Source organism: Dermacentor albipictus, chromosome 2, assembly GCF_038994185.2.
Source record: "Dermacentor albipictus isolate Rhodes 1998 colony chromosome 2, USDA_Dalb.pri_finalv2, whole genome shotgun sequence".
NCBI classification, from domain to species: Eukaryota; Metazoa; Arthropoda; class Arachnida; order Ixodida; family Ixodidae; genus Dermacentor; species Dermacentor albipictus.
In genome coordinates, this window is record NC_091822.1 from 143,657,404 (window position 1) to 143,788,623 (window position 131,220).

General features: G+C 46.6%; 4 protein-coding genes and 5 non-coding genes across 15 annotated transcripts in view; 7 read left to right on the forward strand and 2 right to left on the reverse strand.

Moving 5' to 3' along the window:
• Nucleotides 1-13,466: 13,466 nt before the first annotated feature.
• Nucleotides 13,467-79,732, reverse strand: LOC135904640 (uncharacterized). Of its 4 annotated transcripts, none has more exons than XM_065435506.1 (6): nucleotides 79,656-79,732; nucleotides 33,150-33,320; nucleotides 24,239-24,333; nucleotides 19,775-19,869; nucleotides 15,448-15,551; nucleotides 13,467-14,206 (listed from the first exon to the last, which is right to left on the reverse strand). In XM_065435506.1, the coding sequence occupies exons 4-6, from the start codon at nucleotides 19,804-19,806 to the stop codon at nucleotides 13,860-13,862; spliced, it is 483 nt and encodes a 160-aa protein (XP_065291578.1). In that variant the 5' UTR covers nucleotides 19,807-19,869; nucleotides 24,239-24,333; nucleotides 33,150-33,320; nucleotides 79,656-79,732; the 3' UTR covers nucleotides 13,467-13,859. The 4 variants fall into 4 exon arrangements, 3 of the variants coding, with proteins under 3 accessions (XP_065291578.1, XP_065291576.1, XP_065291577.1); XM_065435504.1 differs by lacking the exon at nucleotides 79,656-79,732 and adding an exon at nucleotides 39,198-39,313; XM_065435505.2 differs by lacking the exon at nucleotides 79,656-79,732 and adding an exon at nucleotides 38,069-38,481.
• Nucleotides 49,792-75,288, forward strand: LOC135904638 (high-affinity choline transporter 1-like). The gene is made up of 9 exons (XM_065435500.1): nucleotides 49,792-50,111; nucleotides 53,384-53,491; nucleotides 54,816-54,971; nucleotides 57,279-57,427; nucleotides 61,676-61,825; nucleotides 65,107-65,236; nucleotides 65,713-65,930; nucleotides 69,531-69,729; nucleotides 72,696-75,288. Exons 1-9 carry the CDS (start codon nucleotides 49,877-49,879, stop codon nucleotides 73,901-73,903), a joined length of 2,553 nt encoding a protein of 850 aa, XP_065291572.1. The 5' UTR covers nucleotides 49,792-49,876; the 3' UTR covers nucleotides 73,904-75,288.
• A 13,078-nt stretch (nucleotides 79,733-92,810) lies between the features above and the next one.
• TRNAH-GUG (transfer RNA histidin (anticodon GUG)) lies at nucleotides 92,811-92,882 on the forward strand. The gene has a single exon. It is a non-coding gene; the product is annotated as a tRNA-His (tRNA).
• Nucleotides 92,883-94,897: 2,015 nt separating this feature from the next.
• On the forward strand, nucleotides 94,898-94,969 carry TRNAH-GUG (transfer RNA histidin (anticodon GUG)). The gene has a single exon. It is a non-coding gene; the product is annotated as a tRNA-His (tRNA).
• A 5,984-nt stretch (nucleotides 94,970-100,953) lies between these two features.
• On the forward strand, nucleotides 100,954-101,025 carry TRNAH-GUG (transfer RNA histidin (anticodon GUG)). The gene has a single exon. It is a non-coding gene; the product is annotated as a tRNA-His (tRNA).
• A 299-nt stretch (nucleotides 101,026-101,324) lies between these two features.
• On the forward strand, nucleotides 101,325-101,396 carry TRNAH-GUG (transfer RNA histidin (anticodon GUG)). The gene has a single exon. It is a non-coding gene; the product is annotated as a tRNA-His (tRNA).
• Nucleotides 101,397-101,696: 300 nt separating this feature from the next.
• On the forward strand, nucleotides 101,697-101,768 carry TRNAD-GUC (transfer RNA aspartic acid (anticodon GUC)). The gene has a single exon. It is a non-coding gene; the product is annotated as a tRNA-Asp (tRNA).
• Nucleotides 101,769-105,406: 3,638 nt separating this feature from the next.
• LOC135904641 (uncharacterized) overlaps nucleotides 105,407-131,220 on the reverse strand; it is a 49,266-nt gene continuing 23,452 nt past the window's right edge. For 2 of the 4 annotated variants that reach the window (XM_070534046.1, XM_070534047.1), the window contains exons 2-8: nucleotides 130,123-130,258; nucleotides 125,383-125,529; nucleotides 124,061-124,154; nucleotides 118,850-118,880; nucleotides 117,579-117,695; nucleotides 116,985-117,037; nucleotides 105,407-105,673 (exon numbers count right to left, since the gene is read on the reverse strand). In XM_070534046.1, the coding sequence (XP_070390147.1) occupies nucleotides 105,450-105,673; nucleotides 116,985-117,037; nucleotides 117,579-117,695; nucleotides 118,850-118,880; nucleotides 124,061-124,154; nucleotides 125,383-125,529; nucleotides 130,123-130,258 (802 nt within the window). In that variant the 3' untranslated portion in view covers nucleotides 105,407-105,449. Of the gene's footprint in view, nucleotides 105,674-116,984; nucleotides 117,038-117,474; nucleotides 117,696-118,849; nucleotides 118,881-124,060; nucleotides 124,155-125,382; nucleotides 125,530-130,122; nucleotides 130,330-131,220 lie in introns of all 4 variants that reach the window. The other 2 variants (XM_065435507.2, XR_011512178.1) reach the window with 2 other exon arrangements.
• LOC135904702 (ESX-1 secretion-associated protein EspK-like) overlaps nucleotides 131,020-131,220 on the forward strand; it is a 7,424-nt gene continuing 7,223 nt past the window's right edge. Inside the window, exon 1 of the mRNA XM_065435633.1 lies at nucleotides 131,020-131,113. Within this exon, the coding sequence (XP_065291705.1) occupies nucleotides 131,066-131,113 (48 nt within the window). The 5' untranslated portion in view covers nucleotides 131,020-131,065. The remainder of the gene's footprint in view (nucleotides 131,114-131,220) is intronic.

Genomic DNA, 131,220 nt, shown 5'->3' on the forward strand with positions numbered 1-131,220 from the left:
AGCTGAAAAAGCGATGACCGCCGATGTGACGCGTCATAAGCACAGGTATATCTGCTGTCGCCGAAGGCTCTCAGCACTAGCCTGCGCTTCTCTGACGAATATATAGAACTAGACAGACGTGTTGACTGAAAGGCATCATTGAAATAAGGGAACGTTGCATATCCTTCGCGTGAAAAACAAGAAACGGCTATCGAAATCGGCAGTAATAGACCATACAGGGTCCCGGGTCCGCGGTTCATTAAGGACCTTTTTCGAATTTAAAATACTAATCGCAAGCGAAAATCGATGTTGTGGCACTTCCGAGCATGCTACTGAATACGGGCACCAAATATTTCTTTGTAGTACCGGCGTGAGCTTTACGTGTTGGGCGATAACGCATCTGCCATGTCTGTGCGAGGCGTACCTCTGCGAAACTAAAGCTGCTTCGTGATTTCGACACGGCAAATTATCCGTTCACGTTCACCTGCTGGCGTGGCGCAGCGGTGAAGTACCGTGTTTCGGCACTGTAGGTCGGGCGATCAAATACTGGCTGGAGCATTTTTATTTTTACGTTCTTTTTCCTTTTTTTATTGCACTAAAACGCTCTCTGTTGCTTTCTTTTTGCAAAAAATATATACGGTCTGCAGGCATCGCGTATTTAACAAGCTAGAGCTGTTTTTCGCACCAGTATCCAGCGCCTCCCAGTATATATGCTGCGCCTGCCCAGCGCCCCAGCATCAAGCGCGCGGCACTGGGCCCTTAATCCGGCGCGCTGGATACTGGGTGCTCGGTTTTGCAATAGGGTTTTTATACAGAGTCTATGCGTGTGTGAAGAATAAAATAAAATATATGTGAAAAATTATTTTACAAGGTGAAATGATAAGTATGAACGCAGCAGCAGGGCTCAAAGAATTTCTAAGAAGTAACGTGGAAATACAGACGCCATCTCATAAACGTGCCTTATGTACGTATCATCCCTAACCGTCAGGAATTGCATATGGCACAAGAGAAAATCATTCAATGATGCACCAAACTGACGTTTGGTGCAAAAAAATGTGAGAAGTAGGAACGCGCATGGTAGCTTGAAATGCGCGTGCGCACCCGTTGAAGTTGGTCGACATGATGTCAAAATGCGTGCACGCGTATTTCTAGCTGTGATGCGTCCCTACTTGTCAATTCTTTTTTTAATCCGCTTTTTTCTGTCTTTTTTTTTTATTGTGCTGCCGAAACGTCAGTTTGGTGTATCACTGCCTTCCAACCATGCGACGGTATTGGCCATCTTCAAGGTCGCAGCAGAGGCAACCACTCTCAAACCTGTCACACGGACTGCATCTGTCATATTTCCTTGCGGACATGACGGAATGTGCACCTTGACGAATGGGTCATTCACAAACGGCTTACCCATTTAGATTTCCTTGGTTTTTCTCCTGATTTTTTTTTTGTCACGAAAGTTTGTATTCAAAGAAAAAATTCCTGCGAACATCCGCGAATCCCTGTGCATAGCCCCAATTCCACGCAACATGCATCCCACGTACCACAAGGAAAGAAGACAAGCCCGAGTGGATGCTCTACGGCGAAGACACAGGCAAGATACGGACGCCAGATACACCGACGTAGCAAAATACCCGCAAAGAAACGCTTACGCCCTGAGCGTCGTAGATTCTCAGGGCAGAGAGCTAGCGTCTGCCACAGTCCGTGCACAAAACCCCGAGACTGCAGAAGAGACAGCGATCGCCCTAGCGACTACCACGTGCATGGACGCAGCTGTCATTTTCTCCGATTGTCAAGCAGCCGTCAGAAACTACGCTAAGGGTCGCGTGTCAACACAAGCACTGAAGCTATTGAAGCACCGCAGTACTCCGATCCCCTACACCTGCGTGACATGGGTTCCTGGGCACGAGGGGCTGGAGGGGAACGAAGCGGCACACGCCGCGGCCCGAGGCCACACCTGCCGGGCCAACCCTTCCTACTCTCGAGACGCCCAGTCTGCGCCAGCGGAGGCAGAGACCGTACCCATCACGTACTCAGGTATGCTTCAACATCACAGGCTGGAACGCAGGGTGCACCCACCACCTCACCCAAAGCTCAACAAAGAAGAAAGCACTACACTCAGAAGACTGCAAAGTAATACTTATATCCACGGAATCATCATGCATAGACTGCACCCAACGCTACAAGGATACCACTGCCCAATGTGCGGCGTACCGGACACCTTAGCGCACCTGATCATCGAATGTCCATGGCATATGGACAAAGACGCATTGCCTTCACCGAGAGACTGTTGCAACGCCAGACAAAGCGAAGACCTCATGGAAACGTGGGAGGCCAAGCTAGTCTCCGAGGACCTGGAACAACAACGACATCTCGTTGCCAGGGCCAAGGAAGCAGCGAAGGCCAGAGGGTTCCTGGAATGAGGAGACCTCCCACCGAGAGTTGAACCAGGGCTTACCCTGGAAAACTGTTTCCAAAATAAAAGTTTATTCCTCCTCCTCCTCCTTCATGGTTGATGTCGTTGATTTCGACGTGAGTTAGTGCATGTGCTGGTATTTTTGACATCACTCCATTCCTTTGTTATTTTCCTCTTTTTTTACAAGCGTAATTTCGGAAAGTTTGTATTCCCGTTTTTGTTTCCTCTCGCTGGCTGCTCTGTCTCCTTACTGATAAAATTTAGAAATTGAGCTCTCTTTGCTTGGTGTCACACTCTTGATGAAGGGCGTAGCCTGTCGGTAACGTCAGTAAAGTCATGTTATTTCTTCTACGTGCTTCTATTCCACTTCACTATTCACTTCTATTATATATATATATATATATATATATATATATATATATATATATATATATATCTATATATATATATATATAATCGCTAGGGTGTGTCAAATTACAGTTAAATTTTCCTGTTTCATCCCCTACAATTCAATTTTTAGGACAAGAACGTAAACTTCGATTATTACTGCATGTTTTCTTTGGCACAAGCAGTAGTTCCTTGGGAAATATTTAAGCAATTCCGGCAAAACAATTGTGTGTATAATATGCTTGTTTTATTATTTATTTTTATAATTGAGTTTTATTATTTTTTTGCTTGTTTTATTTTTATGATTTACTATTTATTTATTTATTATTATTTATTATTTATTTCGTGTAGCTATATATTATGGCATGCGCGCGACTACTTCTGTATGATTATTCAGATATGTTATGTGAATTTTTCTCTTGTTTGTGTGAATTGTTATGTGCATCTCTTGCGAGTAGCTAGTTGTCCATTTTCCTGAAACTGATGTACTGCAATCCTTTTTTTTTTTACTCGAACTCAAAGCGTGTGAGCTGCCACGAACTGCGGAGGGACAGGCACCTTTGTCAGGCTTGAATGCCTTTAGCCCCTGCCCCTGCAGTGAGCTTTGTATATTGCTTACTGTAAATAAAAACACTTACTTTCTTACTTACTTACTTACTTACTTACTTACTTTACTTACTTACTTACTTGCTTACTTACTTACTTACTTACTTTACTTACTTACTTACTTACTTTACTTACTTACTTTACTTACTTACTTACTTACTTTACTTACTTTACTTACTTACTTACTTGCTTCACTTACTTACTTTACTTACTTACTTTACTTACTTACTTACGTAGTTACTTAAGTACCAAAAACTTGATTACTTAATTACCTAATTACCTAATAAATTATATACTCAATTACTTATTTACTTAATTACGTAATTACTTACCTAGTTACTTACTGAATTGCATATTTAAATAAATACATAATTACTTAATTACTTACCTGATTACATACTTAATTACCATTTCAACCATTTCAACCATTTAACTGTGAACTTAAATCTCGTTTCAAAAAATATTCTAACACGCTTGCAGCAGCACTTAAATGTGCTAAACGAGATTACTTTCAGAACAAGATTTTGAATAATGCCAATAATACGAGGCGCAACTGGCAGGTCATTAACGAATTCTTAAATAATAAATGCCGTGAACATGTAACAAAAATAAAAACTGAGACACATACATACTGCCACCCAGCTGATATCGCGAATGCCTTCAGCGAGTATTTTAGCAGTACTTGCGATTCTCAAACAGATCCCCCATTACCGACATTGCCTCGTCATCTTCATTCTTTTTACTTGCGACCTACGAATGCAAAGGAAGTTCTTCATGTTATATCTTCGCTTAGGTCTACTGGACCTGGCCTAGACTCTGTTCACCCATCACGTATCAAGTTAGTTTCTAATGAACTATCTCCTATCATAGCCGATATTGTTAACAAAATGTTTAAAGCAGGCATATTTCCCAGTTCTCTGAAAGTTGGTAAAATAACACCTGTTCACAAAAAAGGCAATCGTGAACTTCTGAATAACTACAGGCCTATTTGTATTCTTTCATTTTTTAGTAAAATCATTGAACGACTAGTTCATACACGTTTATCATCCTACCTAGCAAAATTTAATCTACTATCACCTAAACAGTATGGCTTTCGGCAGGGTTGCTCAACTGAGCTTGCGCTTCTAACCTTTGCCGACAAAGTCAAGAAGGCAATCGACCAAGGCCTGCTGGTTGGAAGTGTATTCATAGAGTTAACAAAAGCCTTTGACACCATTAATCACAAAATTCTAATACATAAACTTGAATCTTACGGCATAACTGGCCCAGCACTTCAGCTTATTTCTAGCTACCTAACTAATCGTACTCAAGTTGTTCAGATTGACGGCAAACTCTCATCTGCTAAGAACATATATCAAGGCGTTCCTCAGGGCTCAATCCTTGGCCCGCTGCTGTTTCTGCTATTTATCAACGACCTACCTAATGTTCTAACCACTACAGACTGTATATTATATGCAGACGACACCACTATTTTTACTTGTGCTAACGATGTCGACGAGCTACAGCAAAATGTTAACATTGATCTGCATAACATAACTTCCTGGTGTCAAAAGAACATCTTGTCCATCAATCCTCTAAAAACGGTTTTTATGGTTTTTCATTCCTCCCCGACACTAATTTCGAACTCTATATCGGTGCGTCTTGAAAACAACTTAATACCAATATCTGTTAGCACTAAGTTTCTTGGCGTAGTTTTAGACAGGCATCTGAAATTCAATCTTCATGCGCAGTCACTTGTGCGTAAGATATCGTTTGGAATACGCGCCATAATCAAAACCCGCTCGTACTTTTAGCCACACATTATCCATTCCCTTTATCATGCACACATTCACAGCCATTTATCTTACTGCATATCAGCCTGGGGAAACACATACCTCGCTCACCTTAGCCAACTTCAACGCATGCAGAATCAGGCGATTCGCCTCATGACTTTCAGCCATTTCCTATCCAATGCAACGCCACTTTATCGCAGTTTAAACATTCATCCTCTTCATCAGCTCTTTCAGTTAAAGTTAACAATCGTGATCTATAAGTTATTTCGTAATATTGCACACATAGATGGCTTTGTTACTGAAACTTTTGTAAATACTAACACTACTAGGTTCTCTGAACTCGATGATCGTCTTTTGCCTAAAGTGCGCACAAACTATGGTAAGTTCACTACCACATTTGCGGGAATAAAACTATGGAATTCTATTCCACATACCATAAAATCATCCCCCACAGAGCACATATTCAAGAATCAGGTTAAGAAATACTTTATGCAGCAACTCTCTTCATCCTAACCACTGCCTTTGTGATTGTAATCATAATTGACTTAGCTATTGTACTACACGTTTATTACTCATATTTTTATTGTATTTTACATTTGCATTGCTTGTTCACTACAGAAGTCTTCTTCGCAATTTTTTGCCTTACAGTTTTGAGTTCTTCTTTTTTCGCGCTGTTTCTTATTTAGTCTGTAATGCCACCGTAACCAATGTTTGATCTGTATTGTCTTTTTTATTTTTTCATGTATGGGAGTCCCCCTGACAGTTTGTAACTTTGGGACTCCCTGTGTAGTGCTCATTTTGCATACAATTCTTGTAAATCTGACATCATTGATGAATAAACTTGAACTTGAACTTGAACTTGAACCTAATCACTTACTTAATTACTTGATTACTTACCTAATTACTTACTTAGTTGCTTACTTACCTACCTAATTAATTAATTATTTACATCCTTAACTTCCTAAAATTACTTATTTAATAAATACCTAATTACCTAATTACTTAATTACTCATTTACTTACCTATTTACTTAATTACCTAATTATCTACCTAAATAACTACTTACTTAATTACTAAATTACTTACCTAATTACTTACTTAATTATTTATCCGAATGTCCTGCTTCCACGTGGTTGCCTAATATAAAGCTTTAAAGAACAAGTAGCTTTAATTTATATTAATGTAATGAGTAATGAATGCGTACCATTCATACACTTCGTAGAAAGGCATGGAATAATGCGCTTATCATCATGAAAGTTTGTGCTTCTAGCTTTCATAAAATCAATAATGAGTGATGTGCTGAAAGCGGGTACTTGTGCCCAAGGTTTGTGTTTCATAATGCTTGATTTCACTTGGTGGTGGTGGTCGTGGTGGTGATGTTGAAGCAGGCGGGGTTAGCCTGGCATACACAGCCGGCAATTGTTCCGCCTGATCCTCCTTCGAGTTGAGATCAGTGGTGTGTCACCAGGTGTCGATGAGCCCCGTGTCTCGCAGGAAGGCTATATGCAGTCGTTGCGCTCTCTTCCTGAATGCCGCAGGCCCTCCGGGGAAAACGTCTTCAAAGGTCCTGTGCGTGAGACCGCTCTTTTGTAGATTGTCGACCATCGCTTTTCTTTCTGTGTCAAACTGCGGGCACAGCGAAATGAAATGCTCGATGTCGCCAATGTCACCACAGAAAACACAGAGTGGGGAAGCGCGAAGCCCAGTCTTGAATAACCAAGCTGGGGTGTACGCGGAGTCGGTCCTGATGCGGTATAAAAGCGTCGCTTGTTCGCGTGTAAATCCATGAGTCACACAGGATTCGTGTGGATTCTTGTACATCTCTCTAAAGTGAAGACGGATTGCACCCTTAGGGTTTCGAAAAGCTTTTGGAGCTTTCACTTTTGGGACACATGTCAGCGCTAGGCGTGCAATTAAGGGCGTCAGCTTCCTCGTTTCCATCAATTCCTACGTGTGATTCCTACATTACACAATACTAAACATTTTGTGAGAACCTGATAAGAATTCCACATTGTGAAGGGAACAATTAAAGGCTACTTACTAAATACGAACACGGTGCGTTCAGATGGCTTGGCAGTTCTGTAACTCAGAAAAGCACATACACGTTCGCTGACTAAATCTGTCGTTTAGACGTAGGAGCTTATTTTTTAGTGAACAGATTGTCGCCGATGTCACGTTCTTTGCCATAGTCCCGACAAATGCATATGAACATCCTACATATGGTTTGCTGGCAAAGCCAGTTATCAAACTAACGAGATACTGTGGAATCATATTTCAGAGTAAGCCGAAATTATTTTTTTGCTTCACAACTCACTTGACGAGTTAATCGAGGCGCACGACATTGCGCAGTACGAACGATTATCTAATTCAAAGACAGGTCGATGCATCCTCGAGGCACTCGGCATCGCGTACCACACTCAGCATGGAGAAAAGATGGCGGTTCAGGCCTCGGTCCGCGACCGCCTGATCATCCCGCCGCTTCCCAAAAACATGCACCCGACGCACCACGCCGCGAGACACAACAATCGAGCAAGATACCTTCAGAAAAAGTTTGCCAACAGCAACGAGGCGGTGTACGTAGACGTTGCGCGATATGAAGGAGAGAAAAGTGCACACGCGATCGTGGTTGTAGACCGCACGGGTAAGTGCCTCGCGAGCGCTACAGTGACCACGGGACACACGGAGGCGGCCGAAGAAGCCACAATAGCCCTAGCACTGGCCACGGTACCTAGCGCTGCGATCGTGATCAGCGACTCGCAGGCGGCAATCCGCGGCTTCACGCGCAGTCGCGTCTCGCGGGAAGCGGTCCGCATACTCCAAATTTGTGACGACGGCGACTCGTCATCGCCCTCGCAACCCCAAAATTCTACAGTCTTCCTCCTCTGGACCCCGGCACACACCGAAGTCCCGCTCGCGGGCAACGAGGCGGCCCACGCCACGGCTCCAGGTCTCACACGCCGAGCCGCTGCAGATTATGTGGCCGCCGCCCCCGCCCCGGAGAGCGGGGCATCGGATCTGCCTGATCGGGACATTACAACAGAAATGCGGCAACAAGAATCACAATGGGCGTGGGGCGATTGCCTGACCACGTTCAGAGATCTCACCCAACACTACAGACTCCAAAGACGCACATTCCCGCCACCACACGACAAGTTAAACAGGAATGAGGCCGTAACTTTACGCTTGCTCCAGACACACAGCTACCCTAGCCCCGCGGTTCTACATCACTTCTACCCAGGTTTATATCCAACAGATGCCTCTAAAGCTTGCGGACAGCGAGCAACGCTGCGACATATGCTCTGGGAATGTGCCGGCAACCACGGTAACGGGACCACATCCGTGCGCGACGCGTCCGCAATCGCGGCCGTTACCACAGTACGGGAAGCCTCGAGCTCGCTTCTCCCCGACGCCGCCCCAGCTGCGGGGCCCGCCGGGGACCTTCTCCATCGGCGTCGCCGCCGCTGGGAGGCGGCTCTCAAAAGTTCAGAGTTGGCAGACCAGCTCTGGGCCGTCCGGCAAGCCAAAGATGCCACCCGAGTCCAAGGACTTGGAGCCGCCACCTGAGGCCACCACAACGAAACTGCCGGCCATTCATTAATAAAGTTTCTTCTCTCTCTCTCTCTTCATGACAGAAATTACAGAAGATGGCGGAATGAAATTTCGCGTACTTATATAAATACTTGAACAGAGTAACCCTACTCTGCACAAGGTAATTACATCTGAATTTATGTCGAACTGATGCAACAACTACTGTTGAATAGTATCTCCAAATGGCTTCCTAACACGAAAAAGCAACAGCGCACAGACGAAAATTTTGTGCTTGGAACTACTGATATCAAAATATGATTTACACTACTTCAGATAAGTTGACAATTATATTTGCCTTTATCATGGTGCAAGGTCGTCAACACCGGGAACACGCAGAGATTTTGAAACATCGTGAGGTTAACGTAGTGTAAATAGTTTAGATAAGATTGCTTCATAGTTCGATTTTAATAGCTAGATTGCTATTATAGCTGAAACATCACCCGCCGTGGTTGCTCAGTGGCTATGGTGTTGGGCTGCTGAGCACGAGGTCGCGGGATGGAATCCCGGCCACGGCGGCGGCATTTCGATGGGGGCGAAATGCGAAAACACCCGTGTGCTTAGATTTAGGTGCACGTTAAAGAACCCCAGGTGGTCAAAATTTCCCGAGTCCTCCACTACGGCGTGCCTGATAATCAGAAAGTGGTTTTGGCACGTAAAACCCCAAATGTTATTATTATTATTATAGCTGAAACATGAAAGCACACTTACTAAATAAGGCGAACAAGACAAAATTATACAGTCACAATGTATAACGTCACGCGTTTTCTAGGTTCTATCGCAGATACAGGTAACCCACAAAGTTATTGAAGAAACACTAAACAAAACTGCGCGTAAGCATGCGCGTCTACCTGCTGGAATGCACGGTAGCACTTGACTGCAAACACATGGCACACCGCCGCTCTTTTCTGGCACGCACCACATAAGACGCATTCACGCTGCAGAGACACGTGGTCTTTTGAGGAATCTTGGTGGGCCGCACGACAAATACAGAAGGCATAGACGACAGGAGCGCAACCCGCACCCACTGAACACAGCCTACGCAATGAGGACGACACTGGCGTAACCTGCGCCCCACGAACGATGAGTCCTCGTATTTAATGCATTCTGATTTAAAGTTTGATAGTTGTGTTCATATAGGAGGATGTGGCCAAGCACTGCACCAGGATGGCCAATATAGCTCTGGTGAGGGAGTGAGTTACCGGTTCTGGTCCCCGTGACCAGGGCGCACTCCAGGCCTGTTTATGCAATTTCATCAAGGCGTGAATTTTTTCTAATCTAGTGGAAAATTGCGCGGCCCTGGGATTCGAACCACGGTCATCAAAGCACGCGAGGGGGATGCTCTACCTCTACGCCATCGCTGCAGTTTCCGATTGGGAAGAATTGGGGATATGAGTTAATGGAGAATACCTTAGTAACTTCGATTCGCTGATGATATTGCCTTGATTGGTAACTCAGGGGACCAACTGCGATGCATGCTCGCTGACCTGGACAGGCAAATAAAGCAGACGGGTGGACCCAAAAATTAATCTGCAGAAAACTAAACTAATGCTTAAGAGTCTCGGAAGAAAACAGCACTTTACAATAGGTAGCGAGGCACTGGAAGTGGTAAGGGAATACATCTACTTAGCACACGTAGTGATCGCGGGTCCGGATAATGAGACTCAAATTATCACAAGGATAAAAATGGGCTGGGATGCGTTTCGCAGGCATTCTCAGATCTTGAACAGCAGGTTGCTATTATCCCGCTACAGAAAAGTGTATAACAGCTGTGTCTTACCAGTGTTCACCAGCGGAAACGTGGAGGCTTACGAAAAGGGTTTTATTTAAATTGAGGACGACGCAACGAGTTATGGAAAGGAGAATGATGGCTGTACCGTTAAGGGACAAGAAGAGAGCAGATTGAGGGAGGCAACAAACGCGAGTTAGTGACGTCTTTGTTGAAATCAAGAAAAAGAAATCGGCATGGGCAGCGCATGTAATGAGGTGGGAAGATAACCGATGGTCATTAAGGGTTACGGACTGGATTCCAAGGGGAGGGAAGCATAGCGGGGAGCGGCAGAAGGTTTGGTGGGCTGATGATATTAACAAGCTAGCAGGTACAACACGACCACAATTAGCACATGACTGGGGTAGTTGAAGTAGGGGAGAGGCCTTTGGCCTTCAGTGGGCGTAGCCAGGATGATGATGATGATGATTATGATGATGATTGAAAGTTACAATGCGCCCGGAAACATCGCCCACTGCACATGTGTACCTCCGAGATCGTTTCAACAATTTGTAATGCTGCTGCAGGGGCTGACGACAGCAACAAGTTACTTAGAACAAAGTGAAGGCGCAGGTAGCACGGGCTTGTATCGTAAAGCGTCGTGGACGGGCTTCAAAACAACTGCATAAAGAAATTCAACAAAAGGGTACATTCGGCGAAAACTGTCAAAAGGAAACGCGTCACGCCTAGTGTAAAACCCAACCATTAGTTGACGCACGCTTCATATAGGATGTGGCAATATTAGGCAACCACGTCGAAGCAGGACACTAGGATAAAACAAGCATAGTATACAAGCAGTTGTTTTGCCGGAATTACTTAACTATATTTCCCATGGAACTACTGCTTGTGCCATGAAAACATGCAATAATAATCGAAGTTTACGTTCTTGTAAAAATTGAATTGTAGGGGATGAAGCAGGAAAATTTAACTGTAATTTGACACACCCTGGCATTGATATATATATATAGTTCAAGGAAGAGAAGCACCTAGAAGAAATAACATGACTTTACTGACGTTACCGCCGTGCTACGCCCTTCATCAAGAGTGTGACACCAAGCTCAGAGAGCTCAATTTGTACATTTTCTCAGTAAGGAGACAGAGAAGCCAGCGAGAGGAAACAGAAACGGGAATACAAACTTTACGAAATTACGCTTGTAAAAAAAGAGAAAAATAACAAAGGAATGGAGTGATGTCAAAAATACCAGCACATACACTGGCTCACGTCGAAATCATCGAAAACAACCATGAATAGAAACTTCCGCGACAGACAAGAAAGAAATCAGAAGAAAAACGAAGAAAATCTAAATGGGTAAGCAGTTTGTGAATGACCCATGCGTCAAGAGGTGGTGCATCATTGAATGATTTTCTTTTGTGCCATATGCAATTCCTGACGGTTAGGGATGATATAAGGCACGTTTATGAAATGGCATCTGTATTTCCACATTATGTCTTAGAAATTCTTTGCGCCCTGCTGCTGTGTTCATACTTATCATTTCACCTTGACAAATAATTTTTTCACATATATTTTATTTTATTCTTCACACACGCATAGACTTTGTATAAAATCCCTATTGCAAAACCCAGCACCCAGTATCCAGTTCGCCGGATTAAGGGCCCAGTGCCGCGCGCTTGATGCTGGGGCGCTGGGCAGGCGCAGCATATATACTGGGAGGCGCTGGCTACTGGTGCGAGAAACAGCCCTAGCTTGTTAAATACGCGATGCCTGCAGACCGTATATATTTTTTTTTGCAAAAAGAAAACAACCGAAAGCGTTTTAGTGCAATAAAAAAAGGAAAAAGAACGTAAAAATAAAAGTGCTCCAGCCAGTATTTGATCGCCCGACCTACAGAGCCCAAACACGGTACTTCACCGCTGCGCCACGCCAGCAGGTGAACGTGAACGGATAATTTGCCGAGTCGTAATCACGAAGCAGCTTTAGTTTCGCAGAGGTACGCCTCGCACAGACATGGCAGATGCGTTATCGCCCAACACGTAAAGCTCACGCCTGTACTACAAAGAAACATTTGGTGTCCGTATTCAGTAGCATGCTCGGAAGAGCCACAACATCGATTTTCGCTTCCGATTGGTATTTTAAGTTCGAAAGATGTCCTTAATGAACCGCGGACCCGGGACCCTGTATGGGCTACTACTGCCGATTTCGATAGCCGTTTCCTGTTTTTCACGCGAGGGATATGCAACGTTTCCTTATTTCAGTGACGCCTTTCAGTCAACACGTCTAGTTTTAGATATTCGTCAGAGAAGCGCAGGCTAGTGCTGAGGGCCTTCGACGACAGCAGATATACCTGTGCTTATGACGCGTCACATCGGCAGTCATCGCTTCTTCTGCTGGCACTGTAGACATGAAAAAATGGTTCATTTAAGAACACCAATGATTTATCCTTGTTAGACTTCTTGCTTCCTGAGCTTAGACGCGCCGATAGCTTGCAGACAGACTCGGCGGATACACTAGGCCTAAGCTTCGCTGGGAACCAATCTCGGCGCGGGTAGCTGGCGAAAGCTAAATGTGTGTAGTTGAGCCTCAGGACAGTTTTTTAATACAATAGGAAAAGTGGAAGCGCCCGAATCACCTCAGCTTAGTTATCGATGCGATAATGTCAGTCAGCGGTAGGCTCGCTGACTGACATTATCGTTCGATCGTTCTGAACGACTTCTGGAGTTCATGTCCACAGCACAACAATGTGACAACGGCGACAACTCCCAGTCATATGTTACGTGCAAACTACTAAAAAACGGGGCGTTCTCTGCGTTTTCGGCGTTTCGTTCAATTCAGCTATCCGCACAATCAAAAGGGAAAATTCAAAAAACGAAAGTGATCTTCAGTGTCAAATGTGCATGAATTAACAGGGCAGCTCACCCACCTTTTTGCAAACTGCGACACGAAATAAAGTTTTATGACCCGAAGATATAGCGTTATTTAGGACAAAAGACTAGTATCAAGCGATGAAATTGTACAAACATTTTATATTCAGAACTGCAGCGAGAGCCAGGGCCTGTACAGCACAAGCCAGTGCGCCCCAGCGTCATGGCAGTGGAATCAGCGTCTCTTCCAGCGTGACTCAACTCTTATCCAGCGTTCTCAATGACGTTCCAACTTGTCCCAGCGAGCGCCAGGGTACGCATTGCGATGCAGTTTCAAAAAACGCGCTGGTTTCACACTGGAAGGCACTGGAAGGCGCTGGTTTTTGCTATAGGGAAACATCTTGCCTGCAGGCAGAAATGATACCACTTGAGAAAAGAGGGCGATGGAACGCAGCTTTCTTCAAATGAGGGGCCAGTCCACGTCACGCTGTCACGTGTCTGTCCATATGCAAGACACCAAATCCCCTCGTCCTTGTTACAGAACTGATTTCATTAATTTTATTTCCAAGCGGAGGCAGCCATGAAGAGTCATACTATGGATAAATGACTCCGTGAAGCCAATTGCGGTCTCTTCGCCTGCATCGGGAGCAGCAGCCCTGGAGGACCAGCAGTTTGTGCCCGCTGGACGTCGAATAATGATCTGATATTCGTAAATGTCCGCACTGGCCGTAAGGCTAAAGATGTTCAATGTGCCCTCCGAGTGAAACTGGCCGGTGCGCTGGTAAACCACTCCGAAGACGTGGTCCATATGCAGCAGCAGAAGCACTCGGGTTGTGTGCTCTTTCGTGGTGGGGTCTTGAAGCACCACATCCGCTGTCCCCTCTGCAGGACACAAAAGAGGCCACAGCAAAAACTGGCATCAGGAACCCCATCACGGTCTAGCTAAAACACCAATCGCCGCTTGCTAGCATGTTTGAGAGTGGTAATGTCGCTGCGTGCAAGTGCTTATTCACTTTTTAACGCGATAGTGTCAAGGGCCCCTTGTCACAAAAACTCCGGTGTCGGCTTCAGACGTCGCTTGACAAAGAATCGTTCCGAGCCGCAACCATGCAGTCGCTGAGCATGGAGCACAGGCCTTGCTGAACTAATTGAATTTCTCATAGTAAGATGCGTCATGAAAATCGATATGTACAACCCAAGCCCAAGCTGCCGACATGATAGCTTCGGACTGTAATAAGAAGGTGCCATAAAACGTGATCCTGTAACGCGGGACCCCGCACATAAACTCCTCCTCCAGCGTATCTACCGTCCATAGAGCGACGCGGCATGCTCGATGTCGCCATACCCTGCTCCTCCGCTTACCGCCTCAATTGTACCGCTGCACCCTCCGCCTTCGCCATTCTCCTCGCGTTCTCTTCGTTATCGCCGTCTTTCATCCGTCGCAGCGCTCCCCGTTCGCTCTCTCAATCGTCGCTGCACTCGTTCGCTCGGATACGCTGACGGACAACGCCGACGCCGAGGGACGTCGATACTCAACGCAGAAACGGGCGCCGAAGGGAGACGCTCTCAAACAACTGATTTATTTTACGAGCTACTACATCCTTTGTCGTGTGCGGCACGCAAGTGTGAGACCTTTTTTCATTCTCATTAGGCTGACGTGTCTTCCTTTGTAAGATGGGGAGACGGTATTCAACTACAAATAATGCTGAGGAGGTTCATGCCATGGTGAGGCTGTGTAAAACATGCGCGTTAACGGGTAAGCGTCAGTGTGCTCCTGATGGCCCCTTCACAATTCCGAATAGCTGAACATGAAAGGTCGAAACATTCACTCACGTCCGTTTTGCGCGTTAACATGCTTCCTGAATCCATGTGATATAAATAATTTTTTTTCGACGTTAGCTCTGAAGTCCATCAATGACAACTATATTTTAAAAGGTCCAAATCGATGCATTGCGGTTCCCTAGTCCACCTGGCACCTTAGAGCAGTACTCCTGCACAGCTAGCTCCAGATTGCAAAGGCCAGTTTCCATGCTGATGTTACGGTGACATGCAGCGCAAGTTATCACTCCCAATCGTTACATTGGAATAAAGTTCGTGTTCTCTTTCTTGATGTACTAACTTACCGTGCACTTCCATCACCGATGCGGCGTGCCGCAAGGCCAGATGACTAGGCAGGTCATTGATCGAGTTCACATAACCACAGGTTTGGAATAGGCAGCGGACTTGCCTGCATACAAAAAAAAAAACATTGCACCACTCATTATCTTTGAGGTTGCACCAGGAATCCCGCTTGTCTTACAGCGAAGCTGTTTATAAGTTTAGAAGCTCACGAACACCTTCCATGCCTCCTTCACGATTTTCTGAGAAATACAAATAAACCCTCAAGTTTATATCTTGAGAAAGCAGAAAATATTTTAGCGGTGATAGGCGGCCAACATTTGACTACGTCGGTTATTTGGAATTGATGAAATATTGCTAAACCTTTTTTACCAGCCGCTTTAGAGTCTGTATACGAAACACATTAAGCTTCTATGCCCTTGGGGGGGGGGAGGGGGGGCGGGAAGGGGGTTCGGCGGAGAACTGCAGTAATTTCATAATTAGAAAGAAATTGACGCCACGCCATAATTGACGTTTATGGAACGTTTCAACTGGTGTAGGCTAATTTGTTTGAAAAATATTTATCGAATTTTTGTGATACTTGTTTATTCCCCATTTTGATATGTTCTACGAAGCTGGTAGTCTAGGTTTCCTGTCACCTTTGAGACCTAGGTGAATCTCGCAGCTTTTATTGTATTAAAGTATAGAATCACGTTAGGAATGACGTGCAATCAATGCTTCAGAAGAGTTAACTACTGGGCTAGTTGGTGATCTGGCGCAAAATATTTTCAGTATGCAAAATCAATGCTTCATTTGCGTTCAATAATTATACCCTTTGTAAAGAATATTTATTGATGTGATGCACAATGCCATACAGCCATTATCTGCAAGGATGCAAGGAGTCCTAGAAAAACTGACATTGAGTAGAAAATCAATAATATTGGGCGGTATAGCAAGTTTGATGTATGCCAAGCGTTGACGGTGCGCTAACTGGAAGCATTGCTAATAATAACTTAACCCTCATTTTCCTCCCCTGTCATTAGCGTTGTACGAGGTGTGTAGTGTGTTGCCATCGTTTTCTCGATGAACTCCATAAAACTACGTTCGTAATTGGTGAAAAGGGGACACGTTGTGTGTAATTGCAGGCTACCATTAATGTCCGTCGTTTAATTTCGTCCTTCGCAATAAATAAGGTATTCATATGCTCCCGTGTTTTATGGGTAAACTTCATCAGCAGCGCAAAATTGCTCTCGCTCAATAGCAATAACAAATTCCACCAAGTTTTAATCTAGTGAAAACAGGGGAGAATGCTATGAAGAATCGGCATACGAACCTAAATACGTGCGGTAAATATACTGCCTTTAGAAAAGATTCCAGACAAAGTGCCTGAATCTATCTTACAGCTGAAATCAGCTATCCCTGGCAAAAAATCTCTATTATAATCATATATAGAACTCCTACACAGTGTCTCTATACTTAACTGACAATATATTTAAATATACATTCTTGTAACATTTGTTCATAGACTGTCAAAACACTTCTTTCTTACTTTTGTATGAAGAATACAATAACTACACCGTTCACAGACTTCCTTCTGAGTTTTGTATGAAGGATATTTTCAATACATTGTTTTAAGCATTCCTCCTTACTCTTGTATAAAGAACATTTTCAATACATTGTTAAAAATCTTCATTCTTACTTTTGTATGGAGAACATTGTTTGTACACCGTTACTAGGGTTCCAATTTAATTCTGTATAAAGAATATTTTAACCATTGACATACTTTCTTTTAACTCCTGCCTAAATAACCACTTTATTATTCCGTCAAAAGGATTGTTAGTTTTGTGTAAAGAATGCTTTATTACTATACATGAAAATATTTTTTTTCTGTTGGCGTACTGAGCATGTAGTAAGTCACAGCTTGTATTGTTTGCCGAAAGATATTTAGAGTGGGAAGTGACTTGAGAACTTTCGATGAATTTTTCTTAGGCACAATTATGTCGATATATGACACACTCACGAATCAAGCCCTTTCTTTAAAGCAGCATTCCAATCCAAGTCGATGGACAAATATTGACGGAGTGCTACTAAAATGTTTAAAGGAATATGTTAGTAAACTGCTAGTAAAGATAATCTTTTATGGGTTCTACGTGACTAAGTGAGCCTAGGGTGAAGCCACCGCACTCCGAGAAAATTAGCTCGCGCTACACCAGTGTACCGGTCTGGCCATAGTGGAGTACTATGCAGGCCGCGCACCTGGTGCACAGACTTATCTCAGCTTTAGGGCGGACAATTAGAGGGCGAGTTGCGCTCGAGCTGCACCAGACCCTGGCCGCACGCGTCCGGTCATGCGGAAAACTGCACATTTCGCGCACTGGTGAAGAAATTTCGGTAAACACTGGGCCCGCACATACAGTGTACACTGAAGTGCGTGTACCAGTCTGCAAAATCAGCAATCGCTTGACCACACGCGTGTGGCTTGAGCGTAAATCGGCCCTCACCGCGCACTGCTTCTGCAAGGCCACCGATTTCCTTTCTAACGAGATAATCAGGTCAATGCACTCCGCGATATAAATAGTACGTCTTAATCTGGAACATGCCAGCACGTAGCGTCACAATATCTGTTAAAGCAAGAGAAAGAGAGCCGAAACTCAGAGTAGCATGGTGCTGGAACGTTGCCTCTAAAACACTAAAAGGTTGCAAAATACAGCCCCTGCTGAGTGAGAGCGTGTTGACATGAGAAAGCGCAGAGGGCGAAGACCGAGAAGCGCGCAACTCGTTGCAAGTGTCAGCTTTCTGTGAAGAAGAATGTAATGATCCTTGCTGCATAAAAAAAAAATGCAGCCTGGTTCGCGTCCCTATTCGCTCGCTTTCGTCTCTGCCTGTTACAGACGGCTCCTCCACATTAGAGGAAACTATTAGGACGTTGCATCGAAGCTAAATCAAATTAATTATAAATTTCAGCTGATCTGCTTTACGGGTGATTTTGGCTTGATGTGTGAAACCATATCGATTAGCGATAATTACTCCACTCCTAATATTCAGTGCTTTTGCTTCGTAGCACGGCAATAAGTTCTAAACTTAGGTAAGGTTTTGCGGTGGCCTTACGGCATTCCTAATTGCTGCATTCCACGGTACCAAGAGCCAGGATATCAGTGTTGATGCTTTTGTCATGCTTAGCACACCTCAAAATTTTTAACGTCATAGCCACCATGCAATGAACATCTATTTAACTATAAAAGTACTACTCTAATAGCTTTCAACATTATCTTGCGCTGGTCTCCACGAAGCAAAGTATTGTGTTTGGGAGCGGCAAGTGCTGAAAGATATTTTTTGCTAAATATACTGACCACCTAATTCACCCTATATGATATTATTTTTAAATCTTTATCGCGTTTGGAGGAAAGGTCCGTTTTAGGAACAGTAATACTCACGAAAAATAAAACTACACCACCCCTAACAGCCGAACAACATTAAGCTGGGGGGGGGGGGGAGCAGACTTGCCTCTTCAGGTTCTTTTTCGACCTCGGCCATAAAGCACATTTCTCCATCTAAGTCCCGCAGAAAAGGATGCACACACAAAGGCCCGCGCACTTGTCACCGAGAGGTGATGACTGTCTTGGTGTCATTCAACCTTCACAAGCTAGAGGCGTGTACATGGTTTGACGAAAAGGGGGGCTTTAGTTCGGCAGTGGTCAACGCCAAGCGGGTGGATTCAAAGAATGTCACGTGCTTCTCTCGCGCGACAGCACGAATTTGAGAGTGGTCGGAGTCGATGCAAAGAAGGAGACTATCGCCATCGATATCAGTTCCTTTGCGACGCCGGCGTGGTATGGTCAGAGCGATGTAAATGTTTGGTCGTGTATTGTAGCAGAAATTTAGCTACTTCTGTGGTTTGAGAGTAAGCTGTGTCTTGGCTCCATCAGCGACAGAGGCACATAAGCCACCTATGCTGGTGAAACCCACGGCGTTTTCATCTTTCCGTTACGTGGATGTTTCAGCAACTTCGCTGCCAACTGCGATACAGGAAGCGTACAAACACTACGTTTTCACCAATGTCGCGATGACTTAATGCGTGTTAAATAATGTATAATCATGCACTCCGCCCTTACATTTTCCTACTCAGGCTGTACAGGATGAGAAGTTGTGAAATATTTAGCTTATAATTTCAAGCTTGCCTGTCTTACTTGTTTAAAGCACACATCTGATTGTCAGACAGTAATACACAGCCTACCTGCTACTCACTTCCTTTTTTCTTTCAGGATACAACAGCCAGAATCGCAGAGCAATGAGGTCACAGAAAGGAACATATCTATTATAGGTAAGGTGCAACGTAGTCAAATACTTGCTTACCTGAAGCCACATATGGCTTCATGGGTGGCCATCAGGTCCAGTCTGGATACTGCAGGACAGCCGGCTGCCCAATTCCGACACCGCGTATATGGAAGCTGCATTAAAAAGTAGGCAAGTTTACTAATCGTAAAAGGCACAAAAATAAGGGTGAGCATTCTATAGCTGATAAATGGCACGCGTTCACTGCTATAATAACACGTATCTCATAAATACGCCAAGGAGGGCGAGTGCTAGTCTGTGTTTCAAGGAACATGCGCGCTTCTAGCGGTTGCCAGGCATCCCAAGATCTCGCAGAAACAAGTAAAATAAGATGTGAATGTTCACATTTCTTGTCATTCAGAAGTTCTTAGAAACAATAAAATTTCAATGAACGGTAAGCAACTCTCCCTTCTCTTTAGTTATTTTTATTTCTCTTTTTGTAAATTTCAAATCGGACGAAGTGCGGGCTCGCATCCAATCACCGTTGCCACTCGCTCAACAATATCACAAGTCGGACCGCGCTTCGTCATCTGCTTCGGTTATCGTGCCACTTTTGACGATGGGAATATGAGCAGGATAGGCGTGATCAGGCGTGCAAGGAACGGAAGACGCAGGAAACCAGGTCAACTAATCATTAGACGAGGATAGGTAAATCGGGATGTCACATGTCTTATGCGGCTCTAAAGTGTTCTAGCACCACCATTTTCACTTCTGCGAAGTTTTGCAGGTTTCTGAATGAGACCAGGTAAGCACAAGTATATATCGCTAATTTATGTGCAGGTATTCATTTTGCAAGAGTAAAACCGCTCTGTGAAAGCCTGCGTGGACTCTCATAGGGCCAGTGTCACTTGACTCATTCGTCATGACGACAGCCCGTCTGCTGTCGGTGAAATAGGTGTAACGAAGGGCTTGAATGCGTGTGCGTCGATTTTGTTCACTCTTTGTTGACATGCAACGCCAAAGCAAGTAGTTCAAATGATAAGAGCTATTATAGGTAGCTTCCTTTCATGCAGGTGCATGTATCTAGTTTAATATTCTGCGACTCTACTTTTAATACTGTCATTGAAATGCATGTATTGCATGGAACAAAGTGTCCAAAAACGTTACACGGCCACACAAAAAGGTGTATTACGCGCAAGTAAACCCATGTTCTCCGGCAGGTGCGAGTAGCCAGTGGCTGAGCGATCGGCGGCAGCCATCTTTTATTCTTTTCGGAACGGGGCAGCATGCGGCTATTCAGAAAAAAATTCAGTTTTGGTCGGCATATTAATGAACCGTTAACGCGTACACGTCACTATGAAGCGGTAAGTTATTGCAGCTTTGTGACGTCGCGTGACAAGCAGGTGAAGTTGGTGCAGCTCGAAAACTTTGACCAATAGCCCAGGGCTAATGGGGAAAAGGCGTCGAATCAGAAACAACTATTTTTCTTTTGTTCGGGCAAATCATGCATTATCAGTGTGTACATGTCATATCAGATGGGGAGCTATCGCGGTTTTCGTGACGTCGCGTGACAGATAGAAGTGGGGGTTGTCTAAAAAAGTTTTTGACCAATCGCGGAGGGCTGATTGCAGAATTGGAATAGAAAAGTTCTGAACAGTTTTACGTTAGAGCACCCCAAGTTACGACTCTCCATGCCACTGAAAAAAACAACAACAATTGTTGTGATCCCACGTAGTGTAGCATTCGATGTTATGCTCTCGTTTTGCAGGTAGCTGGCCATGGCATTGACTCTGCGGTGGCGTCTCGACCGGCTCTCTGAGTCTGTCGATGAATTCGAGCAGGGCCGGTATTTTGTAGCGATGCCTTTTCCGATTCTATGCCTTTTCAGGCTTTTTGCGCTTGGCCACTGGTCAGAGCGACGGTCGGCCCACATTATCAACGCGATCAGGCGGCCGTGTGTGGCGGATGATAAGAATAGCATAGAATAAGGCATAAGGCATCGCTACAAAATAGCGGCCCAGGTGCTCATTGCCGAGTTCGGACATGCTGAGAGTTAGGAAGAATGTGGGCTTGCCTAGCTTCTCAGTTACTGCGAGCGTGCCCCCTTTCCTCTGCGCCAAGTTGTATTCCAGTAGTGCACCAGCTTCGAGCTGCTCTAGTAAACCTCTGAGGACAGCAATGTCCGATTTGGCACTTTTCTAGATGAAGTAGTGGTCTTGCAAGAACTTCTTTGTGATTTTTAGGAGCCGCTTTGGCGTGCGCGGGCTGGGAAACTTGCTTTTGAATCGCTGTTCGAAAGGAGGAACCCACGGTATGGTGTTTCGCAGCTGATATATACGCGTATCTCACGCGCACCATCTGGCTCGGCGCAGGTAGTAGGCGAGAAATCAGAGCTGAAAATTGAATGACGGATCTCGAATCATTAGCGGCCAACATCCGTTAACTACCACTGAAAGAAATGACGCAGGCTCTCTTGTAATTGTTAGTTTTTTGTTCGTCGGACTCTTACAATAGCTCATTGAGCCTGCAATATGTATAAATAAATAAATAAATATATAAATAAATAAATAAATAAATAAATTATTGCTCCAGTGTTACCGCTTTCTATGTCACATTTCTTGCTTTGCTATTCAATGAGAAAAACAAAATGCTAATTTCCTTTGCAGATTGCGTTAGTGTATGTCAAATCTCTTGATTTGGGGAAACTTCTAGGGCAGAATCCAGGATTGCTCTTTTTATAGAATTGTCTTGATTCGTGAACATGCCATATCATACACCTTAAGAAAAGTTTACACCCTTTGGAGTGCCCCTTCTGCTACACAACAATAATCGTCATCTGCCTTGATGCGTTACCTTTCTTGAAAATGCCGCGCGCGCTACCTTCCTGTCGAGAATGCTATCATGCTGATAACGCACATGCAGTTCGTTGCTGGAAAGTACCGGCCTCGCAGCGTTAAAGAAAGGAAACGCATCAAGGCAGATGACGATTATCGTTGTGCGGCAGAAGGGGCACTTCAAAGGGTGCAAACTTTTCTTAGAGTGTAAGCGCTTACTGTGGATTTGTTCACCCAGCAAAAGCAAAACTATTTACTTCATACATCCACGAGTGTTCTGACGCCGAGTTTAAAGGCTACAAAATTTGAGAAATATTCTTTTTCAGCACAGATGAAAAAACAATTTTGAACTTCCGCTAATACTGCGTAATGTTCCCTTCTTGCAGATTTTGTTAATTTTTCTCAGAAGAATAGCTGTGACATTCTGTGGTAATATGTTACAATCGATGGTATTTAACCGCCAACTCTCCTGCTGAGTATCCTTAGAGCCACAGACTAAGTTTCCTTTGAAAGCTAACCACGAGGTGAATTTCTGTGGCAAAATCCACAAGAACCGCGTGTGACGGATAGGGTGGTTCCGCATTTTATTTTTTCGTGTAGGCAACATTTTTTCCCGCAATAGTTAGATTGCATTGTCATCGGTGATCTGGCAGAAAACTGACATCTTTTTTTAATCAGAAATATGAACGGTCGCCGTATGCGCTCGGCCAAATTTATCTGAACGCGGCCTTCCCACGCGTTCACCGCCTTCGAGATCGGCGGAGGAAATGGCGCGCCCTGCGTTGCGTATCGCTCTATGCAATAGCGTGACGACCGTTCGCGAATAACACCACATACAGCAGCGCGTATTACTGTCGTGTATTGCATGCACTACGAGGTGTAGGCACGGAATAGCCGCGTACAACGACGACGATAGCTCTTAAGAAAAGGAACACAACACGGACACGAGCGCAGTTACACGGTACAAAACAGCGTAGCGTTCGCTTATTTCATACAATCGCCTTGATAAACGCGTGTTTTGTTACGCATCCTATCTATATGTCCCTGCGTTCTGGCAGAAGAAAAGCCCGAAAGCTGGGGTTTGTTGATCAGCCAATTCTACGAGCACTTAGAATATGTATATATTACGTGTCGCACAGTAACTACAATAATAGCCGCAATCAATCTCTGGAGGTGTGTGTGTGTGCTGAAGTACCCTTTCTTTTGCCTGCATAGACACATCACGTGGTCTGCGAGCTTAGGAAGCCACTTTGCGTTTGCGTTGTGTGATAGTTGTGCCACGTGTATAGCCGAATTGGAATAGACATACAGATGGAACAATCTGAATGGATACTTTTATTCGCTGAGAACTCCTGCTGGCACTGAAATAGCTCCCAAAGAAAACTGCTATGTCTACGGCTCTAAGAATGTTCAGCGAGATAGTTCGCAGTTAAATAGCATCGACTGTAATGCAATCCCTCAAAGTATCACTGCTATTAGAAACAATCATGTTTATTGGAGAGATAGAAGCAATTTTGACATTTGCAGATGTATAACCAGACCCTAAAGTTGCAAGTCGCTTTCCACTGTGCTCCGTAGCAAGCAATTGTTAAATTCTGAAAAGGAGGCCACAGGTAGAGCATACACACACACACACACACACACACACACTGAAATTGTGTGAGCGAAATTGGCGCCGCTAACATGACGGCGTCTTCAAAAACTTGCTTACCGAAATGTACAGAACTTTTCACGAGCGGCCATGCAATGCAGGCTCAAAATTTCTGAACATCCGGACTGCCACTTCTTGCACTTTGTGTAGGGGATCTGCATAAAAAAGAGGGCAAGGTAATTATTCCTACAAGGCACGAAAATAGGAGTGAGCATTTTGGCGTTTGTAAATAGCCCGTGTTCACTACTATAAATTAAAGGGCCCCTAAACCACATTTCTTGAAGCCTAAAGTGTAACTTTGAGTGAGTATGGTACCTACCCAGAATATATTACTGAAATAGTTACGTTCGCCCTCAGTTATCTCTTGCGTAGGGATATAGAGCAACGCCGGTAGCGATAGAGTGACCGAACTGCGCCTACATAGTACATCAAGTGGGACGTACGGCAAATCGATGTATTTACGCAATGCAGAAGAGGCAGTTGTGTGTGGCTACGCACAACTGAAAGTTCACAGCAGGACTGCAGTTCGGGCTCCTGTGCTCCAGCCTGGCCGTGCTGTGTGGTGCGGACCTGCTTTGCCTCACGGGGACAGTAGGCAAAAATCAGATTACGCATTGCGTAGTGCTCAACGCGAAGCTCAATACGAAGAACGCTTAGCCACGAGCGCTCGGAAGTGAGCGAGCACTGGCGCGTTTTTTGAATACGTGCTAACCGTCATTTATCGCTAGACGCGGTAGGCAAAGCGGGCATGTGGTGTTGGTTAAGTTTCGCGTTATTGACGGCAAGTTGTGCTTTGCAGACTAATTGAAGTTAGCGAGAGCTGACGCCTACGGCACCCGGATAAGCAGTGGGGTCAAATTTTTTTTTTAATACGAGGGTTAATGCCTCAGGGCATACAGGGGTATGGGATGGTTTTGAATAAGGGTGATAAAATGAATGAAAAAAGATTCGCTGACCTAATGAAGTCCAAGAGGGATCGATAATGCGGTCCCTGTGTCCAAGCAGTGTAATCGCTCGGATTATGCAACGAGAGTGCCGCTGCTGCGAGGTGACGGAGCCTCGTCGGTTTCAGTGCAGGGCACACCCACAGCAGGTGGTGGATGTCGGCTTCAGCATTTCGCGACTTGCAGAGTGGACACTCAGAACGAGGATATAACGGGCGAAAGTGCGGCCACTTCCTAGTCACGGCAGGAGTGAGGACAACCCCGACCCGGATCCTCCGAACGCAACCTCCTCTGCACGGGTAAGACCACGGGGGAGGTTTATCGCAGCACACGGAGGTGTGAGAGTACGTTTGCGGCGCCGGAGGTGCTCCTTTCTTGTGAAAAGGAGGGTGGCATCATCTAGGTGAAAGAGTTGAGGCAGTGACCATGGAGAGGCCGCTGGAAGGATCGCAGAATCCGCACGGCCTTGGAAGCTTATAAGGTCGCGTGGGATCCACTCGACAGATATTGGCTGCGGGATGCGTGCCGCCAGAAAATGGATCTGTTCGCATATGTCAGGGCTGCGACTGACGCGTCGCAGAAGCTGCGTCGCCTGGAGGGCATCCGTGCGGATGACGATGCGGCCGTGGGGACCATGGGAAAGGCGGCCACAGAGCACAACGCTTCTCGGACAGCAAGGAGCTCAGCACAAAAGGAGGATGGAGGTTCTTGGATTTGAAACCGGGTCGTCTTATTAAGGGCAGGTGCGCGTGGGCAATAAATTGCAGTGGTTCTTTCACAGTCCTGAATGCTTGCATCAACGTAAAAGACAATGGAGCCAAGCGGCAGGTGGGCATCGTGAGCTATAATTCGGTCACGAAGCGACGCGGCCGCGTGAGTTGATGTCGGGCGATGTATATCAGTTGGCTTGTTATCACTCAGCTGTACAAAACTCCAGGGAGGAAAAACTGGCGATGGTGGTGGTAGAAGCGAGTTCGAGAAAGCGTAAGCCCTGAGAGCACACGTTGCGTGTGAAAGGCTGGCCTTGAAGCCTGCGTGCATCACGCCGCTGCTGCACCAGCTCATCCAGTGTGTTGAGCTGTGAATTTTCTTCGAGAGCCACGACCGGGGTGGAAGAAAAGACTTGGCAGGCGGAATGGGGTGACGCTGGGTCTTCGAACGTTGACACGGCAAACAGCAGCGAACCCAATCGCGAACTTGCGCGTTTAACCGAGGCCGAACGAAACGACTGGAAAGAAGCTTCTGTGTCGCGCGTATGCCAGGGTGTGACAGGTTGTGCACGGTTTCGAATAGACGTCTGCGAAGGGATGCCGGAATATATGGTCTAGCTAGGTGTGTCGTTAGAAGTGTCGCAGACGACGGACGTACCATCTGGAGTCACAACGACGTCTTCCAATTTCAGGGACGTTGACGAATTCCGGAGTGTACGAAGTTCAGTGTCATCACGCTGTTGACTGGCGAGTAAGTCGGCGTCGATGATGAAGGGTTCCGATGTAAACGTGGAAGCGACATTGACACGACTCAGAACGTCGGCTGGAACGTTGTCGGTGCCCTTGATGTGGCGGAACGTTGTTGTAAACTCGCAGATGTAGGAAAGGTGTGGAATCTCGCGGGGCGAGTAACAGGATGCCGAGCGATTCGTTGCGTGCACAAGGGGCTTGTGGTCAGTCAAGACAGTGAATGCACGGCCTTTGAGGAAATGGCGAAAATGCTTGATAGCCAGGTAAACAGCGAGTAATTCACCGCCGAACACGCTGTAGCGGGACTGCGCAGGCTTCAGTTTCTTGGAGAAAAAAAGCGAGTGGATGCCATGCATTGTCGATGAATTGCTGCAGAACGGCACCAACGGCGCTGTTTGAAGCGTCGGTCATGATGGCAGTGGGTGCGTCTGGCTTTTGGTGTCTAAGCAGCGTGGCGTCGGCGAGGGCAGACTTGATTCTTGTGAAAGCGTCAATGGCCTCTTCAGTCCACTGAAGCACTTGTTTGCGTTTGTTTACCAGGAGAGCGTCTAGCGGAGCCATAAGTCATGCGCAGTCGGGAATGAATCGGCGGTAGAAATTGACATATCCGTGAAATCGGCGAAGCTTGGTGAGTGTGGTCGGTCGGGGAAGATTTTCGATGGCACGAACCTTGGACGGCAGAGGTCGAATGCCATTAGCGTCGAGGATATGACCGAGGAACTCGAGTTCGGTTTGACCGAATTCACTCTTGGCGGCGTTGATGAGTATTACTTTACTGGCAAGGCGTGAAAACAACAACTGCGAGTGGTGAAGATGTTCTTCTGCCGAAGAGCTTGCAAAGAGAAGGCGTCAATGTATGCAAAAACGAAAGGCAACCCTCGGGTGACGGAATCGATGAAACGCTGAAAGGATTGGCCCGCGTTCCGCAAACCGAAAAGCATGCAGAAAAATTAGAAAAGACCGAAGGGTGTGGTGATGGCGGTCTTGGGAATGCCTTCTTCAGCGACCGGTAGTTGATGGTTGGCGCGAACGAGATCGATCTTAGAAAAGATCGTCGCACCGTGAAACGCTACCGTGAAGTCCTGAATGTTCGGTAGAAGGTAGCGATCAGGAACTGTGACGTTGTTCAGTGCCCGGTAATCGCCGCATGGGCGCCAGTCGCCCGTCTTCTTAGGCACCATGTGAAGTGGTGATGCCCAGTTACTGAAGGAAGGGCGGATGATGCCAAGTTGCAGCATGTGTTCGAACTCCGCGCGAGCCGTCTTGAGTTTCTCCAGGGACAATCGCCGGGGTCGGAAACAGACCGGTGGGCCGGAGGTGACTATGTGATGGCACACGTCATGTTGCACCGGTTGCGTCCAGTCCGACAGGCGCGTCAAAGTGGGAAACTCGCGTAGGAGCGCGGCGAACGGTTCGTCCAACATGGCAGAAATAGGTGCAATGGGCGATGTGCCTGATGATGGGACTCCGGGAACGGATAGCTGGGTCATGGAGTCGATGAGACGGTGTCGTTGGATGTCCACAAGAAGTCCGTAGTTATGCAGGAAGTCTGCTCCAATGACTGCACAACGGACGTCTGCAACCAGGAGAATCCAGCGGAACGCTCGCCGAAGGCCAAGGTTTAGCATTACGGAGCGTGACGAGAAAACTGGAATCCTGGTGCCGTTGACGGCTTGCAAAAACGACACAGGTGTCGCTTTTCGGTCGGAGTGTTGGGCGGGGAGAATGCTGATGTCAGCACCTGTGTCGACTAAGAATCGTTGTCCCGTAACTCTGTTCGTCACGTAGAAAAGGCGACTTCTGTGTTGGGCCGGACCACTCGTCGCCGTTAGAGGTCGGCCGGCCTGTTTCCCTGCCAAGCGCAGGGACGCCGACAGCGACGAGCGTCGTTTCCAAAACGGTGGTGGTAGCACCAAACGCCAGGCGTTGTAGTTGAGGTTTCATTGCGGTTGACCGTGCGTCTTGATCTGCTGGAACTACGGCTGCGTGGGCGACGAGATGTGCGGCGATGTTCCGCTCCACAGATGATGCGTTCCAGGCGCTCACTCGAGTTGAAAGGAGATTGCACTGCGGAAGAGCAGGGAAGAGGTTGCAGTGCGGTTGTATTGTCAGCCGGAGACGGTGCCGTGGCTGCGATGGTTGGAGTGGCTACTTCCATGACTTAGTCGGCCAAAGCGGCAAGTCCGGTAAGGTCCATGGTATAGGCTGTCGCCAGGACCGTCCGCACATTAGCCGGGAGTCGTTGCAAAAACAATTCGCGCAACAGCGTGTTGTCGATGGATCTCGCGTTGTTTCCGAGCAGCTGGCTCATTCGGCGAAGAAGTTGACTAGGGCGTCGGTCACCGAGTTCTTCAGCGGACAGAAGCTGCTCGATGCGGGAACGCTGTGAAGCTGCTGTGCGCTGTAGCAGTGCTCCCTTGAGATCGTCATAGGCGGCGGCAGACAATGGGGAGTTCAACAAATCTGCTACCTCGTCAATGGCGGTGGGCGAAAGCGCTGCGACGGCGTAATGGAACTTCCGAGGCTTGAGAGCGGATACCAGCGACTTGAAATTGCGCTTCGGCCTGTAGAAACCACGCTGCAGTACTGTGGGAGACGGACAGCGATGGCGGAACAGGAGGGCTCAGCGCGTTCCTCGGAAGGGTTCTGGCCTTGAGCTCTCGTAGCGTCGGCCTGGCCCAGGTCGTCTCTTCCACAGGAGCGTATGGCAGTATCATGTCCGGAGTCACCAAACAGTGGCGTCGAGCAACCACGTAGACCGGTAAAGTCTCGGGCTCTCACAGGAGAGGAAAAACCGACACCCGATCGCTTAGAGTAGCATTCATTTAATAATCTCCTTCGGAACGCTAGCCCGTGCCGGAGCGTGCCCGCCGCTCGTGCCTCGTGTAGACGCGAGCGTCTGCGTCATCTCTCGTGCGACGCCAATGCTGCTGCCGCTACAGAGGCACCCCTCTCTAGCGGCAGCAGCATCAGCGTCGCACGACAGATGACGTAGACGCTCGCGTCTACAAATTGTATAGGCGACTGAATATAGACAGAAATTCATCGTACGCTTGGCTAGCACCTTTACTGTTATAAGGAGAAGACCAGTCTGTGCGCAAAGCACGCGTGCGAAACTGTTCCATATTTTGCGTGACAGGCATCTGTAGTTGAACGTGGTACCAGGTAAAGTTCTTTCGTGAATATAAAATGAGCACATTATGAATATTGGACAATGATCGCTGATATCATAGCTGAGAGTCCCGACTGTGTAAATGTCTGCAGCAGCGTTAACAATGAAATTGTCGAGGCCTGATTGGCAAGATGGTGACGAGCGAGTAGGTGTCGTAATAACGCTGCAGAAACCGGAAGAATTGATTACCTTAGTTACTGCACGAGTTGGAGCGCTTTCATCAAGCACGGTAATGTTGAAGTCACCACCAAGAAGCACTGTGTAATTGTGAAAAGTAGCATGCTCTAATAGCTTTTAAGTAAATTCTAAGAAATTGGATATATTACCAGTAGGTGGTCGGTACACCACAATAAACAGGTTATTGTCAGATTTAACGCTTAGCACTTCGTAATGCGGCGTGACGCAGGAGAATTCCTCAAGCACATCACACTGTATGCCGTGCTTGACATGCAATGCTACACCGCCCCCCCCCCCCAACCCCCGTTTATTGGTACGATTGATAAAGAAAAGTGTGTAAACATCTATGATCAGCATTTCACTGTGTTCCTGATACCACGTTTCAGAGAACATAATAATGTCAAATGGAAAAGTAAACTCGGCTAGAAACACAGTTATTATGCCGTGCTTGTAGGCAAGTGAACGTGAATTCACGGGAAGCGCGGAAATGTTTTTTGCGTGTGCGGGCAGAGCAATTTCGCTTGGTAAGCTATACACACGATACATCGTGCAGCCAAAAGAGAGCGAAGTTGAACTTCTTTAGACGCTGCAATTTATAATAATAATAATATTTGGGGTTTTACGTGCCAAAACCACTTTCTGATTATGAGGCACGCCGTAGTGGAGGACTCCGGAAATTTTGACCACCTGGGGTTCTTTAACGTGCACCTAAATCTAAGGACACGCGTGTTTTCGCATTTCGCCCCCATCGAAATGCGGCCGCCGTGGCCGGGATTCGATCCCGCGACCTCGTGCTCAGCAGCCCAACACCATAGCCACTGAGCAACCACGGCGGGTGCTGCAATTTATGCGATCTTTTGAAGGTCAGTCTCTCAGGCAGTGTGGACAACGCTACAGGCTTCAGTCTTGTGTGCAAGTATACTTTCCCATTTTGCGCCCAGACAAAGCGCCACTGACATTCGCGCTTTCTTGCTGATGCCAGCGAAAGAAGACGTTTCAAGGTGGGACAGAGGTGCTCATTAATAAATACTCGGGTATGATCAGGAATTTCAACATGATTGTTTCGCAACCTAGGGCCCTATAACGTAAAACTATTCCAATACGTTTCTATTCCAAACTCCTGACGTCAAATTTGCGTAACCGCCAACGCAAGCACCGGGCGGTCACCCGCAGGGTTGTCTGAACAGACAAATCAAACGCTCTCCTCGTTCATAGGAGGTCACTTTTGTTTGCTTGAAAAACGAATAACATTGCCTAGATTGAGTGGCTTGTCGTATCTAATTGGCTGACAAGAGGCGAGGAGAACGCTCAAGTGGAGAGAGATTCGATGGGGCCGAGCCACTGCACTGAAAATCGATAACCGGACGAGGAGGGTGGTGCCGGCGTCTACGATTGGTCGGCTTTCCCTTACTTAGCTTGCGGTGGCTGGTCGAAAATCGCGGCGGCATGCAACGGAAGCTCCAGAATGATGCTAAAACGGACCCTCAGCAAAGAAGGGTTGGCAGAATTAGGGGGTAAACGTGCCGAAAGTGCTCGAAAACGTTACACGGCCACGCAAGAAGCTTTATTATACGCAAATACACACATGCTCTCCGGCAGCTGCGAGTAGCTAGCGTCTGAGCGATCGGCGGCAGCCACCTTCTATTCCTTTCGGAACGGGGCAGCCTGCGGCTATTCCGAAGTATATTCAGTTTTGTTCGGCATATTAATGCATCTTTATCGCGCACACGTCACTCTGACGCGGTGAGTTTTTGCGGTTTTGTGACGTCGCGTGACAGGCAGGTGAAGTGGGTGCAGCCCGAAAACTTTTTACCAATAGGCGAGGGCTAATGGCGAAAAGTGGTCGAATCAGAAATAAGAGTTTTTCTTTTTTCTGTCAAAGCATGCATAATCAGTGTGTACACATCATATCAAATGGGGAGGTATCGCGATTTTCGTGACGTCGCGTGACAGACAGGTGAGGTGGGGGTGGTCGAAAAAAGTTTTTGACCAATCGTGGAGGGCCGATACCAGAATTGGAACAGAAAAGTTTGGAATAGTTTTACGTTATAGCGCCCCTAGCCTTCCGCGCTTCTTCAAGAACACTGTCCCTCTTCCGTTTGCTCTTAAACTGGACAACTATATTAGATTTTCCAGCTTTTCAGGTGGACACACGGTGACAAACTTCAATGTCACAAGGAGATATGGGCTCAGCTAGCACATCAATTTTCTCAACAAGTTCAGTAACGCGTTCATTGTCCTGTTGCACCTGTCCCTTAATTTCTACATTGGACCCGCGCGAGTGTTGCTCCGATTGAACAACCCTCTTCTGAAGTTGTTGAATAACGTTTTCATTTTGCTTGCTCCTAACACGAAACCTTTCGTTCGCCTTTCTCAAGGCTTCCCTTTCTTCTGTGGCTTCTCTAAGCCTCTTTTTCATGTCCTCAAGTTCATCGCTCATAAATTTAACACTGTCCATGATAGACTTCATTTCGGCGCTTTTATTCTACTTCCTTCCTCTGCTTCTGTTCGCTTTCCAACACGCTCGGCTTCTCCTGCTATCTATCCTGTTATCTAGCCGTGACCCTAGCACGCACATGCCACAGATAAAAGCTGGACCGTTCGCTTCGCGTACTGACTCGAATCGCGTTTCTTCCAACGCGTAAGATTGCTTGCCTTCAGAACAACGCACGCGGGGGTTCCGCCTAGTACCAACCATTACCTCGCACTAAAAAGGCGCAGTACAATGTAACCCTTGATGTGGTAAAAATTGGAATTAGTCGTCAGCTACTTATATCTAAGCAAATTTTATTGAAAATGAAAAGTATAGGAAAAAATAAGTTATAAAGATTGCTCGGCTAACCTAACACTCAAAAAAGAACAAACGGGCGAAATATCAAATAAGAAGCTTGTCGCTTTCGCATGTTGCTCTGCCTGCGCTAAGAAGGCTCCTCCACTCGGCAAGACAGTTCCCTTCCGAGTCACTCGAGAGAGTGGCGCTGAGGTCCATATATAAACCAACTTGTTTCAGCAACATACCCAAGCTTCCACGCTAAGTTGTTTAATCCAGGGAGCTTAAATGATGATGGCTAACAGCGCCACCTCTGGGCCGTCAAGTGCACTCGCCGGACTATGTTGCTGTGGGGCGCCCTGAATGGCACGGCCGGAGAAAACCCTGCCAGCGAGCGCCATCTTGGAGGTCGTTAACCCGAACTATATTACACTGTAATCTCACTCGCCTGTAATGGACGACACGCTAAGGCACCCAGGAGAGCCCTGCCAGCCGGCGACCGCCCGTAGATGGAACTCAGCGCTAGCATCCGGTTGCGTCATCCTTATCCATGGCGGCCCTTTGACCGGAAACTGGCTGGTGGTCGCGTTGCGGTGTCGCTCGACGTGGTCAACCAGGTCTGGAGCGAAAGATCAATTTTTAGGAGCAGGGCGATGTCGGCCCCTGGGCGCCGTCGCCTCGAACGGGGTTGGAATACGCGTGCCACGGGCCACGCGCGAAACTCGCGTGCCACGCTTCTGCTGCTGATGACGATGCCGAGCATTCGAAACACCAATGGGAATGACCGGTGGGCGAGTTGGTATCCGGCATCATTTACGCAGTAGCGCAGAAACACACGGACGACGAAAGAAAGAAAGCGCCGTGTCCCGTGCTTTTTTTTTTCGCCGTCCATGCGCTTCTGCGCTACTGTGTAAATAGTCGAAACATCGCCCACATAACCCACCACGGATTGCCTGCCGTTGTGGTGTAGAGGTTTTGCCGTGGCGCTGCTAAGTACGAGAGTGAGGCCGAAATGGTGGACGTGGGAGCCGCATTTCGACAGGGGCGATATGCAAAAAGCCCGTGTAGCGTGCACCGTGTTTACGTTAAAGAACACCAGGGAGTCAAACTTAATCCCGAGTCATCCGCTCCACAGCGCTCTTCATAATCACGCCGTCGTTTTGGCCACGATTTTCTTAAAGCCCACAACGGGGCATCATCCACGGAGCGGGTGCATGACAGAACAAGATGAAATGGGAATGTTATTCCGGTGCAATGCACGTGGTGGAATTTATGCGAGGCAAGACTTTAGTAAAGCGGTGGAGTGATTGCTATAAAATTAAATGCAACGCATATGGCATGTTTAGTACCGCATAGAGCCCCATCGAGTACAATACAATCTACAACACAAGACAGCATTTATTGTTTAAATATATAAAATTAAGTTATGAGATTTTACGTGCCAAAGCAAGATGTGATTACGAGGCATGCCGTAGTGTGGGACGCCAGGAATTTCGGCACCCTGGTGTTCTTTAACATGCACCTAAATATAAGTACACGGGTGGTTTCTCACTCCGCCCCCCCTCAGAATGCGGCCGCCGCATGCCAGAATTCGATCCCGCGACCTCGTGCTTTGCAGCCCAACACCATAGCCACTAAGCAGCCATGGTTTTTTTTTCTTATTTACCTTAATTACAACACCATGCAAACGTGTACAAAGCAGGTCACTTGGTGCAGAAAAATAATATTACATCACTTGGTGAGACCGTACTGATTTAAAAGGCCCTCAAAGAGTATATCAAAGACACCAAGCTGCCAAGTTCCTGAAACCACTCTGGTGGTTCAATCATGCGCTTGAGGGCATCACGCGTGTACGTAAGACTTAGGTGTTCCCTCGCAGACCTTTCATCTACGCGGGCATTCCTGACATCCATACCCGTTTTTCACACGCTGCTCATACACAAAAGCATTATCAAGTCAGCCGGCTCTCCCCCAGTGTCTGCGCATGGTAAGAACCGAATACCAAAATGACTTATTGACAGTTCTTTCTTCAGAGTTCGCTTTAGAACATTCCAGAAGGAAACAGAGTCATGGCAGTCCAAGAAGATGTGTTCAATAGCTTCAGGTTTCGTACATATGACGCAATCAACAGGCCATGGAACAAAGAAGTCCTTGCTTTGTAGCCATGACTTCACCAGGAGAGTGCCAGAATGCAATTGAAAGAAGTAGGTTTTCACTGAAGATCTAACCCGCATTTTTAACGCGTTTCAGCTCATTGCGTTCAGCTCCTAAGTTATACATCATGCGGTATACAGGATGCGGCAAGAAAACATCAACCAGATCACCACAGAGTTTCTTACGCGCCACGGAATAAAAAAATTCATTCGAAAAATGCGCTTTCAGTAAAGAAAAGGACATAACAACTTCCCTAAGAAAACCAATTGGTGTTGGAGTTTGTTCACTTATTGATGAAACAACCCACTTCGGCAAAGAATAATTTAGTCTCTCTCGAATAACAGTACGCAGAATTATATCACTTTGGTCCCTTAAGAAACAGAACTTACTAACAATCTGTTTCAAAAACAAATGTATTAGCCCTAGTGCCCCCTTCTTCACCGAATGAAACAACTTACGCCGGCTAGTTCTATCCCAAGAGGATCTCCATATATATTGCTACGGAACAGCCGTCACAGTGTGGCTGCACTGAGGAGGATGAAGACGACGTGGGCCCACTTGAGATAGCGTCGCCATTTTGGCCTTCATTTAGCTTTCCTGTAAATAAATTGTGTATGGCATTGGGCTTCAGCTACTCGTAACAATATGCCGCAAACGCTGTATGAAATTTCCCCAAAGAAATTCTTGCCAGGCATAACACTTGTGGTACATAATACACTTTTGTAGCTAAAAACAAATTGCAATCACTAACTCTTGAAAACATCAAAAAATTGTGCCCACACCACCTTTTTTTGTCTGATCTTTCACCCTTTTTACTTCTTAGATCCAATCCACTGGACTGTCACGACAATGTTGCAGTGACACCCCAAGATATTTTCTAGGAGTAACGCTCCAGTTCATGTTGCAAAAACACTCGGGTGCCTGTGGCGAGCTGCCGTGCCATAAACCTAAGCACTTAGTCCAGCTGACAATACTTCCAGTTGCGCCGTGAAATGAAACAACCTCTTTCATCGTTTTATCCATGTTGTCTGTATCACGGCAAAAAATAGCACGTCATCTGCATAAGCCAAAGCTCTAGACTCAATTCCTGCGTACATAAACCCACGATAAGATTGGCTTTTCATTGTTTTCAAACAAAAAGGCTTTAAATACAAGGCAAATAAAAGAGGCGACAAAGAGCATCCTTGTTTTACTCATGATTCCACTTTTATACTGGCGCCTAATTTCCTTATTAATTAGTAATTTTGCAGTGCAATCTTTCTACACCATCCTTACTCCATATGTTATCATTGCACCGTTTTTAACATGTTCTGAGAGCAAGAATATGATATTATGGATGACTGTCAAAAGCCTTTGCATTGTGAATTTGTACCATAGCGACTCTGTCCTCCCTTTTATCGCAACATTCCAGTATCGCCCATGCAGTATGTATATTCGAAAATATTCATATGCCTTTGATACCGCATGTCTGATGGGGGCCCACAAGTTCTTTTATACGACTCTGCAATCGTCGCACCAGCACTTTAGCGTAAACCTTATAGTCCGTATTTGTCAAGCTTATTGGTCTTTAGGCTTCAATCGCCAAAAGCCTTGTACGATCTTTCGCTTTAGGAATTAAAATAACGTGCGATGTCCGAAAACAAGGAGGCGCTTCCCTGTTATCGTACATCTCCCTTATCACGTGGTGTAATGCTACAGCTATTCCACCCCTAAAGCTGTTATAGAACGCCCCTCTAAGACCATCAGCACTCGGTCACTTGCAGGGACAAAGTTCGTCAATCGCTTCCTCGATTTCTGAAAGGCTTATTGGTCTGTCGAGCGCCTCACAGTCCTCGTCTGATATTGTTGGTATTAATGGCAAGAAGTCAGTCCTAAACCTTACAATATCACTTATCTTTTTTCCCCATTATACTTTCATAATAAGACTCAAATGCGTGCTCAATCATTCCAACATCATAAGTGACTTCCCCATGGTACCTTATTTCCGTTATTTCTTTGGAAACCGCGTGTTTCTTCTCGTCACTTTCTGCTCGATTGGTATGCGTCTCTCCCATCGATAAACTCTCTGCCCTTGCCCTTAATACTGCACCCCTGTACTTTTTTTTATCTACGACTTCAAGCTACGACATCACTTCTTTGATTTCTTTCGAAACTAACCCAGGCGAAGAGCTTTCTGCGCAGAGCATGCATTGTAACCTGAGGTGCAATTACTCTTCACGGTCTCTTTATTTTTAATGATGGACTACGTATGCTCTTTCAACTGCGGTGAATTTAACGTCTCTTTAGAAGAGTTCCCAATCTGCAATGAACGCTGACGTAGTTGTGCTGGGCAAATTTACGAGCTTTTCTTGAACTGCCTTTTGGGAAACATGGCCTTGCAAAAGCTTTTCATTTAGCCTCCATAAGTCCCAACTGAATTTTGATGCCTTTTGTTTCTTTCCCATGGTTGACATAATCAGGCAATGATCACTAAAACTAACAAGTAAGACTTTATAACTTGAAAATAAAGGTACAAAGGTTAACGGAGAGTAAATTCTGTCTAGCCTGCGTTGACACCTGCCTTGGTAGTGCGTATACATGGCATGGTTTTCGCTTGACGACACATAACCAATGTCTTCAAGTTCTTATTCCCGCAGAAGCGAACTTAAAAGCACGACACTTTTATCACAAACACTGGTCAACTTAGATTTATCTTCTAGAAAGCAAACACAATTAAAATCACCCAGTAAAATGACATGCCTTTCACAATTCAAGTACTGCTGATCACCAAAAAGGACTTCCCGCTCCCGAGCTACGTTCGGAGCATAAGCACACAGCCCTTGGAGACATCTCTGAAAAAATAAAATTGCGGAGGACCATTGTGTCTTTAATCGAATGACGTGACTGCTACAACTACAGCAATGCTGCAATGCAAAAAAAAAAAGAAAATAAGGCAGCCCAAGACCTACCCGCCGTGTGACATACACATACAGTATACCTGGGGCGGAAAACGTTAACCATTTGCTCCATGTATTCATCAGTTGCAATTTTTGCTTCTTCAACGGCCAATATGTCAATACTATTTTGAATAAGAATATAGTTAGCTTGGCACTGCCTTCTACGCCCGCTTAGCCCGCGCACGTTCGACGTCACGACACAAAAACCAGTCGAAAAGTTAATTGTCATTTAACGAAAGGAGAATATAAACCAGTTACCGCATATCGTCTGTCTTACATCTGCTACGATGACTCGACGGTCTCGGGAGGTGGACCATGATTTGCTGGACTTCAAAGCACAATGACGACGGCCGACGCACATCCTGCCCACAAGCTGCAGTGCCCAGACTTCACAACTTTTGTTATCCCAGGAACGCCTACGCTGACGCGGAGGCGTCTGGGTTGTAGTGCGGCGTTTCGCCGGAACGCCGGGCTTGGGCTTGAACGCCCGCCGGCGTCCCGGGGTAGCTTTCGGTGGACGCTCGTCACTCCCGGGCTCTCTGTCTTTTTCCTCATGCTCATCCGTCTCTCCTTGAAGCCTCTTAGCAGCTGCACTCCTTGACGTTGGCATCACGGGGTCGTCAGTGTCGTGCTGTTCTCCGGTCATGACTTCTGCTGAGGTGCAAGTTTCTTTGGCCTCATTTCCCTCGACCTCTATTGAGTTTGTTGATTCTACCGTGTCATCCCACGTGTGTTTCCAACCATCTAATGACTTGGCTTCATTAACAGGCGTTGCCTTCTTCAGGGGCGTTAACACCGAAGACTGGGCTTAATCGTGGCCGAAACGACAACAAAGCCCACAGCGTGCACATGGTAAACTGCACTCGCGCCGTATGTGCTCGAAGCCACGACATCGGAGGCAGAGGGGAGCTCCGCGTGCGACGTGCACAAGAGCGACATCTTCCACTACTCGCAGCTGGTGGGGCAAGTCCTCAGCGGTGATGCCCACCTTCAGCTTAATAGTGACAGAACGGGTAGTTGACCCTTTGTCAACGCATCCTTCTACCCACCAGCTGTCCCTGGTGATCTCAGTCACGTTTTCAAAAGGCGACAAAGCAGTGCGAACGTCATCGTCAGGTGCACCGTGAAGAAGCCAGTGGAACTTGGTACGGACGCCTCGGTCACACGGGTCGACAACCGCACAGCGGTGATCCTTGGCATCAAAATCGCCTGCAGCCGGAATCCTCTTTTATCCTTCTTCGTCGTTGAATGTAAACGCCCACAGATGGCTCATTTGATATACACCCAGCGCAACCATTTCCGGCATGAGAGACAACCAAGTAAGAGCGTCTCGATAATGTTACACTCTGTAAGGCCTCGCCTTAAGTCGTCACCATGTAAAAAAACCGTATGCAAAACGAACGTACCTGTTGGCAGCGTTTGTAAAAATCAGTTGGTAGTCCTGTCGACCTGATACCATGGCCCAAATGGTCTGCTGAAGCCGCTCGTGAAGAACCCGACATTTCGCTTCCGCTCACCTCGCTGGCTGAAGAGGAAGTCCAGGCCAAGGACGCATGCATCGTCAAGCGATCTGAAACGCCCTTATGAATTTATCGCGGGCGCGAAACGCCTTGAGACGCTTGGCGCGTTTTGATTTGGCCACCTCAAGAAGCTCTATCGTTGCAATTAGTAGCGAATGTGCGTGTTCACGGCGTCTTCTGCGCTTCGAAGAATATAGATTGCTCGGAAATTTACAACAATAAGATTTATGTAGCGTAATATACAAAGCCACAAGAACGTCAGAATCCACGAGCACAAAGATAAGACAAATACATGTACGTCCCATCGTTCCTATGGTACAGGACAACGGGTGCAGTGCCAGAGTTCTCTCTAGTATATTATAGGAAAATCTACGGTATGCACAACGGTACTGTGTATGAAACTTCGGTAGAGACACGACAGCTCAAGTGTGGGAATTCGAATGCGTTATATAGACCCTTTCGTGAAATGTTTTTAGAGCGCAGCTCTTGGGCGCCCGTTCCTGCGTTGAGCGTCGGTGTCGGCGCCCCTCGTAACGGAGCGAACGAGCGCAGCGGGAATGAAAGACGGCGACAGCGAAAAGAGCACGAGGACGAGGGTGCAGCGGAAGCATGAGGAGAACATGAGGGAACAATATGATAAGAAGAAGCCGGAGGGAGCGGGTGCACACCACGTCGGCTCCGTTTTCCACGGATGTTCCTGTAGCGCAAATCTCCAAAAAGCCACCCGTTATTGCACGCCAACGGACTCAGCTCATTCTCAGGAACAAGTGGATACAGAAACCCAGGTGGGATTCCCATTTTTCAAGCCTCTACGACAATATTTTGGCAGGCCCTCGTGGTGGGAGAGCCGCGAGGACAAGTGCCGGAGCCGGCTTCCTCAACAATTGCCGATCATTTTCTCAATAAAGGAAGTCACCGTAGAGGGGCGCAGGATATCACAGGAAGAAATGCATGTAAGCAAAAGATGAAAGGAGGTCAGACCCGGAAGATCAGACCGGCAAACCTCCCAGCATCACGAGAGCACTTTGTCGCCGACGCGGCTCGAGAAGCGCTACACTGACCCGAGGAAAGGCAGGCTAGAGAAATTACGCAAGGCAAGCAGAATGCCACATTTGCGAAGAGGGGATTACAATATTGTGATCAGACCCCTTGGAGGACTCAAAATATGCGAGCACTGTATACTTCACCTCACAGCTGCGTACAACATGAGGCAGGCATTCCTCAAGACGAAAGGGGGGGAGGACATTGTCTGCCCCAACAATTATCAAAATATCCTCATCGGCAGTACATCGGATCAAGACCGTGCAAACAAATCACAGGAAGTAGCACGTATCAAGATTCAAGACACGTTTTACGAGATCAATGCTTACGAGACAGCGCCTCTCATGACGGCCAAAGGAGTCATCTGAGGAATCTTATTCGACGAGGGGCCAAGAGACATCACAGCAGTGGTGGTTACGAGCAAAAACCGAACGGCGATAGCAGCAAAGAGACTCAGTAATACTGCCAAAGTGATTGTGCTCTTTGAACGAGACAAAGTGCCCACGTACGTCCGATGCAGGGCAGCGCGACTCCCTTGCTCCATGTACAGGAAACAAGTGGATTTCTGTCACCAATGCAACAGACTTGGAAACAGAGGGGATGTATGTCCCAACCCTGACAACAAGATTTGTGCGGGATGTGGAACACCAAAACCAGATAAGTACCATAGGTGCCAACCTAAATGTCAGTTATGCGGCGAGGACCATCCGACCGCAGACAAGACGTGCAAAGCCAAATTCAAAAAGCCATTCATCGTTAAACAGAGACAATGGCACAGACTGCACCGAGAACGACAAGAAAAACATGAACATGCTACCTCAAGAGAAGACAGGGCTGAGTCTCGCGGAACGCCTGGCCACCCAAACGCCAGAGAACGACGCTCCAGATCGAGAACAAGGTCTCCATCCACCACCTGATCCTTATCCCGGTCCGGCTTCAGGACACCGGGAACACGACCCGGATCTAGATCCAGGTCCAGAACTAGGCCATCCTCTTCTGCAAACCAGACGAACGCGGTGAGCTGGGCAGACGTGGTCGATGGCGTGCGCCCAGGGGCTGGCGCGCAGACTGCCATTAATAACGAGATAAAGCAACTAAAACACGAGAACGCGCAGTTGAGGATTTTGCTAGCACGTATGAACCATGAAATAAAAATTCTCATGAAGGAAAAAAAACACATAAATCAGATACCTCCCGCTCCACACGTGAGCACGAAAGAGCCATCTGTAAAACCGGACAATAAGATGGACGAAGGGGATGACGCCCCTCAACTCAAACGCAAGGCCAAAGCCAAAAGTGATAAACAAGATAACGCAGTGGTAGATAAAGGATTAGCCGATCTTCAAAATACCCTAGTAGAGACACAAATGGTAAATGAAATACGGGACGAAATGATGAATCAAATGGCTAAGGCAATAGCAGCAATTATGAGTAGATTAGACATACTAGAGGCAAACCAGTCACCAGGTAATGGACTCCCCTCCGTTGCGTCGGAAGCACCACAATCCTTAACCACTTCACAACCACATGATTATATAAGATCAGCTTCTCTCCAACCTACCGTCTCCCTTCCATGATCGCACCCGAAATGAGACGCGCTAAAGAAGGGTTCAGGATATGGCAGTGGAATTTTAGAAGTTACGAAAACAAAAAGTCAGTTTTGCAGCAGTATATAAAAGACAAGGATACACTGGGCGTCATAATTATGCAGGAAACACGGGATTGCAAAGCTAGCAGGATACAAATATTTTCGCTCTGCTGTAGGGGACGCCAGGGCATTAACCACGCTGATAAAAAGGAACATAACTTGCGTGGAGCACAACACAGGCATAACACACATTGACATTATTCTATTGGAGCTCATCCCACAAAAAAAAGACAGGACGTACCTTATTTATTCTCAACATTTATAGCAATCCCAGGCTACCTAAACACAAATTCAAGAACCCATTCCAGGAGACGTTGCAACTTGCTGGTGAAAATCTGGTAGTTATAGAGGAGACTTTAATGCCCCACACACTACGTGGAGATATTTTTATACCAGAGCAAAAGCAAGGGACTTACGGAACGACTCGCAAGAATTAGGCCTCACGCTCGTCACAGACCGCGCCACTCCAACCAGAGTAGGCACGGCGCTAAACAGGAACACAACCCCAGACCTAACCTTTACCAAGAATATTGAAAAGGCGACGTGGCACAGCACACTGGAAGATTTGGGTAGTGACTACAACATATTGGAGTTACACGTCAGAGAAGGGCTGAATATACCCAAGGAACGGCAGATAAAATTAGTAGACTGGGAACTATTTCGTAGAACGCGAGAGACGATAGAGCAAAGATTAATCGCAGACATGGAACAATGGACTAAGGAGCTCAGTGATGACGTCAAAGCTGCCACGAAAATAGCATCACCTGAATCTAACTTGGATAAATTAGACAGCAGACTTCTCTACATGTGGGAAGCTAAGCAGTCGCTTCAGCATAGACTTAGCGGTCAGAAGCACAACAGAAAGTTGAGAAAGCGCATAGCACTCCTCAACAAAAAAATAGAACATCCTAAGCAATTGACCAAATAACAAACGGACGAGATATGTAATTCAATGGACGGACAATTAGGCACCGGCAAAACCTGGCACATGCCCAGGTTCCTGCTTCGCCATGACAATAACAAGAAAAATCACATGCAAGCCATTAATAAGTTCATACACGCATATGAGGGCACAGAAGAGGAATTTCTCAATTAATTAAAGCAGAAATACTTAACGCCGCCCCCCCCCCCTTGCACCTATCCTAGCTACAACGGGAATACAAGCGCAAAATTAGACGAGAAGCTCACGCGGGCAGAAATCCTCGCGGCCCTACAAAAGTTAAACACCAAATCCGCCCCAGGCCAGGACAGTATAACCAACAAGACTCTCAGGAACCTTGATGATGAATCGATAGCCAAACTAACCGAATACATACGCGAGTGTTGGGTAAATGGAGAAGTGCCAGCTCAATGGAAGAAAGCGACGATAATGCTCATTCCAAAACCTGGTAAGAAGCTTAAGATCGAAAACCTCAGACCAATCTCCCTAACATTCTGCGTCGGAAAATTAATGGAACATGTAATTTTAAACAGAGCAGATAACTTCTTAGAGGATAATAACATATGCCCTGATACAATGATAGGATTTCACAAAACCTTTCGACACATGATGCGATGATCGAACTAAGCATCAGATAATCGATTATAAAACGCGCTCTACAAGGGCCATCTTAGGCCTTGATCTTAAAAAGGCTTTCGATAATGCCAACCACGCAACCATATTGGAAAACATCGAACGAATAAGACTAGGGCAACGGACTTATAACTGCATCAAGAGCTTGCTATCAGATAGGAAAGCAGTCATCTCCGTCGGAGGGCTCAAGTCACCCGAGATCTACATAGGGGGGAGTGCGGCACGCCGCAAGGCGCTGTCATCTCGCCAATGCTGTTTAACCTCGTCTTGATGGAACTTCCCGAATAATTAAATCACATAGAGTCCCTGAATAACACAATCTCCGCGGACGATATTACTGCCTGGACCTGTGATGGCAGCGACGGATCAATAGAACAACGACTCCAGACTGCAATTAACACAGTAGAGGAACAACTTATAGGAACAGGCCTCACATGCTCTGCAGAGAAATCTGAACTTCTCTTGTTCCGCCCCACACTTTGGGGCAGGCCTCCCAAAGGATACGACAGGAATAAGGCTCATGAGGATATCAAGCTACACACCAAGAACGGGCGGAATATCCCTATAGTCAACCAGCTGAAGGTGCTGTGCCCAGCAATGGAGAACAAAGGCACAAATGGGGAAACCATAAAGAAGTTAGACACAAAGGTAACAAAAACCATGAGATTAATCAAACGAATTGCTAACAAACACCAGGGTATGAAGGAAGAAAATATCATACGGCTGATATAATCCTTCGTAATCAGTCGGACCACATACATACCAGCCTTCCACAATTGGTTTGCAGCTGAAAAGACTAAAATTAACAACCTGATAAAAAAGGCATACAACCTAGCACTAGAAATTCCCATCAGTACGAGCACGGGTTTTTTGCTAAAGTTAGGACTCCACAACACACTGGACGAACTCGTAGAAGCACAAAAAACATCTCAAGCAGAACTACTAACGTAAACCAAAACGGGACGGCATATACTAAGCAAACTAGGAATGAGTTACCACAATCTATACGGGAAGAAAAAGGACGATAACGAGAGAAATTCGTGACAAACTCCTAGTACCAAATATACCCAAGAACATGCACCCAGGTTACAACGACGGCAGACGCAAGAGCAGAGCAGAGAAAATTATCCGAAGCTTTGGGTAGACTACTTGGGTAGACTTAGGGTACGCTGAAATGAAAGGCTGAAATTTATAGCACTTCATTACTCCTTTGCAAAAACATCGCGTCAAATAGATTTCGAAATGTTCGTTGCAACGGCCTACTAAATCAAGCAGCAAAGCTATTTTGTTGCCATTAGGAAGGCGTGTAGAAACTTTCCCCTTCCTGAATGAGCCTCCATAAACTGTCAAAGCAACGTTATGCCATTTAAGAATAAATTGCAAAGTATGGCTGCTTGTTGCCTGCAGACAATCGCTGATCTTGTACCAGCATTCTATTTGTTAGACAATACTCTTGACCATCTATAGAGGCCTAATACGCGCTAAGGGTTAAGCACGCATTAGGTGCGGAACTTCGGAAGCCAGTCCTGATGTCAATGTTAAGCACTGTGTATGCAAAATGGGTGCGAAGCCAAAATCTTCAAACGTTGAGCAGTGCAAGAGATACCGCTCTAGCCAATACAGCCACTCCGCGGCTACATAAAACGCCTGCGGATACATTTTGTGCTTAACTGACCACAACTAATAGCATTGTAGTGGCGCGCCATGCAGCAACGTGGCGATCAACCTGGACTACTTGAACCATCAGCAAAGGAGAGCACCCCTCGCCTCCCAGCACCGGCCCATCTACGTAAGAGGTTGCTCATGTAACTGGTGAGCACGTTACAATCGTGAACAGGTTATAACAATGATGTCACTTGAAGCAAACATCGTAATGTTTCTCGCACACCAACGCCTGTTGAACGTTAAACAATGTTAGCGAAAGTCTTATTTTTTCAGTGTTCACTGCTGTTTGATGGAAATGGTTTAGTTTGATTACAACACTAAATGGAGAAAATAATGATTCGAATCGGTTTGAACCAATTCAGGTTAATTCGTTTAACCAAAGAATATTTACAGAAATACAGCAAACTGCAAACATTTATATTACAGTACTAAAGGGCACTATAAGCTAGATTACGCGTGTCGGCTGCACTTACCATCGGGCGGTTTGAGCTACAACACGCGAGCGCATAACAAAGCGCTTTCCAAGTTTGAAAAGGAGCTCTCATCGGTGCGTTCTTGCATCTTATATCGTTGTCACACGTACACCTTGGATCGCGATCGGTTGCGATCCGGATGAGATTGCAAGATCACGAACAACAGTCCCTGCTACACGGTCTAACGATCCGGATGGAGTTGTAACAGTTTTAAAACTAGACGAGACTTTGGAGCTTCTGGCCGCGTTGCGTTGGTTTCTCTTGGGTTCCGAAGACCCATTCATTTGCCCTTTGGTTCGGAAGAGCATCAACTTCGGGGTTCTAGAATTGGAACGATAACAGCATTGGTTTGCGCGCCCGGGACGCAGCAGTTGTGAAAATAGATGGCTCTTGAATGCGAAAATGTCAATAACAAGGACTAAGGGCAGCATTGGACCATGTGTTGTGGGAGTGTGAAGCCGTCGGCTCCTCCTTCAGCGAGGATAGGTGGGCTGCGCTTTTGGGCAGCCCCGAACTCAATGACCAAACCCTGGCCGTCCAGAGTGCCCGCGATCGGGCCGTCAAGCTCGGCTTGGCGGTCCCTACGTGGGACTAGCCAGGTGGCGCGGGGTATCCCCTGCGTCTTCTCTGGAGCAAAATAAAGTTGCTTCACTCACTCACTCAAGCTAAAACTTATCACAAGTGATACCTACGATACCTAAAGGAATGCATTCTATAAAAATATAACAGGCTTAGAACAGATTGTAGTGAAGACAATGACTATAACAATATTTGTACTACTTATTTCTGCCCTTTTAAAACCGGTGGTGGTGAAATGACGCCAACCCAAGCTCAGCTAGCGTCTTCTTGCGTCGCCCAGAGTATTTATACCGGAGAAGCGGATTTTGTGGAGTCCTAACTTTAGCAAAAAACCCGTGCTCGTACTGATGAGAATTTCTAGTGCTAGGTTGTATGCCTTTTTTATGAGGTTGTTAACTTTAGTCTTTTCAGCTGCAAACCAATTGTGGGAGGCTGCTATGCATGTGATCTGACTGATTACGAAGGATTATATCAGCCGTATGATACTTTCTTCCTTCATACCCTGGTGTTTGTCAGCAATTCGTTTGATTAATCGCGTGGTTTTTGTTACCTTTGTGTCTAACTTCTTTATGGTTTCCCCATTTGTGCCTTTGTTCTCCACTGCTAGGCACAGCACCTTCAGCTGGTTGCCTATAGGGATATTCCGCCCGTTCTTGGTGTGTAGCTTGATTTCATCATGACCCTTGTTCCTGTCTTTTTTTTTTAAACTGGTGGTAGCGCTAAAAAGGACGGACACACGATGGAAAGACGAAACGACGACGAGGAAACGCGTTTCCTCACCGTCGTGTCATCTTTCCATCGTGTGTCCGTCCTTTGAAGCGCTACCATCAGTTTTAAAGAAAGCCTCACCAACTAGCCCAGCACCAAGTTTTATTGTTCCTGTCGTATCCTTTGGGAGGCCTGCCCCTAAGTGTGGGGCGGTACAAGAGAAGTTCAGATTTCTCTGCAGAGCATGTGAGGCCTGTTCCTATGAGGTGTTCCTCTACTGTGATAATTGCAGTCTGGAGTCGTTGTTCTGTTGATCCGTCGCTGCCATCACAGGTCCAGATAGTAATGTCGTCCGCGGAGATTGTGTGATTCAGGTACTCTATGTGATTTAATTTTTCGGGAAGTTCCATCAAGACGAGGTTAAACAGCATTGGCGAGATCACAGCGCCTTGCGGCGTGCCTAATTGTCCGTCCATGGAATTACACATCTCGTCCGTTTGTTGTTTGGTCAATTGCTTAGCATGTTCTATTTTTTTTGTTGAGGAGTGCTATGCGCTTTCTCAACTTTCTGTTGTGCTTCTGGCCGCTAAGTCTATTCTGAAGCGACTGCTTAGCTTCCCACATGTAGAGAAATCTGCTGTCGAATTTATCCAAGTTTGATTCAGGCGGTGCTATTTTCGTGGCAGCTTTGACGTCATTACTGAGCTCCTTAGTCCATTGTTCTGTCTGTGATTAATCGTTGCTCTGTCGTCTCTCGCGTTCTACGAAATAGTTCCCAGTCTACTAATATTATCTGCCGTTCCTTAGGTCTATTCGGTCCTTCTCTGGCGTGTAACTCCAATATGCGGTAGTCACTGCCCAAATCTTCCAGTGTGTTGTGCCGCGTCACCTTTTCAATATTCTTGGTGAAGGTTAGGTCTGGGGTTGCGTTCCTGTTTAGCGCCGTGCCTACTCTGGTTGGAGTGGCGCGGTCTGTGACGAGCGTGAGGCCTAATTCTTGCGAGTCGTTCCAGAAGTCCCTTCCTTTTGCTCTGGTATAAAAGTATCCCCACGTAGTGTGTGGGGCATTAAAGCCGCCTCTATAACTACCAGATTTTCACCAGCAAGTTGCAGCGTCTCCTGGAATAGGTTCTTGAATTTGTGTTTAGGTAGCCTGGGTTTGCTATAAATGTTGAGAATAAATAAGGTACGTCCTGTCTTTTTTTTTGTGGGATAAGCTCCAATAGCATAATGTCAATGTGCGTTATGCCTGTGCTGTGCTCCACGCAAGTTATGTTCCTTTTCATCAGCGTGGTTAATGCCCTGGTGTCCCCTACAGCATAGCGAAAAGATCTGTATCCTGCTAGGTTTGCAATCCCGTGTGTTTCCTGCATAATTATGACACCCAGTGTATCCTTGTCATTTAAATACTGCTGCAAAACTGACTTTTTGTTTTCGTAACTTCTAAAATTCCACTGCCACATCCTGAACCCTTCTTTAGCGTGCCTCATTTCGGGCGCGACCATGGAAGGGAGACGGGAGGTTGGAGAGAAGCTGATCTTATATAATCATGTGGTTGTGAAGTAGTGAAGGATTGCGGTGCTTCCGACGCAATGGAGGGGAGTCCATTAGCTGGTGACTGGTTTGCCTCTACTATGTCTAATGTACTCATAATTGCTGCTGTTGCCTTGGTCATTTGATTCATCATTTCGTCCCGCATTTCATTTACCTTTTGTATCTCTGCTAGGATCTTTTGAAGTTCGGCTAATGCTTTATCTACCACTGCGTTATCTTGTTTATCACTTTTGGCTTTGGCCTTGCGTTTGAGTGGAGGGGGGTCATCCCCTTCGTCCATCTTATTGTCCGGGATTACAGATGGCTCTTTCGTGCTCACGTGTGGAGCGGGAGGTATCTGAATTATTTATTTTTTTCCTTCATGAGAAGTTTTATTTCATCGCTCATACGTGCTAGCGAAATCCTCAACTGCGCGTTCTCGTGTTTTAGTTGCTTTATCTCGTTATTAATGGCAGTCTACCCGCCAGCCCTGGGCGCACGCCTTCGACCACGTCTGCCCAGCTCAGCGAGTTTGTCTGGTTTGCACAAGAAGATTGCCTAGTTCTGGACCTGGCTCTGGTGCAGGTCATAACACTTCACGTTCGCCTTAAGGAATAACTCGATGCGTTGCTCGATGCGTACTCGATGCGTTACTAAATATGATGATACGCGTTGTATTTATTTTTATAGCAATTACTCCACTGCCTTACTAAGGGCTTGTTTTCCATAAATCCCACCACGTGTTTTGCACCTGAATAACTTTCCTATTTCTTCTTGCATTACCATGAACCCGTGTCATGGATAATATCCCGTCGTGGGCATTAGGACTACTAAATTCGTGGCCGCCGCTGGGAGGCGGTTCTCAAAAGTTTGGAGCTGCAAGACCAGCTCTGGGCCGTCCAGCAAGCCGAAGATGCCACCAGAGTCCAAGGACTTCGAGCCGGCATACCTGAGGCCACCGCAATCGAAACTGCCTTAGCGTTCTTTTTAACAAAGTTTATTTTCTCCTTCATCTTCCTCCGGTTTTATTTTAACCGCACGTAATTCGTGAAAGTGTACCCCGTGCACTGCACATGGGCGTTTCTCCGCTAGCTCTTTTTTTTTTTAATTTAGCCCCCATCGGAATGCGGCCGCCGCAGCTGGGATTTTACCCTGCGATGTCGGGCTTAGCAGCGCAACGCGAAAGCCACTACGCCACCACGGCAAATAACCTGTTTTGGGTGCGTGGAGATGTTTCGAATAATCATCAGCAGCAGAAGCGCCGCTCGCGAGTTTCGCGTGCGGCCCGTGGCACGCGGACGTCCCATTCGGCCCTCGTCCCAAGCGGAAGGCCAGGAAAGGCGCCATGGCTGCGATCAACATAGTGGCTCTGCTGTTCATAATCGTGTACTACGTCGCAGTCGTTATCGTGGGCGTCTGGGGACGTCGCATGGGGCCCCTGACGCAGAGCCACTCGATCGGCCCGCATGGGTCTCGCACATCCAGGCGGAAGATTGACGACGACGACGATGACTTCCTGCTCAGGCTGTTCGTTGCCAATCGGGAGTTGCCGCGGCTGCTCGGCGTCGCCTCTATGATCGGTGAGTGAAATGTCTATAGCGCATGTTAATGGCCTCCGAGATTGCGCGCGCTTGTCGTCGCGTGCAAATGTCGGAGGCTTTGAGTGAGAAGAGATCTTCAGTTGCTTCGGGTTATATTCTTGCACGTGCTTACGTATCCTACGTATTGCGATATCAATTATATGAACACTCCAGGCTCATTTCTGCCGTCGGCGTCGCATGAGGTTCTGTAGAAAGTCCAAGGGCATTAAAATCGTCGCACCGCGCCGTAAGCTGTACGTGAGAGTGAAAGCGTGGTAGGGTGAGCCGGCTATTGTGGCTCCATCTTGCGCTCGGAACGGAGGAAGGCGGGGTAGCGCGCCGTCTTCCGTCGCCCACAAGGCTCCGGAGTCCGGGGGGAGGGAACGCGCGTTCTATACTCCAGGGGGCTCGGACGGCCGCGCGCCCTCTCCCGGGCCGCTGCATCATGAAAGCCATCAGCGAGAGAAGAGAGTACGCCGTGCACTGTGTTTTTGCGAATTGGTTCGCGTTGTTGCGAGAGGCAGCGAAAACGTCAATTCGCTCGCTGCTGCTGCCGCACTTCCTCACTCCAGCGTTCTGACGGCGAATTTCCGCGTTCATCAAGCAAGATGTCTTTATATTTGCTAGTGCGCGCGTGACACCGTGCTCGTTAAAATAATTAGCATACGAAATAATTAATTAGTCTACAATTAGGTATAATTACTTAGTCTACAAGTCTATGCGGCCGATAAACCTAATAATCTTGCTTCACTAACTTCCTGTGCATCACTAATATTCTGTTGACCAATTCGCTATCACAACCGATGCTTCGTCTTTCCGACAAAACTGCGACTTTTTTTATTGCGATAGCAAGTACAAGGGCACTCCAGGCACATTTCTGCCATTCGTGTAACCGTGGCCGTCATCGTGAGGTTCCGTATACAGTCCAAGGGCGATAAATTCGTAACTGCGCGCCTTATGCAGTACGTACAGGTGAAAGCGTGCTAGGTTGAGCCGGAGGACGTGGCTCAACCTCGCCTGTGCGAGCGAGAAGGCGGGCCTCTCCTACACTGTAAAAATACTTACACCCTTAAGGGTATTTTCTTGTCGCACTGCTAACACCCTTACCGTTGGGGCCTTACAAAAATTTGTAGAGGACGACAACGGAGCTCTAACTAGACGTACGATGACGAAACGTAGTTGAAAACAATACACTCATTCTGAAAGCCTTGGGCGCAAAGTGATATTCGACAAGGGAGCTTCACAAGGAGAGGTATGAAAGTCTCCTATCGGATATTTCTCAGTACTCACCGCTGTCAGAATGATTACATAGCTTTCAACTACGCTTTTTGTCATCGCACGCCTAGTTAGAGCTCCGTTGTCGTCCTCTACAAATTTTTGTAAGGCCCTAACGGTAAGGGCGTTACAAGTGCGACAAGAAAACACCCTTGAAGGTGTACACATTCTTAGTGTATCGCGCCTGAGGCATGGCGGTGAGGGAAGGTAGGAGGGGAGAGAGAGAGCTTTCTCCTTAAAAGCCCTCTCAGGCGGCTGCTGCTTACTATGCGGCCGTGTTGGCACCGTATCTTGAAAGCTATCTCCGACGTGGCCAAAGTGTGCGCCCGCGCGGGCCTCGTCTTCAAAGCAATCGGCGATGTTTGCAGAGTGGGTGTAGTGCAGCTAGCTTCGTATGCGCTGTGCTTTAGACTTTTCGTTCGCATTGAGGCGAGAGTTGCACGAAAGTCAATTCCTCACTTCAGCATGTTGACAGCGAGTTTCCGCGCTCACCGAGTGCGATGCGTTTATGTTTACCTGTGTGCGCGTGACATCATGCTTGCTAATTTAGTTAAAGCACGTTGGCGGGCTAGTTCGTTTGAATCCATGATACAATGTAAAAGCGAGGGAACGAGGTCGTAGAAATAGACAGAGAGAGAGAGAGAAAGAGTTACCTCTAGTAAGTATTGTAGAAAACTCATATGGCCGCAGTCAGCGCAGCCCACACCAAAAGGGAGCACCTGGTGTCGAGAGTAGCTGGGCGGCTGACACTCGCGTTAGGAAGCTATAAAATATCTGATTTATTCGCGACTTAAAACTAATGCTCGCTCCCCCTAGACGCCGCGCCAAGAACCAGCCGATGTAGGTTCAGCCGCAGGTTCTGGCATTACAGCGTGCGCTCCAATGTTGTCTCCTATAGAGTTGCTGTATAGGCTCATTATACAGTAACTCTATCCTCGTAGTTCTCAAATTACCGAGGTGCCTCTCTGCACAATCCTCCCCCCCCCCAAAAAAAATACAAAGAAAGGAATGTAGAAAGAATTTTGCTGTGCGCAGTTATGTGTGTTCACTGCGGCGGAAAAACAAGCAACTGATCATTTCATCGTTACCCGAAAGCAGAAGACGACGCTCAATAGAGAGCGACACAGGTAAAAAACATGCGTATTTTGAAAAAGGTGACCGACACCATGGTGGTTTGTTCGAAACACTTCATTCGGGACGTCATTTTTAATGCTGTCGAGTACACCATTGTTCCCTTTTTATATATCTTAAATACGTTTATGGCGTTTCAAATCGCCGAGTGTAGTTAGTGATTAGTGATGTATGCGCTTAAAACTTCATCTGGTTTGGACAGTTTATTTTACTGCTTCCCCCGAGAGGCAAAGCATTCATGGGGTTAGGAAATTACTAAACAGCTATAGCATGTAAGGCTAGTCGTTTTATAAGCTGCATAAGCTTCTGTAAAAAAAATTGGCTAACGAACTAAATTAACAAGCCTTCACGTCCGCACAGGCAAACTCGAGCACATCTAACTCGATGGCCGCAGACACTCGCTGTCAGTATGCTGGCGTTATAAGGACCGGCAGCAGAGGCAAGCGAATTGTCCTTCGCGCTGTCTCTCGCTTCTATGCGAACCTGGCGCGCGAGATATCTTCTACTTTTCTACCTTGGCATACATATGCTAAAATACATGCGGAACCTCACAGCAACGCCGACGGCGAAAACTCACCGGGACCGTCCGTATAACTGCTATTGCAATAAGAATAATTGGTGAATCCGTCTATTTAGGTATCTGAGCATTGTGACTTCTTATGCAAATCATTTGTGCCTTTACAGAAATCTATCTGAGGATGCGAAACAGAGGCGACAAAAGGCGAGTTAAAGAATGCAAAAAAAATTTGAATGTAAAAGTGGGGACATATATCCAGTGCACTGTATTTTGTAAAGTGTTTCTTTGTTGGCTAGAACGTTTCCGATAGGTGTCAGCCTGTTGCTAATTAGCATCCTTGCTCTCACAGCAACCTGGGTTGGAGGCGGCTATCTGAACGGCACCGCCGAGGCAGTCTACAAGTACGGCATCGTCAACTGCCAAGCTCCGCTTGGCTACGCGATGAGCCTGGTTCTTGGTAAGTTCATGGCGGTCATCCTGCTCTTGTGAATAGGGGACACGCCGCACAGCGGCAGTAATGTTGTAATGTATGTGAAACAATCGCACAGCGGAGTAAGCAGGGTCGTAGGGAACGTCCACCATCCGTCCGTCCACCATCCATCCGTCCACCAAAGAAAGAGAGGACGACAGGACGAGCGCTAAACATCAACTGGTTTTTTACTGCGAGCGAAGGTACATATATACATTTCGTTGGTGCATGCGCACATAGTTAAAATAGTACAGTCTCATTCTAATCAAAATGTGGCAGACTGTTCTGTAAGTACATTTTTTCTTTTTTGGACAAGGTAAGTGAAGCCGTGCTGACACAGCTATCACCCTCCCTGTCAATGTGATATGCCTCACAAATCTCGCACCGCCACCTTGTGCCTCCCCTACCAAGCACACACGTGGCGTCAAACGCAGGCACGCACCCGCATCGCTTACAGCGAAATGTATATATGTACCTTCGCTCGCAGTAAAAAACCAGTTGATGTTTAGCGCTCGTCCTGTTGTCCTCTCTTTCTTTGTCCCTGCTATTTTGCGCTAGTCTTTTGAATAATGATAACACACCAACTAGCCCAGCTATCTGCCTTAATTTATGTGGATTGTACTTCATTGCGTATAACCTCGACACATACTATCACCTAAACAAGCGATAAATTTACGCTGTAGACTTAACCACCGCGTACGTTATAATGTAATTATTATAATTGTTTGCAGCAAATGTGCATTATTTGTGTGCGCTGCACTGCTGCTACTGGGCGGGATCAGAGATCTCTCTCAGGCACTCATCTCCTCTCGCTACTGCGTCTTGTCGTTTTATGCAGTTGCAAGAAATAAATGCTAATTCAAATAATTGTTTGGGCCCCATAGTTCACCACCTGTGATAAATAGGTCTATGTCTGTCAAATACAAATATAACTGAGTGAAGCATTACCAGCCAATTTCACTTGTAATAGTCATTCGCAACACGCACACGCACACGCACACGCACACACACACACACACACACACACACACACACACACACACACACACACGCACACACGCACGCACGCGCGCGCGCACACACACACACACGCACGCACGCACGCACGCACACACACACACACACATACACATCAGAGAGAGGACAGATATCGTTTGCGGTTTGCCCACCCCTCCGACACACATACGCGAGAAATAGTTGGTACGCCACTGTGTCCAGTTTGACACTACGTGCCTCATAGACCAGAATGTGTTACCTTATGAGCGTGCAGTGTTTTCGCGATTCCAGCGACGCCCTCTCCATGTCTGCGCAGGCGGCACTTTCTTCGCGACCAAGATGCGGCTGACAGATTCGCTGACGATGCTGGACCCGTTCCAGACGCACTACGGCCGCTGGTCGGGGCTGATGTTCTGCGTGCCGGCCGTGCTGGGCGAGTTATTCTGGACGGCTGCCATACTAGCGGCTCTGGGCAAGTGCCGCACGCACTCGTCGCGGTGATTTAACGACTGTGTCATACCGCTGTTGAGAGAGAGCTTAACTTAATGGAATTGCAAAAAAAAGTTGACCCGGCATCCCGACCCTGCGAAAGTGGAAGGCCAGCGAAGCTGTTAGAAAACCACTCAAATGCCGTCGATGGGCGTATGAAACGTTTAATTGTTCTTCGTAGTCTTAGCATGACGGCGTTGTTGCGCATTACTATTTTGCACTTATGACGCTCATCGTATTGACGCTGCTCTTCTGGAGTCCTAACTTTGCTCGGTCTACCCATAGAGGTCTCGCAATGAACTGAACGAGTTGGCACAGGCTAGATTACTCATTGATGCGTATGTTGCGGTTGCCCCTTTCCCGCCGGAGCAGCTTATGCAACCGTGATCTTTACCGGGAAACACACGCGGGGAGAAGGAACGTGGCTCACGCTGTTCACACATGCCTTATCATCCAACATGCGGTTTTGATGCTTGTTTTGCGATTTTCTTGGTTGAAATTAATAATGAGCTGTATGTTGTACGCCTGATTCCAAAGGATATATACCCACTTTTTTATGGTGCATTTTTTTTTTGCTGACTGATACGAAAGATCACGACGAATAGAAGGTTAACAGCTACGCTGTAAAAAAGATGGCAGTTTCGCCAAATCGACGGGGCACTGACAGCGAGCATGGAGTGTAGCATAGAGCTCGAGCTCTTCATACGATATGTTGCCAATGTTGCCGCTATATTGCACACCTGGCCAGTGCAATCCGAGCGGCAGACACAACCAAACACCACCAGCAGCGCTGCAAGCGTCTTATCGATGTGATGCACGAGATGAGGGCGACAGGAAACCGTAGGCGTTTGTTAGCGCCCAGGGAATGTATTAGAGCGTCTATCTTGACTGTGCCGCCTGCTCAGACCTGGCTGATGCACAGATGCTCAGCAGGAACGTCAGTGTGCGTGCGCACAGCTGCCACGCCAGCGTCGTAAGGCAAAACGTTGCCCTCGCTTCTTTGTCGAGTCAGTTTGAACGGGCCTTGCCGAAGCGCCCACTTGGCAACGTCGTTCCTGCAGCCAAATGGACTGCGCGTCTCTCCAGGCCTTTCCAACGCGCTTATCAGACAAGGCATCAGCCTTCTCGCCTAAGGACCGATTTACGCTCGAGCCGCCCATCGCCGCAAGCCGCACCTCACGCTCGCGGTCACGCGAAAAATTGCACGTATCCAGCACTTGTGCACAAAATACCATTTACACTGTGTGCACAGTGTATACCTTACACATTGTAAACCGAAATTTGTGCACAAGTGTTTGATACGTGCAATCTTTCGCGTGACCGCACGCGTGCGGTGCGGCTTGCTGCAATGTGAGGCTCGAGCGTAAATCGGCCCTAAAGTACTCGCCTTCGCATGGCTTCACCGCGCACGCGCACCACATCACGTGATCTTCGACAACCGTTGCATTGCCGCGCGTGCATGCATCATCGGTGCTGCATCGCTGCGGCGGCGGTGGCGGCGCCGCCGCCATCGCCGCTGCAGCGATGCAAAACGTGGTTCACACTAAAACAGTGTGAACCAAGTTTTGAATGTCTGGTATAATTGCTATGGCAATAAAATGTTCAAACAACCAAAAATATGGCAATCTTGTGTGACCTTGTAGAATCATTGCTCATTATTTTTTCAGCGAAACTGGTAATTTCGACGGGCGGCATGAAAAATTGTAGTTGCCTGTAAATAAACCATGTGTTTTAAAACCCTGCCCATGCATGAGGAAGTTGTTTCAAACGTTACTCGCACATAACGCTTTCGAATATTTCTTTGCCAAATCTCTATCAAAGGTTGTAATTAAATACCACCCTTTGAACTACATTTCCCCATACATCACCCATAACCTGCCCTCAATTTCCACGTAAGATACACAAGGTGACTAGTTAAGCTCACCAAGCGAAGCGCGGGCGCATCGTTTTGATTCGTGAAAATACGGAGAATATTTGCGTACACATTACTCCCGGCATGTCATCTATTTGCCGCATCTGCTACTGGACTACAAGCAGGCGCTGCCGGAGGTCTGCATGGAAGGCTTAAAGTGCCGTTGGCTTCATTGGGCTGATAATAATCACTATTTTCTCATTGTATAGGCAAATGCACACTAATATCAATCAATCGATCAATCGATCAATTTATTGATCTGAAGCCTGAAATTTGTCCTGCACTCTCTGCGTCCTTTGTAACGCTAAGGTATGAGCGCACTACGAGGAAAAAGAAAACAAGTGTTGCAGGCAGATATTCATACGTCTTGGCGTGCAGGCGACACGGCGAGCGTGATCATCAAGGTTGACTCTCGGTACTTCATCATCATCTCCGCGTTGGTGATCTACTTCTACACGTCGCTGGGTGGTCTCTTCGCGGTCACGTACACGGACGGCCTCCAGCTCGCCACCACCGCCATACTGCTGGTGAGTCGTTGCCGGTGATACGAGAACGCCAGCGGCAGACCATACATGCGGAAAAGCAACGCTACGAGTTCAAGGTACTTGTCTGGATGCACTGAAAAAACTACCGAAACACGGCCATCAAGTACCCAATATTCAACACGGCGATCCCATTGGCGCCACCATGTTTGATCGCGCGGTAGGAAGGTCCATTGGTTGCCTCAGGTAGCTCCGTTGCCTTCGTGTTTACAATGGATGCGCATGGCCCCCGTATGGCTCAGCAAACCCCTGTTTAGGCAGATATTGCAGACGGTAAGCGGGTGGACGACATGAACTTCTGCCGCAGCTTTACATGTAGAGGATATGTAAGTGCTTTCTTAGCTCATTACGCCCTGTCGAAACGTTTCGAGCAGCGTACACAGTGCTTCAGTGCTTTTACTAGAAGCAAGGCTGGAAATATATTCCGAAATGTCCGAACGTCACGCTTCTGAATTAAGTAAGGATTACAGGGTCTCTTGATATTATTTTGTTATTAGCCAATCACTTTGAAGTAACGGTTTGTCATTTTTCTGACTCAGTAACGTTCCTCGCTGCAGTTGGTATCTGATTGGCGTGTGTGTGATCTGTTCCGGTAGATTAGGTCTTGTCGCGCACAATTAAAGCTTCGGACGTAGCTATTAGGTACCCTGTAATAGCCTGTAGCAAAGACGCGTTATCGCTAGTCACTCGCTTACGCCTTTGGACCAATCAGAAACGTATGCAAGCTTCGAACATTCTGTGCTCTCGGTGTAGTTATCACCCAGGCTTCAGCCCATTCATTTCATTCACTTATTCCTGATAAAGTGGGCATAAACTCGAGTGTCTTCTTGGGTGGATGTGTGCAGATAACCGTCCAGGAACTTTCTATGCCAAGAAACGGCGTTGGTCCCTTTCTACTCTCTTACTGAAATTACAGGGTTGAAGCCCTTTCTCTTGAGGTTAGCGTTTTGTAGTAGATTTTGTAGCAGGACAAATTATTTAAAACACCTGTCCTCATTTTAGTAGCAGGTTTTCGTAGAAAACAGAGGATGAAGAGTTATTTCTTTGTTGCAGATACAGTCGAACTGCGATATAGGCAACACAGATTTATCGAAACTATTTGTTTCCCGAAATTCTTTCCATTAAGTCTCTTGTAGTTTTCCACGGGAATAAAAAAAAAGTGGCAATCTTTTTGATTTAGCAAAGTCTTTGTGCGCTTCGTGTATCTGTAAGATTTTGAGCTAAAATGTTGGCGTTTTTTTTTCGAAGGTGCTTGGTGACGTATGAGAGTCCCACTAAGCTTCACGATGCCTACAGACTCAGTACTTAGGGTTCAAGGCAATTGGACGTCCCCTGCCACGGACCCCGTAATTATCTCGTTCAATCCGGAGATCTGGCTAAGGGAGTATATTCCGGCACGCGCCTCGTTTAATGCCATTACATTCCTGCACATTGCAACACTGTTACGGTGGCGCCATGAAGCTCCCTGTCCATTCCTGGTGGCTGCGTAGGACTCTTCTCAAAAGAGTGTGATAACGCGTCCAGGAGATACAAGGCAGGGCTGAGCTTTTCTTCGTTCCCCTCGCCTAAATGCAGACTGTCATATTGTAGATGGGCATCAAGAGGTCTGGTGTAGTCCCACTATAGTTTTCCTTGATTCCTTTTACAAGTGCTTCTGCAAGTTCATGCCGTTTACAAGTTAGGCTTCCAAACTTTCGTTCGCATTGTTTACATCCCTGAGAATATGACGGGTATGTAGAGAGCTTGAGAATACAGTTAATATTTTAACAGCTTTGGCTACGGTAAGTCGCGGCTTCACGTCATTCGCCATCTGCAGCGCTCAATGGCTGGAGCAACATCTCCTCCAAAGATCTGGACACTGCCTTGGATTTTGGCAGGGAATTAGCGTTAGATCATCATACGGTATGAAGATATGAGCAATGAAAGCTACCTAAGATGATGAAAACTATTGCAATATAGGTGCATGTAGCTAGGAATCTTTTAGAGGGTGTGTAAAGGGTACACTCTGGACCAGGGAATAGGGGAGTGGTGCAGGCGGAAGTTTTTGCACGTCGTTTCTTACTAGGTGTCTCTGCTGCTCAGAATAATATTAGCGCATGCATTAAAGTCGGCCCGTGCGGGGCAAAAGAAAATTGTTTCTCTAGCGAATGTAGGTTAAGAGACTCCACGCAGACCTTTCAACAAAGCTCCCCACTTTCGAAGCCTGTCACCACTCTTATGCTTACGAATAATAAATATGATTATTATACATTTATTACTGCGATTATGAAGTCACATTTGGAATATTAAATAATTATGAATGTAAATAAACGCATATTCATACGCATTGGATCCAATGAATCCAATGAAACCATAAAAGTAACATGAGGAAAAGTTGACTAGAAGGTGCAGCTGATCCACTTGCCTCTGGCCTGTTCTACATAACTCAAGCAGCATCATGCAAGACAAATCCGCTATTCCAGATAATACTTCTCCAAGTGGCTGGTTCCATATAAAAATAACGGCTGCAGCAGCCGCAGCCACCTGCCCGCCCGCTTCTTTATGTCCAGTGCTGGACGAAGGTCTCTCCCTGCGATATCCAAGGGCTCCTTTCTTGCGTTAGCTGATTCCAACTGCACCTGCAAATTTCCTAATTTCATCACCCCATAGTCGAATGCGCTTCCCTTCCCTTGGTACTCATTCTGAAACTCTTTTGGTCCACCGGTTATCAACCCTACACATTTCATGCACTGCCCAGCTCCATTTTTGTCTCTTAATGTCAACTAGAATATCGGCTAATTCCGTCCGCTCTCTGATCCAAACCGCTCTCTTCCTCTCTATTAATGTTACGCCTAGCATTCTCCGTTCCATCGCTGTTTGCGCGGTCCTTAACTTGTTCTCGACCTTCTTTGTCAGCCTCCACGTTTTTGCCCCATATGTTAGCCCTGGTAGAATGTACTGAATGTACACCTTTCTTTTGAATGATAATAAGCTTCCACTCAGGATCTGACAATGTCTGCCGCATGCACCCCAACCCACTTTTATTCTTCTGTACATTGCCTTTTGATGATCAGGCTCCCCTGCAAGAAATTGACCTAGATAAACGTACCCCTGCTGTACAGCAACTGATGATCCTGAATCGTTTCTTTGTCGGGTTATTGCAGAATGCATTTTTCTTCTGCATAATAATTTTCAACGCCCCCCTTACGCCCTCTCTGTTAAGATCCTTACTCATTTGTTGTGATTCATCCCCAGTGTTGTTGAATAGGACAATGTGATCTGCAAAGCGAAGGGTTCATAGGTATACGCCGTTTAACTTTACTCCTAAGCCTTCCCACTCTAGTAGCTTGAATACTTATACGCATGGAGTGAATAGCGTCGGACTCTGTCTCCTTGCCTGAATCCTTCTTTGATGTGTAAATAATGCGGCACGGGCGGCCATGCGCAGCTTGCGCATTCCCGACGATGTATTGTGAACACGCGCCTAGTGAGGACAGCGCCGCCTCGTGTCATCATCGCAGAAAGGACCCGCTTTGTGATGTCGCACGGCGCACTCCTCAGTTCTCTGGTACACTATGGTAGCGTAGTCTTGGTCTGGAGATTTGTGCATTCTCAGACGAGATCGGAAGTGGACTCTTCAGCGCTGTTGCAGTGGTGGCAGGCTGTAGCCATGTCCTCTGTGTATTTCGCTTACAAAAGGCTAGTGAACTGCGTACCTCTGCGGTTCGTGCGCAGTAGATCGCTTTCATTGGAATTTCATCCCCAATCAGTTCTGCCAGACATTTTTGGAGCTCGACTTCAAAAAAGAAAAAAACATTCAAATAGACATATTCTACTGCACCGAATGGGCTCGAATTTTGCTAGCTTGCTGTGGGATGCGTACGGTTTAACATGCGATGCTTAATTCAAACTGGAAAAATTTGATATCACGGCCATTCGATACCGAACAAGACTGCCTCTATCACCACCCGAAAGAAGCCCATGGAACTGCAGAAACAGAACGCTGGTGGTATCTCGGGTTTTTTTTTTTTTTTAGGAGGAACCGGCAAGAAAACGCCCCATTTTGGCGGACGCCGGTGCCTTACGATGCCATAACGGGGGTAGGTGATGGCTATGTGTATCAGAGCTAAGTAAAGTTCTGCAGGAGAACATGACACTGTGGAAGAAACATGTACGGGTTGCTCACTTCACCTGTCCACGATTTTGGAGTAAAGAAGCTTCGAGTCGAGCTTATCTCCTTTCCTGCTCCTGCAGTGGATATGCGTGCCTGCGTGCGTATCTCACAAGGCGGTGGGCACTCTGGGTCCCCAGTACACAGACTGGATCGGCTACGTCGACAGCGAGGATCTCAGCCAGGTTGTCGACTTGTTCCTCATGACGGCGCTCGGAGGAATCCCGTGGCAGGTAAGGCGGCGATGCTATGCTCCAAGCACGCATGTGCGTGCAGGACGCCATGTTGTAGAACAACAAGCGTTTGACGGCGACGGCAGGTAATGGAGTGCCCGGGCGGTAACCAGGGAGGCGGCTCGGAGCTGCTGACGCTACCACTCGACACACATTGGATATATTGGGTGTCCCAGGTTATGTTAGGAAGAGTTGGATGTATAGAAGGACGAACACAGAGGAGAAAAGCGAGGCAGACGGGAAGATCGCAAACTATCAACTGTGTTCGTCCTTTAATCGTGCAACTCTTCTGAACTTTGAAATGCACCAACCCTCCCAGAAAGAGATTCGTCTAAACTGTCCCGCGTAACTTGGTGATAAATTGCTCTCTCGGAAATCCAATGCATATTTACGTGTGCCGAGTGCATCCAACTTGCGCCGAAATTTCAAAACATGCAAGTGCCACGTAGCTGGTCAGAACCAAGTTAACGTTCTTAGCCCTCGCTTGGAGAAAGTCAGACTATTGTCTAATCACATTAGTTACTATTAGTTAATCAGCTCGATTTAATGATATATTTAGATCAAAAGTGTGAACGAAGAAATTGTGGTCACCCGGTACTTTTTTATATTTCGGAGGCTGTCTTTCAGGCTTCGAAAGGAGACTATATATTGAGCAACAGAAAGCAGGATGGGGATTTTTTTTCAGGCTGGTCTACAATTTTGACATTGACACTTTTGCTTTAAACCTAATATTTCAGAAATTGAATAATAATGAATAACTAATTGTGTAATTGTGCAAATTAGGCTAAATACAAAAAAAAAATAATTTCTCCAGCTACTTGACCCTTGCATAGTTTTACATATTGGCGCAAGTTGTATGGGATGCATGATTTTATATCACACGTAAATGCCAAGATATGCAATACATGTTTATACTATCGTTTAGCTTAAACAAGAAAAAAGAGCCTTTTTGTACTACTCTATACCAGTGAAGTACATGATTCGCACGCAAAAATTGGTTAGTAGAAATATTTAAAGTTGCTGGCGTTATCACCGCAAGACCTCTCCCGAAAATAATTTCTGGCCACGAGCCTGGATGCGCCAGAACGCGAGCTCCTGCAGTCGTAATACGTGTATGAAAAAGACACAGGAAGGCAGTGCTGCGAACCTTAGAGAAATTTCTCTGGATGTAGGGATTTTAGGCTTTAGTTATGAAAAATGTTCCAAATCTAGGGAAGACGTGTGCTACCACACGGAGGAAAGAAACGCTTGGGGACTGGAGAAAGTAGTATACTGCGGCGCTGCAATGGCTGATACGTGGAACTACAGACGTGAGCGCGCATTTTCATTGCACTCAGCCCAACCTGCTTTCGCATTAGCATGCGAAGCTGGACTTGTGGTCGTAGTGAGATGCGCTCAATGGACCTGCTCGACGAAGCAGGACCGGTGCAGACGTCAACCGCATCGCTTTCTTCTTTGGTCGAAGGACAAGTACAAGCTTCATAAAACCTGTATGCACGGCAAGCGTAAGCAGTTCTGTGCAATCCCTGAGGGCTGCCAATGGATTCGTCGTGGTGCTCTGTGCTCCGACTACTCAGTTCGACCCACTGAAAGGGTTCGGCAGTTTCTTGGAACTTTACCAGCTGTCACCAAGGGCAACCACATCATAATAACGAGGTGGGGAGGGGGTGAGCGCCAATTACCTCGATGTAGGCAGGCAGTGTGGCATAACAGCGGACAGATGTACGTAGCGCTGAGCAGGACTAGGTGGTCAGTGCGCTGCGTAGCCGACTATGCTCTCAAATTTACCTTCCGTAGGCAGAGCAAAACACTGGCATTGTATAGTGCCAGTGTCGCGTGTTTCGTTGAGTTCTGGCTTCGCGGCAAATGGCTTGTAGGCGTGCAACCGTGGTTCTGCTACGTCAGTACATCGCAACACGCACGAAAGCTTATTGCACGTACTTTACATTGGTATTGCTACATATTCAGTAATCTCGTATAGTACGGTGCCAGTCTCCTTACAGTTGAAATAAGGTTCTGTGTCAGTGTCGGCATTTGCTGTCCAAAATTGTTTTGCACGTGGTACGAGTATAAACATGCTGGCCTTCTTTTGTTCTGTAAATGTAGTTTCAAGCAGGCGGCTGTGTTGTTGGCATGAGGAATTCTGCTTAGCACGCCTTGTGCTGCAGCATCATTTCATGTTGTGTTCGGCGACCTCGTTATATAAATTTATTAAACGAGCTTGGAAATAAATTGAAACTAAATTTGCAACCGTAACAAAAAAAAGTAAATCTTTACAAAAATCATATTGACAAACTCAACAAGCGTATCTTAAAGAAATGTGGAAAAATCTAGGGAATTTTTGGCCGATTTAGAGGAAACCTGGCTTGGAAGCCTCGCAGAACTGCATGAAGGGAAGCCAACATTCATAGTGGAAGAACTATTTGCCACAGCTTTACGTTAGGCGCTGAAGAAGACTTCGTACGATTTTATCCTGAACTATACGCGCAGTTGGCGCTACCGTATTGCCAGGATGTTGAGGCAATAGCTAGTGTCGGTACGCTAACTTGAAAGGCATTGTTCAACCAGAAACTAGTCAGGGATGTTTTATGGATGTTCAGTTGATTCGGTCGTAAACAAAATAACAAACACAGCAGAAAATGTCCTGAAAACAATGAAAAGCTATTTCGTAAATATGATCGAGGTTTAATCGCAATGACCAAAATTGGCAGTTTGATTACAACACAGACGTATCACTTGCGATATAAACTGTCGTCACTATACCGTCATTGTAACGTTGTTACCAAATCGTGCAACGTACTTACCGTCACAGCCTAAATTTGTTTCATCAAGGCAAATTTCTGACAGTACGACAAGAGTGTGTCCCGAAATACAACAGAAATGTTCCATCTTCTCACAACAAATTGTCTATTGTGTTCGTCAGACCTGAGGCTTTCTTTTATTGCAACAAATATCTGGGCACTGACGATTTCCTGCGTGGAAGTAAAGTTGCAAAAGCTCTGCCGATGACAAATCTATTATATATATATATACATAGAACTTGAGTGGTGCTACAAGGTAAACAGGTATATATATATACCTGTATATACCTATATATATACCAAGGTATATATATATATATATATATATATATATATATATATATATATATATATATATATATATATATGCGGCTTGATTACAGCTGTATTGCTCTAAACGCGTTCTGTATACATCCCATGTCCCAGTGTTTTAGCCGATACGCTCGTGGGTGAAACGGTGCACGACCTGTTCCCGCGCAGGTCTACTTTCAGCGCGTGCTTGCCTGCAAGGACGTGGCGGAGGCCAAGCTTCTTTCGTTCATGGCGGCCTTGGGTTGCATGTTCCTCGCCGTGCCTCCCGTCATCGTCGGAATTGCCGCCAAGCACACCAGTGCGTCACCTGTTTCCTTTTTCCACAAGTGTTGCGTGTCAAATGTCTGTGTGTGCACAACCCTCCGGGTTCGGAAAGAGAAGATAAGTGCGGATGCAATTTAATTAGCGACCAGCAATATAGTATATATAATAAGAAATTTCAGTTATCATATTACCAGAGTTTGTTGGCGCAAATCCGGTTAACTGAAGCGAAGTAAATTTTAATCTGTGCGTTTACTGTCAGCAGATCAATCAATCAATCAATCAGTCAATCAATCAATCAATCAATCAATCAATCCGTTTTGCAGCGACATCTGTTTGATTCTTTCAAGCTACTGTTCTTGACCAAGTGAGCGTGTGCTTATGCAATGTCACGCGGCGCCGAGAAGCCTTCAGAGGTTTCGGAAGAATCGCCGGTAGCTGATGTGGTGCCCGATAAAGAGCGAAAGGTGCTCTTCCTGAAAGCATGTCTTCTAGATGTCATGTGCATTGCAGACTTTACCCTGGCCGGATATCCGGGATCGTATCGGCTCAGCGACGAGGACAGCCCACGGGTGCTGCCGGTCGCAATCCTCTACCTGACCACGGACATGAAGGCCATTTTCGGCCTCGTCAGTATAGCGGCCGCCGTCATGTCATCCGCCGACTCCTCCATGCTCAGTGCCTCAACAATGATCACCAGGAACGTCTACCAGACGCTTCTCCGGCCCACGGTCAGTCGGCTTGGACAGGGGACGTTTATCGGGGTAGGGGTGGCTAGCACTTCATCAACCAAAAATTATGCAATTCCCTATGCATTCTGTGCATTCTACGCATTCCCTAGCTTCCTGTGCTGTTAGCTTTGACGATAATTATCGGCTATGTTGACGGCGAATGTTTAATTTCTTCATCATTTTGTCCAACACGAGAGTGCCGATTTGATGTTTGCTTGCGTGCACCACTGCCGTTTGTCTGCGTTGTGCACAAAACACAAAGGGAGAGGTGTTTGCTTGAGGCATTGTTGTGCACCATATTTCATAAGCTCTGAGAGGGTTCAGCACTTTCATTGCCTCACATGGCACCTTTGCATCGTGGCAGAAGCATTAAACTTGGATCATGGAGCTGTACGTGTCAAAACCACAATCGGATTATGAGGCACGCCGGAGCGGCGGACTCCGGATTAATTTTGACACCATGGTGTTCTTTAACGTGTCCCTAAATCTAAGTGCACGAGCGTTTAATATTTGGCCCCGTGAAAATGCGGCAGCCGCAGCCGCGATGACATCCGCAACTTCGAGCAATGCCATAACCGCAAAGCTACCGCGGCTGGAAGAGAAGTATTCATATGACGTGCGACCGCTTCCGTTGTGTCGCCTAGAATCTGTGGTGCGCTTTAATTAATGCGGCTCTGCTTCTGCGCGCCCTGCATAAGTTGTCTGCTAGATATATTTGCGTGGTTTTATTTTTCAGAAAAAGCAGAAGGCACCGTACCGCGCATTGAACTGAAGTTTATCCAGTTTCCCTGCAACCGCTGTCGTGTCTATAGTATACCTTTTCCCTATACCCCCACCTTGTATTTGTACGGGAACTGCGAGGGAAGAGTGGCAAGGCCGTTATTCACTCGTTTCGCGACCTTGTCGTTTCAACCCATTCCCTTCCTCCTCCCCCCTCCTCTCTTACATTCTATCTAGCTTCCCTATGTACTTGCACGTTAGTAGATAGGTAAGAAAGGTCACGGATAATTACAGCTGTCAAAAGGCTAATGGGGCGACGATAAGGGAGCTCCAGAGCACATTGGGCGCATTCAACGCGGTGTGGTCCAAACGAGTTTCTCGCGTCTCTTCTCTTCTGCCACGCTCCTTCCAATATATACACACTCTGAACCAATCCCGAACGCGCTCTGCCAGACAGAAGCTGCAGCATCAGCAGTGGGGAAGTCGAAGGAAGAGATAAAGAAAGCTTCGCTTTAAGAACATCAGGAATAACTTGCAGCCACAAATCCTCCCCAAACAGCAAGTCTAGAATACTTAAATGCCAACTGCAACAAAGGTTTGGCGCACGTTAGGATCATGTACATTCATATAATAAAGCAGCCTTCGCGCAAGATGCTACGTCTCAAATACGAGTGAATCTATCAAGAAAATGAACACTGAAATGAAAAAAAAAATCTGCCAGATCACATTTGGGCTTTAATGTCGACGAGAATGCGTATAATGTTAAAACAGTTTAGTGACTCAACGTATTACCACGATGCAACATATATCTCTTTGTAATCACTGCACCAAGTCCTTCCGTCCACTTTTCATTTTCCCCAGTGTAGGGTAGCCAACCGGGTTCAGTCCTGGTTAACCTCCCTACCTTTCGTTTATCATTTGCTCTCTCTCTCTCTCTCTGCACCTCAGTAGATATACTCCGTAGTATCATTAGTATCTCGGCTGACACTTCGTTGCAATAGCCTTTCATACAGGGGCCCCGCTCGATGTGGAGGTGTCTGTTGTGGACGGGGCGCTATTACATTAATATAATTAAGTCTGCATAACCCTTTGTGTCACCTTGGTACATTCATTTTGGGGTTGGGTGATAATAGACAATTATAGGCACACATCAATGTCACGCACATAGTGCCGAAGTTGTCCGGGCACATATACCCAGCGGCCCATGTTTTCTGCTCAGCAAGACAGCACGGTATAGCGCACACCCAGGGCACCAAACTATGTACACAATTTGGGTCGCTGGGTGAAAGAACGTCGGTTTATATCGCAAAGTGCGCGAAATTGTCAAATAATGCTAACAGCATGAATAACAAGAACAACGGCGACTTTACCACTCGCCAGAAGTTACGCAGGACCCAGTACTGTTCACAGCCAGGCCAGCTCCTCGGCATAACCTGACCTTCGAGATAAGCCGACATCCACGGCGTGCTCAATATCTCGGAAGCGACGCATGCCGCTATTTGTCATATCCGCTAACCACCACGATAAAGCTACGTCTGCTTACCTGCTATTTAAGAATTGTTATTACGAAAATTGTACACTTGCCGCGTCTACAGCTTTGCCATGATAGCTTCGACATTATGTACTACTCATTAATAAATATAAACAGTTTGTCCAAATGAAAATTTAATTGCAGCTGCCTCTATTCACGCCCAAACAATAGCTTGGAAAACTGTGGCGTTTCCAGGTTATCCAAGGTGGATTAAACTGTCCAAAATTACTGGTATTTCATAGCTACCTATATGTGCCATACGCGATGGAAATTATAATTATGCAAATTGTCGACTTTAGCTTCCATAGACTTCGCTGACGGCCCGCTCTGGACAACACTGGAGATTATGTTCACAAACCTGTTTACAGGGAATGTTCAAAGGCCTACAAAAGAGTAAATTCATCAAAGTTTCAGACAAAGTGAGTAGACCAAATGTAAAAGAATACGCTTAAAAATCTTGGAGTGGTCAGAAGAGTGGAACGCGATAGCATTCAAAGATCCCCGACTGCTTGTCACGCTTCCCGACAATGGAGCCTATCTGACTGTAATGCTTGCCTTTCTAGTAGAAACGCGGCCTCTTGCGTGGGCCAATCGTGGAAGTAGTGCACAGCCGCCCCCAAAATTACATATTATTCAGGTTTCTGCCATCCTTTCGTACTTTTAATATGTAAGTCTGGGAAGATTTAATTAAAAAGGTATGCGCCTGTCCATGTTTTGTTTCATGACGCTTGTTTGTGGACGGTCATTCTCAAAATTCTGAGGAATGTCTGTGTCAAGAATCTTAGACAAGGTATGACCAAATTTAGTGGTAGAATTGTGTGGCATTATAACCCGCATATACCGTATGTCTTAAAGTGAGGCGTGGCATATACATATGCCTAATTATAAAAAAAATTTCGCTCATGGACAACTCCGCCGACGCCAACACGGTATTTTCTTCGACATGGGTCCTTCAACGCTATCGCGTTAATAATGACGGGCGAAATTCTACTCTGCACAATGAACAAATTTGAGATAAACAGAAAGATTGGTTGCCACGAAAATTGTCGGAGAAGTTTCATCAAAGTGCATAGGTGTTTTACGTATAATTTCACAAACCCGGGGGATTTATGTGAAGGCTGCAGTGACACCTAAATGTTGCCCTCAAATGTCCTTGCGAGACTTTATCGGTTTCGCTTTTTCGAACTTACTGTACTCATGATGTATGCCTCCTAAGAGCTTGCTTGCATACGTGTACTTTGTCGGCTTGAAAGTATTGAGCTGCTGGTTAAAGTAACTGGTGGTAAAGATGTGGGAGTGGGAAGACTGTATAACAAATATCTAGAACTGCCGCGGATGTTCACGTGCAGGCAACGGAGACGGAGGTGGTGATCGCACTGCGTACCACGATCTGCGCCCTGGGTTCGCTGTCCGTGTTCATGGCGCTCTCGGTGAAATCCGTGTTCGATCTCTGGAACCTGTGCTCGGACATCGTCTACGTTCTGCTCTTCCCGCCATTACTCTGCGTGTTTTACTTCAAGGAGACCAACGCATACGGCTCAGTTTTGGGTGAGCTGTTATGGCCGCATCGTTGCAGAAATACATGCTATCTTTAGGAAAAAAAAAACATCTACCGAGCTCTTTGAGACTTCTAGCGCATACAACATAATGTCTTGCACAAAATATATGTGCTGTTAAGGTGATGGAGTTTTGTGACCTTCAACAGCGTCTGCTTTGAACTCGACCCAGGTTGAACATCGGAAAGGGTTCGGCAAAGAAGACGAGTTGATGTAAAAGCAAGCAAAAGAAGTTTAACATATTACCGATGAGCGGTGCGCTCCAACACAAAAAAAAATCTGAAATGTTCAGCTTGCATGCACCTGTACGCAAGGGCAAAGATGCGACCACACGTGGCGGGTCGCTGGTTTTCTTACTCTCCACAATCTGGACAACCTTATATTCTGCTGCTCCCTGGCGGAGTTACTTGTCATCACACGTCAGGTAAACCCGCACAGAGGGGCACCTGAGGGAAACCACTCTTTGGCGTGGACGGGCTGAACGACACGTCGGGGCAACCCGCACATATGACAACGGGACGGGGGGCGGGGCCGTTGCTTAGCAGAGAGTGGTTGAACGTCCTATATATAGGCGGGGGAATATGATTTGCCCATTCCGCGCCTAATCCCGTCGCACACATCCAACAGACGAGTCTTTTCACGTTGACGAGCGTGCCGATTAAGCATGCTGAGTCCCACGCGTTTGACATTTGTTCGATTTATTGCCGCAAAAAGTGAACCATAAGAGTGCGTAATTACGGTTTATTTGGGTGTCAGATATTCCTGGACAAACACCAGCCTAAGACGGTGATGTGAATTCGAGGACCGGGGTCAGCCGCTTCCTTCAGGGACACTTGCTCGTACCTCACTCAATTGTTTCGCTTGTGGCGCTTCCACTAAGCCATGCTTAGCTCTACCTTCCTTACCTACTTCCCCATGTAGTACTCGGGACAAAATATAACTCGCATAACATACTGCCTATATTTGTGCGTAAATCCACCTGAAACGTTCGTTTACTTGAGCATCACTTGCTGCTTGGGTCATGCACAACATTAGCAGCAGCAGAACGTTACAATCAAATAATGAATGAATAATTATTCGATCGATCAATTTTATTGTTCTCCCGGATAAAAACATTTCGTGCGACGATATTGTGCTAAAAGCTACAGAAGTATCTTAACCTGGCCCGAAATACTACACTTAACAGCGCCGAGTGATTTACAAGCATTGGTGCCACGCATATGTGACAAGCAAAACTGAACTTGCGGTAACTCATGGCTGATAAGCTGTCTTCGCTGCATGTGGCACCGATCTACGAACCGCTTTCTGTCCGTGAATTAAAGGCCTCACTCCACTTCCCGCGAAGTTAACCTCTTGCGCTGTGAAGAAAAACGCGGAATGTAGGTAGAACAGTCCTTGATGTGACGTGGTGCCCGAGGCAGTCGTAACCCGGCAACGTAATGAATTAGCTCAGACAATACTGGCAGTAGCTGTTACTTGTTAATGACACAGCCATTGAAACTTGCGCATGTTCTGAAATACATGTGCCATTAGCTGAGCGTAGTCTATGGACGACTCGCGGCATAACGGCCTCACCCCCGTCACCACCGAGACGGCGAATAATCCAAGCTTACCAATGCCAGTAAAATTGTTTCCGTTTAGCAGTTTTTCTAAAATATGAATTTGCTTAACATGATTTTTCACTCATTTTTCTTGCTTCATATGAAGGTGCTACAACTTTAAATTAAAACAAAAAGATACTGACAAACCCTAGGGGCGCCATAAAAAATTTCCTCTAGTCGTTTTCCTACAGCTACTCTTGGTTTCGTATTCCAAAGGTACCTGTGTCGTCACGTCATGACGCAGACTGAGGTCACGTGGGTGCGGGACATTGCGAAATTTCGGCATTTGCTTCGTCTCGCTTGATTGCATCCTATGCTGCTACTCGTTGTGAAGACCGATGCACTCGCACAGCAGATAACCGAGCGAGCTGGATACGCTCGTTGCTAGGCAACGTGCAGCGCACATTCATTATTTTTTGCCGTCGGAAAAATAATAAAAGCGTGACGATTCCATTCTGTTATAATAAAAGGGTTACATTTTTGTGCGTGCCTAGTGCATCCTAGAAACGAAGACCACACTTCTTCCGGGGAAGAGACGATGATGGTAACCGGGTGCACGATGCAAAACACTTCAGTCAAATATCCATGGTTGTAAGGGGATCCTTACAGCCAACGTAGCTATCTGTACCTAGAATACGAGTCAGCTATAATTGTGCAGATATTGTTTTGTGAACCATATATCGAAGTACTTAGTCAGTAGGATATCGGGTTTAAATGTTAACCGAACGATCTTCTGGATTGGCCAATCTCCAACTTATCAATATTATTCGTCTTAATTTAAAAGACATCTGAGAGTTGGCAGGCTTATATTTGCATAATATGAGGTGCAGGACCCATTGCACTGGCAGATTTTTCATGTTCAGTAGAACTTTTCAGTGGTAATTTTAGGGGAAGTTTTTCTCACCTTCAGTGGGAAGAATCTTCGAACTTTATCAGAAGTTAGGTTTTCAGGTCATTGTATATGTTGCTGAATAGCGAGGCTTAGACCAATTTTACGTTCAAAGTTGATAGCGAGTGAGGCAGAAATAGACATTGTAAGTTTCAAAACCCATTGCGATTCTCCTTAGCCCAAAGAGTTAGAGTGCAGGTACAACACAAGACTTTCGAAACGACTCCGCAAGTAACATATCTCATTGAGCCCTGTGGAATAGCTCCTGCAATTTTCACGTATGCAAGTTTCTACGTAGTGTGAGGGGCACGGTCTCTCACAACCATTGGGGCATTGAAGTCAGTGTGGGGTCTGATAAGATCCGCAGTAGCTAGCCGACCGAAACGACATATCCCGGCAGACTTGCATAAATGGCTTGGGTACTTTACGCTATGAATGCAAGCCACAGCCCGACTTGCTTCCTCCCAGCTTTCATCGTGAGCGGCGTGTTCCGGTGCCTCTGCGGGGAGCCCTCCATGAACTTGCCGGTGATCGTGCGTCTGCCCCTGTACGATGCGGAATTGGGCCAGCGGTTCCCGTTCCGCCTGCTGTCCATGGCGCTCGGCCTGACCACGCTCCTGCTCGGCTCGTACGCGGCCGGGGCCCTCTTTCGCAGCGGTTTGCTGTCGGACCGCTGCGACGTATTCAGTTGCTTCGTCAAGCCGCCCCCGACGAGCCAGCGCCGCGGGACCTCGATCGTCGCCTTTGACCACGCCCCCGGAACCGCCAACACGGGAAACGAGAACACGCTCGAGGCCCACACCGGCCCTCGAGATGTTGCGACCACCGATACGGCCAGCGAGAGAGAGCCTGCCACGAAGCGAGTTTCCAAGGGCTACTGGGGGCCTTTCGGTGTGACTGAGCTTCCCGATGAAGCTCGGGACGGCAAGCGCCTGAGCACAAGCAAATTCCCGTTGGCCTTGAGGCGGATAAGCTCGCTGATGCAGTCTGGCTGGGTCCCCACCCGTACTCAGCGCGTTTCGGCCGCCGATAGGGCCAGCGAGAGAGAGGCTGTCACTTCGGGGCTTTCCAGTGATAACCGGAGCCTGTCGGCTGAGCTTCCCGACGAAGCTCAGAATCGGAACCACCTAAGCACGAGGACAGCCTCGTTGGCCGCGGAGCGTAAAAGTGCGCAGATGCAGTCCGGTTGGGCCCCCACCGACACTCAGCATGTTTCGCCCACCGATAAGACCAGCGAAAGAGAGGCCATTACCTCGGGGGTTTCCAAGGATAAACGGAGTATACCGGTTGCCGCTGAGCCTTTCGACCATGCCCAGGCTGGAGGTGGCCTTACTAGAAAGAAATCCCCGTTGGCATCTGACCGGAGAAGCTCGGTGATGCAGTTGGGTTCTTCCCCCACCGGCGCTCGGCACGTTTCGGCCACCCATATGGCCAGCGAGGGAGAGTCCGTCACTTGGGGGCTTTCCAAGAAGAAACGAACGCAGCCGTTTGCCGCTGAGCCTGCCGACGAAGATCAGGACGGCAGTGGCCTAAATACAATGAAAGCCTCGTTGGCCTCGGTCCGGAAACGGTCTTCGGGCATGCGATTGAGTCGGCCGCGCGAATCGTCCAGGGCGGCGGACAAGTCTCAGGGACGGCGCCGCCACGGAGACGAGGACGCCACGCAAAAGTTCTAAGTCTGCCGGCGCCAAGGGCGGCTGGGAGGAAACGCGCAGGAAGCCCGTCTCCAACGAATCGGACTGAGTGCGGCCAATTCGCTACTGCAGCGCTCCTGAGGGCACCAGGGATCGTGAACCTGAGCCCCCACTGTCCAAGAAGGGCTAGAGTTAGAGCAACATTTTCATTGTACTCCTTCTTTGTTTTTTGTTTTAATTTTCTCACACTCCTCCTTGATGCGTACGCTACATTTTGGTGACTTTTGTAATCCTATTTCGTCATGTAATCGTCTCCGTTTAACGTGTCGCAAAATTTATTTCGCAACTTTTGACAAATAATGGCCCGACATTTGCAAGGTTCAAATTTGCGCATGTACTGCGTCGTGAAATACGGTGCAGATATAAAACTACAGATGAACTCTTGACATAACTTGCTTGGCACGCTGCTTGGCGGGTGTGACGGTATAACTGTTGCGTTTCGAAAAACTTGCGCCGTTTTTTCAACGATTTCAACGAGAGCGTTGCTTCGCCTACATGTCTTCGCTTCACCTCCAGATATATGCGTTCTGCATTTGGAACTAAATGTGACTGCACCACCGCATCCCGTACTTTGTAAATATCTGCGTATTGACAAAGGGAACTGTACCCACTTCAACACTATTTTGAGCCTTATCTGACGGGCCCAATTAAGCGTGTTCGTTTTGTCTGATTCTATACAATACTGCAAGAACTTAATATTGATGCGTGTAATTTTTAGACAGTACAGCTGCATGTTTTGGCCGTTAATGGTGCTATCGAGACATCGGGTGCTTGCATGTGGTGACAATGCAGTGCCTCGCAACGCAAGGTGCCGCATTCAGAAAGCTATATAGTTTCAGCAGCGTCCATTCTTAGCGAGGCGGCTTTGACAAATCGGGCGAGTGGAGGACCCAGCGGGACGAGCGAGCAAATCGGATAACTTCAAGCCAATTTTATTGTAGCGTTATATGGGCACAACGAAGCCACTAAAATTACCTCAAATGTTGTTTCACAGTGACTAAAATTGTCGGGAAAACTCTAGAAGCTAACTTTAAATCTGAACACTAAGCGCTGTAAGCATAGTTGCATTAAATGTCGAGAAATAACTTCGCAGCACTGTTTCGCAGCACTGTTTTGGAGCATTCGAGCGTAAAAATTACTGTAGACCGCCACTTCGTAAGGCGTAACAATTACGTACTGCATACTGCATCCAGTCGAATCGTGTTATAACGAGCGATTTTTTTTTATGGCGTAGCTGTCTACGATTTCGCGGATCGCGTCTGCGCGTAGACCAACACTTTTTCATACATGGCCCGTTCCCGAAAATAGTGCAATACCCGGCGGACGCACTCCGGATGTGAAGAGAGAGAGAATAAACATTTTGATTGAGTGAATGCAGCTTTGGAGAGGCGTCCTCATTCCAGAATGCCTTGAGCTCGGGCCGCGTCCTGGGCCCTCGCAATCAGCCGTTGCTGATCCTCGAGGTCGGAGCTGGCCAAGGCTCTCTCTTAAAGCTCGTTGGGAGGTTAATGGTTCGGAGGATTTAATGGTGCCGTTCTGCGAGCCCCTACTATGTGCCTGAGGGACCCGGGCTCTGCGCAGAAGCGGTATTGCGGAGAGAATTGTGTAGGGGCTATGAGGTGATTTCTGGTTGGGTGGAGGAACGTATTAACCTGTAGAGCTTGGAGGAAACGCTCCTGCTCTCTAGGTAGTGACTTGTGTGGTGGTGCATATGTTCTGCGGGTTAGTTTGTAGTGTTGTGTGATGTCTTGGTACGAGATAGAGGGTGCATGCGCTCGGGCTCAGATTCCTCGGCGTCGGCTCGGTAGCTCAAATCTCGAGCCACGGGGTTGGCGACCTCGTTGCCAGGAATGCTGTGATGAGCAGGCGCCCAGATGATCATGACTGATCTCGTTGGCGGCTTTTGATTGATGATCTTGAGCGTAGTGGTATGAATTCTGCCGCTAGCAAAGTTGCGGCACGCCTGTTGGGAGTAGGTCATTATGACTTCAACCTCTGTTTGGGAGAGTGCGAGGGCTATGGCCGCTTCGTCGGCTTGGAGGGGATTGTTTCGGGTGAGCAAAATGCTGCTCCGATGTTCTTTGCTGACGACTACGGTGGCTGTCGTGGCTGCGCGTCTGGGGTAAGAACCGGCGTCCGTGTAGGCTGTAGAGGGTAAAGTCCCATATCGCTTGTGTGTGTCCAGGGCCCGGGCCTCCCTTCGCTCAGCGTGGTGCACTGGGTGCATGATGCCAGGTAGAGGACGTACGGTGATGTTGCTCCGGATGGCCTGGGGTAAACTCAGTCTGAGGCGATAGATGGCTCAGAGGGGCAGAGAGCCCCAGGCGTAAGAGAACAGACCTCCCCGCTTCCGTAACTGCCAGCCTTGTTCGCTGATTGGATAAGTGTGCCTCGATCAGCTCCTCGGCCGTTTGTGCACACCTAGTCGTAGTAGGCGTTCTGTGGACGTACTGATCGGCAGGCCCATCGCCTGCTTATATGCCTTTCTGATCACAGTGTTGATTTTCTTGATTTCCGTCGCTTTGAGTAGTGTGTAATTGAATAGCGCAAGTTATTCGAGACACGACGAAGGCTTGGACAAGCCGAAGCGAGTCCGCCTCCCCCATGCCTCTTGTCTTGGTTGTTATTCGCCGGATCATGTGGGTAACTTGGGCCGTTGTGTTCTTAAGCTTGTGAATTAATCTTGTATTGGTGCAATCTGACTGGAAAACCATTCCCAATATCCTTACGCTCTGAGATGGAACGATGGTGTCCCTGCAGTTGTATGTTGATGGTGGCCGAGTCGGATGCGTGCTTCTTTCGCGGTGAGACCAGGAGAAGCTCCGACGTTTGGGGGGCGCAGCTGAGGGCGCACGACTTAGCATATATTCGCTCACCACGTCTGCCACTTCCTGCAAGCGGCTCTCCATTTTCCCGATGGACCCTGTGGACGACCAGATGCTAATTTCGTCGGCATATAGGCCATGCCGGATGCCCGGGATGTTATCGAGGAGCGGCGGTAGGCCTATTAGGGCGATATTGAAAAGGAGAGGGGATAACACTGCGCCCTGTGGTGTGCCGCGCCCGCCCAGTAGGAAGGGGTTTGGGGCTTGGTCCCCGACCTTTAGGATGACTTTTCTATGTGAGAGGAAATCCCTGATATAGGAGTAGGTCCTGGCCCCACAGCCAAGCGTGTTTAGCCTTTGTAAGATTGCTGTATGCTTGACGTTATCGAACGCCCCTTTAAGATCTAAGGCGAGGATAGCCGTGGGGGAGTTGCGCGTCGCCGGTACGATCACCTCCTCTTTCAGCTGAAGTAGGATGTCTTGAGTTGAGAGATGTAGACGGAATCCTATCATCGTTGTTTGAAGTTTCCCCGAGTCCTCCAGGAATGGTTGTAGCTGGTTGAGAACGATGTGCTCTAGGAGCTTTCCTACACACGAAGTGAGGGAGATCGGTCGTAGGCGCTCCTGGTGACTTGCCTGGCTTCGGTATCAGACGAACCTCGGCCATTTTGCAGTCCTCGGGAAGGTTTCCTTCCCTCCCTACTTCGTTAAGATGAGTGGTTAGCTCTAGTAGCGAGGGGCTGCCAAGATTTACAAGTGCCTTATTGGTAATTTGGTCGATTCCCGGGGCTGTGTGGCGTCTCAAGCCCATTATCGCCGCTGTTACTTCATGTAGATGAATGTCCTCATCTAGTAGCTCGTTAAGGGTGCCGGTGTAGGGTGGCAGAGGCTCCGATGGCTGTGTGGGAAGTACTGGGCTTTGAGAGTCAAAAGGAGGTCCGCCTCGTTTCCTGGAAATGGGTGAATTACTCGGGCCCTATTGTGGTGAGATACCGTTTTGGTACTCGCCGGGTTGATTAAATACCTGAATAACTTCCACGTCTTGGACGGACTCAGTCTTTCTCTCAAGCTGTTGCCGAGGGATAGCCAATTTTCTCGGCATAGCGTGGTAGCGTATTCCGCAGCCACTTGTGTGAGTAGTTCGATTCGCTTCTTGAGCTTGCGATTTAATCTTTGCCTTTTCCCACGCTTCAGCAGGCTACGCCGGGCTTCCCACATGTGGAGCAAGTGAGCGTCGATGCTCGGAGTGGTGGTGGATGTGTCAAGCATTTTGGTGTGCGCCTTCACATCCTGGTGAAGCTGAGTGATCCAGTACTTAATTGACTGAAGCTTACGAGCAATAAAAACAGTGCTAAACGACAGGACGAGTGAAGGGACACAGACAACTGTGTCTGTGTCCCTTCACTCGTCCTGTCGTTTAGCGCTGTTTTTATTGCTCGTAATCATGAACCAACCAGCCCAAATGCGTACTCTTCTGGCTGAAGCTGTTGGTTCTGTTCGTTTGTAGCTCTTTCTTCTCTTACCTACCGCAGCTTAGTCCAATCTGTGAGCCGAGCAGTTCCTATCCTGGCTTTGTATTCAAGCCCATGGAGAGTGGTGGTTAGCAGCGCGTGGTCGCTGCCTAGGTATTCCTCCAGATTGGTCCAGCAAGCTTGGGGAATACTTCTGGTGAGGGTTAAGTCGAGATTCGTGTCTCTTTGAACACTTGTGCCGAGCCTCGTGCTATTCCTGGGATCATTGACAAGTGTGAGATCCATTTCCTCAATAACTTTGTGAAGCAGGTTTCCCCTGGGGTTGGTGTACGTATAACCCCAGAGGCGGTGGGCTGCATTAACGTCGCCCACGATTAGAAGCGTATCGTTGCCTGCTGCGTGCGTGGCTTGCTCCAAACCCTGAACTCCGATGGCGCGCTTTTCGGCCGACAGTAGACGTTTAGAACAAACATGGGAGACCCTTCTTTGTTGCCTGTGGGATAATTTCGAGCAGAATGGCAAGCGGTTCGGATTGCTGGAGATGGTTTTGAACGGCCACTAGCTTCTTACTGACCAGGGCGTGAAGGCTGTCACCTGTATCGGTGCCATACGGGACGTATCCGAGTAAGCGGACGTGTGTGTTCGTTTCTTGCAGTGCGATGATTTCAGGTGGTCTTTTTGACGTAGCCATACTTGTTCTTGTAGCCCCGGCAATTCCACTGCCATACCGTGGTTTTGCCTGGGGAGCCCCCGCGCTTACTGCACATATGTTGAGGAGGAGCCATCTTGGTTATGAAGGGGTGGTGATGCGTGCACAAGATGGGGTTCTGGGGAGCCCAGAGAATCTGGCAAATCTCGTAGGGTCTGATGAGCTGTTTTCTTTGGGCGCCGGCTTTGACGAGCTTCCAGTGCTAGTATGCGTTCCTCTAGTCTCATGATGAGTTCCGCCAACTGAGTGTTAGAGTGTTGTTGTTGAGTTGCGAATTGTTGTTGTGCCACTGACTGTTGTATAGCTGTGAGTTGTTGCGGCGTAGTAGCTTGTGTCTGAAGGCTCTGAACCACCTTTGCTACTACATTTTCTACCTTCTGGAGAGTGGCATATTGGACGGGTATGACTCCCTGCGGCGCAGTGGGCTGCGCGGTTGCTCGTTGCGGTGTCGGATTTGAAGTGTCTGTGTGAGCTGGCTGTTCTTCCCGTTTCCGCTTCTCCGGGGGTGAGATTGAAGTGTTTTGTGTAGGGGTAGTGCTATTTCTTCCAAGCAATTCATCGTGAAAGTGCTGCGAATTCTGCGTGTACGCTTGCGGTTTCTGCTTTGAGTGTTGCTTTCTCTTCAGTGAGACGCCTAATCTGAGCGTGTGCCTGTGCCAGCTCTGTGTCAAAAGCTAGGGGGGGGGGGGGAGACGAGCTTTGGGAGAAACAACCTGTGCCCAGCTCACCTGCTGCGTGATTTGCGCTGCTCCCTTGCCTCCCCTCCAGCCGCTTGCGGAACGACTACGGCTGGAGGTCCTGCCATGAGATCCGTCGTCGCGATGAGGTCCTGCGCCTGGAACCGGAACGTGAACGCGGCCTGGAACTGCTCCTCTCCTGAACAGCTCCGCGTCGTTTTGGGGACCGCGACTTGCGGGATGCTGAGCGCTCGCCACGTCGGCTCGGAGACGAGGAGCCTACTCTCTGGGTTTGCTGCGGTTTCCGGCGGTTGACGGCCGGCAGGAACCTGTTGGGGCAGGTTTTCGCTGCCGTCGGGTGATTCGCGCCGCACAGAGAGCACCGAGGGGGGCACTCGTGCTGCTCCGTTGTTAGCGAAGTGCCGCACTCCCTGCACTTGGCTGTGGCGGGGGGCAGCGGTCAGACGTCCTCTCTGTGTCCTGTCTCGTTGCAGGTTCGACAATGTGGCACGGTTCTCTTGTTGAGGTAGCACCGCAGAAGAAGGCCGGAAAATTCGATGTAATATGTGGTTCTGTTTTTCCCAGGAATGTGATCACCATGGCGGTGGATCCGGAGGTGAAGCATGCAGGCGTTATGCACTCCCCATACGTGGGCCGATCCCACAAATTCTGCAATACCGGGCCGACCCACTGTGGAGGTGAAGCAGGCGTTAAGCACTCCCCATACGTAGCCAATCCCGCAGATTGTGCAACCCCCGGCGGACGTGAAGCAGGCGTTAAGCACTCCCCTAATACGTGGGTCGATCCAACAAATTCTGCAATACCGAGCCGACCCGATGTGGAGGTGAAGCAGGCGTTAAGCACTCCCCACACGTAGCCAGTCCCGCAGATTGTGCAACATCCGACCGGCCCGCGGCGGACGTGAAGCAGACGTTAAGCATTCCCCCAATACGTGGGCCGATCCCGCAGATCGTGCAATATCGGAGCGACCCGCGGTGGAGGTGAAGCAGACGTTAAGCCCTCCCCATACGTGGGATGATCTCGCAGATTGTGCAATATCGGGCCGACCAGCGGCGGAGGTGAAGCAGACGTTAAGCATCCCCCAAATACGTGGGCCGATCCCGCAGATTGTGCAATATCGGACCGACACGCGGCGGAGGTGAATCAGACGTTAAGCACTCCCCATACGTGGGCTGATCCCGCAGATTGTGCAATACCGGGCCCACCCGCTGCAGAGGGGAAGCAAGCGTTAAGTACTCCCCAAATATATGAGCCGATCCCGCAGATTGTGCAATACCGGGGCGACCCGCGGCAGGCGTGGAGCAAGCGTTAAGCACTCCCCTAATACGTGGGCCAATTCGGCAGATTGTGCAATACCAGGCGTACGCGCGGCAGAGGTGAAGCAAGCGTTAAGCACTCCCCTAATACGTGGGCTGATCCCGCAGATTGTGCAATTTCTGACCGACCTTCGGCCGAGGTGAAGTAGACGTTAAACGGCCCCTGAAATGGTTCGGACAAATTTTGTAGACGCCTAGAGTACAGCCTAAGTAGAACATTCGCACCACAATTTCAATGAAGCGTTACGTATTAATGGAGCTACAAGCGACTACAAGTTACCCTTCTCCCTAGTCATGCTTTTCTCCCTCGTTCGCCGAGAGATTGCGGCTAAGCTCCGCCTTCACTGGTTCTGCGTCACGATGCGACATCACATCATCCACTTCCGGTTGTTTTGCAGCCCGCCCTCGCCCGCGCGACACCTCTGCGCTAGCCGCTTGGCCATCGACCCCGAGCGAGAGCTATCGAAGCAGCGTGCGTTGCGAGCATTCTGTCGTAGCGCCGACACATCAGTTAGCTGATGTGTCGGCGTTCAGCTAGTGCGTGAATCAGACACTAGCTGAACGTTTCGACGGAACGGTGGAGGCATAAACTCAAGCTGATGAAGGAACTTTAGCGTAGACGTACGTGAGCTGCCTGATCGGTCTCCACGGTCCAGCCACCCATTGGCCCAGAGCTTAACCAGCAATATAAAGAGCTAATATGGCTCTAACCAAGAGTAAAACATGTTAAACATTTAGAAAAACAACGTGTTAACGATTAAACTCCTGCGAAAAATTTACACCAGCAGCAAAGAATACATTTTGTTACTGCTACTATGTGTGGTTGAGCTCTGTGCCACCAGGTGGCTGCACCGTGCAGACCATTCACATTTGTGCTTCTGGTAATCCCCTGAAATGACACGCAAAGGGAAACGGCCAGGCCCTGTCCCCTTGCGCTTGCGTTTACCCTAATACCGGACTCGCAAAACGCTATTGCGTTAGTAATCTTCCGGTATAAAGTGACTGCCGCAATCGCGCAAATCCTGGCGCCGATCGGACAGCGGCAGTCCGATGCGCTGCAAGCCAGTCCGCTCGTCTACTGGCTTGCAGATGGACACGATGTTGCAGATTGACATATTGCCAGTCGCTACGTCTGCAGTCCACAACGCAAAAAAGTCGAATCACAGCGCTCGGGAAAAGACAAACCGACACTGGCGGCGGAGCTCTCGTCAAAGACGGAGCACGTTGTAACACAAGCAGACGACAATTGCTGTGTGCCGGAAGTGCTTAAGTGTACTGAAAAAAATGTTCTTGTGCATTCTCTTTATGTTACTTTCTTTTTATAAAAACAAATTACTAACATTCCAACTATTACGAACATCATTTGTTTACTATAAAGTTGGAAGAATCATCGACCATGCGCCCTGGTCAGCCAATCGGACAGCTCACCCCACTGGCCTCATATGGGTGATTTCCGTCAGATGGGTAGGGGCGGCTTAAAATTCCGCCGAGCAGTGTGTTGCGATCGGCAGCGATGTGCATTTTTAGAACCTTATAATAAATTACAGGCTTTACGCGGAGCACTTAGACGTGCCAATTAATGATCAGGAGGACCTGCTCTAACGACTCGGTACATTTGTAGAATCCAAATCGTTTCAAGGTCCCTTTAATCCTTACTTTTATTTTTTTTCTCTTCCTAAAAACTTCTATAGCTACCGTGACCTTGTACCACTACTTATGCTTGTTACAGATCTGTTCGTACCAATATCTTCCCTGCTTTTAATCCGAAGCATTCTCTGCAAACCTCAGGCGTTTTGAGAGTGTAACCTCAGGCGTTTTGAGGCGTTTTGAGACTGTATATCTAGCCTCCCGATGCCTGCCGGGCTGGTGGCGCCTACCGACTTGAGTTGCTGGATACATGCTCATGTTCACGTTGCCGGCGTGTCCTCGGCATCGTCGTCACTCTCGCCTTTGGATCTCGCGTGCGCCGAGTTAGCTGGCGCGCGTAAGAAGATCCAGGCCATGTCGGTTGCCGAACACCGGGTGGTCAACAATAATACAGTCTTACACCAATCATGGTCATCCTCATCATTATCATCATATATGTCCACTGCAGGACGAAAGCCTTCAGCCACCCCTTTCAATTAGCACTTCTTTCTTGTGTCAATTGACTGCCATCCTGTGCATATGAATACCTCATTTCATAACGCAACCTAATTCTCTGCTGCCCGGGACTCTGTTTCCCATTTCTCTGCATGTGAAAGGGTCAATGTGACGTCTATGTGCGTATGTACCAGCTCTCAAAGAACGCAGTAACACATTGCTCTATATGAAACTGGCATAATCAATGCTGTTGATTGAATGATTAGCGAAAATGAATGGTCTATACTAATCGTTCTTCATGTTGCCGTGGACAAGAATGAGCGGCATGCTTTTGGGATGGTGCACACCCTCTTGAGACCTGCGAAGCCCTCGCTCTGCAAGTTACTCCTCATTATTGAGTTATACGTTGCGAATATGAAAAATCCATGTTTTCCTTAAACTTATGGTTAGATGCTGATAAACGCATCTCAATATACGGGATCGAGTGCAACCATTTTTTATGATGTTTGTCCTAGCGGAAACATTTCAAAAATGAAGATGAAACGTAGACTGCTATGTCAATGCTACATCTTAAGATTTTCTGTCAACTCATGGCATTTGAAACGCATGCCTTGTTACAGCGTGCTCCTTGTCATCTGTGACAACGCTACTGTCTAGATCAAATTAGTGCCCGTTTTCCGGAAAGACGATTGCAAGGGTGCTGCTATGCCTCTTCTGTATAATTCTGCACGAAAATTGCGAAAACGAAATAAATATCACAGTGCTTTGTGGTGGAACAAGACTTGGAATCAGGCGTTAAAATGCATTAGAGGAGATTTTTAAGTGGGTGTCAACCGATACTTCACTCATTTCTTCTAGGCGTGGTAGAAACGGTGAAACGCAGGTATTTTACTTGTTGGGGAGCATTCATGCAGGGATGAAAGTGCCAAATATTAATTTTCAGAAAAAAAAATAAATATCAGAGTACCTGCATCAGTATTTATTGAAGAACCTATACTGTAACGAAAAAGAACCGCAGGCTTTCCAGGCGCATCGCCAGCATATAAGATGAGGACAGTTGAAAGTGCTGCAGTTGAACTGTCGTTCTATATTTTCAGCTTCAACAGATTTATCTTGCCTATCTATTCAATTCAATCCAGATATCTTACTTCTTCAAGAAACGTGGCTTTCACCAGAGAAAAATTTTCATTTAAAAGGTTTTCGGTCCTTCCGATTAGATAGAGACTCGCGAGGTGGAGGATTAATGATACTTGTTTCCAGTAAAATTTGTCACAAGGCAAAAATTTCTTTTCAAATCATGGACTGCGACTGTGAAATTTTGGCCATAGATTTATGTCTCCCAGGATACCATCCATTTTCAATTATAAATGCTTATTTCCCCAGCGGTGTGCAAAGTACGCGTCAACTTGATAGGGCTGTGGCTGCATGCAGAAAAGAAATTTTATTTGTAGGGCATTTTAATTCACATCACGTGTCGTGGGGACAAAAAACAGATTTGTGTGGTAAGCGACTTTGGGAGTGGACTATTGATAGTCACTGTTGAAAACCAGGAAGCGGAGCCGAAGTAGAGAACGTCTTCTTTATTCTACGCTTGCAAAAACAACTAAAAAAATGCAGGCGCGCGCTCGGCTCCACGCTCGCTTCTAACTTCGTCTTCTTCTCTTCGTTTCCGGAGCATAATATTCAACAGCTCCCGGCCGAACAATTTGCGTATGCTTGTTTCTTTTCAAGATGTAGCTTGTCCAGCAGATTCTAGGTGGTACCGGGTCTGTGCCGGTCTCCGCAACGTGTTGCCACTAGAAACGCGCACTGTGCATGAGCGAACTTTGCCGTCGGCAAAGCCGTCTTCACCATGAGCACTTTGCTGTGTTCGTGGTGGGACCATCGCTGGCATGTCTTCCTGATGGGCGTAGGTGCCACAGTGGAAGTCGTCGCAGCCACCATTGCTGACGTGCTGCTGGTGCATGCGCCGGGTGTTATGACTGGATTGCCCTGGCCCCGGCCCAGACAGCATTCCTATCCCTGCAGGGGTTAAAGGTGGTGGCTGCTGGGGTGAAGCCTGGCGAGCTGTTCAAGGCCTGGCGAGCTGTTGCGGGCGGCCATGGCTTGAGGCTGTCGTGGAAGTGGCATTCGCTCCACCTGGACAACGGGGGCCAGCGTGTGGTTGTTGCGTTTTAGCGTTTTCACCCCACTGCTGTGCCTCCCTGACAGTGCGGACCTAGATGGAGCCTTTGCTGTTGACGACGGGCGCCCGGCAGGCCCGCTCGAGTGTCGCAGGGCGGAAGACGATAACGTTGAAGACTGCGATGAGGACGACAGTGACAAGGAGCTGTGCACCGAGGACTTCCCTCCACCCGCCGGTTGGAGCACGGACGTGTCAGCAGTGTCGTCACCCCTACCAAAGGTGTCGGTGCTCCCATGCCGCTGCTCCAAGTGATTTCGCAGAGCCTGTGGTTTTGTTACTTGGTTACATATTTCACACACAACTAAATAGAAATCATCCCACGCTTGACAAAATCCGAAAAGTCCCATATCCTCTTTTCTTAATTTCATGTCATCGCTTTCTCTTTTCTCTGTCTCTGCCTCTGTATCGGCTTCTTCGTTTTCTGGACTCCTGAAGCAGATAGGTTCGGCCCAAGAATTCCATGACTGCCCTTGAGTAGCCGACGCACTATTGGTGGCCGCCTTTCTGTGAAGACCTTTCAACAGTTTGGCAGTAGAAGGGTATTTGTCTTCTAGTTGGAAGCGGTGTCGCAGAGTTGCAGCAAGAAGAAAGGGACTGCTGCAGGCACCAAAAGGAACCCTTGTGATGCGCAGTTCGTTAATATGGGAAGATCCTTCTTCAAACCAGAAGTAACGAAACGCGTCTCGGTCTTGTTCAGCTAGCGACATTTGAAGAAACGCTTTTTCGATATCGGCGGAAATTATAATCTTGAAGCTGCGAAACTTCAGCCGTAAGTCGATGATGTTGGGGTTCAAATTCGGTTCTGTCCACAAGACGTCGTTGAGTGAAGGTGACTCCGGAGCATGAGAAGAGGCGTCGGATACCACTCGTACTTCAGTCGTAGTTCTGTCGCGTCGCACTACTGCTCGGTGTGGCATACAGCACGTGATATGTTCACTCGTACTGTCCATTGGGACCTTCTCAGCGTAGTCTTTGTTACAGTAGCTCCTAATGGCAGTGTCATATTCCTTCGGAAACTCTGGTTCTCGGTGTAGCGTTCTCTGCAAGGACTCCAGCCTCTTTAACGCAACATCCCGGTTATCTTTAGGCTGGGAACAATTGCTGCGCCACGGCAGTTCAACTTGATAGCGACCATTGTTTCTAACAGTTGTTTCCACGAAGTTCTTCAGGACGTGTTCGTCATCTTTCGAAAGTCTGTCTTCGTTAGTCAGCCCCAGATGTTCTACTTCCCAGAAAGACCTCAATTGTTGGGAAACGTTGGCTTCCGTTAGGCATATGTTGAAGTTCCTTACGGTTTCCGGCTTGTAGAACGTAGGTGGACTTCTGGCATCTCCATGAAGTGTCCATCCTATGATAGTTTCGATGGCTGTCAAGGAGTCGTCCAGTCGATGAATTCTTCCGCTGACAAGCCGCCAGTAATAGTCTGCACCTATAAGGACGCTCATTCCAGGCTCAGGTGGGACCTGAACTGCGTTGACGTCAGCGAAACGTAAGTTTTTGCTTTTCAACTTTGGAAGTACATTTGTCTCTGTTAATGCTGACAAGTCATTGCATATTTCTGGAACTTCTATAGCCTCTACTTCAAGTGAGTTTGAGTCGTACTGGCTATGCAGCGTGACTCGTACTCTCCTATAATATTTCCGCGGTGCTGAAACGTTTCCAAATCCCGAGACTGTGAGCTGCTCTTCGGCTAACACAGTGGCTTTCAGCTTCCTAGATAATTCTTCCGTGATGAAGCTGCGTTGACTGCCACCATCAATCAACATTCTCACAAAGCATTTGCTTCCAGTGCCCAGAGCCCAAACTTGTGCGGTCTGCAGAAGAACTCTGTACTTTAGCGAGTCCGTCGATGAGCTGGAAACAGTTGTCTGCGATTCTGTATTCTTCTGCTTCCATTTTGGGTCGCACATCGTGGTGATATGTCGTCCCTTGCATTTCGCACAGCTTAGTCTCTTCCAGCTTCGGCATTCCTTAGCTTTGTGAAATTGTCTAGCGCAGCGGAAACAGCATCCTAATTTCCGTAGTTTCTGCTTTTTCTCGTCTAATGTTAGTTCCGTTGGGCAGACATCCACCGAGTGATCTTTGTCTCCGCATAATATACAACTCTCTGGAGTCAGTTTCACGGTTAGCATAGATGCAGAACCTTGGAAATGCTCATTAGATTGTCGTTTTACTGTTGAGGCTTGTTCTCTCTTGTCAGAAGTCATCATTATAGTCTGTTCCCGGCTTCTTACTTCCAAGACTCAAGAAGTCTAGAAGAACAGACATTTCATTTAGCCTATCACTAGTAACGCCTGTATTTGTCGAAGACAAGATGCGCTGATTATAATGGAGTACCATTTCTTGCGGAAGATTCTGTATTATAGCAGTTTTCAGAAGCACTCCATATTCTTTTTCTTCGACACCAAGGTTATGCAGGGATCTCATGTGAGTCTGCACTTCTTCATGCAACCTTTGAAGGCCTTCGAAATCTTCGCAAGAACGAACTTTACGAAGGTTTAAAAGGCGACGCATGTGGTCGTTAACAATCAGTGACTTCTCACCGAATCTTTCTTTGAGAAGTTCTATAGCTGTGCTATAGCTCTCGTTAGTTGTCGACAGGCCGCTGATGACACCTTCCGCTTTACCCATCAAGTAGCTCCGAAGGTATTTCAATTTGTCTACGTCTGTAATATATCTGTTCTGGTGAATAGTAGACTCAAATTGATCCCAAAATTCTGGCCATTTAATGGGGTCACCATGAAACTTCGGCACGTCGAGCTTCGGTAGCTTAACGTGTGCGCGTGCTTGACGAAAGTCATCGTGAGATTCGCGCGTAGTCGTTGTTTGCTGATCGGATAAAATGCGTTCAGCGCGGGATTTCGCGAGGACGATAGATTCTTGATACTCTCCGACGCTTTGAAGCTCATCCTCAAGGTTATCATCCGTAACATGCTCTTCTACTTGGTTATCCAGGTCCGTAAGCATAGTTTCCTTTATCTTCAGTAGGTTAAGATGGTCGGTAAGCTCACCATACGGCGTTGGTTCCTTCTGCATAAGAATTGTCATGTCGTTGATGATCCTGGTGACCGCCGCTCGCACGGTAGCACGCTTCCGTCGTAGTCTTTCCATGTCGTCACGTCGGGAATCGGTGGCTTCGTGATGACGTGAATCGTTCTTCGACTCTGTCGCAGCGTGGTCGCGTTGATCGCGTCGGTCGGTCGTCCTCTTCAGGTAGCTCGCTTCATCGTTAGGGGTCTTCAACTGTAGGTCTGATATCCTGGTCACGGCACCATATGTTGAAAACCAGGAAGCGGAGCCGAAGTAGAGAACGTCTTCTTTATTCTACGCTTGCAAAAACAACTAAAAAAATGCAGGCGCGCGCTCGGCTCCACGCTCGCTTCTAACTTCGTCTTCTTCTCTTCGTTTCCGGAGCATAATATTCAACAGTCACCTTTCATGTCAGAACACAGGACAAGTAACGTTTGTTAGAGGACCCTTCCGTTCAGTGTTAGATTTGACATTTTGTAGCGCTGGCATCAAGGTTTTGTCGTGGGTAGCGGTTGAATCAGCAACCAACAGCGATCATCTTCCTGTGTCATTTGAAATCAATTGTCAAATAACATCTTTAAATTACCAGGCATGCACATTTATGGACCATACGAAATTTAAGACTTTCTTGCGTTCTGCCGTTTCGAAACTTGCCAATGCCAATGATAAGGAAATCGCTTCAACCATTTGCTCAATTCTAGAGGATTCCGGAAGCAAGCTGAATTTGTCATCCCTTCGGCTAAAGGAACCGCTTGTCGTTGGTGGAATAATGAGTGTACGCGGGACTATAGAAAAAGAAAGGCCGCTTGGAAAACGCTCCTGCATAATCAGTGCCCGACCAATTGGAAAAATTATCAGTTTTATGCTGGTGTATTTAAGCGTACTGTTAATCGAGCCAAAGAGGAATACGATATTAGACATTACGATTATCTATCTAATTCAAAAAATAAGCGTGCTTTATCTTCATTCCTTCGTGCTAGAAAGGTGCTACCAACACCCTTAACATTAGATTCAATTGTTTTGACCCCGCAGGAACTGAGCGCCTCCCTAGAAGGGATTGCCGAAGGCTTAGAAAATCGATTTACGGCCAGGCTTCCGGCTATTCATTCTACATTAGGTCCTTGGGATGACTTTACTCCAATTTCCTTAGCTGAACTAAATGAGACTTCACAATGTTTACCGAATTCAGCCCCTGGCCCTGATGGCGTCACAAATGCAATGTTAAAAATATTGTTACAGGAATCGCCTAGCGTTCTTTTAGACCTGGTGAATTATTCAATTAAATATGCATGGATTCCGTTGCATTGGAAGCTTGCCAAGGTAATATTGATGCTTAAGAAACAAGAAGGAAGGTATGTATTAGAGAACATTAGGCCCATTGCGCTTACATCAAACGTAGTAAAATTCATTGAGAGGCTTCTTCACCGTCGCATCATGAAATTTGTTAATGATAATTCCCTTCTTAGTCCCTGTCAGATTGGTTTCAGGGCCGGCTGCTCCATCTGGCATGCCCACGTCGACTTAGAAAGCCGAATACAACTCGCTCGACGTTATAAGCAATACGCTGCCTTAGTGACGCTCGATATCGCTAAAGCATACGACACTGTGGAGCACACAATATTGATCAATCGGTTAACTTCCTGTGGTGTTCCTGGGTATATAGTAGCGTGGATTCGGTCATTCTTAGGAGAAAGAGAATTCTATTGCTACGCAAGCGGCGTTTCTTCTTCTAGACACAAACAAACGAGAGGCGTACCGCAAGGCTCAGTTCTTTCCCCGGTACTTTTTAATATTCTCATGAGCACAATACCTTGTCATCAAGAAATAACTACTTATGTTTATGCAAACGATATTGCGTTTTTTGCATCTGCAAACGACATCCACACGCTATACCAACGACTGCAAACTTACCTTTATGATCTGGAGAGGTGGTTAGATGCTAGTCACTTCACCCTCAATGCCAGCAAATGTGCTGTTCTTGTATTTCCGATACGTGACATAGTGCACATTTCATTGTCTTACCACCTTCAAGACATACCACAGGTGGAATCTGTTAAATACCTCGGAATTATTTATAATGCCTCTCTCAACTGGCGCTCACACATAGATCATTTGACTGGGAAGGGTACCCGTGCAATTGGCATATTGCGTAGGCTGAGCAGTCGTCGAATAGGATTGAGAAGAGATACACTCCTAATGATATATCGTATGTACGTTCGCCCTGTATTAGAATTTGGTTGCGTGCTCTTCTCTGGAGCTCCAGCCTACATGTCCCGTCCTCTAATCCTCTTAGAAAGAGAAGCATTACGTCTGTGTTTAGGTCTTCCTAAATTTGTTGCAAATTCTATTCTTTATCTAGAATCCCGTGTTCCGCCGCTTTCGTGCAGGTTCCGGCTTTTGACGGTGCAGACGTTCTTAAGGATTTACGAATCACCACTGCGTCATCCCAAAATAATCTTTATTTCACAACCTGCGTTGTTTTTCGGTGCCATCTGGCCGCGACTACATAATCCGCAAATTATATTTGTGCAAAAATTACTTGACTCTTTGGGCGTGCGCATATGCGATGTTCTTCCTATTACCGACAGAGCTGTTGCCACGGATATTCAATTTGATGACATTTTTCCTAATAATGCAAAATTACTTCCACACCGTATTCTAGACGGTATATTACAAGATCACCTGAAAAACCTTCAAACAAACGTTGTAATTGCTACAGATGCTTCACAATGTGAAGAAAAGTCAGGTGTAGGAATTTTTTCCCCGATTCTCGATTGGACATTTTCTCTTCGGCTGCCAGATTTCATACCGATTTTTTTAGCTGAATTCATGGCCGTGGTGCTGGCATTACGCAAATTAGGACCATCAATTACGTCAGCCGTGATAGTCACTGATTCTTTATCATTGTGCTCATCTCTTACTGCTTCTAGTGATTCTCGCGTGATGAGGACATTTCAATCATTGGTACCTGGTTACTTGAGAAGCGTGCGTTTGATTTGGGTGCCTGGCAATAAAGGACTAATCAATAATGAAATTGCAGACTCTCTAGCCAAGGCATCGATAAGTGGCCCGATTCTTCCTTGCTGCCCTTTGACTGCTTATGTTACTGCAGCTAGATTTCGCAGGAGTATCATTATACAGTCAGTATCAGGCTCCGCAATTACTAACTCTGCGGATTACGGACATCTCCTGCACCCTTGGAACAGAGATTTTTGCCGAACACGGAAAATTGAAGTGTCCATCACGAAGCTGCGCTGCCGTATACCTGCATTGAACTTCTACCTCCACAGGTCTGGTCTGGTCCCCTCACCATTATGCTCATTCTGTGGCGAAGCGGAGACAATCGACCATTTCTTGTTGTCTTGCAGACGTTTTTCTATTATAAGAAAACGACTACTCGAAATCCCGCTTCGCTCTATTGGTCTAGCTTTATCAGTGCCTGTGCTCCTGTCTTTTGGAGCCTCCATTGTTGGGTTCAGCAACAGAAATGTTTGCATGGCGATCCAAAATTACCTCATTGAAACCAATCGATTTCCATGTTAGGTTGATCGTTCTCCCTCCCAACCATAGCTTCTTTTTTTATTTCTTATCTTTTATTGATTATTATTGTTATTATTATTATTATCTTATACCGGGTTTTCATCTGATTATTTCCTTTTTTCTCCAAACACAAAACGTTTACTTTTAAACTCGCACGCCGAAATTGTTAACTCCCTTGTTATCATTATTATTTTTAGGCACCTAATTAAAACGCCCGATTCTTCGCCAATCCCCCACTGTGGGTATGTGCCACGGCCACTAAGGACAACAACAACAACAACAACAACAACATATAAGATAGAATAAAGAAGAAGTGCCGGTCAGTCAGGCGCATTACCAGCTCTTCGCGCATGGGGCCGGTTATTACTGCTCAAAGTGCGCTGTCTACCGCTCCGATTTTTATTCCTTGCTCCTTGCGTACACTGTCTATAAAAAAGCTGACAATTCATACAAAGGGCCTTAGGACGACAGCCACTTGTACATTATGTTTCCATTTATTATCAAGGATCTGACGCAATCTCGTCTGGGCACGAATGAGGCACGAATGAAAAAAATAGAACGCCGGCCATGAACTAAAACAAGCATTCATTAAAAAATAAGGGAACTAGGAAATAAAGGAACACCCATATGAATAAGGTTTTTCCGCGTGCCATATCTGAAACGTCTATTATTCTCCACTAAATTTGATCCCGACAGTTGTGTCGAAGAAATCAATAAGAAGCGAACGTGACGCACACCTTTCAAATGGGACTGGACTTAAGCGAAAACCGAAAATACATAATGGCGCTTTACTGAGTAGTCAACGTTCCGTTTGATCACGAAACATGCCGACGTGCGGTACAGCCGCGACAGTCGGGCGATACGGGTGCTAGTGGCAACGAAAGCTCTCCTTCGCTTCAAGACTGTACGTCTTTCTTTCTTTTTGTTTTTACATTTTGCGCTCCATTCTCGCTGACCCACTTTCGTGAGCCGGTTTCGTTGCTCCGAGACCCGCGCCGGTTTTTAGAACGCTGTAACCCGTACAGCCGGGCAGCCGTGATCGTATAGTGGTTAGTACATTGCGTTGTGGCCGCAATAACCCAGGTTCGAATCCTGGTCACGGCATAGTTCTTTTTTTATTCCCATTATTTGATTTTTTGTAGCAAGTCCCACTCGTCGTATGCCTACACACTAATGCTATGTTCAGACTACGTTCGTAAGGTGCCGATTTTTCATAACAAACGTAAGCGGAAGCGCAACAAGCGTATGCGTCTAGTTCAGACTGCGAACGTAAAGGTACCAACGTGCGCAATTCTCGCAAAAATCGTGGGTGAGAGTGTTAAAGGGTCGGCAACATTTACGACTGTTATGTTACGACCGTTGCGACACAGCCAATGACCGATAAGCTTTCGGCCGGTGAAGACGCTTCCGTCCTCCCGTCTGCAGACAGCTCCGGGCGCGGGAAGTGCCATTCCGTGCGCACGATTGGCTGTGTTCGTGAAAATTTTTGCAGTGCGCCTTGCAAGATTGTTTTCAGTTCATCTGGTTTATCCGCCGAGGAAATCGATGGCCTCAGATGCGTGCTCCGAACTTCGATGAGTGGTCTCATTAGGTTTTCAAGGAAGCGGTACTGCTGGGGCGACATGCGCATGATGTTATGAAACATCGCAGCGTCACCAACTCGGAGCTTGGCGAGAAGGTTGTGAAAATCGCCGTCCGCGGCCCTGTCGGGAAATACTTGCCGCACCCAAACCCTTCTGCGTCGCCTTCGTCGTCTTTGGGCGATTGAATACATGACTATAAGTTTGTTTTGAGCGTGAATTTCTTCGATCTCGGCCAGCGCTCGCATGTTGGCAGGAGCCATATTGGACCGCTGGTGACGTCGATTCTGCAGCTCCAAATTTGATTGGCCTGTTGTAAAAGCCGTAATTTAAGCAGCAGTAAATGTGAACAAAGGTGCCGGCTTAACTGCCGTAACGTTTTTTACAGCCGTTACGTTCGATACGCCAAAAGAGCTGTTACGCGCGTTACGACCGTAGTGTGAACATAGCATAACGCGAAACATCAGGGTCGGATATACTGGTTTTTGTTCGCGGTTCACTTACAGTCGCGTGGAATCTGCAGCTGGTTCGAGCCCGTTTCCTTCGCTGTACTTTCCTTTCGTGTCCTTCTTCACTGTGCATTTTGCGCGCTGGATTCCTATGCTGTGGCCTTTGCATTGAGCACCAATCGACAGTTTCCATGAGGGCGCTCAGGGAAGAGACCATTTCCGTTCTGTACCTTGGTCGGTAAACTGCTTAATCTGTAATAAGCCAGAATCAATTGAGCATATTTTTATTGACTGCCATGACGCCGTATTTCTGTGGGCCGTCCTACAAAGAACACTTAAAAAAGAATTGCCGATAAGCCCTTTTGGAATCCGGTTTCTTCCACGTGCAGAAACAGGGGGAGCGCCGAGTGATATGCTAATGCTGCTTTGCATGCACAGCGTATGGAAGACGAGAATGGACATCAGGCATTGTCATATACAGGCTCACTCAGCAAGACACTATTTTGTTGAGAGCATTATATACACACGCGACTTGTTCAGAGCACTACGTGAACCCCCGGAATGGCTTCCTGTGCTAGACCAATTGGCTTCTGTGAAACCCTTTTAAACACCTTACACTGGCCGAGCTGTGGCTGGTGTTTTTAGAATATGTACATGCCGTGTATTTGATCTTTTTGTTTGCGTTTGTAAAAAGGCAATAAAGAAAAAAATTCTGGGCAGCCGTGATCGTATAGTGGTTAGTACCATGCGTTGTGGCCGCAATAACCCAGGTTCGAATCCTGGTCACGGCATAGTTTTTTTTTCGTTCCCATTATTTGATTTCTTGTAGCAAGTCACACTCTTCGTATACCTGCCCACTAACGCGAAACATCAGGGTCGGGTATACCGGTTTTTGTTCGCGGTTCACTGACAGTCACGTGGAATCTGCAGCTCGTTCGAGCCCGTTTCCTTCGCTGTACTTTCCTTTCGTGTCCTTCTTCACTGTGCATTTTGTGCGCTAGATTTCTACGCTGGGGCCTTTGCATTGAGCACCAATCGACAGCTTCCACGAGGGTGATCAGGGAAGAGATCATTTCCGTCCTTCTGGGCAGCCGTGATCGTATAGTGGTTAGTACCTTGCGTTGTGGCCGCAATAACCCAGGTTCGAATCCTGGTCACGGCATAGTTTTTTTTTTTTCGTTCCCATTATTTGATTTCTTGTAGCAAGCTACACTCTTCGTATACCTACACACTAACGCGAAACATCAGGGTCGGGTATACCGGTTTTTGTTCGCGGTTCACTGACAGTCGCGTGGAATCTGCAGCTCGTTCGAGCCCGTTTCCTTCGCTGTACTTTCCTTTCGTGTCCTTCTTCACTGTGCATTTTGTGCGCTAGATTCCTACGCTGGGGCCTTTGCATTGAGAACCAATCGACAGTTTCCACGAGGGTGATCAAGGAAGAGACCGTTTCCGTCCTTCTGGGCAGCCGTGGGGATTCCATTTCCGGCCACCGCAGTGAACGGACGCAGAATGCCTTGCTCCGTAGGGGCGGTTACAGCGGCCCTTGGCCGTGGCACCAGGTGTACGGATAAGCCTTACCCGGATTATCAAGTTGTTTTGCCTCATCTGCCTTCAGGTACATCAGTTTTGTATACAGTATTTTTGCCCGCGGATGTTAAAACCAGACCGTATCGGGTCGAGCACTTTCGAGATGCGCTCACGCGTCTTGCACTGTTGCCGGAAGTGGTGGCCCTTGGCGCCTTCCAAATGAACCATGTATGGGCGGTGACCTTCCGTGATGAAGATTCCAAGAAAAAGATGCTTGCGGCAGAAACATTCAACGTGAAAGACCAGCCCTGTGTCGTTTATGATCCCTGCAACGAAGGCATCAGACTGAAGCTTTATTGGCTGTTGCATTTCGTTCACGACGACGAGGTTCGAGCAGCGTTAGCCCCTTACGGAAAGGTTACAGATATCGCCCGCGAAAAGTGGCGAGTACAGGTATGTAATGATAAAGGGTCCACCACCCGTTTGGTGACACTCTTACCAAAGCCTGAAATTACAGTTGAAGACTTGCCTAATCAGGTGCGCGTCGCGGAAAACTTAGCGCTCGTGCATGTACCAGGAAGGCCCCCGTTATGCCTCCGGTGCAATGGAACTGGACATATCAGGCGCGAGTGTCGCATACCACGCTGTGCACTCTGCCGACGATTCGGCCACGAAGAACAAGACTGCGTGCGATCCTATGCAGCGGTAACAAGTCCAGTTAAAGGCGACGAGATGGCTGAACACATAATGGACCATGCTGATGCCGATGCAGCATCCCGAGCAACGACCGAAGAACCGGCGGCAGACAGCACACCCTCTGACGCGTCTCCACTTCAGGAAAACCCCACTGGGCCCGGCGACAGCCAATCTGGCGAGGCAAAGAGCGTGCTGGTTGGGAAGCCGACTAACGACCAAAACGTCAATGAGAGAAAGGACGCGATTTTAGTAAGCGCATCAGTGACTACCGCGAAAGACGAGACCGAAGGCATTGAGGATGTTGAAATGACAGCAGCCGCTAAAGCAGCTGCAAAGAGGCCTCGCGAGGCCACTGACGGATCTCAAGCCTCACCCGAACCATCGAGCAGCGGCGAGCCGTCGCCGAAGACCGCTATAACGAGACGAATGGGCCTCAAACCGAAGCCGAAGATACCGCCTGATAGGCGGACGGCTTCAACATTGACCCCGACTTAGGGGCGCAAAGTGTGTTCAGCCAGCCTGTCCTCAGTATAAGACGTTACATAGCGGACAAGTAGAATGTGACCTGTGCTGGTTTTTGCTATCACTGCCTGTCCAGGTGTGAGTACCGTTCCGTCTGTTTGCTAATCCAAAAAAATGGCTGTTAATCTGACATTTCCCCTTTGTGTAGCTACGTTGAATGTGAGGGGTTTGGCATCCCGCAGGAGGCAGTGCCAGTTAAGCCGCCTCTTGTTGGAAAATGACATTGACATAATGGCAGTGCAGGAAACCAAAGTAGAAAGCGAAGAGCAAACGCACAGAATGGTCGAACCTTTCAGGGATAGGTATAATGTATGTGTGTCTCATGCTAGAGGCACTTCAGCGGGTTGCATGATACTCGTTCGAAAATGCACCGATATTGTAGCGCAACCTGTAAAATCCAGTGACGATGGCAGGCTACTATTCATCGACTTTGGCATTTGTGGACTCCTTTGGCGTGCAATATGTGTGTATGCTCCGAATAACATTAACGAACGTGTAGAATACATAGAAAACCTGAGAACATGCATGACGTACGAAAGGAACATAATTTTATTTGGAGACTTTAATTGTGTGTGCAGGCCGCAAGACAGAGTCAACAGATTGACTTACCGCGATAGAAGTGCGACACTATTAAACGCACTTGTAAACGAGCTTGAGCTGGACGACGTTGGTTGTATTTTTGACGGCGGCGAGCACGTACAGTATACGCACTACCAACGTGTAAGTCATGCTAGACTAGATCGCATATATGTTCCGGCAGTTGTGATACCACACATTACTGCATACAAAGTAAAGAACGGCACATTTAGTGATCACTGCTTGGTGATAGCGACACTAGGAACCAAGACAAAAGTGTCAAAGTTTAGTTGGAACTTGTGGAAATTAAACGATACACTGTTGGATGATGAAATTTTTGTTAAAAAAGTAAAGGAAAGGATAGATGAAATATGTTGGGTTGAATCTTCCAATTCCACAGCGCTTTGGGAGCAATTTAAAAATGAAGTAAAGATTGCGGCGATTGAACGAGCTTGCGTGCGGCGCAGCATTGAAAAACAGCAAGAGAAAGAACCTAGGAGCACGCTAGATTATATGATTGTGGTTGAGAGTGCTAACCCTGGACACTTTAGCAAGGAACTACGTGACCTTAAAAGTAAGCTCGAAGTGATAGATGAAAAGAAATATCGTGGAGCGATCGTCAGAGCACGGGCTGAAAGACTATGGCTAGGGGAAACGCCTACTAAGCGGGCACTCGGGGAAGAAAAAAGGCAAGCAGTAAAAAAAGAGATAAAAGAAATAAGATATAAAAACGATGTGACGCGCGACAAGGAAATGATAGAGAAAGCGTTTGTTGAATGCTATCGAAAACTGCTAAGCCCAAAAATAATAGATACAGAAGCCTTTCGAAACGAATTTTTGTCGCTCATGCCAAGGCTAGGCGATGAAGTAAGACAAACGCTTGAACGGCCAATTAGTCTGAATGAAGTAAAACAGGCCATTGATGAACTAAGCACTGGCAAAGCACCTGGGCCTGATGGACTAGGGGCTGCCATTTACAAATGCTTCAAGGAAGAACTGGCACAAGTGTTACATCGCGTGATAAATGAGTGCTATGAACAAAAAATAGCACCTTTATCTTTTAGAAAATGTCATGTAGTACTCATTCCAAAATCGGATGATCTCAGGAAATTGTTGGATGTTGAGGCCTATCGACCTATAAGTCTTACGAATGTAGACTACAAAATATTTACGAAGGTGCTAGCCAAGAGATTGCAGAGCGTTATCACACACCTCGTATTACCTCACCAGACATGTGGCATCAAAGGAAGGACAATCTACACAAATATACACACCGCTAGAACTATCCTAGAATGCTGTGACATGACTCAAGATAACATAGCTATGATACAACTGGATCTTCAGAAAGCATTTGATAGAGTTAATCATGACATACTACAGTTATTACTAGAACATTGTAATGTAGGTAGCGTTATCGTGGAAGGCATCAAGATGGTGTATGAAGAGTGTGCAGTAAACCTTATAATTAACAACACCGTAAGTGAAAACATTCCAGTACTGTCAGGTATAAAACAAGGGTGTGCGTGTTCGTCTCTTCTTTTTGCACTTTATTTGGAACCCTTATGTTTAAAAATTCGTATAAATAGAGTGGTGCATGGTTACTCCTTTTATGCTACTGAAGTAAAGATACTGGCATATGCCGATGATATAGCCATATTCTGCAAAGACAAAGACAGTATTAAAGAAGCTGTTAAGGAAGCTACATCATTCTGTAGTGCTACAGGAAGTGCCATTAGCTGGGATAAATCTCTGGGCATTTGGCATGGAAATTGGGGGCAAACGCCGGAGGCGTATGCAAACATGAGATGGACAACTATTCCTGCTAGATACTTGGGGGTTCCTCTCCAACATTATGGAAATACTGCAGAATACTGGGCAGGAGAGACAGAAAGGCTCAAGGATCAGTCTGAAAAATGGGGAGGGCATAACTTTTCTATGTTTTCCCGCGCTACAGTCTGTAATGTGTTTTTTGTTGCAAAAGTGTTTTATGTACTTCAAGTGTTCAGTATGAGCAGAACTTGTGTCCAAAAATTACACAGAGTGTTTGCCACCTATATATGGAATTCTACCTGGGAACGCACCAGTCGGTTAAACTTGTTCCTTTCGGTGCGACACGGAGGGCTTGGTCTGTGTCATTTATTTTTGAAACAAATAGTTTCAAGGTTTTTCTTTCTGAGAGACCAAAGCGATGTTTTCTTGCGTACTGTTATACACATGAGGCTGTGTAATCATATCCCGGATTATATTGTCTCATCAAATGTAGATACGCGTGGAACGCTGAGCAGTTTTTGGCGCGAAATAGTGTCTGCATATCAAGTACTGAAGCCACGGTTTTCCTTAGAATATTTGAGCGCAGTGGCACGTAAACAATTGTACAAAGATCTAATTGATGTGTTTTTACCAATACCGTTGTACCGCTCCATCTATCATCTAGGACCAGAAAGAGACGTATTAAAACGAGTTCGAAAAATGCCAGTAAGAGCGTCATCTAAATCATTCTTTTTCCAACTGCACACGGGCACGCTCGCTGTAAAACCATGGCTTCAAAGCAAAGGTATCTTCGTCCCATGGGGATTACACTGCCTGATATGTCGAAAGGAGGAAACGATAGAACACATCTTTTTAGACTGTCACGATGCTGTTTTCTTGTGGGACATCCTTAAACGGACACTTCAGAAAGATTTGCCAGTAACACCCTTTGGTATCCGATTCTTGCCATGTGAAGATCCAGATGAAATGCCATGCGACATGTTCATGTTACTGTGTTTGCATAGTGTGTGGAAAACGAGGATGGCGGTCAGAAATGCGGATGTCGACGCAAGATCGGCCATGCAAAACTTCAGTGAAAACTGTGTGTACATACGAGATATTCTCAAAATCCAGAGGAACCCACCGGATTGGATACCTGTGCTTGATAAGCTGGCTTCTCTGAAGCCATTTTAGCTTCACACTCCAGCCATGAAAAGGCTCACGCGTCTTTTATTGTACTTGTAAAATTGTATTTACGAGTTCTGTGTTTGGAAGTTCCAAACCGGTAATAAAGAAAAAAAAATTCTGGGCAGCCGTGATCGTATAGTGGTTAGTACCACTAACCACTATGGTTAGTACCTTGCATTGTGGCCGCAATAACCCAGGTTCGAATCCTGGTCACGGCATAGTTTTTTTTTTGTTCCCATTATTTGATTTCTTGTAGCAAGTCACACTCTTCGTATACCTGCCCACTAACGCGAAACATCAGGGCCGGGTATACCGGTTTTTGTTCGCGGTTCACTGACAGTCACGTGGAATCTGCAGCTCGTTCGAGCCCGTTTCATTCGCTGTACTTTCCTTTCGTGTCCTTCTTCACTGTGCATTTTGTGCGCTAGATTCCTACGCTGTGGCCTTTGCATTGAGCACCAATCGACAGCTTCCACGAGGGTGATCAAGGAAGAGACCGTTTCCGTCCTTCTGGGCAGCCGTGATCGTATAGTGGTTAGTACCTTGCGTTGTGGCCGCAATAACCCAGGTTTGAATCCTGGTCACGGCATAGTTTTTTTTTCGTTCCCATTATTTGATTTCTTGTAGCAAGCTACACTCTTCGTATACCTACACACTAACGCGAAACATCAGGGCCGGGTATACCGGTTTTCGTTCGCGGTTCACTGACAGTCGCGTGGAATCTGCAGCTGGTTCCAGCCCGTTTCATTCGCTGTACTTTCCTTTCGTGTCCTTCTTCACTGTGCATTTCGTGCGCTAGATTCCTACGCTGTGGCCTTTGCATTGAGCACCAATCGACAGCTTCCACGAGGGTGATCAGGGAAGATACCATTTCCGTCCTTCTGGGCAGCCGTGATCGTATAGTGGTTAGTACCTTGCGTTGTGGCCGCAATAACCCAGGTTCGAATCCTGGTCACGGCATAGTTTTTTTTTCGTTCCCATTATTTGATTTCTTGTAGCAAGCTACACTCTTCGTATACCTACACACTAACGCGAAACATCAGGGTCGGGTATACCGGTTTTTGTTCGCGGTTCACTGACAGTCACGTGGAATCTGCAGCTCGTTCGAGCCCGTTTCCTTCGCTGTACTTTCCTTTCGTGTCCTTCTTGACTGTGCATTTTGTGCGCTAGATTCCTACGCTGGGGCCTTTGCATTGAGCACCAATCGACAGCTTCCACGAGGGTGATCAGAGAAGAGATCATTTCCGTCCTTCTGGGCAGCCGTGATCGTATAGTGGTTAGTACCTTGCGTTGTGGCCGCAATAACCCAGGTTCGAATCCTGGTCACGGCATAGTTTTTTTTTTCGTTCCCATTATTTGATTTCTTGTAGCAAGCTACACTCTTCGTATACCTACACACTAACGCGAAACATCAGGGTCGGGTACACCGGTTTTTGTTCGCGGTTCACTGACAGTCACGTGGAATCTGCAGCTCGTTCGAGCCCGTTTCCTTCGCTGTACTTTCCTTTCGTGTCCTTCTTCACTGTGCATTTTGTGCGCTAGATTCCTACGCTGGGGCCTTTGCACTGAGCACCAATCGACAGCTTCCACGAGGGTGATCAAGGAAGAGACCGTTTCCGTCCTTCTGGGCAGCCGTGATCGTATAGTGGTTAGTACCTTGCGTTGTCGCCGCAATAACCCAGGTTCGAATCCTGGTCACGGCATAGTTTTTTTTCGTTCCCATTATTTGATTGCTTGTAGCAAGTCACACTCTTCGTATACCTACACTCTAACGCCAAACATCAGGGTCGGGTATACCGGTTTTTGTTCGCGGTTCACTGACAGTCGCGTGGAATCTGCAGCTCGTTCGAGCCCGTTTCCTTCGCTGTACTTTCCTTTCGGGTCCTTCTTCAATGTGCATTTTGTGCGCTAGATTCCTACGCTGGGGCCTTTGCATTGAGCACCAATCGACAGCTTCCACGAGGGTGATCAAGGAAGAGACCATTTCCGTCCTTCTGGGCAGCCGTGATCGTAAAGTGGTTAGTACCTTGCGTACCTTGTTAGTATCATTTTGATCACGCAAAAAAAGAAACCTGCTTACAATCTGTTCGAGGAACAAATGTGACAACCCCAGCCCCCCATTCAACATTCTATGCAACAGATTACTACGACTTGTACGTTCCCATGTTGAGGCCCAAATAAACATCGCAAATACTCTATGTAGCTTTTGCACAAACATCCTCATCAGACATAACGCTTACATCACATAAAAGATGGCATTCCTGTGCTGTCTTCTGTGAGACAAGGCTACCCTTTATCCCCCCTGCTTTTCGCTCTCTACCTCGAGCCCTTTTGTTTGCGGCTGCTGAAGAGCCCAAACATTCGGGGTTACACTTTTTATAAAACTGAAGTTCTAGTTCTAGCATATGCTGATGATGTAGCAGTGTTTTGTACGGACCATGACAGTGTTAAAGCAGTTGTACAAGAGGCTGTAAAATTTTGTACTGCAAGTGGAAATGCTTTTAATTGGAACAAATGTCTTGGTTTTTGGCATGAGAATTCGCAATACAAGCCTGAGACTTTTTGTAACATGCAATGGGCGGTAACTCCAGGCACCTACCTAGGTGTTTCCCTCGAACATTATCGAGATAGCAAATAATATTGGGACAATGAAGTAGTGCGAATGAAAACCCAGACCGGCAAACGGGGAGGGCATAAATTTTCAATGTTTGCAAGAGCCACTCAGCATGAGTTCGATCGTTCAAAGTGGGACAAAAACGCCTCTAGTGAATGCGGTGTTGCCTTACAAACGTGCCGTAGAAATTTATACTGTTGTGTATATCGGCATTTATGCGCACGTAAATTACAGAAAACGCAGTTAAACGCGTAGCGAAGTACGTTTCCGCTACATTTCTTCTGCTCATTCCGCACACGCAGAGCCATCTTGCGGCAAACACAAGAAGACCCCCTCCTCGCAATGTATGGTGCTGCCCCGACAGGTGGCACACCACGCGCACATTGGGGGTGTGCGGGGACCAGTGCGAGGCGCGTTGCCACCTGGCTGGCTGTCCGTGCCCATAACGACGTTCCAAGACACCGAGTTCTTTGGTTCGCTCCGCTCGCTCAGGCGCACGCTTCGTTGTCGCCTCGAACGCTGCGTTGCTCGACGCTCACCGCTTGATTGGTGGGTGCTAAGTCCGATGCGGGGCGTCTCGTAAGTGATCGCTGCGCCGTATCGCAGTGTCTTACACCCTTTGGTGAGTTGACGGGAACGCTGTCGCATTCCACTCTTGAAGGCGAAGCTTAAGCGTCCTCCAATTTTTACTGCATTGGAATGCTTGGATTGGAAGGTTAGCAACGGCTTCGAAGATCTTGGGGAGTACTGCAAACAAACGTGATTTTGCTCGAAGACCAAGGAAATGTCAAGAAACTGAATTACGCGTCGCTGAGGAAATTCCTTGATACACTTAAATCCTCTTCCATAAAGTTTAAATTGCTCACTTACTGAGGTAGCAGCGGAATCGAATTCTTCTATATTGCAGAAAATCAGGTAATCATCAACCTAACGAAATATCTTGATAACGCTATCACTTAAGGCTTTCTCTAAGCAGCTGTCAACCTTACTCATGGTAAATATTGCTAAGAATAGGGGCAACTTTTCAGCCAATACAAATGCCTGATTTCAGCAGAAAAATGCCATCTCTCCACCCAATCAGCGTCGACTTCAGGTACATTGAAAGAATTTCTAGAAAAGCTCCCATGGAAGCACCGCATCTTTCAATAAAAGTCGACTCTTGCATTGTTCTTTAATGCACTCATTTAAGGAATTTAGCAACCCGTCATGCAGCAAGGAATAATACAGGTCTTCGATATCCATACTAAAAGCTGTTCAATCACTAGGATTTTCCTCTCTCAAATTCTGAACTAGTGACTGAGAATTACGCAAGCAAAAGGGGTCTGAAAAAACTAGTGAATCTAAGCAGTTCTGTACGTAACTAGCGACACAGACCTGCCACGTCCCGTTTCCTGACACTATAACACGGAAGTGAATTTCTTGCTTATGGGTATACGCCGAGAAAAACAGTTCTAAGGTGAGGGATTTTGCTTTCTTGACATTACGGACAACCCTGTCAAGATTATGTCTTGACAGGAGGTCAACCGCATGTTGCTTAACTGCCGACGGCTTGAGTTTTACTGGCTGCAAATTCTTTTCTATGGCTGAAATCGCTTTTTCTGAAAGCATGTCATCTGGCATAATTACGAAATAACCTTCTTTGCCAGATATTACTGGTCTAAGCTTATGCTCCACAAGGTAATTAACTAACGGTCAGACAGGGTCAGACGTCTTAAAATGAGAATTCGATTGTTTAATATTGGCAATGCGATCTGAAATACAGCGCGAGCGCTCTTCTTCCGGGACGAACCTGATTATGCAGCGCGGTATGATTAAAACGTGAACAGGCTTTACGTTGGACTTAAAACAGTGCTTAGGACCTAAAGCACTGCATAGGGCCCTTTTTGCATTATGAATCCTTACCAACTAGCTCAGCTTTCTGTCGTTCTAAACGCAGGATGATTAGGCGAGAAACCTGGGGGGGTGGAGTGGAGGGGTTCTCCGGCGCCTGCTGCTTACGGCGCGGATGAGCGGGCGCCGGCTCTGCGACGTAGCTAAAGTGCACGTCCATGCGGGCCTCGTCTTTAAAGCGACGTAAGATGTGTGCACAGTGCGCGTAGGGCTGGTAGGTTCGTATGCGCTGTGCTTTCTATGTTTCGTTCCCATTGAAGCGAGATATCCATGAAGGTCAATTAGCTCGCTGCTGCTGCCGGAATTCATCGCTCCAGCGTTTTGGCAGAGAGTTTCCTGGTTCATCGAGGGAGATGTGTGCATGTTTACCTGTGCGCACGTGACATCGTTCTTGTTAATTTAGTTCGTAAGCGAATATTTACAAGCTTACACGGCCGATGAAACTACTATCTTTACTTCGTATAGCTATCTGCTAATTTGCCATCGCAGTCAGTGTTTCGCTTTTCGGCAGATACTGCGGCGTTCCAAGCAACCATGAAGAAATCAGAGAAAATCAAGTGTGCAATTAATACTACGGCGTCTGATCTTTCAGCACATGCGTGCATGCGATTTCCGGATAGGTGGGCTAGAGAGTCTTTCGCATGTCTGCTTATGCACTACATCCCGTGACCACAGTCCGGACGGGCTTACCTGCAAACATGCTGCATCCTTCGGCTACACAGGCTGGGCAGATCTACTGCGTAAAGGGTGTAACAATTGCCCCCCTGGCAGGTGGCAGGGGCTGGAAAAGTCTATCATCTGTGTTCACGTATTCAGCCAGTCAGATGACCCATGGTCTGTAAGATTTCAGCACAAAAGCTTTAATCCATCAGTGTTCCCATCACAGAAAGCATGAACGTGAAAAAAACAACCAAGACAACTTGTAGTTGAAACGGAATGCCAAACATCCCAATGAGCATGAAGAGGTGAAGTGGGGAACCGAAGGGGCCCCGCCGGCCAGGTCCCGTAGTGCCGACGCCACACTTCCCTCCCTTATACCCTCAGGATCAAAGCCCAGCACGTGGAGCCAAAACAGCAACATGCGGCAAAACAGCCTGGTCATCACTGCAGATAAAGAGAGAGAAAAAAAGACATCAATAAGGTCAGAATTCTTAAATTGAAGCTGTATGAAGGCAGAAGTTACGAAGGGCGACTTATAATATATTCAATCAATCTCGACGGCTAGATAACCCTCCTTGAAACCTCGCAAGGCATGTTTTTGCAAATAGATGGTCTAACAGGACACAAAGCTGGGAATAACAAGCGCACATATTTTATTTTTTTTAGATATATGTCATCTTCATTGGCACGTTATGAACCATTATAGTGTTGGCAATATTTGCTGTACCGTGTTGCTCTAGTGAGACAAAAATGTCACTTAAATTGTAGCTATAACTGTGAAGTGGATTTTAAGAACACAGGTGATTTAAAATACCCTATTATAAACTAACGGGAAGTAAATCGTCTACCTAGACGTGTCATGTTAGTCTAATTTTCGTGCATCTGAAGGAAAATAGTGAATAACCAGCACAGTATGCAGTGGCCTTAACTTTCCTAATGTTTATACTATAGGGTGAGCAAATATTCGAAGTTTCCAGTACCAATAGTTGGTGTGTATTATTTTATTCGTATTGAAGAATTAACTATTCGGTAGTTTCTGATATCAAAACTAGCAAACTATTTATCAACAACCGAATGTTAGTCTGATTCCTGTTCCCCACGTCCTGAAGAAAGTGTCGTAAAATATTATCAGAAGTAAAACAGTGACAAATATTTTAAATCAATGCAGAAACAAGATCGGTAATGCAAGCTTTGTTTCCGGTTCTGCGGGGGAAGTGTGTCGCTGGTTAACGCTCCTTGCGCCAGACCTTGTGCATAAATACCCAAGAATTAGGCATGAATGTGGGATGGATGGATGGATTGATCATTTGGCAGTGGCAGTTGCGGCAATAGTGCAACGCCTAAACTCTGCGCTTGTACTTTCAGGAACCGTACCATCGACTGGGCCGCCTTCGCTCTGGATTTATCAAGTTTTCGTGTGCTCATTTCTGGACGCGGCAGGCGAGCTTGTTTGGTCTGAGCACGTGCTGCAAATTCATCGACGGTGACAGCTGCGGCTGCGAGGACTACAGCTGCGATCTACCTCAAAGGGCATATAAGGAAGCTTCAGCAGCGTCTCGGATTATTTGGTAGTGGTAGTTGCGGCAATAGCGCAACGCCTAAACTCTGCGCTTGCTCTTTCAAGTTGGTTGTTTGCATCTTTGTTTTAGCTGCTTCAACTTTGTTTAGCCGCAACTGCTGCCATTTTCTTGTCTCTTTTATTTTCTTGAATATTTTTGTTGCTTGCCCACACGTTTGTTACGTCACGCCTACGTGTCAAGAACTTGCCAATAAAAATTGAACTGGAACAACATTTCAACAATAGGATGGAATCCCTTATGTTAGAAGTGGGCTCTAAGATCAAGCTGAAATTGAACGACTTTGGTCTGTCTTAAAATGCCTCGCTTCGCCAAAGTATTGACTTTGTGAGCAACTTGTTTGATGAATTAAGAACCCAGCAGCATGAATTGATGACTTTGAACAAGTCCTTATTGGCCCAAAATGAAATGCTTGTGAAACGGGTGGCTGATTTGGAGCAATATTCTAGGCTCAACAACATTGAAGTTAAAGGAATTCCTCTAACAAAGGGGGATGACTGCCGAGCCATTCTGAAACGTATGGGCGACGTCATCGAGTGTCCTTTATCTTAAACTGACGTTGAGACAGTTCATCGTGTTCTGTCCAAATCATCCGATCAGCATTTAATTACTCGCTTTGTTTCAAGAGACAAGAAAAATGAATTTGTAAAGAGAGCCCGCAAGGCTCGGCTCCGTGTGAGCCACCTTGGGTTTTCTGGCACAAACGACACGGCTGTTTACGTGAACAACCGTTTGACAATCAGTAATAAAATGCTGTTTGCTAAAGCACTTGCCCTGAAAAAGGTTAAAATGTGGCAGTACCTCTGGACTGAAAACAGCCAGATCAAAGCTCGGAAAGCTAGTGATAGCAGGGTGTTCCGTATTTCAGCCGAGTCGGATGTGCGCATATTCACGTAAAGAGTGCCTATTGTGCTGATTACACGTGCCTGGTCACTTTTTGATCGCTATGTCCCTTACGTGTTCTCGTGAACTTCGTTCTTTACTTTGTTACACTAATCCTTCACTGATTCATTTTAACGCACGCAACCTACGAAAGAATCACGAGGGGATATATAATTTTTTATCTTCGCTTGATCATAATTTTTCTTTTATTTGTGTTTCAGAAACGTGGCTTTCTAGCGATGATAGTAACATATGTATGGGTTTCATTGTTAGAGCCCTCAATACTGTCACCGTTTAAACAGTAGGCATGGTGGGGCTGCCATCTTTGTTTCTCCGCGCATCAGTTACACTCACCGAAATGATTTAAACTTTCACGTCGATTGCTGCGAAACGGTATGGGTGGAAACTAACAAGCCCATCGAGGCATGTAGCACTAGAAGGTTTGTTCTCGGTTGTGTTTATAGGTCACCAGGCTCTAACGTTTCGGATTTCATCTATGCTCTTGATAACGTACTTAACAAACTGCTATCGGAAAATAAGGGTGTAATGATTGTGGGAGATATAAACATGAACTTGCTGGATGTTAATTCTAGCTTGTATACAGCCTACACTGACTGCTTCAGTGGCTACGGCCTTGAATCCCTCATTACATCGCCTACAAGATGCGTTGGTGAGGGTTCTTATACACTAATCTTGTTTTAACAAACCTAGACGTACCCATTTCGGCGGGCGTTGTCAACATTGACCTCACTGATCACTTTCCGGTTTTTGCAATCTTCGAAACACGTTTGGCCAACATTGCCACCTCTTACATCGCTACAGTGCTCGACACAGATAAATTAATTTCTACCGTTAGCACCATTGACTGGTCAGATTTGAATTTTTTTGAAGCTCTTAATTTCTTGTGCAATTTATTCACTTAAGCTATCAGTACTTGCTCTCGAACTGTGCGCTGTAAAAATCGATTTAAACGCCCCAATAATCATTGGATGTCAGATGGTCTGCTGAAGAGTTTGCGCAAAAAAGATAATTTGTATGAGAAGACTAAAAGACAACCGTTTAACTGTTCTCTGAAAAATTGGTACAAAATACACTGCAACGTTCGTAACAGGACTCTCAGAGAAGCCAAAAGGCTTTACTATGAAACAGCATTCTTGCAGAATAAAAACAACCCTAAAAACAATGGCAGTTGTTGAATGACTTTTTCAACAATGAGCCGCCTAAGTTTATTTCTAAAATTGTACGCGACAATCTTACTTTTTGTCAGCCTTCTCAGAGCAAACGCTTTTTCTTATCATTTCGCATTGCCCGAGGGTAACAAAGTAGCAACTTTTCAGCCTAAAATAGAACGCCTGAGTGATTCATTTTTCGTTCATCTTGTCACGCCGCATGAAGTGCTTTCTATTATGCGTAATCTTCGTAACACAAGTTCAGGATTAGATGGTATTGTAGTGCGCCACCTAAAGCTAGTCGCTGAATCCATATGTGAACCCCTGAGCGTAGTAATTAACCTGATCTTTAAATCTGGCGTATTTCCGCCATTGCTAAAGCGTGCAAAGGTTATCCCAGTTTTTAAATAAGGTAACAAAGAAATAATTTCAAATTACCGTCCAATCTCGATTCTTTCTTCCCTAAGTAAAATAATTCAAAAATTATTTTTGATCAGATTAAGCAAGTATTTGGAAAAGTTCCATATAATTAAATCCTGCCAGTTCGGTTTTCGGTCTGGAAGCTCCACCAACTTAGCTCTACTTTGCTTAACTGATTTTATTAAGAGTAGTCTTGACAATCATGAATTCGTTGGTTCAGTTTCCTTAGACCTTACTAAGGCATTTGATACTATTAATCACATGATTTTATTTCGTAAACAGGAAGCATGTGGAATAACTGGCCCTGCCCTGGCCTTCTCAAAGTGTTATTTGTCTGATAGGGAATTTATTGTTTCTGCAAGTGAAACTTTTTCCAGTTCTAAAAAGCTTAACCAAGGGGTACCACAAGGGTCAATACTGGGGCCTTTGCTTTTTTCTCTTTACATTAATGATATGCCAGGCGTCACTGACTTAAGTCATTACGTTCTATATGCTGACGATACAACTATATCTATCGCTGATAAGTTTATCTCTTCTCTAGTAATGAAACTAAATAAAACTCTTGACCACCTAATGAATTGGTGTAATGACAACGATCTAGTCATTAATCCACCAAAAACGAAATTTTAGTATCCCAGTCGCACCAAAAATCACTAATTATTCCTCCTTCGTTAACCTTAGGCAATCATTCTATTCCCATTAGCAACTCCGTTTCATTTATAGAGGTTATCCTAGACAGCCATCTGAAGTTTCACCTGCACATCAATCAAGTCAAGCTGAAGTGCGCTTTTGGTATCCATGCACTTATCAAGGCACGACACTATTTTTCTCCTTCTGATTTGCTTTCACTCTACTTTGCGTTCATACATTCACACATTAACTACGGTATTATCGTTTGGGGTAATACATATCTATGTCATTTGTCTTCAGTTCAGCATATACAATATCGACCAATCCGGATCATCACCCACAGTTCACCACGCTCTAATGCTATCGGCCTGCTTGAACCGTTCAAAATTCTATGTATAAAAAGATTATTCAACTACAATTTAGCAATAATGTTTTATAAATTGCTTGATTCCCAGCTGACGTTTCAATATATTCAAAGCAGCTCCCTTAGAAATACAAACCCTACTAGGTTCGCTTCTAATTATAATTTTCTGCTACCATCAGTTCATACTAACTATGATAAAAACATCTACATTCACTACCATTACACTTTGGAATCAATTGCCTGCTTCGTTTAAAATACTACCAACATTTCAGCGTTTCAAAGCTTCGCTAAAAGATTTTTTGCTAACCTCTGATAATTTTTCCTAATAAATATTTGTATTTTCATAGTCGCCCAACTAATAAGTATCACCCATTTTTTTTTTGCAGTGTTCACATTGCACCACATCTTTTTTTATCCCTTTTTGTTCGTTCTTTTTCTTTGCTTTTTGCCTTTAACAATTGTATAAATTTTGTCACTCCCGTCGTTATATCTGTTACACTATATCGATTAGAGCATAGTTTGTTTGGTTTTTCTTTTTTTTTCTTTTCGCTATCATTTGCTTTTCTTGCACTAATATATTATTATGCTATGGTGCTGCCATACCTATGCTATGCTATCTGCTATATATGCCATGGTGCTGCCATATCATGCTATGCTACCAACTATGTTACAATTGTGTTGCAGTTACTAACCGAGGGTCCTGTTTTCAGTATCATTACTTTGGGGCCCTCGTCTGCATATTACATTTATGCACCTATGTTTTTTCATATGAATAAACTTCAACTTCACCGTCACCTCAGCACAGTTGGTAGTGCAACCCGCACGTAATGCGGATCTTGTGGATTCGGCTCTCACCGTCAGCCTGGGCCGGATTAAGAAAAATGGGGGCCTTGGGCTAATGCGCATTCAGGCCCCCTTTCCCTACACTGACCCCCCCCCCCTCCTGTCACCTGTTATGCTATGAAAATATGCCATCTTTCGTTTTAATTCCACCAAAGTAGAAAGAATGAAGTGCGACGAACGGGATTATTATTGTAAGGAAAAGAACAAAACTTGCTTGAAACGCGTGCTGTTGTAAAGACGAACACATATGTTCACTTTGTGATTATTCTGAATTCTGTCTTCAGCAAAAGCTAGTCTTTAAGGAAGAGTTTAATGCACTCAAGACGAATAAGAACGTAGAAAAGACAACAGAGCTCAGCTGTCGATCCTTGTGAAGCAAGGCTTTGTTTGCCTCACTAACTTTGATCTCGTGAGGAGAAGCACGGTTGTATCCAAAACATTTTTTTATTAAAATTCAAGCATCAGGCTGCAGTAATCGTTATACATGTTATCTCTATAAATATGCAATATACATATACAATACTTAAGGCAATACAAACACCATATAAATGCACTAGCATATACAAGAACATTACGAACTGTAATTACAAAACATTTGAAAATATTTTCGTTAAAGGTAAGACAAGCTAGGACGACACCAGGTAAACACGGTTCTATCAAAAACAACAAAAATACAGTTCTTTATAAGCACGCTAAATATCACAAGAACAAACAAGAGACGAACAACGAAGATTTGCATACCTTGAATTACACTGCTCACCCTTTTATTGGCAACGTGGAGGCTGGGAGGCGACACAACGAACTTATTGGAACTATTCATGTATAGCGCAAACAGTCCTCTTTTAAAATGGCATCTTTCGTGCCTTCGCTTTGGCGAAATCAGATATAGTATGTTCGAAGGATAGATCGCGGAGGAGGTCACTTTCAATGGAGATGATAGCAAGCGAGTTCACTTTGTCGTTAAGGTGGCTCGAAAGAAGGTGATTTTTTATCAGCGACAACTTGGAAAACGATCGTTCCGTCTCACAGCTTGCCATGGGTATGCTTAAGTACATTCACGAAGCAATAGAAAGGTGCGGAAACACATCAATAAGCTTTCTTTCGTGCTGCAACTTCATTATTCCCAAGGGACTCGTGTCCTGGCACACAGAATTGTGCAGAAAGTTCGCAGACTGAACGATTTTAGCGGAAAATGCTGGCTCCAAATCATTTTTGTAGGTTTTCACCAACTTCTCAGCCTGCTGTGCCAGAGAGGCCTCGCTCCCGACTTCGGTCAGCAATTTTAAGAATCCGAACCGTTCGCAGAGTTCAGTGTAGGCAGCCTTTCGCACTTGCTAAGCAGAGCCTAGACTGTCAAGTACAACATTGTCGGTCTCTGCGACAAACTTTTTTCTACCTTGTAGCGCACTATCGCTTTTTCCGTCCGGGAGCTTACTCAAAACGATGCGTTTCCGTCATTATGATAACATTGATTGGTACTTAGCGTGCGTGCTCTCTCTGCGAAGGTATCAAAGAGAGGTCGCAAAGAATTAACAAAGCCTTCTAGAGAGCTCAGCAGGTCTACAGCAGTTGAAATGTCTAGGCCTGGTATCTGAAGTGCTACGCTCGTTTTGTCAAAGCGCTCCAAGATTTCACCCCAGAAAATCGCCATGAATGCAGTCTCTAGTTTTGTCATTTTCTTGAAGAGAGAGTGCGCTTCGTTCCTAGGGTCAGCGTTTTCTTCCTCGTTCTTTGATATAGGTTCAAGGCAACACAAGACTGCATGAAAGTTTTCAGAATGGCCTTACATGGTTCAGCGTGTCTTGACTACCTGGTCTCAGACAGACTTTTCAAAACAAACTGCTGGCCACTTCCGCCCATGCTGTCCAAAAAATACCTCCATCGCTTAGGTGAGGCAGCAAAGAACACATACAGTCTCTGAATTAGAGTGAAACATTTGACTATCTCAAGGAAACTGTCAACGCTACACGCACCGACTAAGTTCAGTGAATGACCCGCACACGGGACGTAGGCTGCCAATTCGTTCAGGTGTTTGATTTGAGCTTGCAGTCCTGTGTATCTTTCCTGACATATTAGTCGCATTATCATAAGCTTGGCCCCTGCAATCATCAGGTGAGATGCCAGTGGTCGTCAAGAGGGACATCACGGTATCGAAAAGATAGAAGCCGGTATGCGATTCAATTGGAACAAATCCAAGAAAGCGTTCGTGCACTTTCCCATTTGAATAGTATCGTAAAACAAATGACAGCTGATCAACGTGTGTAAGGGCTGGAGATGAATAAACAATTAAAGAGAAGTATTTTGCGCGTTTCGCTTTGTCAGCGAGACGTTCCTTGAGAGCCTTTGCCACATGTTCGATAAATTCATCACCAATGGTTTTGGAGAGATACAATGGGTGACCTTTTCCTTTGTTCCTGTAGCGTTTGATGAGCTCCTCTAGAGAGAGATCAAACTTGGCATTAGGTAGGCACAAAACGGCAAATTATCGCAATTTCGAAGAAATGTCAGGGAATTTACGTTGATAATTGCGTTCAATGCGTACATGGACGGCTATTCGCTGGAGCACGGCCGAAAAATATTCAGTGGTAAAAAAAAAAACGCCAACCCGGCTTCCCGCTTTCGCGATGTAGCAGTGCTGCTCTCAAACAGGCGGTGAAAAAAGTGATTCTGCACAAGTAATTGGCACTTTCGGTCATGAATATGAGACATGGAATATTGTAACGGAGGTGAATGGCAAGCGAACCATATATTTACAGAATATTTACAGAGAAAGCTAGAGCATGAAGAGACGGCTGATCGTGCCCACGTGCCAGCGTCATCACTGTCGTCCTGATCGCTCTGGCAAGCGTTGCGTTCGCCCATGTATCGATCACTCCGTAACACCACACTACAATCGATGCGGCCGCTACATTCAGGACGCTGTCGGATAGGCCTTTCGCCGCAATAGGTCAGCTTGTTCGGCGGTATTTGATTACTCGGCTATAGCGATCTACTTGCGGCTGTGAAGAAATGTCACGCACGCATGCTCGATGCTCGGTGCTAGCAGGAATTTCGCTCACATACCTCTAAGATAAACATTGCATCAGTGCGACTCAACCAAGGTGCAACCTCTGTGGGAAGCGTGGAGCGTGTTTGCGGCTTTCTCGTTACGATTCAGACAGCACTGATGCGGCGCAGAAGTGGTGGCGTTTTGTTCGATGCTGCGTGCGGAAGGCTGGAACAAGAGTCACACGAGAGGCTGCGTGCATGGGGATACGAAATTGCTGATAACTGTAATAGAAACCATGCCAGTTACCACTGCGAAAAGTTCGTATGACAGAGGAAGAGGACCTATCTGGGGATAACTCATTGGAACAGGGGTCACATCTTAGATGCATTCCCGTCCACCTTGCGTAGCGACACACACAATGATCCGAAAGCTCCACTTTTCCACCCCAATCCGTCATGCATCTGGTTGGGAGTCTATTGCTACAGTTGCTATCAACACTTAAGAAGAACCTTTAGCTCGGGCCCAGCTCCAACTTTCTTATAAGAAAATTTTCTTATGCATGCATTACGCTATAGCGTAATGCATGCATAACGCCGGAATTTCCTCATGACAGCCGCTGTCATGACCACTATAGAAGTCGTTTAATTTTAGGGAGATTGTTAAATTCTAGCAACTGGTAGCAAGCCGGCTTTTGGTTAAGGACCCCAAACCTTTTACACAAATACAATATTTTCCCCGAATTTGTAAAAAAAGATTGAACCGCTATATTAACAAATCAATAAGATTATATGAAAACCAGACACCAGTTTTCTGAACGCGTCTGTTAAAGCATCTCAAGCGAAGAGATTTCTGTCCGTTTACGTAAATTGTTTCAATGTTAGCAAGGATTTCGCAATCGTCCTACTCACGAGAACGTCGTATATTCGATACGTCAATTTTTTCGGCGTTAATTTTGGCAACAAATGTTTTGCACAATTTGATAGTGATTTTTATTTCTGAATTACATGCTGACAACTCAATTGGTTCCAAATAATTGTAAGACTCAATATTATCGCAACAAAAATACGACTAAAATTGAAACCAGCTGGCTGCGGTTACTATTTCCTATCATTTTTTTAAATGCAACATATCTCAACAGAATCAGTCGTTGTGAAGACCGAATACATATAGGAGCTCTCGGGCTACAGCTTCTAAAACGCGTGTGTGTGACTTTTCATAAACAGCGTTTTGGATGCGTAACCTTACTTGCCATTATACACGGGTGTCACGCCTCATTCGTTGCTGTGTAGTCCGCAGCGAGCTGTACATATAAGCCGAAATTGTCATCGATAATGTAGAGCCTGTGAGCGTGCCTTTCTTTTTTAGTCCCTATGAAGCTATATTAACAACCGCAAAACTTTGTGCTAACTCTCGGATTTCAGGTTTATCTAAACCACACACGTATGTAAATCTACGATTTCATTATATTTTTACGTAGGAAGACGCAGACGAAAAGCTATATACAAGTGTATTTAGAAGGGAATACGCCGCACTTGGCCAAGGGGCAACAGCCCGCGCTAGCCTCTAATGGTCGCCGTCGTCTTCTTACTGCTCGCCTCTTTGTCGTTGTAAACACTGTTCTGTAGCAACATTCAAGGGCTTCTTTGATTTCATAAAATTTATTAGTGGTATTTATTTGTTTAGTTACTAGTTCTATTAGTTCTATTTATTAGGTACTGCTAAAATTCTTTTGGATCAACATTAGGTGCCACGGAATCCTTGGAAATGCATAATAAGACATGAAATTTTCACCATCGATGTACTGTGACTGAACGCAATTCTCTTTTGGACAGTAGGATAACAAATCCCGACATCAGACTAACATATAATCGCTGCTCGTAGGTATGTCTGAAGGACAAAGGCGACTTAATGGAGAAGCGCATGATACGCACCAGCTTCTTTGATTTACTCGTGTATTCTATATTTGGAATATGCCTTTATAGGGTCTACTGGCTACGTACTTCTGGAAATGTGGTAAGTCCTCAACAGTCTGCAGGGAAGGACATGTTCTACATATAGCCAAAGCGATATGCAATTCCTCAATCTATATATATATATATATATATATATATATATATATATATATATATATATATATATATATATATATATATATATATATATATATATATATATCCACACATCGCTCGTTGCAATCATTCCCCCAACAAGCATCATAAATCACCTTAACCCGCCGTGGTGGCATAGTGTCTTTGGCATTGCGTTGCTATGCCCATGACGGCGTGGATCAAATCTCGGCAGCAGCGGATACATATTGTTGGAGGCGAAATGCAAAACGGCTGTGTTTTGTGGGCACGTTACAGAGCCCCAGGTGGTCGAAATTAATCCTGAGCACCAAACCACGGCGTTCCTAATAATCGTATTGCGGCTTTCGCACGTAAAGCCGCAGAGTTGAACTAAAAACGCTTTCATCCTCATGATGGACACGGCTGCGTCATACATAACCCTGTTTGTTCATGTGATTCGGTGTTTTAATTTCAGCGTAGCTTGTAAGTACCCTAGCGCATGAACATCAAAACTGCATTCATGTATCGTAACATTTGTAAAAAACTTAATGTAAACATTACACGGCATTACACTTGTTGCACTGAATAAAGTTTTGAATTGTTCTCATTATGTTGTGCAACCTTTGAATATTAGTTTCCCGAAACCTTCGCTTCGGATCGATTGTCATGTGTGCAAAAATCTTCACATATTTGAATAGCAATATATTTTCCTTTGATGTAGAACAATGTTAACATTAGGCTTAGCTAGTCATTCGTTTCTTGCACTCAACATAGCAAGCTACACATCGGAACGCATATACGAAAGCACATCTTACGTATGGCGGCCAGGACGTTGACGAACAAATTGATCAAGATAGCCATGTTGGGCCTGAAAAAAAGAAGGTTGTGTCATGATAAAAGAGCAACACATTTTCCTACTTTTCAGGGTCTTGTGCACTGAATGTACTAATTAGGTGACACTAAATAAAACGTCTACTGTCAACTCTCACTCCACCACGATCACCGCGTGACCCCGACTGCCCGGCAAGACGCAAACGGGGATTGAAATGCTCAACTCAAGAAATGAAAGTTTTTATTTCAACGATTCCTGTTTTTATCATTCTCAAACGGCAATAGCAGTTATTTGATGGATCGCTCTGCCTCTGATGAAAACTCATAGATATCCAATCTGCCATGCAGGCGGTGATATTGCCACATACCGACACAATTTTTGAGAAAGAGGCGAATTGGTTCTGCGATTTATGGCGACAATTCATGACCTGACGCGATCTGTCGCTTGTTAGTTAGTTATAGGAATTTGCTTGCCTATTTTATGTGTGCTGTCTCTTGTCTGCATCATTCCGCGTAACATCTTGGTGGAAGTGGCATTCCTTTTGCTCGTCACGACGAAGCTGCTCAGCAAAGCCTACCTGGAGAGCTCCCTCTTGGTGGAGTTTTCCTGCGTGCCCACGTTGCTCTTGAACATTATGTTGATCATGTCTTGTTCAAAGACCAAGTGTGGGGCCACGAACCGGCTGAAGGCGTGGCTGCACGAACCAATAAACGTACAGGTGGATGTTATGTTCCCAAATACAATGTTTAAACTAAAGGTGCCACACCTCAAGTCCACTTCAAAACATGCTAAGATTAACTCATTAGTTAGGGAACTGAATGAAAAGCTACATAACGGTTCAGTGCCCGTAACGGCTGCCTGCAGGCTGCCTGCAAATGCTTTACGCGCCGGGTGAAGATGTAACTCGAGCTACACATAAATTAGAAACCCTGCATGACGCGCACATCACTGAGACATTGTTGCGCATATGCTGCAAGGTATTCCTGGTAATGTATTCAACTTGCTTGTCTACCACATATCGACAGTTCACGCAGTCATCGAAGCATGGTACCACTTGGCACTGGCAAGAAGCCGACGTATCGTTCAACAGTTTCCCTATCTACGTAGGAATTAACACCTATGCCTTTTTCTGGTAACATTCCCCGCCTTTACACCACCTGCATTTCGCAGCAGATACATGACAAATGTATGGCTTTATGAAACGAGAAATGTCGCCATCCAAGCTGGATGCTTTCAGGAACACAAAGTAGCGTTTATTAAGCATCTGGTTGAAGGTTCCTTACACTCTTAAGAAAACGTAAACCCCTTGGGGGTATATTTTCTACGCAACAATAGCGGTCAACTGTCTTGCTTGCGTTTCCTTCGTTGAAAACGCTTCGCTCGGTACTTTCCTGTCGAGAATATTCATACTGATAACGCGCATTCCGTTCACGACTTGCAAGCAGCGGCTTCGCAGCGTTAAAGAAAGGAAATGTGGACAAGACAGACGACGATAATTGTTGTGTGGCAGATATAAACCCCAAAGGGCGTAACTTCTTTAAGAATGCATACTTAAGTATATGTAATTTTTCTGCCGCATTCTCCTATCACGTGGCAATATTTTTCATACTAGTGACTATCTCTTGAGCTAAACTGCGGCTCCATACAACGCACGCATTCCTATGCTGTATTTTCTATTTACCGTGAAACGTATAACGCACACCTATTCATTGCAAATTTAGTGGATTAGTTGACAAATTCACACACAGTAGAAAAATCGTGCGTGAAATTAAACAAAGCGAATAGCAGCAGCTTAGACACTGCTCCGTGTGTTTGCGATTGCGCACGGACTTGCCCGGGCAAGCTCACCTGGAGGGTGCTGATGGACTCTGATGGCAAGCTGCAAAGAGAGCAAGAGAGATAAAGACGGAGTTTCGCCTAGAAGGTGAAGCATCGATTGCGTTAGCAAATTATTGGACAGCTAGACGAAGTAAGCATAATAGTTTTATCAGCCGTATAATATTTTAACATAGGCATACTAACTAAATTAACAAGCATGAACACATCTCAATCGATAACCGCGGAAGCTCGATGTCAAATTAACATTGTCATACTAACTAAATTAACAAGCATGAACACATCTCAATCGATAACCGCGGAAGCTCGATGTCAAAACGCTGGAGTGAGAAGCGCGGTAGCAGCAGCCAGCGAATTCACTTTCGGGCGGCTCTCGCATCAACACTAAGCCACGAGAACACCGCACGGCGGACTGTGTGCCCTTCACAGTTGACTTTCGATATGCAGGGGCCCGGGCGTGTGCGCGCGGCCTCCCGGCACAGAACGCGCAACCCTCCGCTTGAGCCTTGCGCTCGACCGAAGACGGCGCGCTTCCTCCCCGCTTTCTTCCTTCGCGTTCGCGAGATTTAGCCGCAATCCCCCGCGCACACTCGCACGGTGTCGCACGCAATACGGCGTGCGGAGACTATTTGATTGCCCTTGGGTTTTATACGGAGCCTCGGGGCGACGGCAGAAGTGCTACTAGAGGGTCCATATTATTCCTGCCGCAATAAAAACAAAACAATACATCAAAACACCCTACGCTCCACGACTGTCAGAGGAACTGGGCTTACAAAAGTTGTGCGTTGGTTATGTGCGCCTTATCCGACTTGCGAAGTGGAGGTGTACCCCCATACCTCGTACTGATAACGGCTTTGAATGTGGTCGCGGCGCTCGCCATTTCTCTTCGACTTGCCTTCATTTTAGCTGCTGTCAAACTGTCACGCGTGACTTACAGCGTTAGAAAACCACCTTAACAATAAGCACGACATCTATCTATCGATTCAATACAATGCAATTCTGTCAATTTACTCGTAATTCGGCGGCCACATTCGAGCGCATGCTTTCAAGTGGTTCACTTGTCTATGCAACTTTACAACGTTAAAATTATCTCCCTAAAATTTTTTGTGCAACACGGGCACCTGCCACGTGCTGTTCTATTTGTGCCAGTGACGTCACTCCTACCTTACTCTCTGCCCTAGAATCCCGAGTGGTCCTGGAAGTCAACAGGCTGAATGACAAGTGGGCTTTGCCTTTAGCAGCTCTTCAATCCATGTCGTTTTTGTTGGTGGGATTTACAAAACACAAAGGCTCAGAACAAAGAGGCCATCCGTGTTTCTAAAGGCCACGACATAATAAAACGGATGCGTTCTATCCGTTTTAGGCAGTGCTGCGTATGCATTTCTCAATCCATTTGTATATAGCGTTACGTCCGAGTCTTTCGACGTAACAATAATTTCCCGGCCGAGGCTATACTGCTGTGTAAAACGTCACGTTAGACTAACCCTCGCATTGCGAAATGCATCTTAACTTGAAGCTCATGCTTGACGTGATATAAAGGACGCCTGGTGCGAATGCCCCCAAGACGCTCATTGCGTTTCTTCTGGTGCGTTCACGACAGGCGTCATTTAGATCAAGTCATGCATGGGCTTCAAGTTAAGATGCATTTCTCAATACGAGGGTTAGTGTCAAATGTCCTGTACAAAAGTGGTCTGGTTTGGAACATACAGTTTCCAGCAAAATACTAAAGGGAACTGTGGCGCTGTAGTCGTCCTGGAATGATGGGAAGTACATGAATTTGTATGATCTTTGTGATCACGGATTCAGACGTTCTTGTGGCTTTGCATATTACGCTAAATTAGTTTTATTGTAAATTTCAGAGTAATATATACTCGTCGAAGTACAGAAGACACCACGAAGACGCACAATCGCTACTAATTGCAGCGGTTGAGCTTGTCGAGGTGGCCAAATCGAAACGCGCCAAGCGTCTGAAGGGATCTCGTGCCCGCGATAAATTCATAAGGGCGTTTCACATCACTTGTCAATACATGCGTGTCACATTCCTCGTCAATACATGCGTGTCACATTGCTTGTCAATACATGCGTCCGTGGCTTAGCATAAAGACAAAACAAAGGCGTTGGTGGCTTAATGTTTTCGATAACTGGCTTTTATGCTAGAGGTCCAGTGTTCGAATCCTACCGAAACAGTTTTAATAATGTTCATTTAATAATTTATTACTTAATACATCGTTGAAAATGACGAATTTACAAAGGCAAAATGCATTTTGAAGCCATAAGGACGAAGTTTAGGAAAATCCATGTACTTCCCATAATTCTCATGCTGGTACCATCGCTCCCATTGCAGCTCCCGTAGACACCAGCGCCAGTATTCCAGCTAGTAATTATTGTAAAACAACTCTATGACTTAGAATGCAAACCTGGAGATTTTCCGAGACCATTATATCATACAAAAAGCGCCAGATGGGTGACTACATTGCAAGAACTCTAGGCATTTAAGCCGAAAGCCAACAACCGTGGCAGCCAAGGTACATGCCGCCATTATACCAGCGCGAAAAAGATTCTATGCGGTTGGAGCATGACAAATTGACCGATGTGTTTAGGCAAATTGGCTGGTATCTACAGCCTTTAAACTTACGAAGACACACTGAGCTCTGTGAGACGCTATAGTAGAGGGCATAAAAGTGTAAAAAAAAGGTGGCCACCGGAGACACGCTACAGAATCTCAGTGCGCAAAATTTACACATTTCACTTGCATCTCAGTTTTAATGGCCATGAAATGAATGTGTTTCGTTGTGTTTTGAGAAAGATCGCTATAAATGCTCAGCCCTAGCACTGGTACAGAAGTCAGCTTGCACTCATCCCCCTTTAGTGGCAGCTTGTCAAGTGGGCCATTCTGGCTGTAACTCACGTTCAAAAGCGTATCCTTATAGCAATAGGGCACTAACTGCGTCCCGCGCTGTTGTTGCCATAACGGCCAGCATATTAACAATGATCATTGCCTTATTGCCTCCCGGGCACTGCACTTTAGTCTTCAACTGACCCCAACAGTGCAGGAGATACAGCATTTCTGGGCAACAAAATCTATAGATTAATACATAACTTCAGAGGAGCTGTTGCCTCCGTTCTATGAGTTTTCAAATATTGCTGTTCACAAAACAGCGTCAGTAACTCCATTCATGCATGATTGATTAACTGTTTCTGTTTGAAAGGCTCTGACTGATATGGTTAAGAACACGGTATAATCTCATGTTACTCATGTGGTGGGGTGGACCTGGCGGTTTTATATAGTAACGTTTACATTGGCATAATTTTAAGAAAATGTGTAAGAATAAACAATAAACCTACGTCCTTCCAAAACAACACGATAGCTGATTTGCAAATTAACATAACTGGGTGAACAGGCTCCCTCTCTTAAAGAATCAAGCACGCGCATATCAATTTTTCTTGCTCAAGATTTCTCTTTCGGCACATGTTCACTTCTCTGCACCCGCTAACAGATTAAGGTAATATGGCAGTTTTGCACTGAAGGCGAAGCATTGAAAGCAATAGCGAAGTCTAACTTTCCACTCGAACTCTTAGGGCTCATTGACGTGATGCAGCACGCAAGCCAACGCTCGCTGGGCAGAAGTAACTGCACCCTGGCAGCTACCAAGTGTCTCACAACCCTCACCACGTTCGCGTCATTAAGATGGCCGCCAGTGGCACTGTAGGCGCCGCTTCACAACGGAGCACGGTATGACGGCAGCAGGAAGCCATCGACAGTACTAAGTACCCAGTGAGCTGTTACGTAACGCTAGCTAGACGTTTGCTAATTATTGCACTTAATCCAGCGCGTACACATCGGAGCTCAGCAATAACGCCAGTGAGCTTATAGTACGCATGCGCACAACAGTCCTACCGGCTGTGGAAGCCGGTAGGCTGGCCCGCCTCCAGCGTCTAGCCGATTGAGCGGAGTGCTGAAGATGTGTCCACTTCGCTTCGTAATTTTTACAGACAAACTCCGCGCTTCTGGAAACCTCCGGGGGCGAGCGGCGCATGCGCCGTCGATGGCGGCAAAGCACGGTGACGCTTCCAAAGGCTACCGCACGCGAACACCCTTCGACCTCCATATAACTGCCATTGTAGTCAAAATATGTAGATCAAGCGCATTGTTGCAGTTTGACACGAAGCTTGTTTACGTTAGCGAGGTCGCAGCAATACCGGTTGACACGAGCAGCCGGGTTGCTTATAGCTGTTAGCAGTCTACGTCGCCGAGTACGTAGGCGATAGCGATAATTGTGCAGGGAACAACGCTTATTGGAGTTGTATGCAAATGGCACGACACATATGTAAATTCATTTTGGGTTCACACTTTTTCTATCTAACTCGCCATTTTGTGTCTATTTTGTGGCAATGACCATGTGTGGGCGCATAGAGCCTGGATCACATCCAGTTCTACATGCCCTTATTTCCGAAGTTTCTTACACTTCCCATAGAAAATCCCCAGTGACACAAAATGCATACTAGGCCAGTACACCAGCGGGCAGCAATTTCTATACTCAGGCACATACCCAGTGCAGCAGGTTAATTGCCTATTACAACGAAGTTGTGAGCCTCTAAGTGTTCCGCATTTTTGGTGTCCGCGTCCATGGGCAAAAATGCTTCCGCATTATGTTTCCCGGTAAAAATTACTGTTGCGCATGCTGCCGCAGCGTCGGCAGCTTGTGATGTGGGGAGGGACGTCACTAGCCTTTCGTATATAACAGAACCAGCCTAGCAACTGATTTCATTGTTGTCGCAGCACCGCTATGGGTAGGCAACGCATATAATTTCGACTACCGATGAGCCGCGTGAATACGAGCGTGAAAACGAAAAAGAAACGGCATTACGACTGCAGCGTTGCTGCCACTGCGTCGGGGCAGACACACTGTTGCAAGAACACAACAGACAACAGTCCAAGCCGTAAACCACGAAGCACCCGCCCCCCGTTTATTGTCAACGCACCCGTTATATCGTAGCGGGCGGTGACGTCACCCGCAAGCTCGGACGCCGACGTAGACTTGCAACGCGGGCGTCCCTCAGTGGAACGCCGGAGCACTTCCGGTGCGCGTTCTTCAGAGCGCTGGTTGCGTTCGAGGCAACGCCACAACGACCAGCGGCACTGTCTTTCGAAGGTTACCATCATTTCCATTACTCTAAGTTACAATTAGTGCGATCACTCTAATGCAATGATTCATTACATACCCCCATCTGCAGTGCTGACAGCTTCGCCTGACGTGCGCTTTCGCAGGGCCTGGACCGTCTGGACAGCCTGCAGAGTCTGGACAGTCTGGATAGCCTGGACAGTTTTAATGTGTTTGTCATTTTTTTGGGGAGCTTCACCAAGTTTGCGGTGTGTCTCCATCTGTGTGTGAATCTGTCCATGCCTAACATTTCCCGCCAACGTAGGTTATGGGGAGTGGATGGTGAAATAGGTAGAGCATCGGGCTGCGGTCAGGATTCTAAATTAAATGTCAGGCCAACATCTGTCACCGTCTAGGTAGCACAGGGTATGTTTCTCTCCTCAGTGAACCTCTTTATGGGCCACTTACATAAGTCACTGGCTACATGCCACTGTGTGGGCATCGCTCCTCACTTATATATAAATAAAAAAATGAAAAGTAATTGAAATCTTTTTGGCGCCGGGTCAAGTCGAACCGGTGTCATAGACGTTAGGACAATTTTCGCTGAATACCAATTCGGACACGCGGCTAGCGCAGACGTGGCGGCAGCGGAGCTTAAGGGAGCACCGTGTTCAGACGACCGCGCGAGAGAGAGGTGACCAGCTGAATACACCGCTCCTATGTGACGCGTTCCATTGGTGGCGATACTGTGTGTGTGCCTACATTGCCTCAATGCTAATCGCATTAAGATAAACAATTATCGTAAGATTGGGTGCGCCAGAAGTTTTTTTATTCTTATATTTGACAGGCTTTACGGAAGAGACACTAGAGAAGGTGTCGTCGTTGTTCAACAGCACCTCAACGTTTTCTTCAACGCTTCCCGACGCACGTGCGTAATTGAAAAGCGATCAGAAGTGAAGTCTGTTCAGTTCCAAGCGTCTGTTCTTGGCTGGTCGTCGGCGAAATAGTTGTTTCCTATGGCGCTTCGCTGGACGCCGGACGCGTTTCGGTGACGCCCTACAACATTTAGCCCTTACAAATTAAATGTAGAACTACCTTTGGACTCAGTGCAGTGCTTTCCCAATCGCGGCACCAATTCTCTTCCGATTTGTCGCAGTACACTTTAACAAATGCGTTCTTCCCCGTAGAACTTAGGCGTCAGTGGTACTTGGCAGCAATCTATGACGTTAAAAGCAGTTAATGTTTTCCTTCTGAGTCACTTCTTGCTCTTTAATGGGGACTCGATGCGCCAAAGAATGACAAAACCTACGCAAGCCTTCTTGATTGCTTCAGCCATGCGTGGCCCCTTCCACTTTCTGTGCTCTACTGTCACCATGACAGAAGGCATAAATGGGCCTTCTGCCTACAAACAAGGTAGCGTGAAATAAGGGGCATTGCACTTACGTGGTGTTGCGTCCGAATCCTTGGTGGCCCGGTTACCGAATGCACGCGCCGGCGTGCCCACGAGGCGCCGCACCTGATCTTCGTTTGACGATGATGATCGTTATATAAGGCATCGCTGCCTACCGCAGCGCCATGAGAAGGCGCGTGCTTGGAGCCGCCCAAGGGAGAGGAAAAAGAGGATGGAATAAACGCAGTGGCTGAGTAATGTCTCCATTCCTGTCGTACTGAGGAATATGCACGATATAACAATGATGGCAGTCAAAAATGCCACTGATCTCATATCGGTACTAAGCATAAAATTGGGTGGTATTACCACTGATATTCTCTAATTGTCGAGATCAGTGCGTATTACGAGAGCAAGAAGATTCAAAATTTAAAGGAAAGGAAAACAAGTAAAACAAAGGAACAGCCGGTACGGAAATGAAGCAATAAAGAAGACGTTAAACGAACTCTCAAATTTTGATGGCAAGAGTCCATTCTTTGGTGGGTGGAACGAAATGAAGGAGAACGAAATTATGAGCAATAATAGGTAGTAATAAGGGGCATGTGATATACTGCCTTTCTCTACGGCTGTTATGTGATGATGATGGCCTGACGCCATAGCTCGTACCCACACTGGGGCATCGACCAAGAATTGTGTACGTGAACTATTACTTTATGTTTTCAAGTATTACTTAATCAGTGAAAGAAATAATAATCATAAAAAATGAAACAGAGGAGGAGGAGGAAAGAACTTTATTGTGTGCCCTGCGAGTTGGTGGGGAGGGCCAAAGCGGCATCGTCGGCCCTCTGGACGGCCCATAGTTGATCCTCGAGGGCGGGGCTGAGCAGCGCGGCTTCACAGCGTGTGCGAAGGCTGCTGCTAGAGGCCGCGTTTTTTTTAATTGTTATTTATCCCTCGGCATTCTTATAATATATGCTCCAGAGTGGCTCTGGATTCACATGCTTTGCATTTGTCCGTAGGATATACATCCGAATATATGATGTGCGAGAGCGCAGGATTCGGATACGTCCTAGTTTGTAACTGCCGCCATGCGACAGACTGCTTTTTTGTCAATTTTGCGTGAGGTCACGGGAATATGCGGCTTTGTAACCTATAATGTTTCGTAATGTCATTATATGTTGTCATTCTGTCCTCCCACTCCCACTCATTTACCGCACTGTCACGTCCGGAGGGTGTCGGGGCGTCACTTTCGACTGCGGCTCGGTCCGTAAGCCCTCGAGCCGCGTCGTGCGCCGCCTCGTTGTGGCCGTCCTCCGCGAGGGTGTGAGCGGGTGTCTAGGTGAGGTACATCTTTCTTTTGTAATTTTGGCCTCCTGCAAGAAGGTCGCTATCACGGTTGCGTTAGTCTGAGCTACTGTGAACGCTATGGTTATTTCTTCAGCTATCTCGTTACTTGTGGTGCGTATCGTCGCGCACGTCTTGCACCATTTCTCCCTATCGATTACGGCTGCCGTAAACCCCCGTCTGCGACTGTATCCAGCCGTGTCTACGAACACTGCGCCCTTGTCGCTGCCGAATTTCTTCTGTATTTTCTTCGCTCTGTTCTCATGCTGTGTGGGGTAACCTATGTCTAATTTCTCTGGTATGTGTCTGCCTGCTCTAGTCTTAGAGAGGCGTTCATATTGTGGCGTACAATGCGCTTAAATGAGCTCATCTATCGTGTTGTGTAGGCCTAATTGCAGCAACTTGTCCGTGCTGGTGCTGATCGGTACTCCTATGGCTAGTTTGTATATTTCCCGAATGAGGCATTCTAGTTTGATCTTTTCCGCGACCTGCAATTTTAAGCACGGCGCTACGTATACTATTCTACTTATCACGAAGGCCTGTATTAACCTGATCGTGTTTTCCTCTTTCATCCCGCTATGTTTATTTGTTATCCTTCTGATTAGCCTCATGATTTGCGCTACAGTTCCCTCCAGTCTTCTGAGGGAGCCCCAATACGACCTTGCGTATGAGTTTCCCATCGGCCGTCTTTAACTGTATCTCCTCTCTATGGATGAGCTCTTCCCTGTAGTTGCCTGGTTTGCGACCTCTGCGAGTCTGTCTGTACAGCAACAGCTCCGATTTCTCTGCCGAGCATGTTAGCCCTGTTCCCTCTAGATGTTTTTCGATTATTTCGACCGCTGTTTGAATCGTTTGTTCTATCTGCCCGTCACTTCCGTTTCTCACCTACAGGGTGATATGGTCAGCGTATAAGGTATGATATAGACCCTAGATTTCTTGTAGCTTGGCTGGCAGCCCGATTAGCGCCAGATTGAATAGCATCGGTGATAAGACCGAGCCCTGTGGCGTACCTGCGCTGCCTATCTCGATCTCCTCGGAAGCTAGGTCCGCTATCGTGATCTTTGCCTTTCTGTCCGTTACAAAATTCCGTACATAATTGTACGTGCGTTTTCCCAGTCCTAGTTCGCCTACTCTATCTATAGTATCGTTGCATGTGTAACGTTAGCGAAGGCCTTTTTTAGGTACAACCCGAGAATTGCCTTTGTCGATCTGCCCGAATATTCTATGGTTTGATGTTTTAGTTGTAACAGAGCGTCCTGCGCTGAGAGGTTTCTCCTGAATCCTATCATCGTGGGCGGGAGCGCGTAGCAGTTTTCGAGGTAGGTGGTTATCCTCGCTAGAGCCACGTGCTCCATGAGTTTCCCCACGCAAGAAGTGAGAGATATGAGTCTCAAGTTCTCAATTGGCAATCGCTTGCCCGGTTTAGGTGTTAACACGATTTGTGCCGTCTTCAATTTGCTGCGGAATCTGCCCTGCATCCTAGCATTTGTTAATAAATTCGGTTAACTTAGCTATAGACTCATCTTCCAAGTTCCTTAGCGTTTTATTCGTTACACCGTCTAGTCCGGGTGCCGACTTGGTACTGAGTTTCTGTAGGGCTGCCCTGACCTCTGACTCGCCGATTTTGCTGTCTAATTCTTCATTTACCTGCCCTGTGTAGTCAGGGTGTATGACGGGCAGCGCTTGCGAGATGTATCTTTTCTCGATTTCCTTGAGGAAGTCCTGCTCTGTCCCTCGGTACGTTTGTATTAGCCGATTTATATTTCGCCTATGTGCCGACTTTGTCCCGTCCGGGTCTAACAAATATCGAAGGATGTTCCACGTTTTTGCCATTCCTATATGACTGTCCATGTTGTTGCATTTTTCCTTCCATTGTTGTTTGCATAGCTGCTGAGCGTACTATTATGTCCCTGTTCAATTTGGCTATCTTTCTACGAAGCGTCCGGTTGTCTTTTTGTTTTTTCCATCTCCGTTGCAACCCTCCCTTAGCTTCCCACAGGTGTGGAAGTTTACTGTCTACGTTCTCTAAATGCGCCTCCGGCGGGACCGTTTTCGTAGCTGCCGCCACATTTCCCTTTAGTTTTTCGGTCCATTCCTCAATACCTTGTGTCGTGTCGTCGGCCTCCTCCCTTATTTTCCTGAATTTGTCCCAGTCGACAATCTTAAGTGGTCTACCCTTTGCCTTGCGCGGTCCTGCCCTTACCGTTATTTCTAGTATATTGTGATCGCTCCCAAAGTCGTGTTGCGTATTTGTCCACTGCGTGTCCCGTATGTTCTTGGTGAATGTTCAATCCGGCGTAGTATCCGCGCAAACGCTGGTACCCATTCTCGTGGGAACCGATGGGCCGGTCACGAGGGTCAGGCCTTCCTGTTGCGCGTCTAGCCAGAGGTTCCTGCGTTTTTGACTTTCGAATTTGTAGCCCCATGCCGCGCGTTCACCATGAAAATCGCCTCCGATCACTACCGCTCGGTTGACCGCTATGGCTAGGGTTTTTTTAAAGAGCGATCGAAATTTATGGTGTCTGCACTTTGGACTGCTATAAATATTTAATACAATGAGGCTGTCCTTCGTTTTCCGCATGGGTATGAGTTCTAAAAGAATGTGACCGCTTGTCTTAACTTCCGTGTCATGTTGAACGACCGAGTGATTTCGCTTTACCAACGTCGTTAGCGCCTTCGTCTCCACTTCGGCAGTACCAAAGGGCTTGTAACCCGACAATTTTGCCAGCCCATTTGTTTCCTGCATCATTATAATATCCGGGTTTTCTTTGTTCTTTAAGGTGTTCTTGCAAAATGTATCGTTTTCGATCGTGTCCTCGACAATTCCATTGCCAAATCGTGTATCTAATTCGTCTGTCCATGGCGGCGTTAGAGCTTTTCCAATCCCTCGGCGGGTACCGGGGGCCTAGTGTTAAACAGACATTAAAAATCTTATTCCTTTAGTCGATTGTACGAATCCACAAACGGCATCAAATGCGTCCACGTGGCGGAAATTCGAGTACTGACGCACCGAACTTGAGTGGAAAAGTTTATGTTGGTCCTGCCGGACACGCTTGGCGCGTAGCGGGCGCGTCCCACGTAGTACCGACATGGTACCGACACGTAGTACCAACACGTAGTACCGACATGCAATACCTGGCGGCCGCTTCGCGGTCTTGCTGCATGGCCCATTGCTGGACGGCGACTAGTATGCTTCTAAGGGACTTCTCCCACTTGTCCGAGGTACAGCCTAGAAGAGCCTTTCTTCACTCTCGGAGCATGTGCGCGAGTGTCGCCCTGTCTCTGGATGAGGGGCACGTGACTGTGGTACGCGTCGGGATTGAAAACGCGTAACTTTGTAAATGGGCGTGCGGAGCAAGCGTAGTGTTAGCGCATGCGGCCTGTTATATTTTGGGTGTGGCGACGGAAAGATGCGGCGCCCCAGGTGAAGGTGTTTTGCAATTTCGCTGTACGTGGTGAGCGCGTCCCGGTTGTCCTCTAGGTCGACGATGTGGAGTTGTCCGGGAACGTCGCAGTCGGTCAGCGCGCTCGCTGCGTCCTGGGTGATCTTGTTCAGTTTGGGCGGAGCGCCCTTTTCCCGACCGAGATCTGCGGGGAGCCGGATGACAGTGTCGGATGACAGAGCCGGATGACAGAACCGCCAGCGATACGCAGCGATGCTTTAATGGAAGACGAGCAAGAACGTTTGCCTCGCAAACGTGCAAATAAGGTATCACTATATATGATGCTTCGAAGCGCGTTAATTTCTCTGAAGAAAGCTTCGGCCATAATTTTTGGGGAATTGTGGCTTATATTGCTTACTTATTATTCATTTTTGTTATTTCTTATGAGTCAACATGTATATTATTTCGTGCGTTTGCAATAAACGCTCATTTTTTAGACAGCGCTTGTCCCGTGTGTTTCTGTTCCTTAGGCCAATACAATGCAGGTTAGGTTAGATGAGGTTAGGTTTGTTCGCTTCCCTTCTTTTCAGCCGCTGACAACTATAGTCTGTGCTGGTGATAGCATGGGCGGCTTGTAGAACTGGTGACGCGCCAGAAGGAATAGCTTCCGAATTGTATCTTTCCATTATCCGCACCTTGTTTAAATCTGCATGTGCACTTGTCATCATGAAGGCTGAATAACGGAGCAATACTAGTTAAAAGCAGAATGGTAACATCAAAGTGAAAAATTTGGCTTTCCCAACTGCAAAAGGGGTCTTCGATTTTATTTATTTTTCTTCGGTCCATAATATTATCTGGCGGTTTATATCTTCTGATTACTTATGAGCTTTCACATTCGCCCATACGCACCCAAGTCCACAGGTGTCATAATCATCATCGTCAACAACGGCAGCAACATCGATATTGCTTCAAACGCTTCGCACGAACGTAGAAAGAAGAACAAGAAGAAGACATGATCACGTCAAGGAAGGGCGCCATTTACCTTATCGGAATCCACATGGTAAATGTTTCGCTCGCAAAACACTTCTTTGTCGCATTTTGCGCACTTTTATCCTTCGAGGATATCGGCGCCTGGTGACAGAAAATGTGGCTTCGTACAAAGGTTGT

Excerpts from the sequence above, each read along its gene's own strand:
- LOC135904640 (XM_065435506.1), bottom strand. The coding sequence starts at position 19,806 with ATGGCCACCCATGAAGCCATATGTGGCTTCAG. Across the intron at positions 15,552-19,774 it reads GAAGCCATATGTGGCTTCAG|GCAAGTCCGCTGCCTATTCC; the intron begins GTAAGCAAGTAT and ends TTTTGTATGCAG. Across the intron at positions 14,207-15,447 it reads ATCGGTGATGGAAGTGCACG|AGGGGACAGCGGATGTGGTG; the intron begins GTAAGTTAGTAC and ends TGTGTCCTGCAG.
- LOC135904638 (XM_065435500.1), top strand. The coding sequence starts at position 49,877 with ATGGCTGCGATCAACATAGTGGCTCTGCTGTTCATAATCGTGTACTAC. Across the intron at positions 54,972-57,278 it reads TGCCATACTAGCGGCTCTGG|GCGACACGGCGAGCGTGATC; the intron begins GCAAGTGCCGCA and ends CTTGGCGTGCAG. Across the intron at positions 65,237-65,712 it reads AATTGCCGCCAAGCACACCA|ACTTTACCCTGGCCGGATAT; the intron begins GTGCGTCACCTG and ends TGTGCATTGCAG.